The 101,389-nt window shown below is 36.6% G+C and overlaps 1 protein-coding gene across 6 annotated transcripts; it reads right to left on the bottom strand.

Annotated features, from left to right (window-relative positions):
• Window positions 1-13,023: 13,023 nt before the first annotated feature.
• KIF27 (kinesin family member 27) lies at window positions 13,024-97,798 on the bottom strand. 6 transcript variants are annotated; one of them, XM_046664337.1, is made up of 18 exons: window positions 97,671-97,769; window positions 92,700-93,084; window positions 84,014-84,214; window positions 79,336-80,294; window positions 73,911-74,054; window positions 66,966-67,172; window positions 57,840-58,009; window positions 57,236-57,351; window positions 55,786-55,941; window positions 52,495-52,700; window positions 48,959-49,156; window positions 40,948-41,061; window positions 38,581-38,757; window positions 32,493-32,708; window positions 28,214-28,420; window positions 26,830-27,028; window positions 24,825-24,989; window positions 13,024-16,301 (listed from the first exon to the last, which is right to left on the bottom strand). In XM_046664337.1, exons 2-18 carry the CDS (start codon window positions 92,995-92,997, stop codon window positions 15,817-15,819), a joined length of 4,218 nt encoding a protein of 1,405 aa, XP_046520293.1. In that variant the 5' UTR covers window positions 92,998-93,084; window positions 97,671-97,769; the 3' UTR covers window positions 13,024-15,816. The 6 variants fall into 6 exon arrangements, with proteins under 6 accessions (XP_046520293.1, XP_046520294.1, XP_046520297.1 ...); XM_046664338.1 differs by lacking the exon at window positions 97,671-97,769 and adding an exon at window positions 93,233-93,534; XM_046664341.1 differs by lacking the exon at window positions 92,700-93,084 and having other exon boundaries at window positions 97,671-97,798.
• Between the last annotated feature and the right edge of the window lie 3,591 nt (window positions 97,799-101,389).

The raw sequence follows: 101,389 nt of genomic DNA, 5'->3' as shown, positions 1-101,389 counted from the left end.
CTGCCGTACCTCTGAAAGCAGAGGTAGAGTGGGACTGAAAACCGGAACTCATTACGAAAGTTTTATGAAGGACAGTGGGATCCTTCCTTCCTTCTAATCCCAACCCCATCCCATGTTGCCTTAACTCAGCAGAAGATAGGAGGTTTACTTTCTGGAGAGGTTGACTCAGAGCTCCTTTGGACACCAGGCAGAGCTGAGGACCGGGATGACCCACTCCACAAAAAAGCAGAATTAAATGAAGTTGTACATATTGAATTATGAGACCTATCCCCTCAGCTTTGTTCCCAAATTCAGATTCTAGAATTTTGGGATCCCGTCTGGAAATTGGAAGCTTCCTCTTGAGGGGAAAGCAGCTGGTCCAAGAGAAAATGCCTACAAATATTTATGTTTGGGGGTCCTATAATGGAGAACGTAGCTTGTCACCTATCTTTACAGTGAAGCCCAGCAAGCTCTGCCCATACCAACAGAGGCTGTAATCAACTTTTTCTCTCCAAAGCTCCCCGGTACACAGTTGTGTATTTTTAGCTGTGGGTCCTTCCAGTTGTGGCATGTGGGATGCCACCTCAGCGTGGCCTGATGAGCTGTGCCATGTTGGCGCCCAGGATCCGAACCAGCGAAACCCTGGGCCGTGGAAGTGGAGCATGGGAACCCAACCACTCGGCCACAGGCGTGGCACCTGCCATCTCATTCTTAAATGTGGGTGAATAGTCAAGGGTCTGAAGAAACTCTCTTATATGAAAGAACATCAAATGAACAAACAAAAGAAAGAGAGAAAGTGAAAGAGAGAGAGAAGGAAGGAAAGAAGGAGAGAAAAAGAGAAAAGAGACAGGAAATAGAGCCAATGTGAGGAGTAGGAAAAGATGTCAAAGTGAAAACAACTCTCAAAAATTTTAACTTGCATATACTCAGGAAGCTACTGGGGAAGGTACCTTGTAGGAATAAGGGTGTAGGGGCCAGTGCCGTGGCCGGGTGGTTAAGTTTGTGCTCTCTGCTTCAGCGGCCCAGGGTTTCGCCAGTTCAGATCCTGGGCGCAGACATGGCACCACTCATCAGGCCACGTTGAGGCAGTGTCCCACATGCCACAACTAGAATGACCCACAACTAAAATATACAACTATGTACTGGGGGGATTTGGGGGAGAAAAAGCAGAAGAAAATAAAAATTAAAAATAAGGGTATACTCCAAAAATAACAGTCCAGGACCGGACGGCTTCTCTGGAGAATTCTACCAAACATTCAAAGAAGATTTAATACTTATCCTTCTCAAACTATTCCAGAAAATTGAGGAAGATGGAGTACTCCCTAACACATTCTATGAAGCCAACATCACCCTGACCCCAAACCTGACAAGGACAACACAAAGAAGGAAAACTACAGGCCAATATCACTGATGAACATAGATGCAAAAATCCTCAACAAAATTCTGGCAAACCAAATACAGCAATACATCAAAAAGATTATACACCATGATCAAGTGGGATTTATACCAGGGACACAGGGATGGTTCAACATCCGCAAGTCAATCAATGTGATACACTACATTAACAAAATGAGAAACAAAAACCACATGATCATCTCAATAGATGCAGAGAAAGCATTCAACAAGATCCAACATCCATTTATGATTAAAAAACCCTCAATAAAATAGGTATAGAAGGAAAGTACCTCAACATAATAAAGGCCATATATGACAAACCCACAGCCAACATCATACTCAATGGACAAAAACTGAAAGCCATCCCTCTCAGAACAGGAACAAGACAAGAGTGCCCACTTTCACCACTCTTATTCAACATAGTACTGGAGGTGCTGGCCAGAGCAATTCAGCAGGAAAAAGAAATAAAAGGAATCCAAATAGGCAACAAAGAAGTAAAACTCTCGCTGTTTGCAGACGACGTGATCTTATATATAGAAAACCCCAAAGAATCCATAGGAAAACTATTAGAAACAATCAACAACTACAGCAAAGTTGCAGGGTATAAAATCACCATACATAAATCAGTAGCATTTCTATACGCTAACAATGAACTAACAGAAAAAGAACTCAAGAACTCAATCCCATTCACAATCACAACAAAAAGAATAAAATACCTTGGGATAAATTTAACCAAAGAAGTGAAAGATCTATACAATGAAAACTACAAGACTTTCCTGAAAGAAATTGATGACGACATAAAGAGATGGAAAGACATTCCATGCACATGGATTGGAAGAATAAACATAGTTAAAATGTACATACTACCTAAAGCAATCTACAGATTCAATGCTATCCCAATCAGAATCCCAATGACATTCTTTACAGAAATTGAACAAAGAATCCTAAAATTCATATGGGGCAACAAAAGATCCCGAATTGCTAAAGCAATCCTGAGAAAGAAGAACACAGCTGGAGGCATCACAATCCCTGACTTCAAAACATACTACAAAGCTACAGTAATCAAAACAGCATGGTACTGATACAAAAACAGGTGCACAGATCAATGGAACAGAATTGAAAGCCCAGAAATAAAACCACACATCTATGGACAGCTAATCTTTGACAAAGGAGCTGAGGGCCTGCAATGGAGGAAAGAAAGTCTCTTCAACAAATGGTGCTGGGAAAACTGGACAGCCACATGTAAAAGAATGAAAATCAGCCATTCTTTTTCACCATTTACTAAAATAAACTCAAAATGGATCAAAGACCTAAAGATTAGGCCTGAAACAATAAGTCTTCTAGAAGAGAATATCGGCAGTACACTCTTTGACATCAGCTTCAAAAGAATCTTTTTGGACACCATAACCCCTCACATGAGGGAAACAATAGAAAGAATAAACAAATGGGACTTCATCAGACTAAAGAGCTTCTTCAAGGCAAGGGAAAACAGGATTGAAACAAAAAAACAGCCCACTAATTGGGAAAAAACAAGTTTTTTATCCGACAAAGAGTTAATCTCCATAATATACAAAGAACTCACACAACTCAACAATAAAAAATCAAACAACCCAATTACAAAATGGGCAGGGGATGTGAACAGACATTTCTCCAAAGAAGATATATGGATGGCCAATAGACACATGAAAAGATGCTCATCATCACTAATCATCAGGGAAATGCAAATCAAAACTACACTAAGATATCACCTTACACCTGTTAGAATGGCAAAAATATCCAAAACCAAGAGTGACAAATGTTGGAGAGGCTGTAGAGAAAAGGGAACCCTCATACACTGCTGGTGGGAATGCAAACTGGTGCAGCCACTATGGAAAACAGGATGGAGATTTCTCAAAAAGTTAAAAACAGAAATACCATATGACCCAGCCATCCCACTACTGGGTATCTATCCTAAGAACCTGAAATCAGCAATTCCAAAAGTTCCATGCACCCCTATGTTCATCGCAGCATTATTTACAATAGCCAAGATGTGGAACCAACCTAAGTGCCCATCACCTGATGATTGGATAAAGAAGATATGGTGCATATATATACAATGGAATATTAGCCATAAAAAAGGCCAAAATCATCCCATTCACAACAACATGGATGGACCTTGAGGGTCTTATGTTAAGTGAAATAAACCTGACAGAGAAAGACGAACTCTGTACGATTCCACTCACAGATGGAAGTTAACATATAGACAAACAGAACTGATTGGTGGTTATCAGGGGAAAGGGGGGTGGGGGTGGGCACAAAGGGTAAAGTGGTGTACCTACAACATGACTAACAATAATGTACAACTGAAATTTCACAAAGTTGTAAACTATCATAATCTTAATAAAAATTAATTAGTTAATTAATTTTTTTAAAAAGGGTGTAAACCAAGAAACAGAAATACATGGGACCTGGTAATCAGGAGCTCCAAAAAGGAGAAAACAGAAAATTCCCCAGACGAAGGTGAAGGGAAGTTCCAGGATGACAGCGGGGTAGCAGGCGTGGAGCGCAACTAGTCCATTCTGAAACAGGAGGGTGGAGGGCTCCAGAGGAATGTCTCCAAGAAAAAAAAAAAAATGGAACTGATCGATTGCCTAATGTGTTTGAACCTTATGAACAAAATTTCACAGCTCTGGTGGAACATACAGAGAGGAAATGATGATGAGTATAGAGAAAACTAAGCAACCTAAGAAAGTGGGTATCATACACCCCAAGGAAAACAGAATCTTTGTGGTGGACTGTATGATTGTTTAAGAATATTTGGTGTTACCTCACTGGAGGAGATTATACTTCCCTGCCCCGTTGATGTTGGACCTGGCAGTGTGAATTACAGAGGCAAATTAAATAGGGGCACAAGTGAATATATTAATTCCAGGCTGAAGTTTTAAGAGCCACATCTCTGCTCCTGCCACAGATTGGCGCTGTTCGGATAGATGCTACCTCTGGCCATCTGCGTCCTGAGTGAAGACAACCATAGAGCAGAAGTGCAGCCGACCTGCCACTGGGCATGCAGTGTAAGTGAGAAGCAACCCTTAACTGTTGTAGGCCATTGAGGTTTTTGTGGTCACTTGTTAATGCAGCATAATTAACCTCTCCTGGCCAATGTAAATGGGATGCTGTGGACAATACTTATATAATAGGCATTAAAATAAATGCTAAACAATGTGAAATAAAAATACTGGGAAATTAGAAGATGGCATAAAATGGCGAAAACTGACAAACTCAAGACATGGAAGTAGGAATGTGCTATTTAGAAATGTGAAATTAAATAGCAGAAAACAAGTTTCCTTTGGGAAGCAGGTATCAGAATGATGCCAGGTGGACCAGGGCCTTCTGTTTATTGTTATGAGCCTTGTAATTATTTGACTTTTAAACCACATACACTGTCACTTCGAAAAAAATTAAAATTGTGTTTCTTTAAAAAAGAAATGGTAAGTAAGAGGTGGGGAAGATTGTAGTATCGTTCTTTTAATTCAGCCAATTTAATAGGCTGAGCATTAATCACCCCACAGTAATACTAAGATTGTAAGTAGGACTAATTCTTTATTAGTACTTTAAAAATATGTTTTTCAAGAAAATTGACTAAATTGAAGCACTAAAAGCTAAACTTTTTCATTCTACCTTCACACTGTCCACTGCAAAATAGAAATGTTAATGTTGCTTTTCTAGTATTTTGACTCAGCGCCCTCCTTCCCTTGCCCTTACTGTGGTGTTATTTATAGTGTACTATTTATATGAAGTCGAATGTCAGTAACTTGAATTTGAAAAATGATCTACATGAATATGGAATTATTTTATGAAAGGCTATTTTATACTTTCAAAAATAATTGTTTTTAAAAATACCCTTTCACACTAGACCAAAAGGAGTATTTTTCTCAGGAGACTTGCAGTGATTAAAACCGTTACGTATGGCTATAGATATCACCCATAAATTATTTGCAAATAATTAGTTCTACTTAGTGGGTTTTTAACTCTTTTCTGGTATTTTGTATATTGTTTGTGCTATGTCTAGAGAAAAAGGATTTGGGGCAGTAAAAGTAAACCAGTCCAACAGCTGTATAAATTGTGTGGAATAAATGCAGCAGGTACTCCATAGCCTTTGGATTCTTTATGTGGCCCCTTTGTGATCCAGTGCACCTTCCTATCATCTCCAGGCATCCTTTATACCCAGCATTAATTCAGTCATTCAGCAGATACTTATTTACAACCCCCAGTGTACTAGGCCTGTTACTAAACTGCTTGCAGTTCCCTAAGTATATGATGTTTTCTCCCACTTCTTAGCCTTTGCAATGGGGTTTCCTGATCTAAAATTCTATTCTTCTTATTCCTTTATCTTTTTTTTTTTTGAGGAAGATTAGCCCTGAGCTAACTGCTGCCAATCCTCCTCTTTTTGCTGAGGAAGACTAGCCCTGAGCTAACATCCATGCACATCTTCCTCTACTTTATAGTGGGACGCCTACCACAGCATGGCTTGCCAAGCAGTGCCATGTCCGTACCCGGGATCCAAACCAGGGAACCCTGGGCCGCCAAAGCGGAACGTGCAAACTTAACTGCTGCGCCACCAGGCCAGCCCATATTCCTATCTTCTGAAAGCCAACCTGTCCAGTAAGACACAAGGAGCACCTTCTTGGAGAAGCCTTCCCTTACCCCCACAAGTTAAAAGCCTTTCTCCATCCTCCTGTGGTACCTTCTATATTTTTATCAGAGCCATTATATCTCCTTTACGTTGTGAGCCCCATTAAAGCAGAATCTTGGCCTGTTTCACTCACCGGTATGGTCACTACAGTGCCCAGCTTATTGTGTGCATTGAAATGGTCAAAATGTTATTTTCATTCCTCAACAGACTATATGCTCCTTGGTGGATGGGTTTGCGATTTATTAAACTTTGTTTCTTTTAGCATTTAGCACTTAGCATAAGACGTAGCACATAGAAATGTGTTTAAAAAATTAGCTTTCTCTGCATTACCATTAATCTTTAAAACATAGAGCATTGAGGGACATACAGAAAGTGTCCTCGTGATACAGAGAGACGGGGTGCTGAGAATTGTTCCCTTTGTGTTTTACTTAAATAGGAAAAATACACGTGAAAGACCTGAGACTACAGACTACAAATGCCAAATTATTAAGCTGTGCTCTATGCTCTTACCACCCTTAACCTAGAAATAAGAAAAATAAAAATCTTGAAGGAATAATCTTAAAATAAGGAGCTAAAAATTTATCAACAAAAACAACAAAAAAGCTGGGGTTTCCGCTCATTTAAGTCTGTATGTATGGTAAACATTACTTAAGTTCCTTGATTCATGGTATGGTATGTTTCTAACCCAAATTTACTACCCACCAAAACCAAATTGTGATCAATATACAAAAATTGGTTGTGTTTCTTTACACTAGCAATGAGTAATCTGAAAGTGAAATTAAGTCCACTCACAGCAGCTCAAAAGGAATAAAATATTTAGGAATAAATTTAACCAAAGAAGCCTAAGACTTGTACACTGAAAACTACAAAACATGGTTAAAAGAAGTTAAAGAAGATTGAAATAAGTGGAAAGACAGCCCATGTTTATGCATTGGAAGAATTAATATTGTTAAGTTGGCAATACTCCCCAAATGGAACTACAGATTCAATATAATTCCTATAAAACTTCCAGCAGGTTTTTTGCAGAAATGGATGAGCTGCTCCTAAAATTCATATAGAAACTTAAGGGACCCCAAATAGCCAAAACAATATTGAAAAAGAAGAGCAAAGCTGGTAGACTGACACTTTCCAATTTCAAAATTTGCTACAAAGCTACAGTAATCAAGATATGTGGTACTGGCATAAAGACAGACATAAGCCAATGGAATAGAATCAAGAATCCAGAAACAAACCCCAACTTGTATCATCAATTAGTTTTCAAAAGTGGTGCCAAGAGAACTCAATAAGGAAAAGATAGTTTTTTCAACAAATGGTGCTGGAACAACTGGATATCCACATGCAAAAGAATGAAGTTGGACCCCTACCTCAGACCATATACAAAAATTAATTCAAAATGGACCCAAGACATAAATATAAGAGCTGAAATTATAAAACTCATAGAAGAAAACATAGGTGTATTCTGCATGATCTTTGATTAGGCAATGGTTTCTTAGATATGACAAGTAAAGCACAAACAACCAAAGGAAAAAAATAAATTGGATTTAATCGAAAGTAAAAACTTTTGCAATGCAAAGGACACCATCAAAAAAGTGAAAAGACAACCCACAGATTGGGAGAAAATATTTGCAAATCACATATCTGATAAGGGACTTGTATCTAGAATATGTAAAGAATTCTTACAGATCAACATTGAAAAGCAAATAACTCCATTTAAAATGGGCAAAGGATTTGAAGAGATGTTTCTCCAAAGAAGATACACAAGTGGCCAATAAACATATGAAAAAATACTCAATATCATTAGTCATTAGGGAACTGTAACTCAAAACCACTTCACATCTATAGGATGGCTATAATGAAAAGGCAGACAATAACAAGTGCTGACACAGGTGTGGAGCTATTGGAACCCTCATACTGCTGGTGGGAATGTAAAATGGTGCAGCTGCTGTGGAAAACAGTTTGGCAATCTCTCCAAAAGTTAAACGTAGAATTACCTTATGACCTGAAAATTCCACTCTTAGGTATATACTCAAGAGAATTGAAAACATATTCACACAAAAACTTGTACACAGATGTTCATAGCATTCCATAACACAGTTATTCATAATAGCCCAAAAGTGGAAATAATCCAAATGTCCATCAACTCATGAATAGATAAACAAAATGTGGTATATCCATACAATGGATTATTATTCAACCATAAAAGGGAATGAAATACTGTTACATGCTACATAAATGAACCTTGAAAACATTATCCTATGAGAAAAAAGCCAGACACTGAAGGATACACACTGTATGATATCATTGATATGAAACATCAAGAATAGGCAATTCCATAGACAGTAGATTAGTGGTTGCCAGGAGATGAGGGAAAGGGGAAATTGGGACTGATTGCTAATAGAGACAGAACTTCTTTTTGGGGTGATGAAAATGTTCTGGAATTAGTATGATTGCACAACATAGTAAATATAGTAAAAACTACTGAATTGTGCACTTTAAGATGGTAAAATTTTTTTATGTGCACTGTGTGATTTTAAAAATTTTAAAAATGAAATGTGATCCTAAGCTTGGAATGATCCTAAGCAATGGTATAGATGAAAGCAGTAGATGTAGAGCAGCTTCTTGTTTGTGGAAGTACACAGTGGCTCAGCAGGTTAGTGAGTACTCTTCCCTTCCCATAGAAACTGATGGGATGTGATTTCTGTGTTTAGATACAGTGTATGATACTTGCCCCTTTGAGTGTGCTTCCATTAGGTCAGTTGAAAAGCAGTTTTTAAGTCAGTAAGTTTACGTCTTGTTTTTACAGCTTTGTGTGTGTCTAGCTCAGAAAAGTATTTCCATCTAAAAAAGCATCCTTGATTCTGTGTTCCCTACCCTGTTTAATCTTCTCTTTAGTACTTACCACTGGAATGTAAGTTCCTTGAGGGATAGGCCTTTTAGGTCTCAGTTCTATCCCCAATAAAAGGTTAATAGAAAACATTAAACAGGAAAAAAATGCCTATAAATTAAATATTTACAGAAATTTCCCACTGTTGTCTATAGATGGCATTTTTGTGATGTTTTCAGAATACAAGTAACTTTAGTTATCAGCTCACCCTTTTCAAGAGGCATGGATTCTTCCCCATATGAGAACTAAACCCCAGGGGACTGGCCCTAGTTCTGAAGGGTGTTTTGGTTTGCTGTGGCCTGGCCAGTTAAACTCACATAATCATGTCCTTACATCTAGTTTCCCTTCTTATAGGAGATAGTGAACTTTGTAATAAACCTATTGAGAGGACCTCAGTATCACTGGAGGTATCTCTTCCAGGAAAGCATATGTTAGTATTCTTCCTCTCTGATTTATTTGTTCACAATCCACTAGAATACTTATGATTGTAGATTCCATTGCTCTTAAAGTCTTGGCCTTCTCTTTGATTACTTGGCTGTGCAGGTCATGGGTGCTTTGATCTAAATAGAGGCAAAATATTCTTTAACATTGGCAGAAACTTGAAAACTGAGAGGAATGAGCTTCCCTCAGAATGTTTCTAAAGGAGAGACCACCGTGGTAATGTCATATTTAATTCTAATATGCTTCTCGTATATAGTAGCTAAGAGCAACAGATGCCAAACGAAGACTGACCTCAGTCACTTGCTGTGAATTTAATTGCATACCTATACATGTACCAAAAAATTAACTTACTGTTTTAGTTTCCTTGAGGGAAGAAAAGCTTGTAAAACATCTTTGTGATTAGTAAATAGAAACCATTCTGTTTTAAGAAAAGTTTATTTTCCAGCCAGAGTTCATCAATAACTCAGAAATGTAATTGTTACTAAAGAAATAAGTGACAAATAGCCAAAAACTGGTAGTTAAAAACCCAGTAAAAATATTTTCTCTCATTCACAAATTGATGAAATAGTCATGAAGCACTTCTTTGCCTATAAAAATAGACTCAGCCAAATCTTTAAAATATTTTCTATGAGAATAGAATTCACATGAAACTTCTCAGGAATACTGTTATTTCTGCTGTTGCTAACATATATAACTAAAACTCTGAGAATTTTTTTAAAATGTTTTATGATATATATAAAATAAGCAACCACATTTGTGCTAAAGTTCTCCAATTTTTGACAGCCAACTATGGGAAAACTACTTATAGTTCCATCATAAACATATATGATGCTTTAGTCTTCAAAGTGCTTTCATGTTATTTGATAAAGTAACAGAATATTTACCATATGGTAAAAATAGCAGTTTCCCCCCCCCATTAATTTATTAAATAATTACTTTGAGTTGCACTTGAAAAATAAGATTTTGACTTTAAGTGCAAGGGAGTGATTCATAAATTGGTTTTTTTTTGGGGGGGGGAAGGCTGTTTGGTGTTTTAGAAAATATCGTTATTTACTCCATTAATATGATTATAACCTGGGTCATTCCGGTCATGTCTTAGAACCCGTGGCACCTGGTGCTAGCTGGGAAAATGTCCAGTGAAACAGATAGGCTTAGTTCCAGGCTTTAAATGGAACAATTCAGATGCTGCCCAACCACAGATGATGGGAATTTCAAGAGGAGATTGGCTCCTCAGTATATAAACACCTTGCCTGTTTTTGAAATAATCATACTAGAAAGTAACAACAAAGCTTTGACAATTTTAATACTTATAAATTATCAAAATGATCAGTCAGTCAAATTCAGATTAACTGCCCAGTCCTTTTCATGGTGGATAGTGAAATATCACTACAGGCCACAAACATAAATGAATAACAATTCAGCCTCTCAACGTAGGCCAATAGCTGCTGGTTTGTAATCATGAATGGAAGTCTTTTATCCAGAGGTTTTTCAGTAGAAAAATTCAGAGATGTTTTAGCAGAGAGGAAAATTAAGCAAAATGGTAAAGCATTGTTTTATAAAGATAAATCCTGTCAATTTTGCTGACAATGTTTGTTTTGTCATACTGTTCATGGTTCTTCAATGGTAAAATCACTTAAATACTATTTTCTTCTTATGTTATGGCTGTTGGAACTGATCCAAAACTACTGTTTCTGGTAATTCTTTATTGAATGGCTCCACAATTGCCATTCAAATTCTGTCTGGGATGGCTTCTTTTCATATAATCCTGAATTAATAGTAATCATAGGAAGAAGAACCAATATAAAAATTTGGATGTAAATTTTCAAATGGTAAATTCAGTACTAATAGTTTGAAGTTTCAGTGTTGTTGCCAGAAAAATAAAACATATTCTTTCAAAATATTTTTGAAAATTCTTTGCTGGTCTATGGAATGCTTTAAAACAAACCTCTTTATCTCTTGTCTTATCAGAGTTGAGTCCTGGAACATTGCGGAGAGCAAGGGGTAAGTGAGCTATAATTTGTTGTTGGTAATGGGGAGGGGGCAGGGTCCAAGAAGTAGTTCTTTTAAAAATAAGACCCCTCAGATCAAATAAATTCTAACAATATTCAGCATTTTGAACTTGAAAAATTACACCTTGCTTTGTATATACTGTAATAAGCTTGAAAACACAATATATGAATATTGCTTCAAAATACATTTTTTGTTCTACTTTAATAAGTATTAACTTGTAGAATTTTAAAATTAAAAATTTAATATGTGGAGTTTTAAATTTCCAACAATCATAAGTACAGTCATGCACTGCATAATGATGTTTTGGTCAACGACAGAGTGCATATACAACAGTGGTCCCATGAGATTAGTACCACAGAGCCTAAGTGTGTAGTAAGCTATACCATCTGGATTCGTGTAAGTACACTCTACGATGTTCACACAACAATGAAATCCCCTAACGATGCATCCTAATGTATCCCCATCGTTAAGTGATGCATGACTGTACACATTTTTAAAATGTTTAAATGATTTTCTGCTCTTCCATTGTGAATGATTTTGTTCTTTGGGTATAAAGGGATCTTGCTCATTATAACAAAGTCTGTGAGATTGTTGTATTTTTCTTTTAAAGTACTGAAGAGATAGTTAGCAGAGCTGTGTGTAATAACCTACCAGTAGAACCTAATACCTAAGCATAAGTCAATATAGTTGGGTTCAATTAAATTACACTGCTAGCATTTCAAATAGTGGCAATTCTGCTGATTCATTGCAAAAATTCCTAGAAAAAACATATAAAAGGGACAAATAAGAACTATGCAAAATATCAAAAGCCCATATTATAAAATCAAGTTTTTCTGAGCTTTCTTTTTATAATTTCTCTTGTTCTAATCACCTCCATGTTGGTATATTGTTGGGGTCAACATGAAGGTCATTATAAAAATCAATCATTCTACTATTTGGTGCCATATATGCACTGAAATCAAACATCATTCTACTATTTGGTGCCATATATGCACTGCATTCCATGAGCAAGGAATGGAAGCAGTCGCCCCTGGTGCAGGAATAAGGGGTACACTGCAGAGAATTTAAAAACAATAAAACTCATGAAAAGTCAGTCTGCTTTTTGTTGTCAGCATCAAGGTAAACAATGACAGTGATAAAGTACTCCTCCCCATTGAGCAGATGCTCCCACTACCCCAAACTTTGAACACTACTGTCCATGAGCTCAAAAATACTACATACCCAATGCATCTGAGATATTTATTGCACAAGGATCTCATTCCCACCTTTATTTTCAATTTTTGGAAATATAAATGTAGAAGAAAGTGTTATCAGTACCAATGAAGGCAACCTGCAGCCTGTTATAACTTTAAATGTAAAATATACATAATGAATATTTTTTTAAATTCCAGCGAAGTTGAGATAGGAATTGTGGACATTGAGCTTTCAGATATTGATACTCCAGTGTTTTAAAAAGCCACAAGTAGGTACCTCAAGAAATAACTGAAAGAACAAAACTTGTCATACCTACATGTAACGCATGAGAATTTGTGTTGACTCTAGAATCAAACTCCCACTAAGGATTTGACTCCTTAGCAATTCATTCTAAGACGTAGTATAAGACCTTTATTATTTTTTTTAATATAAGACACCCATTCTTAAGTAAGCATTTAGCACTTTATTGACCTGGACTAATACAAACAACCAATGGTTAGTGGCAATAAAGTCCATATTCTTGAAGATCATGTGTATTTTTGCTGATTCCTTGGATCCTGAGTTCATGAAGACATGAAGAATTGAAAGACAAAAAAAATCCAAAACCATAAGCAAAAGAAAACCAACATTGAAGCACAAAAGCACCTTCACTGATGCTCTCGCCACCCATGGCTCCCAAACTTACGGAATTCTCCAACTCTGCTATCTGCAGCACACCGGAGACAGAGAAGGAACTAGTAATGTATGGAGGCAAATATGGTTCCTTTCAAATGCTGTTAGAGGTGGGCAAAAAACCCATAATGAACAAAAAAAGAAAACCACAAACATATTTTAAATGCATGCAAAAAGGCAAGCACAATGACAAAATGTTTAGACTAAGTAAAGCATGTGAAACAGAAGAGTAAAATTAATTATTAGTATGTGTAAAAAATTAATTTTATTTGCCTTGGGGGAGTTACCTTAATTTTTCTTTCCTTTGTGAGGGCACTGACTAAACTAGATTAACAAGAGGTTCACTTCCAGAACATATTACTCAGGACATTATCATTATTTATGTATATGTGTTTGTGTATGTATATGAAATCCATCATAGCATACAAAGGATATATGTTTAACCAAAAACAAAAAAATTGTACCTTTGTTATTTAGAAGTCAGTTCACACTTGCATTATCAAATCTAATCATTGTTAGTTTGATACAAATTTTCTTGCTTTGTTACTAAGCTGCCTTTTAGAAAATGTGTTTATATTTCCACAGGTAAAACAAATATGTGTCAATTGAGTAGGCAAGCAAGGTTCCAGTGTCAGAATACACTCTTATGAATTATTTCTAAATTATTACTTAATCTTATAGGGAATTTACAAGTAAGACCTTCATTAATAAATATGTATTTATTAATAAATATATAATTGCTGTGCCTTGTTAAGGCACTGGCCTTTTGCCATTTTATATATCTATACATTATATATGATATATATGATATATATCATACAAACCAAAGGCAAAAGAGGAAACTAGCTTAAAAAAAAGAATCTGACTTCAAATAGTCCGTTAAAAATAAAATTTCTAAGTTAGTTTGTAAATTTGTTGTTTGAAGCAATTTCTCATTGTTATAAATTGTGGTTCAGTTCCCAAGTAAGTCCACAAAGTGTATTTAAGCCATAATTTAACTGAATTTTAGTACCATGTTTAAGAGAGACAGAAACTATTCACCAATTTAGAAGTTTGTTTTGTTTTGGTTCTCTTCTATAGGAACTGGTTTTGAGCAATGGGACCGAGGAACCCTACTCCCATGGGGCTAGAAACTAGAAAAACAAAACCTTAAGTCTTTGAGCATAGGTGATAGTTTGAGTCTTAGGTAAGATGGTCAAGGTCAATAGCAACAGAGAAAAGGACCAAAGAAAAAAATTAGTAGCAGCATCAGATAAGAAAAAAAGGAGTCAGCAAGGAAGTGGGTGACTCTAATTGAGTAGGCATCCATAAGTCAGGGTGGTCTGGCTACTGCCCCCCACAAACATTAATTAGTTTAAGAAACAATTTTATTTTACAAGTGCAAGTTTAGAAAAGTAACAAAAATAACATAAGTAACAAAATAATACCTCTGGTCATTATAATGGGATGTTTTCTATGATTGAAAAATATGATGAAAAAGTCCAAACTGTACTTGTTGGCCAAATCAACGTTTAGTTCTTAATTCCAAACTGAAGTTTATATTATATAATAAGGTTTGGACGAAAAAAATCTTGAAGAAAAATGTTTATTTACATATTTACAACCCCAGTGTCTGGCCGGTCTGTGTGCAAGTCCTGACTAAGCAGATTGTAGAGAAAAATCTCAGATTAAGCCCATCAGATCCTCTGGCTAGACTTTAAGCTTTACAGGTGTACTCCATGTGACCAGACACCTTTTCCTTGAAATGTCAGAATGCTTTAGTGTTATTCTATCGTTTCCCTCTTCCATGGGACTGCATCCATTTCTCCCAATTTTAGTAGCATATTGAGAGACATGTTGAATAGACAGGGCAGGAAAGAGATGAAAACATATATCCCAAATAGTAACAAACCAATACTATTCTAAAAATAATTCCAGACAAAGAGCAGAGACCATGTTTAAAAAGTCAAAACTGATCACTCAACTCTGTGCGTTCTGAGGACCATAAATTAACTTTAATCCATAAACCTAGCCAGTTGCCTTAGCCCACAGACTGCATTTTGGCATAAATTTTCAGCTGTGCCAAAACATATGCAGCAAGTGACTCTTTCTGACACAAGCAATATTTAACTGGATCTTTTTAAAATAACAAAAATATACTTGTATTTGAGAATAACAATAATACAAACTTATATTATTGTATTATAACATACTTTTACAATATAATATACTTTTATATTATATAATAATGTACATTTTATGGATTTTTTAGTTTATTATTCTACTCTTAGTTTTGTTCTTCAAATATACCTGGAAAAAAATTTAAGTAAATTTATAAGTGGAAATATTTAAATGTTCCATTACTTGATAGTACTGGAAAACGTGTTTGTTTGGTTATTAGGGAAATGCAAATTAAAACTCCCCAAATATACTATAGAAGATATACACATCTATGGTATACAAACAATTAGCGATTCCTTCCTCTCCTTCTTCCTTTATCCTGAAGGAAGAGCGAGTGAGCCTAAGCTTTAACAGGTTAGAGAAAGGAATCTTACACATCTACTAAATTTAAAGTTCTATTATTAAACGCCTAAGTTTTTAAGTCACTCGGTTTCCTAGCTACTTCAATGGAATCAGCAGTCATAGATCCAACCCCAACTCCAAGACTGGAACGTCGTAATGATAGTTCCAAGGCAGAAATCTGACGTAACTCTTTGCGACACAACTTTACAGGCGTGACACCATGAAGCTGTCCCACATTTCCCACTGGCTGAATTTGGGGTGATGGTCGACTATGAGATTTTGTAAACTGATTTTCATCTATTTCTGTTTTATCCTCAGTGCTAAACAAATACCCACTAGTGGGTGCTAAAGAGCTATAAATTGGAGGTAATTCTGGTCCATCTTCCCAGGGCTTCTGAAGATTTGGTTTTGTTCTTAAGCTGCTTACTGAACTGTCTAATTCTCTGTCTCTTCCACTTAATTTCATATGTTCAGTTCTGGATGCCCATTTTAATTCTTCTGAAACCATGCTTGCTTCTTCTGGGTTCAGAACTCCATCTCCAGCATCATGATCTAAAAATATTCCACAAAACAAAAAAAATTAGAGATTTTCTCAAAAACAGGTATGTTAATCATGATACCTAACATAACTACATTATCACTTAATATAAATTATGCCTTATGGCTTTTTTTGTTAAATGACTTCTTTTAGACAAATAGAAGTGTGAATATGAATTAGTCTTATTTTACTTACAGGCATCTTACATGTGAATAACTGCGAATTTTTAATTCATGGAACAAAGTTGAGAAATAGTCTTCTAGTGATTCTGGTACTCCCTGGAAACACAGGAGTGCTTTGGGCCTCTCTGATACCCTTCCATGCCTGCCCTCCATTGGGCTTGCCACTGGGGAATCACACTCCAAATCCTAGGTAAGTGAAGCCAGCACTGGAGAATACTGGCTTTGCCTCATATCTCCAGGGAATCTTCTGAGACTTGGCATTATGTGTGTGAAAAGCTAGTCTTGGTTGGCACTCCAAGCATGGTAGCAGGGTTCTGCTCTATGAATGTACTCTGGGGTAAGCATCCTAACTTCCACCATCAAAAGGAAGATGAGAGAAGACCCCCTCAGTGAGGTACACCCCACTGGAATGAGTAATAGAGTGAAGAGAGCAAAGCTTGAGGTCCTCAAACCACAGAACCATCTAATTTTGAACACAAAAACTTGTTAAGGGAAGTCCATATAGGTACTAGACCTAATATGATGAAAAATGCCAACTTTAACAGATGTTGATACACAGTTAGTACCCTTCTAGTCCTGCAAATGTCAAGTTTAAAAACAGAAGTTGCAGTGTCAGTTCTCAAGCCAAATCTGGCCCACAGATAAGTTTTACTTAGCCTATAAAATAATAAACAACCCAACTTTTAAGAAGTGGAAAGTTTCAAATAAAAATATAGATTTCCAGCTTTTATAGAAAAATGAGAAGAACTGGCAATGGCAGCTGGAGCAGAGTTGCTCCTGCCAAGTTAGACAACTACTGCTGTTCCCACTGCTCATTCTGGCTTCCCTGGCTCCTGCAGGCATTTTAGTTTGGGACCCCTGGTTTAAAACATAATTGATTTTCTAGTTTTTAAAATTTTTCTCACAAACAAAAATCCTGAATTAGCAAATGACAGAAAACCTCACATGGAATTAGCAGATACTCACAAAGTTGACTATAGTGGTCACAGGGGTCCCAAACTTGGCTGCACATTAGAGTTACCCAGAAGCTTTTTAAAATCCTGATGCCCAGGTCACAGTGTCAGGGGAGAGGAGCCAGGCGTCTTATTTTTTAAAGATCGTATTTGAAAGAGCAGAGATGGGCTCACTGGAGAGGCTCACTCCCAAGCCCACTTGGATTCTTCACAAAGAAAGTTTCTGTCTCTCAGAATTTTACCATTGAGGGAACAAACTAGAGAAAGACTCATTCACCCAAGGTCACATAGCTGGTAAAAGACGTGAGGATTCAAACCAGATCTTCTGACTCTCATATCCTCACATAGAGTTTTACAGTGATTTAAATTGATACAAGGATAAAGTTTTAAATACTTAAGTATATAGACTGCATGTCCATAAAAACTAATTTTATCCTAAAAAAATATGTTAGAAAACAGATAGACTATAACAGAGGCTTGACCAAGAAGTGAACAAGATATTTTAGTCAAAAGATTAATTTTTCTGCTACTTAAAAATGCTAAAAATATTCAAAGGAGAGAGCCAGCCCTGACTGCCTAGTGGTTAAAAAGTTTGCCACGCTCCACTTTGGCAGCCCGGGTTAGTTTCCTTGTCTGTCAGTAGCCATGCTAGGGTGACGGCTCACATGGAACAACTAGAAGGACCTACAACTAGAACATACAAGTATGTACTGTGGCTTTTGAGGAGGAAAAAAAAAATTCAAAGAAGATAAATACAAGTCTGGTAGGCAGACAATGAAAAGAGAACTATCAAAACCCAATCAACTGAATATGAAGACAGTCATGTATTAACTCGGATACTGATTATTAAGCATCAATACATTTTAAGGAACTCAGAATTTGATATATTTAAATGGCTACATTTTACAATTCAAACAAATTTTGTTTGTTATTATATTAGAGCAGCATTTTGAGATAGGATATAGTACAAACTATATCCCCAACTGATTTCAACTGTAGTTTTTTTTAAGCATGGGGAAAATATTGAAAAGAATCATGCTAAAATGTTAATAGTTATGGGTAGGATTATGGGTGCTTTTTTCCTGTATTTTCAAAATTTTCTATGACGACTATATATTACTTTTTATAGCCAAAAAAATAAAAGTATTTAAGATGTTTCTGGGTAGAAGAGCAAGTTAGCTGAAATAAAACCTTCAACATTATTATCAAGATTAGACTTCCTCGGTAAGTTGGTCAGATGGGTGTTACCCTCACTTTACACATCTCCAAGATTATTTAACTTTCTATGTGTTTCATTAAAGAGCAAGATGAGGATCCAGGTTTATTAAATCTGTATGCCACCATACCACACTGTCATTTTAAGAGATGTCTAATAGACTCAGTAGTATAAAAATGGGCCATTTAAACACTAGATCTATAATTTCAGATATCTCAAATTGGAAAGTGGATTTTTTTTAAAGCTAACATGGTCTTATGATGATTGTTGTTTCCTATGTAATACCTGTTTACATTTTAATTTTTTGTAGGTAGTGTTTCACACAAATGTTTTAATTACATAGGTAAATACCTCTGCATTACTACACTGAAAATCAGAAAGTCTAGTCTCTTTGTCAGGATTTGTATGTTTGTATTACACCTCTATCCTAAGACAACTTTTATTCTAGAACACAGGACCAGGAGTCAGAAGATGAGGGACCTTAGACCATGTTCTAATGATTGTTCTGTTCAGGAATCACTTGAACTCTCTGAGCTTCAATTCCATGATCTAAAAATGGGGTTAGCAGACACTGGCCTACTCTAAGTTAGAAGGTTAAATGGAACTATTTGTGAAAATGTCTGTACATGATAAATACCATAAATATAGGGTAGCATTCAGACTACTTTTCTAAAATATTACTGAGTTTTAAAATTTAAAACTATGTTAATTCTACTTTGATTATATTTTCAGCATATATCTTTTCATTGTGCATGCATAAATTTTTCACTGGTATCTATATCTTTTTTTATGGTTTCACTTTTTATAATTATCTCTTTATTTATTGAGTTAATGATAGGTTACAACCTTGTGAAATTTCAGTTGTACATTATTGTCTGTCAGTCGTGTTGTAGGTGCACCCCTTCACCCTTTGTGCCCACACCCCACCCCACCTTTCCCCTGGTAGCCACTAATCTGTTCTCTTTGTCCACAGGTTTAAATTCCTCATATGAGTGGAGTCATACAGAGATTGTCCTTGTCTATCTGGCTTATTTCACTTATAATTCCCTCAAGGTCCATTCATGTTGTTGCAAATGGGACAATTTTGTTCTTTTTTATGGCTGAGTAGTATTCCGTTGTATTTATATACCACATCTTCTTTATCCAATCATCTGTTGATGGGCACTTAGGTTGCTTCCACGTCTTGGCTATTGTAAATAATGGTGCAATGAACAAAGAGGTGCATGGGATTTTTGGAATTGCTGATTTCAGGTTCTTTGGATAGATACCCAGTAGTGGGATAGCTGGATCATATGGTAGTTCTATTTTTAATTTTTTGAGGAATCTCCATACTGTTTTCCATAGTGGCTGCACCAGTTTGCATTCCCACCAGCAGTGTATGAGGGTTCCTTTTTCTCCACAACCTCTCCAACATTTGTTACTATTTGTTTTAGTTATTTTTGTCATTCTAATGGGTGTAAGGTGATAATCTTAGTGTAGTTTTGATTTGCATTTCCCTGATGCACAGCGATGATGAACATCTTTTCATGTGCCTATTAGTCATCTGTATATCTTCTTTGGAGAAATGTCTGTTCATGTTTCCTGCCCATTTTTTGATTGGGTTGTTTGATTTTTTATTGTTGAGTTGTGTGAGATCTTTATATATTATGGATATTAAGCCTTTGTCAGATGTATTACTTGCAAATATTTTTTCCCAGTTACTGGGTTGTTTTTTTGTTTCAATCCTGTCTTCCTTTGCCTTGAAGAAGCTCTTTAGTCTGATGAAGTCCCATTTGTTTATGCTCCTTTTTCGTGCTGTCCTTGTCAGGCTTTGGTATCAGCATGATGTTGGCCTCGCAGAATGTGTTAGGAAGTGTCCCATCCACCCTAATTTTTTGGAATAGCTTGAAAAGGATAGGTATTAAATCTTCTCTGAAAGTTTGGTAGAATTCCCCAGGAAAGCCATCTGGTCCTGGGGTTTTATTCTTTGGGATGCTTTTGATTGCTGTTTCAATATATTTCCTTGTGATTGGTCTGTTCAAATTGTCTACTTCTTCTTGACTAAGCTTTGGGAGATTGCAGGAGTCCAAGAATTTATCCATTTCCTCTAGGTTATCCATTTTGCTGGCATATAGTTTTTCGTAGTATCCTCTTATAATCTGTTGTATATCTGTGGAGTCTGTTGTTATTTCTCCTCTTTCATTTCTGGTTTTGTTTATTTGAGCTTTATCTCTTTTTTTCTTTGTAATTCTGGCTAGGAGTTTGTCAATTTTATTTATCTTCTCAAAGAACCAGCTCTTTGTTTCACTGATCCTTTCTACTGCCTTTTTTGTTTCAATAGCATTTATTTCTGCTCTGATTTTTATTATTTCTCTCCTTCTGTGACTTTCAGTTTTGTTTGTTCTTCTTTCTCTAATTCAGTTAGGTGTAGTTTAAGATTGCTTATTTGGGATTTTTCTTGTTTGTTAAGATATGCCTGTATTGCGATGAATTTCCTCTTAATACAGCTTTTGCTGTATCCCATATGAGTTGGTATGGCATGTTATCATTTTCATTTGTCTCCGGGTATTTTTTTATTTCTTCTTTAATTTCTTCAATGATCCATTGCTTGTTCAACAGCATATTGTTTAGTCTCCACATCCTTGTGCCTTTCTCAGCTTTTTTCTTGTAATTAGTTTCTAGCTTTATAGCATTATGATCAGAGAAGATGCTTGTTATTATTTCAATTTTTTTTAATTTATAGAGGCTTGCCTTGTTTCCCAACATATGGTCTATCCTTGAGAATGTTCCATGCGCGCTTGAGAAGAACGTGTATTCTGCTGTTTTTGGATGGAGTGTTCTATATATGTCTATGAAGTCCAACTGTTTTAGCTTTTCGTTTAGCTCCATTGGTTTTTTTGTTGATTTTCTGTCTGGATGATCTGTCCATTGACATGAGTAGGGTGTTGAAGTCCCCTACTATTATTGTGTTATTTTTGATATCTTCTTTCAGGTTTGTTAATAGTTGCTTTATGAACTTTGGTGCTCCTGTGTTGGGTGCGTAGATATTTATAAGCATTATTTCTTCTTGATGAAGTGTCCCTTTGATCATTATGTATTGGCCCTCTGTGTCTCTCTTTACCTGCCTTATCTTAAGTCTGTTTTGTCTGATATAAGTATTGTAACACCTGCTTTCTTTTGTTTGCTATTAGCTTGGAGTATTGTCTTCCACCCCTTCACTCTAAGCCCGTGTTTGTCCTTGGAGCTGAGGTGTGTTTCCTGGAGGCAACAAATTGTTGGATCTTGTTCTTTAATCCATTTTGCCACTCTGTGTCTTTTTATTGGAGGGTTCAATCCATTTACATTGAGGGTGAGTACTGATGCATGAGGGCTTAATGCTGTCATTCTGTTGCTTGTTTTTTGGTTTTCCTATGTTTCCTTTGTTTCTCATCCTGTGTTTTTTAGCCTACCCATTGACTTCTGCAATTTCCTATGCTGGCTTTCTTAGATTTCTCCTTATTTATGCTTTGTGTCTCTGTTCTGTTTTTTAGTTTAGTGGCTACCCTGAAGTTTGTATTCAGAATCTCATGTATATCATAGTCCATTTTCTAGTGGTCTCTTACTTACTTAGCCTAGACTGTTTCAGACCCTTTCCTCCTCCCCTCCTAAATTATTATTTTCATCTCTGATTCCAACTTGTGTTGTGAGTTTGTAGTTAGAGTGATAAGATTGTCTTTGCTTTGGTGATTTACTTCCCTTTATCCTAATGCTATTGTTGAATATTTGCTATCCTATTCCCATTCTATCTATTTGTCTCCATACTCTGTGTTTTGTGACCCCTTTCTCCTTCTTTTTCTTATTTCAGGTATGAGAGCCTTCTTGAGGATTTCTTGTAGTGGAGGTCTTGTGACTATGAAGTCCCTTAGCTTTTGTTTGTCTGGAAAAGATTTAATTTCTCCCTCATATCTGAAGGATATTTTTGCTGGATAGAGTATTCTTGGCTGAAGAATTTTATCCTTTAAGGTTTTGAATATGTCACTCCAATGGCTCCCAGCTGGTAAGGTTTCTGTAGAGAAATCCGCTGAAAGTCTAATAGGGGTTCCTTTGTAAGTTATTTTCTTCTGCCTTGCTGCCCTGAGTATTCTTTCTTTGTCATTCATTTTTGCCATTTTTACTACTATATGCCTTGCAGTAGGTCTTTTCACATTGACAAATCTAGGAGATCTGAAACCTTTGTCCACACACATTTCTCTCTCAATCCCTAGATTTGGGAAGTTCTCTTCTATTATTTCGTTGAGCACACTTTCTGCTCCATTTTCCTTTTCCACGCCCTCAGGAATTTTGATTATTCTTAAGTTGCATTTTCTCATTGAGTCAGCTATTTCTCAGAGATTTTCTTCAGTTTTCTTAATTCTTAGTTCTCTTTCTTCCTCTGTCTGGAGCCATTCAGCCTGTCTATCTTCGATTATGCTAATTTTCTCCTCTATGGTGTCTACATGGGCATTCAGGGAATCCGTATTCTGTTTTATCTGATCCATTGTATTTTTCATCTCTAGTATCTCTAATTGATTCTTCTTTATAGTTTCAATCTCTTTTGTGACGTAACTCCAGAACTCGTTGAGTTGTTTCTCCATATTTCCCTTTACCTCACTGAGTATTTTGATGATAGCTATTTTGAACTCATCTTCACTTAGTTTACCTATTTCCTAGTCCTTAGGACATACTTCTGTATTTTTATTGTTTTCCTTTTGGACTGGAGCTTTTATAAATTGCTGGATGGTAGAGGAGTGGTTTTTGTGCATGATGCTATTATTCGGTTGCAATTACAGCCTGTAGCCACTAGATGGGGATTAAGAGCCACACGTTCTGAGCCCTCCACCTTCAGCCGTGATGGTGGTGCACAGCCCGGGTTGGGGGAGGAGGGGCACTTTCTCTCCTGCACAGACCTGGATTCCGTTCAGCTCTTGCTCTCTGGTTTCCCAAGCCCCTGGCTTGCTGGGGTTCCCCCACATGAAAGCTTTCCCCTGTTAGAGGGTTACCACTGCACAGGCAGTGGGAGTCCTGGACTATTCCATGGACCTGCGGGCCCCTCCCCCGCTGCTTCCCTCACCCGCAGCAGCGATCCCAGTCTCTAGGGGCAGGAGCGAAGTTCTCTCCTGCTCGGTTCCAGCTCCTCCAAGGGTGGCTCCAGCCTCTCCGCCCTCCACTGTTTGGCTGCTTTGGGTCTCCGAAGATTTCTGTTATTAGGATTTTTTGTTGTTGTTGGAAAGCAGTTGCTCTTTTTGGTTGTAATTTGGAGGGGAGAGAGTCCCAGGTGAGCTCATGCTGCCATGTTGCTGACGTCACCTAATTATCTCTTTTTTTATTGAGATATAATTGACATATAACATTATATTAGTTTCAGGTGTGTTCTTTACATATTGTTGTACCCATCTTTAAGCAGTTTTCTTTACAGGTACAAAATAGGTGTGTTCCTAAAAGGTTGTAAAGTCAACTTTTCAAAAGCCATAATGAAATTATTAGGAGAATACCTCCTCTGAAGGAAGGCTAATTCTTTTATAAAATGTCAAATATATTATTTTAGAAATAGTGATTCCTCTCTATTTGGTGGGCTTAAAGAGGATGTATTTTAATCACAGCAATTTATTACCTTCATGGCAGTTTTTACTTTTGCAAAGTGCTTTGTCATGTTTTATCATTTCACTGAGGAAGGTGCTACTTCTACATATCTACATATAATTATGCAAGAAAATATCTTTGTCTCAACAATGGGTTTTATTATACTTTTGAATTTCCAGAGGTCAAGATTTGAAAAGACCTGACTGATCTTAGAAATACAAGCAATATATGTTACCTTTACTTTTATTATTCTCTATTCATTTTATATATTTTTGTGATAGTCAGAAGGTGTAATTTACTATAAAATAGGAAAACAACAGCTATCTTAGATTATAGGGTTATTTTAAGGATTTAATGAGTTAAGGAATACAAGAGCCCCTCGTACATGGCAGGCAACCCGAAAAATGACCGTTTCCCTTCACATACATACATGTTTGTTCTTCATCCCTCCTGTGGTTCTTTCTGTCTTACACATGGAATGGACAACTATTTTTGTTTACAAAGACAAAGAGAAGTTAAATATCTAATCCTAAATAACCTAATCAATTGGGAAAGGCTACACTATGAACCAGGCAGTGTGAGCATGACAAATCACACTAAATGTCTTACGTTCTGATGGTACCAGTTGCCGTCGAGCTGCTTCTCCTACCAGTTCCTTAAGTTTCTTCTTAAGATCTCTGCTGGTTTTCTTATAGAAATAAAGATCTTTTTCCAGCTGCTGTATTTTATCTTCATATGTTTTTAAAGTTTCTGTAATGCCTTCCCCATCTTGCTCTATAAAACAGAAATTTACCTTTAAAATCAGCTTAAAATAAATGATTGAAAATGATGTTCTAACATAGCCCCCAGACTATATTTAAAGGCTCAAAAGTACATTACACATATCTATTACCTGAATACAGTTGTTTCCAGTTACACTTTGGATTCTTCTGCCTGTAAAATTTTTCAAAGTAGGATTGAGCCATTACTCTGCTTCAGTACCCTACCCCCATCAAACACATTTTCATGATTCATAAGCACTTTTTAAGTAGCTACTAACTAGAACAGCAGAAGTAAGATGTTTTCTATAAAAAGTTAACAGAGTTTGGAACTCAGTTCCTCAGCTGTATTAATCTTATTTAAAGTTTATATCAGGAACTGTGGATATATGAAAAGTCATAAGCCTAAGGTTTATAGGCCCAAGAAATACACAGCTAAAAACCCCCACAAAAACCGAAAACCTCTCAAAAGAGGCTAGAAAGATTAAATTACAAAGGAACACACCACAAGAAAAGGAGAAGAGGAGAAACAGCATAAAGTTCTAGTTTATGCTACAATATAACTTAAAGTTCTAATTAATATTTATAAATGTCTAGCTTATGCTCTAGAACCAGTAAGACCTAGTTTACTGGCCTTCAGAAAATACATACTTTCAGATCTACTCTTTCCTATTGGTAAATTTATAAAACGGTCCTAATGGTTTGTAATTTTGTTATAATTAGCTATTTTGTAAACTTTGATCTTAGTATATTTGTATATTTTAAATTAACCTATCATCTTGTTTAAAAAAATACTTTAAATTAATGACAACATAAATTAGAATCTCCATAAAGTATATTTTATAAATCAACTTAATTTTATGTCCCACATTCAGTTAAAATTAGAAAATTCATAAATTGCTAACTACAGTTATAACTTTGTTATGAAAAACTTGTATAGTTGTAGAAATGAATGATTTTTTAAACGTTCTCATTTGGCTATAACTTTTGTGGTACAATGCCAATTACTTGAAAAATACATTAAAAACTCTGTTAGGATATTACTTTTACAGACTTAAGACAGAACTAAAATAAGGTAAGGAGAGCAAGTTTGAACGAAATGACTTCTGGGATCATGTCAAGGAAATCCTGTCATCAGGAAATTGGTTGATATTTAATTGGTTATAGGATTAACTTAGTTGCAAATTGCCTCAACACCCAAATTGGTAATTCTCCAATTTTCTGCTTGCTCAGGTTGTTTCTTCCAGATTCTGTTTAACCCATTTCCAGCTAGAGAATCACAAGAATCAAGACTAAGTAGCTAAGCAGCCTGGACTGAAGCAGTACCAGTATTGTCTGGCAGTGATTTTGTTGCCATAGCAACTATTTATATATGGCCATATGCCCGGTAATATGAGGACCGACTGATATGACAGCTCTTTCCACATTAGAGTTGACAGCTGAACTACTGAGCTGTGCCCATCAATGGTAGACTAATTTTGACCTAAGATATAACCTAACTGCACAAAATTTACAATCAACTGAAAATTATAACAAGAAATATAACTAGAAATCTGACAGCCTCATTCCACATTTCTACACAAAAACTAGACCAACAATAAACTAATGGAATTACTGCAGTTCTTATGTGTGTGCTGGGGACAGGCAGAAGGGAGGGCATTTCAAGCATGAACAGCCCTACATCCAAGTGAACTGTGCCAACATGTGGCAACCAAAACACATAGAGCACAAAAACACGTAAGTAGTAACTGTTTATCCAGGTTGGGCTTATAAGTAATCAAATTCTGTCCAATCTTCCTTCTCCAATCAACCTCCTACACATCACCTTTACACAATTAATGAGAAGGGACAGGTACCTCTGAAATGATGTAAAAGCAACTGCATTTTTTGTTCGTGTTCCTTTTGCTGGAGGGTCAGTCTCCGGTCACATTGCAATTTCAGATGTTCCAGTGCAGATTCCAACTCACGAACCATATCATCCCGTTCAAGAACCTTCATTTTAATTTCTTCATTCTGTAACTGTAGTTTCCGTTCAGCTTCTCTCAAATTAACCACCTAGCAAAGACATTTTTTGACCCTTTTTAAGTGTGTCTTAAAAAGCTTAATATAATAGATTAACCTACTTCTCTTAGACTATATAAGATGAACTTCCTTAATCACCATGGTATAACTAGGCAGTGCTTTGTAACATACCTACAAAATAACCTAACAGCCTTTTGAATTTGTTGTTGACCTTCTCTCCAGAAAAATACTCATTTCTACAAAGGGTTCTCACGATCAGAAAATCCACTGATGTCGGCCTGGGTGCTCTGAGTTAAGAGCCCTTGCTCTAAGAGCACCATAAGAGTCATCTATATCAAAGCTGCAGACAGTACTCCACCATTTTTCTCCCCTCCATATACCTAGTAATAGAATGCACTCTCATCAATAATAGTAGCTTACTACTGACAGTAATTATCCAAGAGGAGGGCTGTGCATACTATTTCCATTAATTTTTTCATCTTTATTTCACTTGTCTAACAGAATTAGAACTTTATTTTAAAACTTCAGTGTTTTATTTTTCAGTAATTGTCTGATACTCCCTTAAATTTAATATACTTTTCAGAGAAAAAAGTTATCTACTTGTTTAACACTTCATAATATGTATCTTGAGAAGATATTAGAGAGAAGATATAGTTCTCAGTGCTAAGAAACATCTCCGCATCAGTAAACTGTCAATTTTAATTGACATTAAGCATTCAGGTTAATGCTAAAATCTACTACAAAGTAGTCTTTGCCACTGATGCACCACTTCATCTCCATTTCAATCCACAGGTTACGATGAGCAAGGACAAGGACTCCTACTCTACAGCAATGAAGGAGAGAAAGGCAACCCAAACTTGGAGGGCCCCTGATTTTTCATGAATGCTGAGTAGCAATACCAAAATCTAGAAAATATCCAAGAAATAGTGACTGACGAATATAACTTAAATCCTTGATTTTTAAAACTATTTCAAAAAACCCTTCTTTCAAATGATCCTTCAATTTTAAGAAACCCAGCATTAGGCCTACATATTTAGATGATCACAAAGGTTTCAGATGTCAACATTCAGTACTATAAAGAGAAATGATGTTTAAATTTGTAGTAAAACTATCAAACCTTAAGGCCTTTCAATTTCTTTAAAAATTCTAAATAAATGTGGGATATATAAGCATCTTGACCCCTTTTTATAAGAAAACTCTGTCCCTCAAAAAACAAACCTTATTGAAATATCTGAAAAGAATAGCTCTAATTTCAATAGGGTTCAGGCAAATTAGTTTTTCCAAGACATCTGCTTCACTATGAGAAAGGTTTTGTAATGAAGCTCTGAGTGAGTTCTGGCGACTCTGGATACTTTCATTCTTGTATTCAATTGCAGCTTCCAAAGCTTCAATTCCTTCTTCAAGTTGGAAAAGAACATGTTCTTCCTAGATATAATACAATAGAAGTGACTCATTTTAAATGAAATGGTATAACTTGGACTTTGTCATATATTAAGATTTTACTGTGCCATTTGAGTCTAATGGACATTACCACTCTTCTACTAAATTTTAAGAAAGTAATGTTTATTCAGTACTTGCTATGCTACACAATGCACTGTGTGTATACACATATATACAACCTATAATCGTTGAATCCTCGCAATAAACCATGAGTAGTAAAATGGAAGAGGCAGAAGCTTAGGTGAGTTATGAAATGTCCCAAGGTCATACAGCAAATGCTGGTCACTAACGAATACACTTGAGCAAACTTCAGCCCACAGGATTGGTCATATATCTCCCTCCACTGCTCCTAAAGTGCATATTATGTGTCAGTGAAATCTGGAGACCTGATGTCCCTTCAAGGATCTATCAAAACAGTACATTGCTGGGAGGGAAACAAGAAATAGACTTAGAATAAGTTATTAAGAACTAGTAATCAAGGAGAGTCTCTAGGGAAAAAACACAGTATGGCATTTAAAGAGTAGTGAGGATTTAAGGACATGAAACATTTCATAAGATTCTTATGAGATGTCATTAGAGGGAAAATATAGGCATTAAAAATGGTGGTGGCCTAACATTTTCTTGATATGCCAGAGATGATTTCCTTTGTAGGAAAAAAAGTCTGATGAGTCCCTGTCAAAAAACCTAGCAGTTCTTTGAACTATCCGCATATGTTATTTGAGGGCATCCAAATCTCTGGTAAGAATTTATTTTGGACTTGGTGAGACTTGGATATGTTTCTGTATACCTGTATGTGTGGCAGAGGTCTCCTCAACTGTAAGTTCCTGAGGGCAGACTGTCTGGTGCATACTAATGTCCTTATTGCCTAGCACAGTACATATCACCTAGTTTAAACTCAGTAAGGGTCTGCTAAATGAGTTAATGAAGGAAGAGGAGAAATGCCTTGGTTATATGACCCAAATATTTCTCTCCACTCCGCCTCCCAGCATTTCAAAGGAAAATAATGTTAATATTTCTGACCTACCTAAAGAATAGTTAGAGTAACTTCCCGAACTTCTTTTCTGGAATTCAGGGAAAAGGTATGTAACAACCTATTACAGTGAGGGGTTGAATACTACTTATTTTTAAAAGCCATTTTATAAAATCTCCCAAAAGAGGCATTTTGAAGAAAATGTTCAACACCCATTTTATTTCTCTGTGCAATCATTAACCATCAAGAATTTGATGATTTGATAATTGCTCCATAAGGAAGAAAATAATATTCACTTTTCAAGAAAAAAAGGGAAAACAAACTTAAATCCTGAAAGGTACTTAGGTGAATAAATAAGAGGAACCAGAAAACAAAAGTAAATTATCCAAAGAACATATTTGACTTTTGAATGCATTCTGTAATTATATTTTACCAAAAACAAATGTAGAAAGAGTTTGCCCTTACATATGGCTGAGAACAATTTGGTACAAATTTAGTTTGTATAGTTTTGGATCTAAGTTAAGGAAGCACTGAGATAATATAAGGTAGTGTGACTATAGAACCCTGAGGACAGCTCACTCCAGGGAGGCTGCAGCATATAAATATCTATGGTTCCCTCTAACCCAGCAATGGGTGTAGACTGACAAGATGAGAGGCAATGGCAAACTGTCCCAGCATGAAAAATTTGCCACACTCAAACCACAGATTATCAAGAGTTGACTATGCTTTACCACAGAGCACTGCTTTTCAAACGTGCACTAGGGATCTTGTTAAAATACAGATTTGGGGGCTGGCCCCAGTGGCGTAGTGGTTAAGTTCGCATGCTCAGCTTCAGGCAGCCTGGGGTTCACAGGTTTGGATCCTGGGCCAGACCCAGCACCACTTGTCAAACCAGGCTGTGGCGGCATCCCACATAAAATAGAGGAAGATTGGCACAGATGTTAGCTAAGGGCCAATCTTCCTCACCAAAAAAATAAATAAATAAATTTTTTAAATGCAGGCTTCTAATTCAGCAGGTCTGATGGGGCCTGAGGCTCTGCATTTCTAACAGGCTCCCAGGTGATGCTGTTGCTGCTGGTCCAGAAACCACACTGAGAGTAACAAGGATCTAAAGCAGTGGTCTCCAAACATTTTAGACTACACATCCCTATCAGTAAAAAAAAAAACTTGAGCAAGCAACTACATATATGTATATTTCTCTATAAATTAGATGCATGTTCTCATGATAAAACATGAAATTGAAAGTTTAAAACATGAAATAAACATAGCTATAATAGTTCCTGTATACCCCACTTACTAGGCAACTGCTCTCCATTATTAGAAGAAGAGTTCAAGTATTTTTTTTTTAATTTTAGTTTCTGGATTTTACCAAAGAAAGGAGGTGATTTCTCTAAATTAAATAGTTGGGTAAACCCGTACTAGTATAGTGATCTAAGATCTTTCTATCACTTCCCGTAAAGTAATACAATTAGGAAAGATATTTTAGTTTTTGTGGAAAGAGAAAATAATTCTAAGCTAGTTTAAAGACATCAAAACACTAAACTATTCCACTTATATTTTATTGATGGCTTGTGTCACATCAGAATCCCATGATCCCAATCAATCTTGGCTTTACAACAGAGGTGAGAGCAGAGCCCACTTCAGAGCTACACTAAGAAAAACCAACCATGTCATGTGGAAGAAGGCTGCATAGAAGATCATATGACTAAATGGAACCCTATCAACTGCAGGAGGTCCATCATTCCCTCAAACCAATCCAGAGTGGCTGCTAAATAGGTATCCTGCATGGTGCTATATTTTCACCACAAAACCCTAAACGATGTTTTTATTTCCAGTATTCCACCTGAAAGAGAAATTTAAATGTTTCTTGATGATAATAATGGACCCTCTACCTTTCTGCAAACATCATTTACTCATTCCCATCTTTATTCCTTATTTAAGGGTGTTCTATCTAAAATGGCCTTCTTTCTTATATCTACCCATACCTATCATGTTTTTCACAATCCAGGTCAAGATTCCACCTGCCTTAATGAATCTTCCCCTAAATGATCACTGTACTGCTTTGTATAAATAATGTAATAAGTATAGATTTATTACATTGTAACTTGCTTTTTCATGTTCTTCAGGGTTTAGAGTTTTCTTATATTTACGTCTCTTTTACCCTGGAGTATGAATTTCTCAAGAGGAGCATAATAATGCTTTTCACTTCTTTTGTTTCTTCCATGGGCCCAGTAACCATCCTAGGCAGGCAAGAATTCCTTAAATCTTATATGTTTTGCATGATTCTCAGCTATTCACTTTCTCTTAGCAATTTTCTCTTGCTTTGGCAACAACAGAACATCAACGATAAATATTTGCAGAGAAAAGTCAGGCTCAAAAATTCATCTTTGATAAAGTTAAGGTACAGGTTCCATTGCCAACTGAAGTAAAATGCTGAAAAAAGACAAAGTCTGGGGCAATTTTATAGGCAGTAAATGAAACATCTTTTACATAGTTTAAAAAAATAAAGGTGAGAGGAGCCATGTGCCCCCTAAATGAAAAGTCCAACTCAAAGGTATTTTTATGGGGATTTGAATTTTGTGCATCTACCTGGCTGGGACTTAGTGTGGAACACTGGGCCTTTCTCAACCAAGGTAATATGAAAGAATTGACTCTTATTGTTCTAGGCATCCATTGTATGTAATGAATTACCTAGGATCATTCAAGAAAGATGCATAGAAGAAGGTAGGTGCCCTCTTTGGAAGAACTGAGAAAAAGTCTTTCAAATAATTTTCTGTGTTCTGTGATTTCAGATGAGAAACCTTAGCTGAGAAGGGCCATACTCAAGGAAAGTGTTAGTCTTGCAACCCCTGGCAATGTCAGGAAGGGGCCACGTTCATGGTCCTCTACGCAAGGACATCACAGTCTCTAATCAAGCATGGCTTATGGCACCAAACAGGTGCCAGGTAAACTCATTACATCTGATGAAGTCTCAAGGAAACAAAGTTTACCAGATTTATCATTTTTATGTTTAAGTGACAAAGATGGAGGACATCATCCAAGTGATCCATCGTACAGCACTTCCAGTTCCAGAGAACACAGACTTACTTCAGGTGATAACACGCTACCATTTTTAAGTTTCTCATCCACACTGTTTCTTCGTCTCTGCAGCAGATCCTTTTCTTTCTGGAGGACTTGAACTTGTTCTGAAATCTTTATTTTCTCCTCAGCAGTGCTGCTCTGGAGCTGCACATTCTTTTCAGACAACTCTTGGTCCAACAAGTTCAGGCGAGTTGATATTTTCAAACTATCTATGTTTAAGGCCTAAAAAGACACAATCAACCAGACACCCCAAAAACAGTTACTAGAAATCCAAACTGCATATAAATTAGAAAAAAACATAGAAAAATTACTAAATGAATATACTTTTAGCCTCTACATTGTTTTCACCCATGGATTTTTTTTTTGGTGGGAGGGGGCTTCATTTTCTAAAATCTTAAATTGAATGCCTTGGGCCGGCCCAGTGGCACAGCGGTTAAGTGCGCACGTTCCACTTCCCAGCAGCCCGGGGTTCTCTGGTTCGGATCCTGGGTGCGGACATGGCACCGCTTGACACGCCATGCTGTGGTAGGCGTCCCACATATAAAGGAGAGGAAGATGGGCATGGATGTTAGCTCAGGGCCAGCATTCCTCAGCAAAAAGAGGAGGATTGGCAGCAGTTAGCTCAGGGCTAATCTTCCTCAAAAAAAAAAAAAAAAGTAAATTGAATGCCTTTTTTTAAAAAAACAGAGATTCAATGAATTTACTACCAAGTATGGTTTAGCCACACCAGAATATATAACATAGGTTTTGAGAGGTAGTATTTTTCTTTTTTATTATTTTCTAAATTGAACTTTTCTTCTTTGGCTGGTTACATAGTAGAATTAATTCTGTTAAAATTTCCTAGAGGCTGAGATTTGGTTTGTTGTTTAAACACATAATTTGTTTCTACTCTTATTTCATTCTGGTCAGAAAATATGGCCAGTTAGATTTACGGAGATGTTCCTTATGGCCTAATTTAAGATAATTTTTAAAATATTTTTTTCATCAAAGTAATTATATGCATATATATTATACATATATAAGGTTTATAATTTTAAAAGAAGCAGTTCTCTATCCCACCCTGTCACCTGAGTCCTGCTCCCCAGAAACAACCATCTTCAACTTTTTAGCTATTGCTTCTGGTGTTTATGTCCATGTTTCTAAATAACATTATCAACTTTAGATATTGTCTACTGACTATCTATTGTGGAAGACGAGTTAGCATTCTGGGCCTCCTCTTTCCTACTTCTCCTTCCATTCTCCCAATATTTACTACAGTTTTTCATTAAATCAATATTCAGCTTATATGACCTTGTGAATATTATTCAAAGCTGAACTATCTTGTATAAAATGATTATACTTCCATCTGCCACAATTTTGGGGGGTCCTTTATAACTAATTCTTCTCCCAAAGAACTATGAAATTCCTCTGAACACTATTTTTTCATCTGATCAAACTTAAATCAGGAAATCTTTTCATTCCAGTCTTTTCTGGAAACATTCTGCCTGGAGCCTCCCTCTTCCTGCCCCAAACTAGACAAGCTGCTCTGGGACTGCCCTTTGGTACTACCCTGGGAATTTCCATGTTGGATCACATTTTCAGGTTCCTGAGTCTCCTTTTTTCATAGTGTATGCCTTCATTCTTGTGGAGCATATCCTCTAGTAGTTTCCTGAGACAGGCTAGGTGAGAGAGAAATTTTTTTTACCTGAAAAGGTCTTTGTTCTAACTTCACATTTTATTGAGAGTTTGGCTAAAACAAGAATTCTTGATTGGAAATCATTTTCCTTATGGGTTTTAAGATTGCATTCAGGTCTTTTAACTTCTAATGAAGAAGGTTAAGAAGTCTAATGCCATTCTGACTAGTCTTTTCTACCTGGAAGCTTTCAGGATATTTTTTTCCTAAGCATACTCAAAATTTCACAATGATATGCTTTCGGCACTCATTTTGCTGGGCCCTCAATGAGCTATTTAAATCTAAAGTCTCACATCCTCAGTGTTGGGAAAATTTTTTGTATTATGTTCTTGATAAACTCTTCTCTCCTGTTTTCTCTGTTGTATTTTCTGGAATTCCTATTACTTGGATGTTGGGCTCCTTGGATTTGTCTGCCAATTAATATTTTTTCTCCTATTTTCTATTAATTTATCTTTTTATTTACTTCCTGGGATATTTCCTCAACATTATCTTCCAATCATTTTAATTTCCAAGAGTTCTTTCATGTAGTTCTTGTTTTATAGAGAATCACCTTTTACCACCTTGAGGATATTAAGGTTTTTTTGAAGTTTTTCAGCTCCTTGCTCTATCTCTAATTTCTCTGAGCTTCCTTTTCCTTTTGTTTTGGTCTCTGTCTTTAATGTTAAGAGCATTCTTGAAACATCCAGCACACTTAAGAGTCAGGTATTAAAAAGCTGGTAAGTTGTGTGGTGGGTAAGATTTGTCACCACAGGATATATCTGGGCTCTACCTCAAATTTAAGTGTTTTTTCATCTTTTTTCAGAGACTGTTCCAGAAAATCCACCAATCTCCTGCTGGGAAAGTATAAATCTGGCTCCCAGCATTTCTGGTATCCAAGTAGGGGTTAGGAAATGGATGTCTCAGGATTTGTATGTAGACTTTCATTCATTCCCTGATTTATTTTGACTCACCCTGACCCTCTTCTGTGCTTCGTTCAATCTTCAGAATATAAACCATCTAGTTCCAGAGTAAGAAAAGGATAGTTTCTTGACTATACACGGTCTTCATTCTTATGCCTCACTCCTGCCTTCTGAAAATCTTGGTCCTTTCATTTCTGAGTCTTTTTCATGTTCTATGTGAATCATATCTCATAAAGCTTTTATAAAAAAAGAAAAACTAACGCTAAAGCCTTGGCTGTCATTGGTGTCCCTCTCTAGGCACTTGGATTTCAGCTTCCTCTGTTCTGCTAAGTCATCTATTTGCTTTCCATCTTACAAACATTTTTTGTAATATTTTTTCCTCAGTTGTCTCCTCCACTGTTTCTTCCCCTTTACGGGTTTACAGTTTTTGAGTAATAGCTTTATTGAGCTGTAATTCATACGTCATACAATTCACCTATTTAAAGTGTATAATTCAATGGTTTTTAGTATATTCACAGAGTTGTGCAACCATCAGCACAATTTTAGAACGTTTTCGTCACCCCCCCCCAAAAAAGAAACCCCATACTCACTAATAGTCATTCCATTTCCTCCCTAAGCCCCCACCCAGCCCTAAGTAACCACTATTTTACTTTCTGTCTCTACGGAATTGCCTCTTCTGAACATTGATATAAATGGAATCATTCGTGTTCTTTTGTGACTGGCTTCTTTCACTTAACATAATATTTCAGGGTTCATCCATGTTGTAGTATGTATCAGTACTTTATTCCTTTCTATTGCTGAATAATACTCCATTGTATGGATGTAGTATATTTTGTTCCTTCATCAGTTGCTGGACATGTGAGTTGTTTTCATTTTTTGGCTATTATGAATAGTGCTGTTATGAACATTCATGTACAAATCTCTGGGTGGACATGTGTTTTGACTTCTCTTGGATATATACCTAGGAGTGGAATTGCTGGGTCATGTGGTAATTCTATGTTTAACCTTTTGAAGAACTGCAAGATAGTTTTCTAAAGTAACTGCACCATTCTACAATCCTACCAGCAGTGTATGAAAGTTCCAATTACTTCATATCCTCACCAACACTTATTATCTATTTTTCTTACTATAGCCATGCTAGTGGGTATGAAATGGTATCTCATTTAAGTTTTAATTTGCATTTCCCTGATGGCTAAGGATGTTGAGCATCTTTTCATGTGCTTATTGGCCATCTGTATATCTTCTCTGGAGAAATGTCTATTAGATCCTTTGCACATTTTTCTTTTTTTTCTTTTTGCTGAAGAAGATTCACCCTGAGCTAACATCCATACCAATCTTCCTCTATTTTTTGTATGTGGGCTGCCAGCACAGCATGGCCACTAACAGAGCAGTATACATCCACGCCCAGGAACCAAACCCAGGCTGCTGAAGCAGAGCGCACTGAACTTAACCACTAGGCCACCAGGGCTGGCCTGTCTATTTTTTAATTGGGTTGTCTTTTTATGATTAAGTTGTAAGAGTTCTTTATATATGCTAGATACAAGTCCCTGATCAGATATATGATTTGCAAATATTTCCCCCCACTCTGTGGGTTGTCTTTTCACTTTCTTGATGGTATCCTTTGCATCACAAATGTTTTTAAATTTATGAAGTCTAATTTATCTAATGCTTCTTTCATTGCTTATGCTTTAGGTGTAATATCCAAGAAACCATTGCTTAACCCAAGATAATGAAGATTTACACCTATGTTTTCTTCTAAGAGTTTTATAGTTTTAGCTTTTACATTTAGGTCTTTGACTCATTTTGAGTTAAATTGGTATATGGTATGAATATAGGTTTTTTAATATCATGTTCCTTGTCTGAAATGTATATGATTGAGTCTTATAAGTATTTCTTAAGCACTGAAAAAAGATGTAATCTTTTTATGCCTTTTGTTCAGAAAAGAACCTAGCAGTATAACAGTCTCAAGTTTCTCTTTTGTTTCATTAAAACAACCTTCAAAGAATCAATTTTGCTTTGATCTACTGTGGGTTTCATTTATTTGCATTCTACTTATCTCAGTATGTTCTTGTTCTTGCTTGCATCTTGTTGAAACTAGAAAACAGCTATTTTCTTCTCTTTTTTTTTCTGTATAATGAAGGAAACTTATTTCAGGAAAAAGATTTTCCTCCTCATTCCTTTTTATTTTTTCCTCTTTTTTCTTTTGTGATACAGAACATATAAAGCACTCAGGTTATTTTCTTCTATTTACTCACTTGATGTTTTCATTTGTTAATCTCCTCTGCTGTCATGTTTTGAGGGGCAGCTTTTAAAATTTGACCCTGACAACCAGTGTGAGCAAGCTACCTGGATATAGCACCAGCAACTGGGCTGGTTGGAAGGGCTGCCCCTACCCCTGTGTCCAACAGCATGGTGCTAATAGCTATTTCAACATGATTGGGGAACAGAGGACAGAGCAGAGGTAAGTACATGCCTATCTACTTGTCATATTGAGGTGGAGAGGTTAAGACAACACCACCATCAACTCAGATCCTACTGGTCTAGATGCTGGCTGAAAGGCAGGTCTAATGAAGAGGCAGGTCACTGATCCTCTCTGTTCCACGACGCAATGTACGGACCGATCTCGGACTCGAGGCCTGCTGGAGGCAAAGGTTTGGGCAGAAAGTCCTCTCTGAGTCTGGGACAAGCCAGCTTCATGTTTAGATGCTATTGCTGAAAATATTTATAGATATATCCAGAAAAGTATCTCCTGGTCCTTCTACTCCCTCCACCATCATTCCCTTTTCAAAACTTGAAATTGAGGCAAAATCCTTCATAAAACCACCTCTTTCACTGGCTCATAAAATCCAAGTTCTCCAGCAAAAATTTTTGTAAAGGTCTCCAAGTCTTTCTAATTTGAAAAACAAATCTTCAGTACACAAAATCTTCTTTCTTTTATAGGAACCCTGCAAACCCCTAACTTTGGGTGGTAGTAATAGCTAAATCATTTTCAAGTCTATTTTCCCAAATTAACAATGTTCAATATACAGCATCAAATATTACAATTTATTCTAAAAACATCCACTAAAGTTAATAATAGAGGTTGCCAGGGGAAATGGAGAGTTATTGCTTAATGGTTACAGAGTTTCTGTTTGGGGTAATTAAAAAGTTTTGGAAATAGCGGTAATGGTTGTACAACATTATGAATGTCATTAATACCAGTGAATTGTACACTTATAAACAGTCAAAATGGTAAATTTTATGTTACGTATATGTTACCACAATTTTTAAAACATCAAACAAAAATCAGTAAGTAAATCATACTTGGCAAAACACTGAACATTTTACTTAAAAGTTGCAATAGATTTAGTGATGGTTAGTGATGGTTATTAGATAAGCAATAATAAGCAAAATACATTGAAAACCAGAAGAATAGTTTTCTTTTGATTTTTAACTTCACAATGGTATGATTTACATCTTAAAGAAAAAAATCCTAGTTTATATGGCTTACAACCAGAATCAAACAGCATATTAAATAGAATACCTGACTAGATCTCAACTTCTTATTTTCCAGGTGGCTCTTCTCCTGTAACAGGGCCTCCTTCTTAGAAACTATGGCCTCCCGTTTCTTTAAGTCTTCTCTCAGCTCTTCTAATTCTTGGCGTTGGTTTAGAACTTTCTCTACTTCTTCATCTAACCATTTCTTTTGCTCATCCAATTTCTACATTGAAATTCCAGAGAAATATTATCATTTGCTTTTCTTCCGCCATAAAATTTATATGGTAATAATATAATTTCATATTGGCTGAAAACACTTTAAATGAACATTTAAAAACTACCAGCGAGAATAACAAAATAGTGCTCCTATCTAAAACCATCAAGAAGTAAGCGGGTGTAGTTAACAACTTGTTGTGTTGTTTTTATAAGGAATTAAAATTCACTCCCCAAATATGTTTGAGTCTGGGATTTTTTTAGGCTGACAAAGGGCTGACAATTTTATTTACATATAATAAGAGTTAGTTCTGAGAACATGCTGGGAATCTTTTCCTCTGTTGTAGAGGAGCATACCTCCGTCACAGCACTTACACTGCTGGTTCACCTCTCTATCTCCAATGCCTGGTATGCCTGAATGAGCACCTGATTCAATCAATCAATCAATGAAGTGAGTAAATGAATACACACAGTGAAGACACAGATGATGGAGCATGGAAATCCAATCTGCACTGTAGACTGTTGACATCAAATAATTATAAAGTAAAATGAATTGAGCTGGAAAGATCTCCAAAACAATCATCTTATACTATTTTAAATTAAGGATACCCAGAAACAAGTACAAACAAAAATATGAATGGACTATGACTGTCCAAGATGAATTCTACCAACCGCCCATCTGCATTGTGGACATAATAATGAAGCAATGCCCCCTAAACGACAAGTAATAGGAAAACAAATCAATATAGTACTATTTCCCAGTTCTTCTCAAACTTGATAAAACTGGTTCCTAGAAATCTACACTAAAACAATGAGATGGTGAATATGCATGAGAAAGAGAGCAAAGTGGCCAAAGCAAAGTAGATCCACAGCTATGAAGTCTTCCATCCAGACCTAGATAGTATGGTCTTACAAGCACTATCACATCCAAATAATATTGAAGCTTAAAACAGTAGCTCTACAATTATTAAGAACGGGAAGGATATCCCAGAGCAACTATAGAAATACTTTAATTTTGTTATATCCAGCTATACCTTAGGAACTCATATAGGAGACCCTATGAAGCCTAGCAATTAACCTAAACATATTCTACACACATTCCTTCACTGTGAGTGAGGTTTGAAAGATGAATGAGAGATCTTTTGTAGGCTCCATTCCAACAAGAGAGAAATTGAAAGAAATGATTGTTGATAATAAATGCTATATACAGCTAATTCCTAGCTACCATGTAAGCAAAAATGGAGAGAGGGATGGTTCTGTCTGGGAAATGGAAGAAATGTCACAGAGTAGGTAATATTCTATCTGTACTTTGAAGAATGGGTAGGAGTTTACTAACATAATACAGGTTTCCCAGGGAAACCAATAATAAATGAATGGATTTATCTTCATTTGATATAATAAAGATTATGATTTGTGTAGGATTCACTGTATCTAAGTAGGTTTTCTGAAAATTTCTTGACTTTTTCCTTTTCTTTTTTTGAGGAAGATTCACCCTGAACTAACATCTGTTGCCAATCTTTGTTTTTGCTTGAGGAAGATTAGCCCTGAGCTAACATCTGTGCCAATCTTCCTCTACTTTATATGTGGGATGCCTCCACAGCATGGCTGACAGGTGGAGCATGTCCATGTCCAGGATCCGAACCCACAAACCTGGGCTGCCAAGTTGGAGCAGGGGGAACTTTAACCACTTGGCCACAGGGTTGGCCCCCTCTTTTCTCTTTTCATAACAAAAGTTCCTACCCCACAGTTCTAATTTTAAGTACTTTCCTCTTATAAAAAAGCTTCATATCAAATCAATGTCCTATTACAAGCTCTTTGGATACTCATATTTATTAACTTATAATCTCGTCCTTATTTAGAGTTAAATTCTGAAAAATCGGTTTTTGTTTTGCAACATCAAAAAACATGAAGTTTTTGGGAGGAATAAATACAATCTAGTGAATATGGATTTGATGCTTACATTCCACAACAAACATTCAGATAAACCCATTTCTACTGAAATAAGAATATAGCATATTTCTGGACAATAAAGTAATTTTTTAATAACAGAAAGGTTTCAGAAGAAGCACTGGAAATTTTGCACTTAAGTGGCAAAATCTAGTGTTTGAAGATTTTACTTAGAGTCAAGCACTGTTTACCTCTATTTAGACAATCATCAAATCAAAGAGAAATCAGGAAACACTAAGTAGAATCGACAAACCTGGAGTTGGTCTATACTTCCAAACGAACCTTTTCTCCTTTTCATCTTCAATGCATCAAGATCCTCAGCTTTCAGTTTCAGACCTTCTTCCTGTTCTGTTTTTAACTTTAGTTCCTGCAGCAAACAGAAATTGAAAACATCTTATTGCTTTTACTACCTAGCCATCATTAAATATTTATTTAACAGTCACTTTCTTAGTTGCAAAAAGAAAGAAAATGAGTAGATGAAGGTTGGACCTATTTGAGGAGAAAATAATGTTAGCCCACACTAAAGCAATAGACTCTCACAGCAAAAATCAGGGTTTACCAACAAATCTAAGTATTTTTTTCATTCTTTGCCACTATTACAAATTAGTATACCAGTGATAAGAATTTGAAAATTAGAAATTTGTTTTCTGCCTTTCTGAGCTCATTACTTTCAGTTAGTCCACCCAAGGCATCCATCTGCCACAGGGATATTAAAATTTATGACAGTAGAAATGTAAAAAGAAAAGTAATATTCCATTTCTGGCATTCAAAATTCAGATTTTGTAGCATGAAAACAGGCTTGCAAGACAGATCGTGATCCCATGAAGGGTATTTCCAAATTCCTTTAGTTTCTATCCACATCTTAAGAGTCAAGTCAAGAGGCCCAATCCTCATTGTGCTCTCCTTGGGTTTAGAGAAAACGCCACTGTCACCACTAAAGCTTAGCAGGATTCAGGAAGGAGGCCATGAATCAAAATGGGCCAGTCTGCCTACTCTCTCTTACTAGTGCCATGATGGATACATACAGAAATTGAAAGAAAATGTTTAGAAATTTTTATAGCAATTTGACAGAATAATTTTATGTCTGTCGAAGCTAATAATTAAAAGATGGATTTTTATAGTATATGTCTATTTTATAGTATATTTATATAGTATATTTATATATATACTATATATATAAAATAGTATATATACTATTTTATAGTATATGTCTAATATATAGTATTTTATAGTATATTTTTATAGTATATGAAATTTTTTATTTCATTTTTATACTAGTTCATGTTTTACAAAAGTAACGAGCTGTGCCAAATTAGTAATAAAATAAAAATTGTACCTTCTCCACAGTTAATTTCAGAATTACTGCTATGAAGGAAGTAAAAGGAAAATCTACCATTTTACAGCACCAGGAATGGCAGAAAGAAGAAAAGAGACAGTAAGATGTGTGTCTCAATTTTCCTCTCGAGTTCTGGCCCAGAAAGAGGGTGATAAAGGTATCAAGGAGAGCAGAGGGAGAGAACACAGACTGCAGTGCAGAGGCCCCACACCAACAGGGGGCTGCTTAGCCCTATGAAAGAGCAGAGAAGTACGGTCAGGCAAGAGAATGACTGGACTCCTTGGCCTCAGTGACATGGATCCTGAGGTGAAGTCAACAGGGGTTAGTTATCGTGGGGAATTGACCCCCAAAACTGAAGATGAGGACAGGCCACTGGGCTAGCAAGCTACATAGAAGATCAATAGCCTAAAGAGGGGTTTATAATGCCGTTAGGAGATGAGATGAAGCTAAGACACCTCCATGCCCTCAGCTGAAGGCGAGATCATACTATGAGTTATACCAGCCATGGGCTTCATCATCAGGGGGCCAGCAGGGAAAGGTGAACAAGAGAGAGCAGTTTCCAGCCAATCACATCCAGGGACCAACTGAAACTCAGGAGGTCCCATCCTCCTCGACTCCATGGATGCAACATAAGCTACACACCCAAATCACCACATATACCAGATCCCATCTTAGGGAGAGACGCACAGTGGGGAAGAGGCTAAGAGACTGAATATTTTTATTCGAGAGAGCTGAGAATTATTTAAAGAAAATGTTTAAAGTATCAGAATAAGGTTTGAACAGACTGGACATTTGCTGAGTTCCCACCATATTTCCAGCAATTATCATGACATGGATTGGACAGAGGATATGGTAGCTCATAAAGCAGACAGCTCTGCTATAGGCTAAATAAAGAAATTTCCCATGCCCATCTGAGTTGTATTTATGAGTGAATCTGGACTCTGTTATATTTACTAGCCACTAATTTTTCATGCTTCCCTGGCTCTAGTGCACAGTTTTAACTTAGCCCCTGTCATCGTTACAGCAACTTTATCATGCTGAAATAAAGTCACCTTATGCTTGAAGCTGACTCTTTACTATTTTTATTCTTCTGAAAATCCTTTAAAAGTGTACTGCAGTAGGTCTAATCCCTTCTTCTACATGTTGCTCTAGACATTACTGCCTTTATCTCATATTGTAATCCTGCATAATATTAAAATAACCATCTACCAGGCACTGTGCTAGGTTTTTAAAATCTATTTAATTATCCCATTTAATCCTCAGACAAGGACTATTATAAACTCCACTTTATAGATGAGGAAATTGGTGCTTAGAGAAGTAAAGAGCCCCATCACACTACAGCCCACAACTTCAGGGGTTCCCATACCTTTTCTTTATGTATCATACAGGGACTTTAGTTAAAGAACCGCTGCTCTAAGGAGAACCTATGCAGAAGTTGTAGTATTCTCTGGAAATGGTTGACTCAAGTGGAAAATGGACAAACAGAAGTATCAGAAAGTTAGCTTCAAACAAAAGGCAAGATATCCTTTAGAACTGTGAGCAGGTTTTCTATTTTTGCCTGAAGTAGTGGAAACTTCAATATATCTTTGGGGCAGACTGTTCCTTTTCCTGGAATATTTGTTCTCCTCCTTACATGGGTCACTTCTTTAGAAGGAGAGATATGGCTAGAAGAAACAAAATTGCCCTAGATAAGAACATGAAAAGTTTAAGTTACAGGCAGAGTTGTATTCCGTAGATTATGCACTCTGACAAAAAAAGTTTTTCCTTTTCCCTAGGCATAGATTTAGAGAGTGCTATGTCTTGTTGGGTTAAGCCAAGGTCTATGAGAGATGAGAAGCTGAGACTCAAAAACCACAAGACTGACAGGCCGGCTTGATCCTCACATTGGAAGAAGGACTGTAACAAACAGACTAGGTTGTTGGCAGTAGAAATAAGGATTGAACAGACTCAAGATATTTAGAAGATATTATCTAAAGAACTTAGTGGTTCATTAGATTTGGGTGATGAGGAAGACAGCAGAGTTAAGGATGACTCCTAAATTTCTAGCTTACCCAAGTGAATAGATTGAAATGTCATGTAAGACACATTGGAAAACTATATTTTCTTCTCCATGAAGGGAGCAGGGAGGGGGAATAGTGGAGAGATAAATAAGGAAGATCATGAACACATCCATAAGACAACTTAATGAATATTTCAATGGTTAGATATATGAATCCAGAGCTCATAGGACAAATCTAGGATTAAGTATTAAATTTGCAAGTTGTTAGAATTTAACTGCAGCTATGGAAAAAGATGAAGTCGCCCAGAAAGAGTACAGAAGATAAGAGGGCAGAGGATACTAATTGTTAGGGAACTGCAAATCAAAACCACAATGAGATATCACCCCATGCCCATCAGAATGGCTATTATCAAAAATACAAGAAATAACAAGTGTTAGAGAGGATGTGGAGAAAAGAGAACCCTCCTACATTGCTGGTGAGAACATAAACTGGTGCAGCCATGATGGAAAACAGTAGGGAGATTCCTCAAAAATTAAGAATAGAACTACCATATGATTCAGCTAGTCCACTTCTCAGTATCTATCCAAAGAATACAAAAACACTAATCTGAAAAGACACGTGCACCTCTACGTTCACTGAAGCATTATTTACAATAGCCAAGACATAGAAACAACCTAAGTGCCCAATGACAGATGAATGAGTAAAGAAGATGTGGGATACACACATACAATGGAATACTACTCAGCCATAAAAAAGATGAAATCTTGCCATTTGCAACAACACTGGATAAACCTTGAGAGTATCATGCTAATAGAAATAAGTCAGAAAGAGAAAGACAAATATCACATGATTTCACTCACATGTGGAAGATAAACAAACAAACACATAAATACAGAGAACAGATTGGTGGTTATTAGAGGGGAAGAGGGGTAGAGGAAGAGCAAAAGAGGTAAAAGGAGGACATTTGTATGGTGATGGATGGAAACCAGACTTTTGGGGGTGAACACGATGTAATGTATACAGAAGTTGAAATCCAATAATGAAGACCTGAAATCTATACAGTGTTATAAACCAAACCTCCAAAAAAAAAGAAAAACAGAGGGCAGAGGCTAGAGCCTTGAGGAATTCCCGTATGTAAAGGACTGATAGTGTAGGATGAGCTAGCAAAGACAGAAAGTAAGCAATCAGAAAGAGAAAAAAACAAGGAGAGAATAATTTCACAAAGGCAAATACTTCACAAAGGAGAAAATATTTCAAGATGGAGCAAGTGGTGAACTATGCTGGATGCAACTGAGGGGTTAAGATAAGGACGTTAGTGACAGAGAGTACTAGTGAACTTCTCAAGGGCTTTGAAGTGGACAGTGAGCCAGGAGTCACAAGCCAGACTGGAGAGGATAAGAGAATGAATGGAAACAGAGGAAAGAGAAAGAAATGCAGTAACCTTTTCCAAGAATTTTGGTTATAAAGAGAAGAGAGAGAGTGTAGTATAAAGTTGAAGGAAGATAATTTTAGGATGAGAAAAATCTAAGATGTTTAAAGAATCTAGGAGAAAAGTAAAAGTTGAAAATATAGGAGAAAAAAGAATTAAATGAGATAAAGCACATAAGTGCTTAGCATAGTACTGATTGAAGACAAATACTCAATAAATGTTAACTACTGCTACGAAAATAATTATCATTATTATTAAAATTGAGTAACTCAAAGAAATTAAGAAAGCAATTCCATTTACAATAACATCTAAAAGAATAAAATATCTGGGAATAAATTTAGCCAAGGAGGTAAAAGACTAGTAAAACTGAAAATTGTAAACCATTGCTGAAAGAAATTAAAGAAGACCTAAGTAAATGGAAAGACACTCCATGCTCATGGATATGAAAACTTAACATTGTCATGATGTCAATACTATCCTAAGAGATCTACAGAGTCAATGCAATCCACATCAAAATTCCAATGGCCTTTTCTGCAGAAATGGAAAAATTGATCCTTAAATTCATATGGAATTGCAAGGGGCCTCAAACAGCCAAAACAATCCTGAAAAAGAAGAACAAGGGGCTGGCCCCGTGGCCAAGTGGTTAAGTTCACACACTCTGCTTTGGTGGCCGAAGGTTTTGCCAGTTCGAATCCTGGGCACAGACATGGCACTGCTCGTCAGGCTATGTGGGGTGGCATCCTGCATATCACAGCTAGAAGAACCCACAACTAAAAATATACAACTATGTACCAGGGGTCTTTGGGAGAAAAAGGAAAAATAAAATCCTTAAAAAAAAAAAAAAAACAACAAAATTGGAAGACTTACCTCCCAATTTCAAAACTTACAACAAAGCTAAGTAATCAAAACAGTGTGGTACTGGCTTAAGGACAGATATATAGACAAATGGAATAGAATTGCGAGTTTAGAAATAAATCCATAAATCTATAGTCAATTGATTTTTGACAAGGGTACCAAGTCCATTCAATGGGAAAAGAACAGTCTCTTCAACAGATGGTGCCAAGACAACTGGATTTTCACATGCAAAAGAATGAAGTTGGACCCTTACCTCACACCATATACAAAAATTAACTCAAAATGGATCAATGCCCTAAATATAAGAGCTAAAACTATAAAATTCTTAGGAGAAAACATAGGGGTAAATCTTCATGACCTTAGATTTGGCAATGGATTCTTTGATATGACACCAAAAGCATAAGCAACAAAAGAAAAAATAGATTAATTGGACTTTATAAAAATTAAAAACTTTGGTGCATCAAAAGATATTATCAAGAAAGTTTAAAGACAACCTACAGAATCAGAAAAAACATTTGGAAGTCACATATCTGATAGTTTAATGTCCTGAATACATAAAGGACTCCTATAACTCAACAACAAAGACAAACAATCTAATTAAAAAGTAGACAAGGAACTTGAATAGACATTTCTCCAAAGAAGATATATACAAATGACTAATAAGCAAACGAAAAGATGCTTGACATCATTAGTCATTAGAGAAATGCAAATCAAACCCACAATGAGATACAACTGCACATGTACTTGGATGACATAGAAGAAGGAAACAAAATCAGTGTTCGTGAAGATGTGGAGAAACTGGAACCCGTGTACACTGAAGGTGGGAATGTAAAATGGTGCTGTTGCTATCGAAAACAGTTAGTAGTTCCTCAAAAAGCTAAACACAGAATTACCATATGACCCAGCAATTCCACTACTAGGTATTTCAATTCTAAAGGAATTGAAAGCAAGGACTTGAACAGTTACTTGTATCTGCCAATGTTTATCGCAATATTATTCACAATAGCCAAAAGGTGGAAACAACCCAAATGTCTATCAACAGATGAATGGATAAACAAAATGTGGTACATGCATACAATGGAATATTACCCAGCCATAAAAAGGAATGGAATTCTGATACATGCTACAACACGGATGAACCTTGAAAACATTATGCTAAGTGAAATAAGCCAGACACAACAAATATTGTATGATTCCACTTTTATGAAGTATCTAGAATAGGTAAATTCACAGAGACAGAAGGAGATTAGAAGTTACCAAGGGCTAGGGGGAAGGTGGGAATAGGGAGTTATTGCTTAATGGTTAGAGTGTCTGTTTAGGGTGATGAAAAAGTTTTAGAAATAGGTAGTGGTGATCGTTGCACAACATTGCGAATGTAATTAATGTCACTGAACTGTACACTTAAACATGATTAAAATGGTAAATTTCATGTTATATATATTTTATCACAACTTATAAAAATTAATAATGTAATATACCAAAATCCACTGAATTGTACACTTTACATGAGTGAATTGTATGGTATGTGAAGTGTATCTCATAAAGCTGTTACAAAAAAAAAGAATCAGGGGCCAGCCCCATGGCTAAGTGGTTACGTTCACACACTCCACTTCAGCAGCCCAGGGTGTCACCAGTTCCGATCCTGAGCATGGACCTAGCACCGTTCATCAAGCCATGCTGAGGCAGCATCCCACATAGTAGAAATAGAAGGATCTACAACTAGAATATACAACTATGTACTGGGGTGCTTTGGGGAGAAGAAGAAAAAAAAAGCTTGGCAACAGATGTTAGCTCAGGGCCAATCTTCAAAAACAAAAGAATCAGTAACTTGGCTTAACTGCTCTTTAAAGACCCTTTCATCACTAAATTCTGTGATTTCTTTTTTAAGTTCTGAGAATAGATTATATTCCAAAATTTAAAATCCAGGAAATCTCCAATTATGTTCCAAGCCTTGGATTTGGCTTAACATTTCAAGAGAACGGAGCCTAGGAGCCTAGTACATAGTGCTAGATAAGTGTTTGTTATTGTCGTTATTGTGATCATTATCATCTTCTTCTTCAAAAGAGCCCTGTGAGGCAAGTATGATTAAGGCCATTTTAGATAAGAATAAACAGATTCAGAGAGGGTAAGTGATTTTCTCAAAAAATGATCCAGCCAAGAACTGAGAGCTGGGATTTGAACCCATGCTAGCCTGGCTCCATGGCCCAGGCTGACACCACCAGTTCTTCCCCAGCCTAATCCAGTCTATAGAACTGCTGTGCATACAGGTCTCATCACTCTTCTGCTCACTATGAATGAGATGGTACCATTTTACCTTGCACTATGTATGACAGAGCACTCTGAAAATGGGAAATCTTATTCACGTTAGATATCTTTTAGAAAGTCAGCTTTATATATTTATAGTTTTGACAGCCTCAACTAAAGTTAAGGTGCTAGCAGAGAAATTATCACTGCGCTTTGGTCTTTTGTGAAGTCAAAGCCTTCAAGACAGTACTCAGAATTCAATAAATGGGTTTTACTACATAGATGAACAAAGCTTTAAAGTGAATGAAGACAGCAGCCCAGGACAGGCCAAGGTTAGATACCTCACACGCCAACCGAATCAAGCATTATTATGCTTAGCAGGAAAGTAGGACAATATTACTTTGATTTTTTGTTGATCCTGCTTAATTTCTGCATCCAGTTGCTTCCTTTTTTCATTTTCTTCTCGAAGTCTTTTTTGCAGCTGTATCTTTTGATATTTCATGTGATCTACATTCTGCTCTAGTTCATTAGCACGTTTCTCATTTTGGATCGACAATGATGCCAATTTCTTACTATTTTGTTGCTTCTTCTGTAAGACCTGGGATCATATGGGATATTTCAAAATGAAAAACTACATCTCTCATAAACTTTTCATTCAATGGCAAGGGTAGGCATTTTGCCTCGATTTTAACTTATTTTTGATACATTCACACTTGTTTTCTACATTTTTACTTTTACAACTAGGCAACCATCATACTTTTCACTAGATATAAAGAATGATCATTCTTCCTGATGCAGACAACCAAACAGAACAAAATCAGTCTCTGCTTTTTTTATTAATGAGCAATTTAAAAATATTATGTGTACATGATAAAAATTAAAACATAAAACTGACCACATATTTTTAAAAACTCTCTCTTATCTCAGACCCCTAATCTTCCTGTCCTGCTATTTCTTAAATATTATTCCAGAAATAATTTACATGCATTCAAATAACTTCATATATATTCCAGATAGGCTACTCTTTCACATAGATGTGTTCCTTCTATGTGACTGCATAGTATTCCACTGTGCACCTCTTTTATATCCAGCTATAGCCTAAATCATTAATCCTGAGTTAAGATGATCAGAATCAATACCATTTTCCCTGAGAGTGACCAAACATTATAATTACTATTTTAACTACCTTAAATAAAGCTTCTCCTCATCTAGCTAAGCTTATCTATAGAGAGCATTAAAAATTTGTGAACATTTTTAAAGGGTTTACACTACTAATATAAAATATCAGAGTGTTCCAATTGAATCCTGATCAAACAAACAAACATATATCAGACTTGTATTATGTGCTTTAATATTGCACTAAGTAACTCTTAGGTGGCATAAAAATTTAAGGAAAGGTTATTTGTAAATTATGCAGATTATAATTAATTATTTCCTTCATCTTGCAATAAATTGTTGACATAAACACATCTTATTTTAATTAGACTAAGTATTCACAGAGCTATCATAGCTCAGAGCAGGGCTCCTCAAAGTGTGCTCTGTGGACCAGTACTAGTCACAGACTCGTTGTCAGCCTGTACCACTAAGCTCACTATTAGATTCGGCTGACATTGGTTTCATGCAGGACTGTTCTGAAGGAAGCTGTACTCTCATTTACCTTTATCTTGTCACAGACCAACAATGAACAATGTGCAAATGGACTACTTTGTGGACCACTGGCTTGGAGGCCACAGGCCTCTGCACTTTTCCATGCCTGGATTTGGACATTGGCTTTGCCACTTACTTTTGAAAGTAATTGCAACACTGGAGCATTTTAGTGTCTTTTTCCACATAATGTTGAAAACATCAGTATGAGTACTGATAATCTTATTTAAAAGTGAGATAGGTTGTCATTGTCTTTTGCACTTATTCTAGATGCTCAAAAGTGCACCTCTGTTAGCATTAGCATACTAATGGAGCATATTACTCTCTCTATATATCTAAAGACATATAGAATAGAGAGTTCAGATTTTTAAAAATTAAAAAAATTTTAAGTTTTAAAAACTAAAATAACTTTATACCAATAAAAACACTAGTATTTCAATATTTAAAAATGGTAAGAAATGTTAAGAGTGCTGACAAGCATTACTGTCATCATAACTATGTGACTCTGAATGAATTATTTTACCTTTCTAAACCTTAGCTTCCTCATTTGTAGAATAAGGTAAAATACTCACTTCAAAGGATTAAATAACGATTAAATAATATATATAAAACATCTGGTACGCATATAGCACTTTGTAGACTTAACAACTGGTAACTATTGTCTATCTCCTCATCCCCACCACCATCCTCATCGTCTTAGTCATTCCCATCCCCATCAAGGCACAGAAATTTCTAAAACTACATGGGAACCTTGTTTCAGTTCTCTGTTGTATGAGATGTTTTTTGAGCTTAATTAAACTCTGTGTCTTCTTTCCCTTCCTCATTAGTACCCTTACCAGAAAAGGATATGCAGCAAGAAACATGGAAAACAAAAAGAACATCGTAATTCCCAAACCCTATTACAAGTGTTCATTTAATCTTTCAATCTCAACCATTTTAGTTGTGCGAGATATAGAACATACAAAAATAATCTTTGCTAAATCCACAAACAAGGCTTAAGCTATAGATGTATATGATAAATATAATAACCTCCTTAGAAAAACAATAATCCCAGTTATTACTTATTAATATGTATAAAAATTACAATCAGAACTGAAGCTAGGATATAAAACTATGAAATTATAAATAAAATTTCATAATAAACACAAAGGAAAAATCTTAATTGTTCTTTTCTACTAATGTTTTATTAAAATGACTACTTTGTTAGACACCGCAGCCTCAATTTAAAGGGTCAAGAAGTGAAAAAGAATCAATCCCAAGACTTTGCTGTGAATTGCTAAGTGAAAATATGTATTCTGAAAATAAGTATTCTGAAGGAAAGTAGAAAGTGTGACATACACTACCACATGTCCTCCTTTAAGCAGTTCAAACACTAAAGTCATATTATTTTAACTTGTTGACTTGAGAGGCTACTTAGGTAAAACATTGTAGTGGAGATGTCCAGATGTTTGAGGAGGCATTAAAAACCCTAGGAGTAGGGACTTTTTGGTCTGTTCACCTCTGCATTCCCACCTGGAAAAGGACCTGGTGCACAGGAGGTGTGCAGTGAACAGCTACCTTGTTGAAAGAAAATAACTGTGGCAGTTTCAAAAAGAAATAAATAATGCTCTGAACAGGTTAACTACAATTCCATTCTACCTACAGTGGAAACAATATGAAAGCAATAGATTATGGATGAAAAGAAAAGGAGAAGGCATTCTGGCAAATTCATTATCATCAGACTAACAAAGCAGTCTGACCATCCCAAAAGCATCTGAAAATGGCTTCATTACACAAAATCTCTCTGTAATGGAATATTTCTCATAGAATAGAACTTTTAATTGTAGCTATTTCCGAGGTTATAGCTAAATCCAGCATTAGGAGATTAAGAATGATACGTAGTTAAGTTATTAACCTTTATTAAAGCAAGCAGTTATGGTTTCAGAAAAGTGAAATAGTTACCATTTGTTGAGTGTCTACAAGGTGCCATGTACGTACCAGATGTTTTATATGTATTATTTAATCACTAGTTAATCTTCCGTCCTCCAGAAAAGGAAAATATTTCTGTGGTTATCTTTATTTCTTAGTAGATGCTTTTTGATAAAGATATTAAATTAATAAACTTCTTGAATGAAGAAATATACTACCCAGATTGAAGGTATATAAACCTACCAGCACACTGGAAAAGAAAAGTTGCCATCCAGTTTCTCTTGCTAGTAAAAACAGAATCCTACTTCTTTCCTAACCAGGTACAAAAATCCTCAAAAGCAGGAAGCCTTAAATAAGTTTTCTCAAATACATTTTTTAAATTACCTGGACTCTTAGCTTTGCAGCATCCATCTTTTTACGGAACTCCTTCTGTAATTTTACTTTCAAAGCAGCATCAGAAAGATCTTTGTTTTCCAGTTCCTGTAGCTGCTTTTGTGTTTCAGTTAATTCCAGTTTCGCCTGTTCTGCTTCGTGCTCAAGTTTTGTTACTTTCAGAGAATACTGTTTGCTTACAGACTTGGCATCATTACCTTAACCATAATAATAACAGTAATAATAATTATAAATTATGTAAAAAAGAAAAACTAAGTAAAACATCAAAAACATAACAATGCTGTACTCTTAAAAATCCACCTGGGCAGTATAACTATTTAAGGCATAGCACTAAAAACCCAACTGTCCCCACCCATCCCCATCAAACACAATTTGCCACCTGGCCTCTTAATAATGAGTTCCTTAATGACTGTCCCCATATGGTGCCATTCAATCATCTCATTGGTTCATCTTTTGTGTTTCAGTGTGACATTTCTACTGAATTTGCAGTTTAGCTTTGCTGGCATCAAACTCCAGTTAAGTAGGATGTTTGAGATGATTCTTTGGCCTCTTGCTTACTACACTTTGGCTTCCTGGTCCCCATAATCTGTCTCTTTGAATTCTTTTTTTTTTTTTTAACTATTATGAAAAATTTTCACTATATAAAAAGTAGGGAAATAATATAATGAATGCTCATCATTCAGATTCAAGAGTTATCAAGATTTTGCCATAGTTGCTTCATCTATGCCTTTTTCCTTTTGTTTTAATTTCCTTAAAAATTGTAGAGCCAGCCCCAATGGCCTAGTGGCTAAATTTCAGCGTGCTCTGCTTCAGTGGCCTGGGCTCAGTTCCTGGGCACAGAACCACACCACTTGTCTAGCAGTAGCCATGCTGTGGCAGCAGCTCACTTAGAAGAACTAGAAGGACTTAGAACTAGAATACGCAACTAAGTACTGCAGCTTTGGGCAAAAAAATAAAAATAAAAGAAGAAGATTGGCAACAGACATTAGCTAGGGAGAATCTTTCCCAGCAAAAAAAACTGTCAACTAATCCCAGATGTCATACCATTTCATCTATACATACTTCAATAGGCATCTATACAGAATATGGACCTAACCAAAAAGTCATTGCCACACCTAACTAACAATGTTAATACCCATCAGTCCCTATTCAGACTTCCCAAATTGTCTCAAAATGTCTTTTATAATTGGTTTATTTTAATCACGATCCAAACAAGGTCCACCAGACATCTGATTGTTGAGTCTCTTAAGAATCTTTTAATCTAGAGCTGGCCCCCTCCTTTTTCATTCCACTGAACTTGTTAAAGACGAATTCTTTTTAAATGCTTTTCTTATGAATATTTAGAACATAGAGAAAAATAGGATTAGGTATTTCCATATCTTTTCATTCTAAGCCCAGCTATGAGCCTGAAAACTTGGTTTTGATTTGTTCTGAATAGTCAACTGTTCTTGAACTAAACTAGCAAACTCATGGCAGTGGGAAATCAGATTCTAGAGCTCATGGGATGAATAATCGCCGGGGACAATTTGTCACACTGCTATACTGAAAATCTCTTAATTTTTTAATAAAAAGGAGTTATCAAACTAAATGCACTGTGAGTTGTCTTCTGCCTCTACAACTCTATGATTTTGACTGACTTTAAAATACATACAACTATTATATTTTAATGAATCTAAGATCCATAAATTGTTCAACACACCAATATTTTATGAACCACTAAGAAAAAAAATACAATGCCAATTACACCATGATTAAATGCTAAGATACTATTGATTGTAAGATGCATCTTGATTTCAGAGATTAAAATGTGAAAAAAATGTGTAATAGAATTGATGAAATGCAGTATACTTGTCACTGTTACTGCTGATTAAAGCAGCTGCTATTGGGGAGAAGTCGTCAGTGGAAGGGCTTTGAAAAGCACACACTGACCCTTTTGCTAGTCACCATCTCTAAGATCTTTAAGAAAGCTCCAAACTGCCCTTGGTTCTAATGAGCAAGAAGAGGACCTTCTCTGCATAAGTTGAGGTATTCTCCATTTTAAGGCAATCAGGATAGGTAGACCAGCCTCAAAGTTGTGCTTGTTTAGTGAGATATCCCATGGTGGGATAATCTACCAGAAAGAAAATCATCTATTCCAGAGCGGTAAATATCCTCAACTTCCACAGGCAGTACCCTGAAATCTTGAGGATGGAGAAGTTATTTAAACCCATAAATCAGTTCCTAGATACTCATAAGAGAGGTTTACTGGCATTGATCCTGCCTATAAGGATAGTCAAACTTAAACACCTGGGATAATTGGAGCTGGGATGATGCACAGCATATACCTCACTAGGAATGAGGAAGGAAAACACTTTGGGACTGCAGTTAGGGAGAGGAGGTTGAGAAAGGAGGACCGAAGCCCAGAAAGCAAGCTTGCAGGGAAGAGGAAGGAAGTGGGAAGGCAGGTTTCCCCTTGCTGGCAGAGGAGTTGGGACTCATCATAATTCATGTAGTTTGTGTGTGATTGTGATTATTGCCTTGGGCTTGAAAAAGAGGAAGACAATATTTTCTTCAGTTCCCCTAAATGTGACCAGTGAGTTGTTTTTCATTGGAGTTGAAAAAAAGAAATGCTGGTGTCTCTTATTCCTTCAATCCTTTACTGAACTTCAAAGTAGTCAAGATTCACACTTTAGTATATTAGGGGAGAAAAAAATCCAAAAACCCTGAGATGTGCTTTTTAAGGCAAGTCTAAAGTAGCTGAAGGTGAGGAGATGAGGTACATACGCCCAACCTGGCCGAATTTGTGACTAAGGGGAAGAGCTAAAAGCTTGGCTACGAGAACAGCTCTCAAAGACAACTCCTTACATCTTCAGAAAAATAAAAATTATCTATATTTAAAATACAAAGTTTACAATTAATGTTAAAAATGAACTAATTCAGAAAATGAATTCTAACAATTTAAAATAAATTACTGTTGAAATGAGTTAGAAAAACATCTCAGACATATTCCCAGATGCCTAGTATAATGTTTCTTAAAAAGTGGCAAAAAACATTAAGTGCCAGAATTTCAGCACAACACAGAGTTCACACTGGCTAGAACAATTCATAGATGAAATTCCAAAATAAGAAAATTCTTTTGATAACTAACCTCACATATTAGCTCTAAAACACAGCTTGTTACACCAAATTACAAGCTACACTGGATAGTCCTGAGCATCAAAAACTAAAGTAAATGTTACAACATTAGATGCAACATTAGAAGCTTTTCTCTCTCATATAAGCTGGTTGATAGCATACTATTACCTGTTTTTAGTAATTCTTTAATCAGATCTTCCTTCATCTTGATATTAATTGTAAGTTCTCTCATTTTTTGTTTAGCTTCAGTAAGTATGAGTTCTGAATTCCTTAATTTTTGCAAATTCAACTCCTGACTCTCCTGGAGATAGTCAATCTGTAAATCTTTAAAATAAAAGAAACAAAACTGAGAAATAAAACAATCTGCTCATAAAATATTCAGCAGAAGTAGAGTTAAAAAGAAAAGCAGACACAGAAGCAGTCTAGAGACAGCAGAGGAAGGGACAAACAGAAGGGGAGAGAGAGAAAAAAAATACACAGCAGTTGAAACTGGTTCTCTAGCTTACAGCAAGTCTTCCTTTCCTTAAAATATATAAATGTTTTAGTCATATCTTGTAGGTTCTGAGATACAGTTTTTCATCGCCCTTAGATATTCTGCAATTTCAGCTTTTCTTTAACCTGAGTTATTTAAGAAAAGTGTAAAATCTCCAGGTGGGTAGAAGGTTGAATTTTTTCCTACTAACTTGTAGTTTAATCGTAATCAGAGAACAGACTACTCAGAGTATGGTCCAGCACTGTTTGTTACTATCCTAGACCAGAACATAAATCAACTATGTCAATGTTTTAGTTCAGCTGCTATCTTTTTTCATAGCAAGACATCCTCAATGAAGAAACTAGTGCACTGATCTACCTTCTGGACTAAGTTTCTTACCTGGTTGTAGACCAGTAACAAACAGTTCAAGGATGGCTGCTTGAGGAGCACCAATCTACACTATTTATACACGTTTTATTTGTTTTATTTGTGACATATAGTCAATTTTTTGTTAATATTACATGCATAGGATCTTAAAAAGATGCTATTATCAACGTGTAGGACTTATTTATCATGTTATTTATCTTCTCTATACTCTTATTTTTTGTTTTGACCACTCATAGGCCAAGAGAAATGAGTTAAAATCTCCTACTACAGTTTTTGCAACATAAACATTTTTGATGCTGTTATTTAATGTACAAAAATTCTCATCAATTGTGTACTAGAACATTATGAGCACCCAGTATACTAATTTGGCTCCAATGCCAAATACATCACTGATGGTAGGCATGTGTGCCAGTGAAGCATAAAATAGACACTTAGTAAATTACTTAAGATGTATTTTAAAGTAGTGAAGAGTACAATGTATATCAACTCAGGTTTGAATATAAAATCCTCATTCTGAAAGATTTAGCTACAACTCTAGCCAGAACTGATTGGTGGAAAAATTTTTTTATCAAGGAATAAAAAATAGTGAAAAATTAGAGGTACAACAGAGAACATAAAGGACATTCTATCAACCAGGAAAACACTCCCACCAAGCTCCCATCTTTGAGAATTCCTAAATGCTTCTTAAATTATTGACCGAAGAAAAAGAGAAGTGTCTTACAAATATTAGATCTAAATTACTTGAGAAAGTGTGTGTACCTTCATTCCCCAAACTTGACTTTTGTGTTTGATCCTGAATATCATTCAACTCAACAAGAGAACAGACAGACCCTGGCTTTTTGAATGGCTTTTGAATCCATGGGTGACTTCTACATCTAAAAAAAAGAAAAATTAAGATCAAAGGTAAGTTGTCTACGAATGTTTTCTAATCTGCCCTCAAATAAGTTTCCCCAAAAAGTGACAGTAATGTTAAAAAAGCATTATATAAAACAAATAGAATTTTACTAATATTCCTCAAAATAAAAGGATGCCTTGCCCCCATGTTGGATCTAGTGGAAAATTCATCCTGTTTGTTGCCACTGTGGTAGCAGAATCAGAAAATCCAAAAATGTTCTCTCTGAAAATTAAAATCTAACAACTACAAAAGCTCTAAAAGCAAAATTATTTTTCAATTGTAAGACTGATGACTTGTGGTCAAATACTGGTTTCGTAACACATTAGTTGACAGTACATTTAGCAAAAACTACCTGCTCTTATATTAAATGGAAAAGATACACTTTAACGAAAAAAACAAAACCTACTTCTGTATACATTTATTGTATCATATAACTATGTTTATTAAATCAGTCTATATTTAACATACCTAATTTCAGACTTCTCTTGGCCTTCTGATTCTTCATCATCACTGTTATCAGAAAATTGGCAGTGGAGGACTTCATCTTGTTCTTCTATGTGACCCAGCAGCATCTGACTTCGTGTTCGAAATCCAGCAACTACTCGATCCAGAGAGTACACAGAAGGACTCGTGTAGACCTTACAAGTGATTCCCCCACCCAAAAACAAAAAAAGTGATTTTTAAATGTCTATTTTTATCCTATTACTCAAAATGTTTTTTAAGAGGCTATTAAATAGGTACTCATATGGCTTCTCTGGAGAATTCTACCAACCATTCAAAGAAGATTTAATACCTATCCTTCTTAAACTATTCCAAAAAAACTGAAGAAGATGGAATGCTTCCTAACTTATTCTGTGAGGCCAATGTTACCCCGATACCAAAACCAGAGAGAAAAATACAAAGAAAGAAAATTACAAGGCAATATCCCTGATGAACATAGATGCAAAAATCCTCAACAAAATATTGGCAAATTGAATACAGCAATACATTAAAAGGATCATACACCACGATCAAGTGGGATTTATGCCAGGGATGCAGGAATGATTCAACATCCACAAATCAATCAATGTATATACCACATTAACAAAATGCAGAATAAAAATCATATGATCATCTCAATAGATGCAGAGAAAGTATTTGAGAACATCCAACATACATTTATGATAAAAACTCTCAATAAAATGGGCATAGAGGAAAGTACCTCAACATAATAAAGGCCATATATGACAAACCCACAGCCAATATCACACTTAATGGTGAAAAACTGAAAGCCATCCCTCCAAGAACAGGAACAAGACAAGGGTGCCCACTCTCGCCACCCTATTCAACACTGTACTGGAGTTTTAGCCAGAGAAATTGAGCAAGAAAAAGAAAGAAAAGATATCCAAATTGGAAAGGAAGACATAAAACTCTTGTTGTTTGCAGATGACATGATTCTATATATAGAAAATCCTAAAGAATCCACCAAAAAAACTAGCATAAATAATCAACAACTACAGCAAAGTTGCAGGGTAAAAAATCAACTTACAAAAATTAGTTGCATTTCTATACACTAATAAACTAGCAGAAAGAGAAGTTAAGAATACAATTCCATTTACAATTGCAACAAAAAGAATATCTAGGAATAAATTTAATCAAGGAGGTGAAAGACCTATATACTGAAAACTATAAGACATTATTGAAGGAAATCAAAGAAGATATAAAGAAATGGAAAGATATTCCATGCTCATGGTTTAGAAGAATACACATAGTTAAAATGTCCATATTATCTAAAGTAATCTAAAGATTCAGTGCAATCCCAATCAGAATCCCAATGACACTCTTCACAGAAATAGAACAAAGAATCCTAAAATTTATATGGAACAACAAAAGACCCCAAATAGCCAAAGCAGTCCGAGAAAAAGGAATAAAGCTGAAGGCATCACATTACCTAACTTCAAAATATACTACAAAGCTATAGTAATCCAAACAGCATGGTATTGGCACAAAAACAGACACAAAGATCAATGGGACAGAACCGAAAGCCCAGAAATAAAACCACACATCTATGGACAGCTAATCTTTGACAAAGAAGCCAAGAACATACAATGGAGAAAGGAAAGTCTCTTCAATAAATGGTGTAGCAAAATTGGATAGGCACATGCAAAAGATTCAGAGTAGACCATTATCTTACACCACACTCAAAAATTAACTCAAAATAGGGGCTGGCTTGGTGGTGTAGTGGTTAAGTTCGTGCGTTCTGCTACAGCAGCCTGGGGTTCGTTGGTTTGGGTCCCAGGCACAGACCTACACAGTGCTCATCAAGCCATACTGTGGTGGTGTCCCACATACAAAACAGAGGAAGATTGGCACAGATGTTAGCTAGCGACAATCTTCCTCAAGCAAAATGAGGAAGATTGGCAACAGATGTTAGCTCAGGGCCAATCATCCTCACCAAAGGAAAAAAAAATTACTCAAAATAGATTAAAGACTTGAATGTAAGACCTGAAACCATAAAACTCCGAGAAGAAAACAGAGGCAGTACACTCTTTGACATCAGTCTTAGCAGCATCTTTTCGAATACCATGTCAACTCAGGCAAGGGAAACAAAAGAAAAAATAAACAAATGGGACTACATCAGACTAAAAAGCTTCTTCAAGGCAAAGGAAACCAGGAACAAAAAAAAAGACAACCCACCAACTGGGAGAAAATATTTGCAAATCATATATTTGATAAAGGGTTAATCTCCAAAATATATAAAGAACTCATACAACTCAACAACAAAAAAATTAAACCACCTTACCAAAAAATGGGCAGAGGATATGAACAGACATTTTTCCAAAGAAGATACATAGATGGCTGACAGGTACATGAAAAAGATGTTCAACATCACTAATCATTAGGGAAATGCAAATCTAAACTACAATGATATATCACCTTACACCTATTAGAATGGCTTCAATTACCAAGACAAAAAACAACAAATGTTGGAGACAATGTGGAGAAAAGGGAACCCTCATACACTGCTGGTGGGAATGCAAACTCGTGCAGCCATTATGGAAAATAGTATGGAGATTTCTCAAAAAAATTAAAAATAGAAATACCATAGGACCCAGTTATCCCACTACTGGGTATTTATCCAAAGAACTTGAAATCAAAAACTCAAAGAGATTTATGCACCCTTACATTCATTGCAGCATTATTCACAATAGCCAAGATCTGGAAGCAACCCAAGTGCCCAACAACCAATGAATGGATAAAGATGATGTGGTGTGTATGTATATATATATATATATATATATATATATATATATATAGAATGGAATACTACTCAGCCATAAAAAAGATAAATCGTCTCATTTGCAACAACATGTATGGACCTTGAGAGTACTACGTTAAGCAAAATAAGCCAGACAGAGAAAGACAAACACTGTATGATTTCATTTATATGTGGAAGATAGACACATAGATAAAGAGTACAGATTAGTGGTTACCAGAGAGGAAGGGGGTGGAAGGGTAGGCGAATGGGGTAAAGGAGCACATATGATGGATAAAAATTAGACTATTGGTGGTCAGCATGATGCAGTCTACACAGAAACTGATACATAATAATGTATACCTGAAATTTACACAATGTTAAAAGCCAATATAACCTCAATAAAATAATTTTTTTAAAAAAGAGGCTATTAGGTACTTTTTTTTAAAGATTGGCACCTGAGCTAACACCTGTTGCCAATCTTCTCTTTTTCTTCTTCTCCCCAAAGCACCCCAGTACATAGCTGTATATTCTAGCTGTAGGTCTTTCTGGTTGCACTACGTGGGATGCTGCCTCAGCATGGCTTGATGAGCAGTGCCATGCCCACACCCAGGATCCAAACCAGCAAAACCCTGGGCCACCGAAGCAGAGTGCAGGAACTCAACCACTCAGGCATAGGGCTGGCCCCTAGATAGGTGCTCTTAAACTAGCCAACCGCTAAAAGTATGCATTCCCCCCAAAAAAAAGTCAAAATTCATGTCACAATACTATTGTGCCTCATGGACACACACTTCCTTCAGAATCTACAAAGCTCTTCTATCTTCAATTATAGCTTCACGGAAAATAGTATGCAAAAATGAAACCAAAGAGACCCATGAGTGAAAACATCACAGTGCTTAAACGAGCACACGCACTCCCCAACAAATGTGAAGCCAATATACAATGTAACAGGAGGCAAGTGTTCCCCAGCACTCCAATCTTTCCAGTTCCGAACACTTGGAGAACTGTGGTGTTGCTGCTAACGGTCTGCATCCCCCTCCAATCCACATCTCACCACATGAAGAAATTCAGAGTCATCGCCACTCCCTCTGCGAAGGCAAAATACTCCCAATTTGGAAATCCGAATGTATCTACTCACACTTTACATGTAGTGGTTAGGGATGGCTGAATTAATGCTCTAAGTGACATACTTAATATGTATTGTAGGATAAATAGATTTTCATGGGCTAGCCTGGGAATTTTCTATATTATAACATGCTTCTATGGGCAATGCACCTTAAGTTCTCAAAAAATGACCTTGGAAAACAATAAAAATGAATTAGAAATTGGCTTTAAACTTTTATTCTAGTTTTGTTACCAAATATTTCCTTTTTCACCACCTCTCTGTAACCAAACCTCAGGGTAATTTATCAAAAAAGGTAAATAATAAAATCTTAGAGGGACATTCAATTTATTAACATAAATCATTATACGCTATTAAAATTATAACATACAGTAGAATGTATATATCACATGGTGTTCAAAATTCAATTGATGTAGGTCCCTCACGTACCCCACCCCCCACCCCCGAAAAGCCTACCTGGTACTAAAGATTTCTTGATACCTAATTGTTGTGCCTCCACTGTTGGTCACTTAATAAGACCATCTGTCATGTCAACACCATGATGAATGAGGGGCAAAGTTCTCTAGGTGGGCTCCCAATTCTAAGGTAGGAGCTATGGGGGAGGGGAATTATTTACAGAATAACCAACTCAAGAAGTATTTATTTAACAAGTACAATGTACCCAGTATGGACATTTTGCCCCATAACTGACAGGCATCAAGGTTTCTCTTTGTCAGGGGGGTGGAAATTATTTCAGGAGCAAATAAAACTTTTGTTCAGAGTCAAACTTCGTTCTTTGGGACTGTAATTTGCTTTTAAAATTTCTTTTTTACAGAGAAAACCAAATGTCCCAGCTAAATAATGAACACTAAATAAATTCTGCCACAGTAACACTTAGCGAATTAATTCTTTAACAGTCATTCCACCCAACACAATGGTTCTTTGCCCCTTCCAGGCTCGTAAAGCCTGTAGGCTGGCCCCTTCCTACCTAGGTGTTGGGTCCTGCTTCCCTTCAGTTGCTTCTGCATTCCACAGCTCCCAATAGGGATATTTTAGCATTTTCAACCACACCCCAGATAGTATTGATCACAATATAAGTACTCAAATAAGCTGATTAATAATTCAAATAACTGAGGTGTATACAACTAGAAGCTAATTTTTTAATCTAACCCTTTTTTCCTAGAATTACATAGCCATAAGTCTAGACAGAACTTTAAAAGTTACTGAGTTCAACTATTCCTCCCAGTTGGACCCTCTTCTGTAATATTGCAGATTATCATGTAATCTCTGTTGAAACAAATTCACTGTGGGGGCCCTCACAAGGCCTGGGGCCTCTCATATCATCTTTGGCAGTTCTTACTAATATGCCCTTCTTTATATTCCCTTAGCACTTCTCATTGGTCCTAATTCTAGAGACAAAGGCTAACGATAATGATAAGCCTTCAAATATCTGACAACAGTCATCATACCCCCCCCCCGAATCGGACTAAATTTAGAATTACTTCAGATTTTCCCCAAGATCCTTCAGCAATTTGGTTGTTCTCTGAAAATAATCTAATTTGACTTAAAGTGTTGTACTCAGACCTGAACATAATATTCTAAATCGCCATACAGTAAGACAACCTCCTCTCTCTAGTGATGCATTTGATTTTGTTTCATCAGATGTGCTGCAATTTTGCTTAACTCATTCACCATAGATTGTGGCTTTCACATATTTAACTTTGTAGTTTCAACTGAGAGTTCTGCAAAAGGTCATGAGATGTAACATGCCACCTTGCTACTGTGAAGCTGGTGCATTCTGCTGGAATGAGTTGCCTAGCTAGCAAAGGAACCCGGTCAAAGCTCAGCAGACACAACTCTTGTGTTCTGTTGTGTTCGCTCTTCACCACAAGCAACTATGCATGCAAAGAGGTACTTAAATAATAAAAATAAAAAATAATTCTTTTGTGAGAAAAAAATGGCCTTTGTGTGAAAGATAAAAACTTAGTGAAAACGGAAAAAGCTGTTAACCTACAGTGTGGGATTATGCAAAGAAATTTTGTGACTCAACAAAAATGTAATTCATTCAGGAAAAAGCAAAAATATTTTACAAATATTTCCACTTTTGTGAATTCAGAGACTTAAGGGATATTTTTAAAAATCTTCTGAAGAATATTTTGGTTGGTTTTCTTAGTACACATTATGTCAAGTACTGAAAGTAACATTATTTACCTATTGCTTTTATTTCCTTTTCATAATACCGTATTACATCAAATCTAAAATGCCATCAACTGTAAGACACACCATCATTTTTACACCAAGAAAGAAAAAAAGCTGTCAAATTATGACATGTTGTCAATTGTAAAACGTATCCTTCCATTAAAGATGATAAAACATAAAAAAAAAGTGAGTCTTATAATCAATGAAATATGGTAGATTTTCATCAGCATTTACAGTATTATAGTAAACTTAAGTGATGACTGGGACCACCTTGAATTTTTTTCTTTCCAAAGTGCCTTTTTAGTATGTATAACATGACTCTTGGCTTTAATTATATTGATATTTACCATGTTAAGAAAGCAGAAAAAAAAAGCTAGATTTTTTTCTTTAACTTTAAATCAAGATTCGATTCTGCATTTTATCAGATGAGTTTTTGATATCTATTGAGACAAATGAATTTCTTCTTTTGTCCTATTAATTTGGTAAGTAATACTAATACTTTTCCTTTCATTTACCTGTACACTATCTAGCTGTGAGGGGTGATTTCTTTAGCATTTCTGCAGAAGTGGATATGTCCCGTAATTCCATTTTGGTGTTTAACTTTTCAGATTAAAAGATAGTTGAAAACAAATGTGCAACAACAGAAAAAAGTACACAATGGTATGCTCTTACTATAAATATTATTCAGCCATTAAAAATGACATATTATAGAAGAATATTTGATGACTATCAAATGTTCATGATATATTAAGTGAGAAAAGCTAGTAATGAAAGTGTATGTATAAATATAACATAAATAATACTTTTAAAATAAATAAGATCTTTTCACTCTTTCCCTCAGTATGTAAGAAATAAAATCGCTTTCTGTAATTAACTTAAAAACTGATTAAGCCATTTTCCCCCCTTTTCCTTTGAAAGTATTCTAAGTTGAGGAAATATTCTCTTCTCAGACTATTTTTACCTCAAGAAAATATTAGAGCTAAACTCTAAAAGAAAATATTAGAGCTGGAAAACCTTAGCTAGACTTCTGCCCAGGAGACAGAAATCCAAGAGAAAATGAAATGGTATTTCAGATGTCCTCTTTGGCTTAATTTAGCTAGTTTTGGTATTCAGTATGAAACCTTCCCCTCACTCTTAGCACAATGGAACAGCAAATAGGACTGAAACACAGCTTGTCAGGCTGAGTCCTCCCATGCAAGCCTGCCTTTTCATGTCTGCTGCAGTACCCAGGCCAAGCAAGGGAGGTGGCCAGGATTCCTGGACACACAGTAGCAGCAAGAGAACCCTCCAAACTGCTGAGCATATGACTTTTGCATCTTCTTCCTTTTTCCCTTCTTTTAGTGGCTAGCAGGGTTCTTTTGGGGTAGAAGGAAAATTTTAAGAATGAAACAAAACTAAGAATCTGCTAAGTTGGAACAATAAGCGTGGAAGTCTTTATTCCAGTCACGTGTGTTTCAAGTCTAATCAAACAACTAGAGATAAGAACAGAAGGGCCCAACCCTTCTCAAGAGCCCACGTAGCTCTATCTCCTCAAAGAATGTATGTATATATGTGTGTGTGTGTGAGTGCCTAGTAAAAACGAGAAACAGAGACTGAGAGAGAGAATAAATATGTATAACTTTCGTAATCAGGAAAAAAGCCAAATGTTATTTTTTAAACTAAAAGAATGGACAGAAACAGGAAATTCTTTCACATTACTAGCCAATAGTAAAAAAACCTTATATATAGAAGACTTGATATATAACATAATTATTAAGTTGAATTAATAGATACCAAATTTGAATCCTGTGAAGAATTCATCTCTCTTCCCAAATGTTCTACGAAAATTTACTAAGTACTCAACCACCTAAAGAAAATGCCAATAATTCTACAAAGTAAAACTGAAATTAATGATAACAATGGTTTAAATTTTAGAATCCAGCCACTCAAAATTGAAAACCACAGAGGGAGGGAGCATCCATCTCACTCTGAGGCACTGAGCCTGGGACGTGGCATCCATAGACGTGTGTTCAGGACGCAGTGTGCCCAGCAATTTCAGAGTCACCGGCTCATGCAAATCCTCTACACACCACAATGTTTCTCCCATTCTGACAGATAAGGAACCTGAAGCTCACACAGGTTTAGTCATACATCCAGGCCTAAACAAGAGAGCTGGTGTTCACACTCCAGCCTGTCTGATTGCAAAGTCTATGATGTCTCTCATATTTCTTATCCCTTGGACTGTAACCACCACAAAGATCTCAAACAAATCGTTTCTCTTCACAAAATTAATAAACAGAAACCAAAATTCATAAATCTGCTAATTAGTCTTTTCCATAGCAGAGATTCCTTGATGATTTTTCAAGAGAAATTTCTGTGCATATATTTACCCATACACACACACATATTTATAAATAAATAAATATTAAAACAAAACCTCATACTAATCTTTATACAGTCTTGATTATGTCAGCTTGGCAAGACTGAATAATACATAAATATAATTTTGAAAATAACAAGACAGACCAAATGAGTTGAATTAAATACTCTCCACCTCATCTCAACTTGGTATGGTTAAAGAAAGAAAAAAATTCATAGAGATATCAATCTTAGTCATGTTGGAAAATATGATGCCAGAGAATACCTTTTTCTTCTTGATGAATGTAGACATTATCTTCAACTATTCCTTCCAAATATAACTATACATTTTCCTGTTTATGAATTTTTTATTAAAAAGAAACATAGGGCCAGCCCCGGTGGCCTAGTGGTTAAGTTCAGCACTCTCCACTTCGGCGGCCCAGCTTCGGTTCCCTGGTGTGGACCTACACCACTCTCTTAGCAGCCATGCTGTTCTGGAGGCCCAAATATTCAAAAATAGAGGAAGACTGGCATGGGTGTTAGCTCATAGTGAATCTTTCTCAGCCAAAAAAAAGAAACATAATTAAAACAAAGACTAATCACAAAAGTCTATGAAACCAAACAGAAAAAATCCTGCTGAGACTGTACAAACACACTATGATATTATATATCATATTTTTAAAATCTCAAAATAAGAAAGAGGTTAATGTTTAGACTTTACCTTCCTGGAATCTGATCTTGCTGGGATATAAATACAATGCCCCAAACGAGTATCAAATGGTGCAGTATATGGTCTCTCTTCACATATCCTGGCATCTGGCCCATCTCCACAAGTTTCCTTAGCCGAAGAAGTCATTGACAGGTTAAGTTTTGTTAGTTCTTCACTCAGTTGATCCACAAGAAGTTGTTGTTCTATTATTTTTTCATTCTTTGTAGAAGAGAGATGAGAATTTTAAAAATAGAGAACCTCAGTACATGTGTAGATAATGATTAACAATAAATAGTACATTGACCAAAATCACAACTACCTTAACAGTACAGTAAAACCTCATTTATCCAAAGACTAGTCTTCTGGTGTTCACAAGTATCTAGGATTGTTCTGACTGGTAAAAACTTTTGAATAGTAAGCAGCAATAAACACAGCCTAAAGAGTTAAATACCCAAAGAAAATGCCCCACCCACTGTGAGTGGTTGGTTTGCTAACCTGAAACACTCTGATTAGCTGATCTTTACAAAAGTTTGGACTTTCTGAGTGAAATCCAAGAAGCAACAAGAGACAGGAAAGTTGAAAAGAGGAGAAAGAACTGCAAACAGCAGAGGCAGCAACAAAGGAGACAGAAAGTGGTAACAGGTGCAGTGAAATGAAAGCCTTTACTCAGTGAAAAAGAAAGCCAAAAACACAAAGAGAGAGAAGATAGGCAACTGATAGTCCTGGGAGAAAGGAGAAACTGGAAATCAAAGGCAGAACAAATAGTACATCAGGAGAGTGAGAGAGAGAGAGAGTGTGTGTGTGTGCACATGGGGTTTAGGTTTTTACGTATCCTCTAAAGATAATTTTTGAAGTATGTCTAATTCAGAAAGCTCTAACATCAATCTTTGTTTTACAACAACAAAATTATGTACACAAGAAATTGTCATTCGTCTTAACACTCACATGTACTACAATGTTCAAATAGGAAAAAAATCAAACCCTGAAGTTTCACTGTGTTAATGCTGAGCTATAAAAACCTTATTAAAAAGTCAAGTGTTCAGATAATTAAAATATACAAAACCAACGGTATATAAGTTGGGGGTGGGTTGTTAAATGAAGTCCTTATATTGTCTGGGAAAAGGGTAAAAATACCAATTAATATTAGACTGTATTAAGTCACAGGGGCATCGTATACTCTCTGAAATAACCACTAAAAAGGAGAACAAAAGTACAACTTCTAAGCTAATGACGTAAAAAAAGAAAAAGAAAATATACAAAATTATCCAAAAGAAGGTAAGAAAAGAGAGAAAAAGGAACATAAGAGCACATAGGATAAGTAAAAAAGCACAATGGTGGGATTATAACTGAAGTATAATAGCAATTATGTTAAATTCATAATCATAATTCATAACAATAAACGAAGCAATTCAGATAAAAAGATAAGACTGTCAGAGAGGACTGTAAAATTATCTAACCTGCTGCTTACAAGAAATACAACTAAAATAGACACAGAAAGATTAAAAATAAGATGGAAAGAGAGACACCATGTAATTATTAATCAAAAGAAAGCTGACACGGCTATATGAATATCAAAGTAAACTTTAAAGCAAAAAACATTAGAAGAGATAAAAAAAGTAAAAATGATAAAAAGGTCAATTCACCAGGATGATGTAACAATTCTACATTTCTATGTACTTAATAATTGGTTTCAATATATATAATGCAAAAATTGTCCGTACTTCATGGAGAAGTAAGACAAATCCAAAATTTTAACATCACTCTAAATTACTGATATAACAAAAAAAACTCAGAGGGCTGGCCCCGTGGCCTAGTGGTTAAGTTTGTGCACTCTGCTTTGGCAGCCCAGAGTTTCTCCAGTTCAGATCCTGGGCGCGGACATGGCACCACTTGTCAGGCCATGCTGAGGCAGCAACCCACATGCCACAAGTAGAAGGACCCACAGCGAGGATATACAACTATGTACTCGGGGGATTTGGGGAGAAAAAGCAGGAAAAAAAAAAAAAAAGAGATTGGCCACAGTTGTTAGCTCAGGTGCCAAACTTTAAAAAAAAAAAAGACTCATAAAGGTGAGTAAAAATAAAGATATGAGTAACAGAATTAACAGCACCCAATGAATGCAGAATACATATTCTTTTCAAGCCCATCTGTAATATCTACAAAACTGGTCTTATGCTGACCCATAAAGCAAGTTTCAACACATTCAAAGGACTGAAATCCTATGGACCACAATGCAATTAAGCTAAAAATTGATAAAAAGAAATCCTCCATGTGTTAGAAATAAAACAACTATATAACCCATAGGTCAAAGAAAGAAAGTCATAATAAAAAAAGAAAATATTTTGAGCTGAATGTAGAATTCAGGTAAAGATAAGCTTAGGAGGAAATACATAATTTTAAAGGCATATATTCTAAAAGAAGAAAGGCTAAAAATCAATGAACTAAGCATCCACCTAAAGAACTTAGAAAGACAGCATAAGATTGCCCTCCCCAAAAAAGCAGAAAAAAATTAAATAGGGCAGAAATTAATGAAATAGTATACAAATATATTCTAGAGAAGATCAACAAAGTCAAGAAATGCCTCTTTGAAGAGACTAATAAAATTGATAACCCCCTAGAGAAGTTGATCAAAGAAAGAAAGAGAAGGTACAAATGACCAGGAATGAAAAAGGAGATAGCACTATATATCCAAAGACATTAAAGAGATAAGAGACTATCATAAACTTAGGCCAATATATATGAAAACTTAGCTATACAGTGGTCAGATTCTTGGAAAAATAAACCTTATGAAAACGAGGGCAAAAAGAAAATATGATTGAATTCATAATCAAAATGTGCTCACAAAGAAACATTACAGTCTCAAATACTTTATAGGTGAATTCAACCAAACATATAAGAAATAACACTAATTTTTCACACATTCTTCCAAAGTACAGAAAAAGAGGAAACACTACCTAACCTGTATTATGAGGCTAACATAACTTGTTACATTATCTGAGAAAGGAAAATATAGGCCAATCTCACATGTGAATATAGATGCTAAAATCCTAAACAAAATAATAGCAAACCAAATCAAGGACCTTTGTAGAAAAGAGTTAACATAGCAGACCTGACTCCTATTCTTTGAAAGAACTGCTTATAAGGTGTCCATTGGCTGGTATCTGGGAACTTGGATTCTGAAAGGGTTCCAACACCCTAACTGATAAGAGTGGTTCACTGTGCTCAAACTGTGCAGACATTGTGGTTTATGCTGAACACCTGCTTTCCTTCTGGTAGTGTGGAATTTTGGTATATGCTGAACAGAGAGCGCCTTATGACTAGCCCTCAATAAAAACTCTAAGCACTGAGTCTTTACTGAGTTTCCTTGGTAGACAACATTTCACCTGTGTTGTTACAAGCATTGCTAGAGGAATTAAGCACATCTGTGTAACTCCAGTGGGCAATAACTCTTGGAAGCTTGCACCCGAGTTCTCCAGATTTCGCTCTATGTGCCTCTTCCCTTTGCTGACCATTGCTCTTTCACTGTAATAAATCTTAGCCATGAGCACAACTATATGCTGAATCTTCTTAGTGCATCATCCAACTTGAGGGTGGTCTTGGGGACCCCTGACACACAATAAATACATCATGACAAAAAAAAAGGTTTACTCCAGGAATACAAGATTGGTTTAAAATTAGAAAAATCAATATAATTTATAACATCAACAGAATAAAAGAGAAAAATGATGTAAAGAAAGGTCATTTGATAAAATTCAATAACCATTCATAATAAAAATTCTCAACAAAGAAATCTTCCTTGGTTTGATAAAGGGTAAATAAAAAAATACCTACAGCAAACATGACACTTAGTGAAATGTTGAAAGCTTTTCCTCTATGATTGGACACAAGAGAAGGACACTTGCTATCACCACTGTATTCAACATTGTATTGAAGATCCCAGCCAATGAAGAAAGATAAGAAAAAGAAATAGAAGATATAAGGATTATAAAGGAAGCAATAAAACTGTCATCATTTGCAGATGACAAAATTGTAAATGAAAATCCAAAAGAATTTACACAAAATATTAGAATTAAAAAGTGAATTTAGTCAAGCGGCTGGGTATAAGATATCAATATACAAAAATCAGTAGACAGCAACTAGAAGGACCCACAACTAAAAAATATACAACTATGTACTGGGGGAATTTGGGGAGAAAAAGCAGAAAAAAAAAAGATTGGCAACAGTTGTTAGCTCAGGTGCCAATCTTTAGAAAGAAAAATCAGTACAGTTACATATACCAGCAAACAATTAAGAAAACAAAATTTTTAAAAAGATTCCATTTACAGTCACACAAAAAAATCAAGTACCTAGGAATGAACCTAACAAAAGATGTGCAATACTTCTACACACTCACAAAACCATTGAGAAAAACCAAAGGAAACCTAAGTAAATGGAGGAATATGCCACATTTACGATTAGAAGACTTATAATCAAAAGACGTTGATTCTTTCCAAATGGATTATAGATTTAACAGAATCCCAACCAAAATCACAAAAAGTATTTTTTTTGTGGCCCTTGACAGGCTGATTCTAAAATTTATATGAAACAACAAAGATATTCTTGGGGAAGAGGAGAACAGAAGGCCTTGCTCTACCAAATGTCTAGACTTATTATAAACCTACCATAAATAAGAAATGTGATATGGGCTCAAGGACAGACAAAACAATAGGACACAACAGAAGTCCCGGAAATAGACAATAGATTCATGCACAAATGAACCCTGACTTACGACAAAGACAGCACTCAGAACAGTAGTAAAAGGATGGTCTTTTCAATAAATTATGCTGGGACAAATGCTATCTATATGGAAAAAAAATGAAATTTGACCTTTACTTTACTCTATACACAAAAATCAATTCCAGGAGAACTGGAGAGCCAAAGTCAAAAGGCAAAACAAAGCTCCTAGAAAATAATATAGAAAGTATCCTCAAAGAAAACGATTGGGAAAAGGAAAGACTTGTTAAACAGATCACAAATATCATTAACCATAATGAAAAAGATAGTTGAATTTGATTTACAATACATCTTTTCATCAAAAGACATCATTGAGAGTAAAAAGCAAGCCAAAGAAAGGGAAAAAATATTTGGAACCATGTCACTGACAAAGAGATCATACCTGGAATACATAACAAACGTCTGCAAATAATTCAAAAGACACAGTCCAATAGAAAAATAAGTGAGAGACTTGAATGAGTCTTTCACAAAAGATATCCAAATAGCCAAAAATCATGAAAAAGTGTTCAACTTTACTAGTCATCAGGGAAATGCAAAGTAAAACCACAATAAAATAACACTCATACCTACCAGATTGTCTAAGTTTTAAAAATTAACACTAACAAGCATTGGCAAGCACGTGAAGCAGTGGGAATGCTTATATAGTGCTGGTGTAACAGTAAATTGGAAAAGAGTTTGGTGCTATTTACTAAAGTTAAAGATTTACGTGCCCTATGACCTAGCAATTCAACTACTAAGCACAAATCCAAAAGAAATGTCTGAGTGTGTGTGTGCACGCATATGTGTGCACAAAGAGACATGTATCAGAAAATTCATAGAAAAGAAAATGTCCATCAACAGTAGAACAGAAAAATAAATTGTGGTATATTCATACAATGAAATCCTATATACCTATAAAACTAAACAAGCTAGTTACACACAACAACATGGATGAATCAGAACAAACAAAATGTTCAATAAAAGCAAACAAAAAGCAACTAAAGAATATATACTGAATGGTGAAACTTATAAAGATTCCAAAAACTAAACTGTAGTGTTCAGGGATACACATTAGTAAAACCACAAAGCAAAGCAAGGAAATGATTATGTGACAGTAAGGAGAGCAGCTCTCTCTGAGGAGGGACTCAGGACTTCCAAGGGGCTGGCAGTTTGCTATTTCCTGACCTCGTGGTGGTTACCCGGCTGTTCTCTTTGTGATAAATCACTGAATGATACATTTTGTTTTGCATATGTTTTATATGTTAAAATTACTATAGAATTAGAAGAGTTAAAGAAAACAAAAATAAATAATGTGAAAATCAAAATGTAATTTGTACTGGATCAAATTTTTTCTCAGGGCATTAGTTCCTCACTGATAGGAAGCTAAAGGCTTTCAATGAAATTAACTGTTTTGGGAGGTGAGGGGCTTTCATAGTCAGGAAGTACACTATTCAGGGACATACCCTATTACACCATAGGCATATCCATGTTAATAACAGGAACGCTAAGATAGAGAATTTGAAACATTTAATCAAAGTTAAAGAGCAAATCACTGAAGGAGTAAAGAAGGATAAGCTAATAAATTAAAATGTTTAAATTATGTGTTTACCTTCCAACTCAACAATATCACAGTGCCTACTACCCTGGCAAACAAGAGGAAGGAAAAGTATGGAGAAAAGATAACCGTAGGGGCCAACCCAACGGCATAGTGGTTAAGATCACGTGCTCCACTTTGGTGACCCAGGGCTCATGGGTTGAGATCCCGGGCACAGACATACACACCACTCATCAAGCCAGGCTCTGGTTGTGTCCCACGTACAAAAATGGAGGAAGATTGGCATGGATGTTAGCTCAGAGACAATCTTCCTCAAGCAAAAAGAGAAAGACTGCCAAGAGAGATTAGCTCAGGGCCAATCTTTCTCACCAAAAAAAAAAGATAACCATAACATGATCTGCAAATTAAGTTCCTGGGTATTACCTTTATACTTGTGAAATATAAGTCAGGCCAACAATACCAACATTTTCCCTTTATACTGATTTAGGGGAAAAACTATAATAACTCAAAATTTTAGATGCCTGTCTTCAGAATTCTTCAACTAATCTTATTTCTGTAAACATTCCCATTTATCATTTAAAAAGCTACTCTGTTTAGTTAGGTACTACTTCAACTAAATCTACAGAGCTAGATATATTAAGAAACTCTACCTGCAATCTATTCACTTTTTGCGCTTCTTTCAAAGATACAACATGTCCTTTGTTTTCCTGTACCATCATTTGCACCTGATTCTTTAGTTCCTTCACCTCCAGCTCCTTCTGATTAAATACTACTTCATCAGCAGCGAGAGCACACTGGGAGGAGGGAAAGAAAGCACAGGAGAGATTCACCACGGAAAACACTCTGGAGAACCCACATAATACCACAAAAACAGTTATTTAATGACAGCTTGACGATGTCTCTTAAAATTCTTCTTATCCTGTTCCTTTTCACCATTTTTTCTGGTTTCTTTATAAGAAAGGCAGAAACACTTGAGAGGACCTATCATTGCTATAACATAAGAATTAACTATCATAAAGATAGGAAGATTTTCCTGATTTTTATTTCTTACATTTTAAATGAAGTCCACTTATTTAGGTTCTATGGCACATTCAGTAGGATTTTTACAAGTTTGCTAGAATTGCCATAAGATTTTAATGTGGGTTTTTAAAAATCAAAGAGGTTACATTTTCCAAACTGACCTTAGAGTATAAGAATGCATTTGGATGTTTAAATAAAGAGTATTTGTGAGGCTGGCCCAGTGGCGCAGCAGTTAAGTGAGCACATTCCGCTTCGGCGGCCCAGGGTTCACCGGTTTGGATCCGGGTGTGGACGTGGCACCGCTTGGCACACCATGCTGTAGTAGGCGTCCCACATATAAAGTAGAAGAAGGTGGGCACCGATGTTAGCTCAGGGCCAGGCTTCCTCAGCAAAAAGAGGAGGATTAGGCAGCAGTTAGCTCAGGACTAATCTTCCTCAAAAAAAAAAAGAACATTTGCTACTTTTGTACACTTTTACTATTAAGAGAGATATTTTGAAGATGTCTAAAAATGTGGTTAAACAAATAGTTTCCTTAGTTTCTAGTAAATTATTCGTGTTTTCAAATAAACTTGGGATATGCAAATAATACTTTTAAGATAATTTTTAAATTAAATAAACAAAAAGAAAATTAGTATTTGTCAAGGGTCTACGTTATGCTAGATGGTGACTTGGAATTTTAAAAATATCTCACTGAATAGATATGATTCCTTTTTCATGAAGAAACTAAAGCTCAGTGAGATTAAAACCTCTTCCCAAGATGATATGGGGCATTAAGTAAACTCTGACATTCAACCCCAGGGCCTACCTCGATCCAAAGTCTATACTCTTTCCACTAAGCCACAGGAAAAGGCAAGACAGAGTAGGTAATTTACACAGTGTTCACTTTACAAATAAGATTTAATTTGCAAAAACAGAGTATGTGTGCGACAACTCAGGCAGTGGCATGGAGATGGATGGGCCCCTGCAATGGTAACCCATGGACTGAGGCCAACCCTGATTTTGCCACACCCTTTAAAGATTTTTACATACGCTTTATAAACTACATTTTTATTGTTTACTATTTATTTAAAAGTGTTTAACTGTTGAATATATTCATGTTCATGTACTGTTCTTGTGTTCAAAATTTGGAATAAAAAAGCAACAAACTTCCTTAAGAAATACTGATGAGGGGATGGAGTGCTCCAATAATTGACCAATGGCAAAAATCAAGGTTACAACACTATGTGACAGCGTCTAAAAAAGAGAAGATGGTAACTTTAAAATGACACTTACTTCCCTAACAACAATCCAGCTACTATTCTACCTGTGAGATGCCCACGATCTCATCTTAGCTAGGAATTTTTTTAAAAGTACTTATCTGCTTCCCTAACAGGCTCAAGGAAGCAGGACTGAGCAAAGAGAAGGTGCCTCTCCCCAAACAGACCGCTGTCCCCCCAGGCAGACGAGTTTATCAAGCTGCCTTCACAGTAAGCCCTGACATGTGGCACTACATACGATGACTGAGTCCACAGGCAAAGGCCAGTGAAAAATAAATGAGAGGAGATAACAACAAGTTGACATTTATTGAGCCTTACTACACACCAGGCATCCTTCTCATCACTTTATGGGAACTAATGCTGTAATAATCTTCACAACCCTACAAAGTGATTATTATTATTGTCTCCATTTTACAAATGGGGAAATTGAAGCACTGAGTGGTTAAGCCTTCACCCCAGGTCATAGAACTAGTAAGCAGAGGAGCTGGGATTCAAACCTCAGCAGTTTGGTATCCATGTTCTTAACTACTATGTTACTCTGTCTCTCACAGAAAAAAAAGAACAGAAAAGGAAGTTTAAGACAATTTTTCAAAGAGATATACAGGGTGAGGAATGACATCAATCATTTCTCCATTTGCTGTTTAGTGGTATCCAAAGACTAGTCCTGCAAGACTGCAGATCAAAAACAGAGAACCCATTTTTAAAATTGGGAAACACTGAATATTATGTCTCTCGCTTTGAGATTCGTGATAGACAATAGCACTTTCAAAGTTCTGAGAAGGTTTGGGATTAGGAAATCTGTCTGCTTTTCCCAATCTAGCATTCCCCAAAATAATCTGATCACAGTGCCTCTTCTCATCAAGACTGCTAATATCTTTGGGAAATCATAATCTGGACAAGTTTAAATTTAGAGTTTCCAACAAACAGAGAGAAAAAGTTACCAACCACCCCACCCTCAAGCGGTGGGTTTTGTGGGCTTCCAATTTCAGCCACCTTAGAAGCATGAAGGAAAAACATTTCCTGTCACCAACTCCTACATGTGTCCCAAAGTTCAACCCTTCAGTAACCCGTACACCAGTTTCTTATACCAATGAGGAAGGGCCAGGCCTGCGCTGACTAGGAAGAAAGCAGGGCAGAGTTACAGCCTTTAAAAAAAAAATCCGTGATTTAGAAAGTATTACTTTAAATGCCTATAGTTAAATATCAAAAACTTTGTAGTAGAGCAGGAATTCTCATCCTGCTCAGCATAGTGTGCTCAACAGAGACCCTTTTGGCATGTCTCTCAGATCCTTTCAGAGTGTTCTTGAGGTCAAAACTATTTTCCTAATAATACTAAGATGCTATTTACCTTTTTCACCATGTTGACATTTGCACTGATGGTGCAAAAGCAATAGTGGGTAAAACTGCCGGCTCCCAGCACAAATACAGGAAGAGTCACCAAACTCTACTAGTAATCACTGTACTCTTCACTGCTGTGCACTCACATTAAAAGCAAACAAATGCCAACTTTACTTAAGACTATCTTGATAGGGCCAGCCCTGGTGGCCTAGTGGTTAAGTTCGGTGCACTCCACTTTAGCAGCCTAGGTTTGGGTTCTGGGCACGGACATACAGCACTCGTGTGCCAGTGGCCATGCTGTTGCGGCAGCTCACATACAACAAGAGGAAGACTGGCAACAGATGTTAGATCAGGGTGAATCTTCTCAGCAAAAAAAAAAGAATATCTTGATAAAGCAATAAAAATTATTTTATTAAATCTCAACACTTTACTTTTTTTAGTATTCTATGTGACAAAGTGGGAGGTATGCATAAAGTAGTTCTGCTGCATACTGAAGGGGAATAGTTGTCTGTGGGGGAAAAGTCTTGTGTAATTGTTTGGGTTGCAAGCTGAACTAGCCACTTTTTTCATAGGGCACTATTTCTACTCTAAAGAATGACTGACAGATATGGTTATTCACACTTGGGTATGTGGCAGACATTTTCTCGAAAACAAGAATTGTCATTTCAAGGAAAACAATTAATGGTAATTGTTGCAAATTATAAAATTTGAGTTTTGTACAAAAATTTTGGAATTTTGGAAAACATTTCTGCTACTAAGGGCATGACAGCTTCCAATACTTAAAGACTTTGCTGGAGAGATCAGTGGTGATATTAATGAAAATGATTTTTTTATATTGTATAATGAAATGTGTCAAAATTTGGAAGATCTGCATAACTTAGTAAACAAATGTTTCCCAAATGCCCAGCGCATGATTCAAAATCATGTGTGGATAAGAGATCCATTCAAAGTACAAGACAAAGACCAGTGTATTTTAATGTATAGATCTTAATCTAACAAAATCGTTTCAAATCTCACATTGCAAATAACCTTTAGGAAATTTCTGCTTGTTGAGTTTTTTTTAAAGATTTTTATTTTTTTTTCCTTTTTCTCCCCAAAGCCGCCCGGTACATAGTTGTATATTCTTCGTTGTGGGTCCTTCTAGTTGTGGCATGTGGGACGCTGCCTCAGGGTGGTTTGACGAGCAGCGCCATGTCCGAGCCCAGGATTCAAACCAACGAAACACTGGGCCGCCTGCAGCGGAGCGCCCGAACTTAACCACTCGGCCACAGGGCCAGTCCCTGCTTGTTGAGTTTTTATGTAATATCAAGGAAGAATATCTACACTTATCTGAAAGTCATTAAAATATTCCTCCCTTCCAACTACAAATCTATATGAGGCTGGATTTTCTTTATATACTTCAACTAAAACAACATATTGCAACAAATTGAATGCTGAAGTAGATATGAAAATCTGCCTACGTTCTATCAAGCCAGACATTGAAAGAGATTTGCAAAAATGTAAACAATTCCACTCTTGTGTAATTTTTTTTGTTGTGGAAAATGTTTTTTCTTTCACGAAAAAATGTTCTTTATGTTAACATATAATTGAGTTATTATGTTAGTTTTGAATGAATTAATAGTTTAGACTTCTTGTTTTAATTCTAATATGGTAAATATCAATAGAAACAATGGGGGACCTTGATTTTAAGAGTGTAAAGGAACTTTGTGAACAAAAAGTTCGAGAAATGCTGTAATAGAGAATAATACAACTGGATTCTTTCTAAGACATATTAAAAGGTATTGAGGAAAGATTTCTAACTAGGCAGCTCTTTTTTAACTATGTTTCCCTATTTTAAAAAACTTGGAGAACATCCATTTGCCCACCAGATTGCAAACTCCACATAAGCAGAACTAGGTATGTCTTATGCTCCACTATTTCCCCCATGACACGTAATCTTCACTCAATAAATATTTTTTGAATGAAAAGTGGGGAAATGTAATTCTGAACTCAATATACAGATATGCAATATGTATACATGTACATATCTACATCACTTAAATATTATCACATATGATGATTTGTTTGTTTAAAAAATCAATACTCCAAACTCAAAGGATGAAGTATTTTTTTCTTTCAAGAACCACTGACCCATAGAAGGATAAAAACTCATTAAAGTATAACTTAGTTTTGTTTCTGAAATTGCATTTCTTTTCATCCTCTAATGACAAGGTCCACAAAATTCTATTTAATGAATATAACAAATTAAAATATATTTTACCTAAAGGAGAAAGGAGGAGGAGCCAAGAAGGTTATAAATTATGAGAAAGCAATAGAAAGGGAAAGGAGAAAGAAGCAGAGCAAAGGCAAATGAGATTTTACATATAATCCTTTTAAAAAAACTTCTGAAATTCCAAAATGACACTCACCCAAATAAATTTAGTCCTTAAGCAAGTTACTTATAAAAGTAGTGAGTAAGTACCTGGCATTTCTTAAGCTCTCGCTTCAGCTGGAGAATTGTAATATGCTGTGGTTCCTCTTCCAGGTTTCCATTGCCTTGGTTTCCTCTGAAGGAGGTGAGAATTGCCTTCCTGACGTCCTGGGTCATGTTAAACCACTCCTGTAGTTTGTGTTGCTGCTTTTGGTTTAGTCTCACAGCATCTTTTAAGTCCACTAGGAATGTAAAGGCTTCCTCTATATAATTTTGGTACCCCAGACATTCTCCTTGTAGCTGAGCTACTTGCTCCTCAAGAGAATGGATCCTATTTTTATCAGGAGTCCCCTCTCGAGGGATCTGGCTGCTTTGGCTGATACTAGCCTGCTGGCTTTGCAAAGCTTCTCGAAGCAACTTAATCTCAAATTCCATTTCGTCCATTCGGTCTGACTCTGGGCTGAAGTTTAAGGTGGGTTTGTTTCTAATGTTGCGTGCTCTGTTGGCATATTTGAGAGAATTTAAGGACTCGTCAAAATCCGAGGAGGATGGGCTGACACAAGTGATCATGACAGTCTTGGCACTGCCCCCCAGAGAATCTTTCAGAAGCCGGGTAATTTTAGCATCCCTATATGGAATATGTGAATTCTTCCTGCGCGGGTCCCCAAGAGCACTTATTACATTTCCTAAAGCCAGCAACCCACTATTGATCTGAATGGATTCTTTGAACCGTTCACCAGTATTCCCTGTTTTGGTTACTCTTTCTGATCCAGCCAAATCCACAAAGTGGAACTTTGAGACAATATGCCGACGGGAATAGCACGATCCATCTTCAGTTGCCTCTACATTTTTCTCCACTTGACAAATGCTGATTGTAAAAATTGCATGTGATCTACTGGAGTGCTCGTTCATTTGAGTGGTACCGGTATGCCTGGCCGCATTCCCCATTTCCAGGAGACTGATCACTTCATCAGCACTCTCCACCTGGCACTCCTTGGCCCCAACAATCACTTAAAATAGCAATAGCAAGTTTTTAAAACAAGTTTTAATCAAAATCTAGTATAGTTAAATTAACCACAGAACAGTTTACCATTTGCTAAACTGCCCAGGTAAAACAGTCCCTTTTAAAAAAAAATCAATAGCACTTCAAATAACAGTAACATCAGCATCATTAAATAATTTTAGATAATCTCCCAAAGGAACTATTTTAATGGACAACACTCATTTTGATGTTTAAATTCTAAAAGATATAAAATATATATATATTTTAAACAATCCAAGGGCCAGTCTCATGGTCGAGTGGTTAAGTTTGGGTGCTCCGCTTCAGTGGCTCAGGGTTTCACCGGTTTGGATCCTGGGTGTGGACCTAGCACTGCTCATCAGACCATACTGAGGCAGCATCCCACACAGCACAACCTGAGGCACTCACAACGAGAATATACAACTATGTACTGGGGGGCTTTGAGGAGAAGAAGAAAAAAAAAATCTGGTTTATTTGGAGTCACATATCATGCTCAATTCTTTAAGATGGCTGACAAAAGAAAAACTCTTTATACCAGTATTTTGATTTGCAGAGTCTAACAGATTAATTAAAAGGTAATAGGGTAATTAAACATATAACTCAGAAGAATTAATCAGTACTAGATTAGCTAAAAGAAATTAGTTTCTTATGAGTTTCGTTAATATTCAAGCTATCCTTAGGTTTAAAATTTTCGGTATTGTGGGGTCATAACCAATGATAAATGAAAAATTCAGTAGTATAAGTTGGTTATTCATTTTAAAAACAGAAATGTAGATACAATATCAGAGTAAAACAAATGAGATGGCAATTCAAAAAAAGCAAAAATGTTTCTATTTCAATGGGAGAATAAGAAGCAAAAATAACCTAAGCTTAACACCCACAGTATTTGTTTACATCCAAAAATATTTCAAAAAAGGAATAGGTGGATTTCGGATTTGAATGAGAGCAGTAAAGCTCCTATTCTCTTCTTGAATTACAGTACTCTGCTTCCTCTTTAATCAGATCCTGTCATGTCACTGTTTCTTTGAAAAAACAACCATTTCGCTTGTATTATTTCCATCATGACACCTTTCTTAACAATCTAGTTAAAGTTCTAAAGTACCTGTGCTACAGACAGTGCTAGAATATCAGCAATTCCAAAATGACACTGTAACTGTAAATCACAGAACCAACTTCTACAAAGTTTCTCTAATGTTAGGCTATAGCTGACCACTATCTGTGGTCCTCAACATCACCGGTAAATCACATGGTAGGTTTACACAAAAAAAGTACCAATGCCAAGGCCTCATCCCAGACTAATTCACCAGAATCTCTAAAAAGTAGGGCCCATGGGGCCAGCCCAGTGGTGCAGCGGTTAACTTCACATGTTTCACTTCTCGGCGTCCCGGGGTTTACCAGTTCAGATCCCGGGTGCGGACATGGAACCGCTTGGCACGCCATGCTGTGGTAGGCGTCCCATGTATAAAGTAGAGGAAGATGGGCATGGATGTTAGCTCAGGGCCAGGCTTCCTCAGCAAAAAGAGGAGGCCTGGCAGTAGTTAGCTCAGGGCTAATCTTCCTCAAAAAAAAAAAAAAAAAAGTAGGGCCCCAAAATCAGTATTTCTTAAAAAGCTTCCAAGGTGAGAATAATTGTGCAGCATCCAGGCTGGATACCAACCACCACTTCACACAGAGGAACTAAATAAATATGTCAAACAAATGCATTTTGGTTGTGAGTGGGACACTATATGAGATATATGGCAACCTGTCTTAAGACAATTTGTCATGTCCTTCCAAAATTTTTGCAAAATTGATTATCAGCTATGGAATATTTTGATCATTAAGTTTATCAAGAGTGATAGTGTATACTTTTGTATTGTTTCACTATTTTACAATAAACATGTATTATTCTTGTAACTTTTAGTAAAAGATAAAAGCATTCAATAATTACATTTCATAAGATACAGAAGATCAAAACATCAGTCTGAATTTGTCCAGAAAAGATAAAACTATACTGAGTTATCTAATAAGACCATAAACTACCATGCTTTCTTTCTAAAAAATAAAACAGAAACCACTTTCTTCAAACCCAGGAATGCCAGGGCTGCCAGGACGGAGCCTATAAGAAGGCAAGCTTTACTGCCCCCTGCAGGCTGCTGTTTGAATGACGACTGCCATCTTTGCTAACTGCTAGGAAGTTCCCCCAGAGTCACTCTGGCAAGATCCTTTATTTCCAGTATGGTTCTACTAAATGAGTTTTCTAGGAGAGGAAGACATTCAAGAACAGTCATTGTTATTAATAATATGGAAAATCTGGAAACAGCCTAAATGTCCAACAATGCAATATTAGTTAAATAAATTATAATACTTCAGGAAAAAAACTACATGACTAAGAAGAATCATAAGTTTGAAAAAATGACCTGGGAAAATGCTCACAATATAAATATTAAGTGAAAAAATAAGGGGGCCAGCCCCATGGCTGAGTGGTCGAGTTTGCCTGCTTCAACAGCCCAGGGTTTTGCCAGTTCAGATCCTGGGCGCGGACACGGCACCGTTAGTCAAGCCATGCTGAGGCAGCATCCCATATGCGACAACTAGAAAGACCCACAACTAAAAATATACAACTATGTATCAGGGGCACTTTGGGGAGAAAAAGAAAAAATTTTTTAAATCTTAAAAAGAAAAAGTGAAAAAATAAGATGCAATACTATATGTGGGGTTGCAAGTATATTTAAAAAAAAAAATTACATGAGGGCCGGTCCGGTGGCGTAGTGGTTAAGCTCACACATTTCACTTTGGTGGCCCAGGGTTCACAGGTCTGGATCCCAGTCATGGACCTGTACACCACTCATCAAGCCATGCTGTGGAGGTGTCCCACATACAAAATAGAGGAAGCTCAGCAGAGATGTTACTCAGGGTCAATCTTCCTCACCAAAAAAATAAGTTAATTAAGAATATATATATATGCATAGAAAAAGAAATCTGGATGGAAACACACCAAAAAGAAAAGTTGCTATTTCTGGGTTCTCAGATTAAAGATGATCTTTAACTTTCTTCCTTATACTTTTCTGTTTTCAAAATGTTCTATGTTGAACATATTACCATTTAAATCAGAACAGCAGAAAAGTATTATTTCTTAAAATATTTGCATTTTGACCCTCCCATTCTAACCTTTTCCCATTTCCAAACAAATGGATATTTATCAAGATTAACAGGTTGGTAGCACAGAAAGTCAGAGCTTGAGAAGCAAAACAAAGGCCAGGTAAAGGTCAATATGGAGAACTCTCTAAAAAAAAAGAAGAAGAAAAAGAAGCTACAGGTGTTCTAAGACAAAAATCAAAACGAAAGGAGAGTTCTGGATCAACCTGAATGAACAGCAAAGGGAGAAGCCATCCCCAATCTCGGGGTAACTCTGGGAGAAAAAAAATTACAAAAACTAATTTAACCTATTTCACAGTCTCACTTAAGGTCAGCCCAGTGGGGGTGACAATTACAGGAATAAGCATCTTGAATTACATCTTAATAACTTCGCCTTACCAACAATCAGTCTGAAATTCTACTTTTCACCTGGTACTGATGCTGTTAATTAATAAGCTATTCAATTTTAAAGTAAAAACAAATTCATTTTGCTTCTGTCTCTTTTTAAAGATTCTTTGGATTATACCCAGAAATTGAATTAAATCATATCTATTTGCTAATGAAAGCTATCAATTAAGTAAGCTACTTTACCTGTGTTTCCTTTTTCATCTTCTCGGATGTGAAGATCCTTCACAGATGTCTCCAATTCTAGAAGATCTCTTAGGTCTTCCTTGTATACTTCTATATAGGATACTTTTATATTAAAGTCAATGCTAGGGTTTTCAGAGATGTTTTGAAATATCTCTTGGATAGCTCGAGGAATGATACCCTTTTGACCCTCCACAACTGAAGCTGAAAATTTAGAAAAAGAAACCACATCTGAAACTTAAAATATAAGAAAAGCTACAACCCAAAATTTATAATCAATAAATTTATTTTCTTACATTTCTCTATAAATTTTTTAAAACCGTAACCATAAAATTCATAGGTAAAAGTTTTCACATGCATGTCCTTACTCAAAATTCATTCATGCATTCATTCAACAAATATTTATTTAGTACCTACTATGTGCCAGGCAACATTCTAGGACCCTGGGAACCATTTGTGAATGAAACGGAGGAAAAAAATCCCTGTCCTTGTGGGACTGTACTGAGGACAGACGGACAATAGCAAGGTAGAATAACTGATAAGTGAATTATATGGTATGTTAAAAGTGATAAGTATGCGTGGAGGAAAAAATAGGGCAGAGTCAGGGGACAGGAAGTGTGAGTGTATTTAGGTGGGAGGTACTTGCAACTTTAAAGTAGGAAAGTCATGATAGGCATCATTGAGAAGCTGACATCAGAGCAAAGACTTGAAAGAGGTGGCAGAGGAGCCAGGTGGGTATTTGAAGGAAGAGTGTCCCAGGCAGAGAGAACAGCCAGTGTGAAGGCAGTAAATTGGTGTGATCCATAAACAAGGAGGCCAGTGCGACTGGAACAGAGGAAGCAAGGGGAGAAGGACAGGGGATGAGGTCACAGGGATGACAGAGGCCAGACCATGTAGGTCCTTGTAGAAAAGGACAGGCTTTGGGTTTTATTCTGAGATGAGAGCCACTGAAGCAGAGCAGTAACTTGGGATTTAAAAGAGACAACTCTGGCTGCTGTGCTTTACATCTGTCATAGAAGGCCAAGGGCAGAAGCGGAAAGACCACTCAGGAGAACAGTGCAGTAATCCAGGAGTCAAGGGGGTTGGAGGTAGGTAATAGTGGCTCATACTAGGATGGTAGAAGAGAAAGGTGAGAACTGACCAGATTCTGGATTTATGTTGAAGGGAAAGCCATTAAGATTCCCTGACAGATACGATGTAGAATGTGAAAGAAAGCAATGAGTCAAGGATGACTCCACAGTTTTGTCATGAGCCACTGGAGTTGCCATCAACTGATATGGAGAAGAGTGGTTGTTGAGCTGGTTTAAGGGAAAAATGGCAGAGGTTCATTTTTTGACCTATTAAGTTTGAGATGTCTATTAGGCATCCAATTAGGAAAGTTGAATAGGCAGTTGGATATATAAGTCCAGAGTTCAAGTCTGGACTGGAGATAAAAAATTGGAAGTCAGCTACATATAGACGGTATCTAATGTCATCAGGCTGGACAAGATCAAGGGGAAAAGTAGAGCATCAGAAGAGAAGAGCACCAAAGACTGAGCCCCGGGAACTTAATTATTTATTGGTCCACTTATAAAGTATCAGCAAGAGAGTGTGAGGAACAGCCAGTTAAGTAGGAGGAAAACCAAGAATGTGGTGGCCTGTAAACTAAGTGGAGAATGTGTATCAAATTTGCTGAAAGGCTAGCATGATGAGAAATGAGAACTGAGCATTGAATTTAGAAAAGGGACGGTCATTTATGACATCTGAACAAATGGAGTTTCAATAGTTGTGAAGATGAAAGTCTGAATGGAATGGGTTTAAGAAAGACTGGGAGAAGAACTGACAGTGAGTCACAGATGACACTTTCAGGGTTCTATTGCAAAGAGAAGCAGAGAAGTGCGATAGCAGATCGGGGAAGTGGGTAAAGAAAAGGTTATAAATTATTTTAAGATACAGTAAAACCGATTTATCCAGCATTCTCTCAATTAACACTAAAATACTATTAAAAATCACATCACTTTGATGAAAAACTATGTTCACAAAGATCTGATCACTATTTATGATTATTCATTGTTTAAAATAACATCTGAGTAAAGATTTTTAAATTTGATAATTCCCCATTTCCTAATTGACTGTTTCCTCAAGGTGAGCAAATTGGTCCTCTAATCCACTATGAGAATGTAAACGGGTACAGCCTTTTTGGAGAACCATTAGTATCAAAAACATCAAAAGTTTAAATGTGATCACCCTTTGACTCAGATATAGTCCTAAAGAAATACATATGTACATACTCAAAGATGTTGTATAAAGATTGCTTGTAATTGTGAAAAGATTCCAAACAATCTAATAAATCTATTGGTAGGAGAATGACTAGTCAACAACGGTCTACAACATACCTACTGTTAAACAAATGTTAAAATCTATGAAGTAAAAAAAGCAATTGCAGAGTAAATCTCATTTGAGTAAAAGAAAACATACATATCTATGCAAAAAATACTTCTGAAAGAGTACACAAAAAGCAGTGGTTACCTGAGCAGAGTCAGAATAGGGAGAAAAAAAGAAAGAAAAACTTTTTTTTTTTTTTTTTTTTTTTTTTTTTTAAAGATTTTATTTTTTCCTTTTTCTCCCCAAAGCCCCCCGGTACATAGTTGTGTATTCTTCGTTGTGGGTTCCTCTAGTTGTGGCATGTGGGACGCTGCCTCAGCGTGGTCTGACGAGCAGTGCCATGTCCGCACCCAGGATTCGAACCGACGAAACACTGGGCCGCATGCAGCGGAGCGCACGAACTTAACCACTCGGCCACGGGGCCAGCCCCCGAAAGAAAAACTTTTACCTTTTAGTTGTAATATTTAAACTTTTACCATTAGAAATAATTTAAATATGTAGTCTAAAACTAAATTAAAAATTTTAAATACAGATAGCTTAAAAATAAGCTAAATAGGGCCAGCCTCGTGGCCAAGTGGTTGAGTTCGAGCGCTCCACTTCAGTGGCCCAGGGTTTCACCGGTTCAGATCCTGGGTGCAGACATGGCACCGCTCATCAAGCCATGCTGAGGCAGTGTCCCACATGCCACAACTAGAAGGAACCACAATTAAAAATATACAACTATGTACCGGGGGCTTTGGGGAGAAAAAGGAAAAATAAAATCTTTAAAAAAATAAATAAGCTAAATATACTGTATAGCATTGGAAGAAGCATAAAACAAAGAAGCTCACAATCAAATGACAGGACAACTAAAAAAACTAAATGATATTTATATAACAGTTTAAGGGAAAAAATAAAAGATTTAATAAGGATATATATTACTGAAAGCTCCAGGGATACAACGGGCATAAGGGGCATGAGTGAAGTTCAAAGCAGGCAGGGGTAGTTGAAACTGACTCAGATTAGACCAACCTATTTCACCGTCCTCTGCATTAAAATTCTCTCTTTAGATCATGTATTACGGTGAGGGTAGAATCCCAGTCACTGGAATACAACTGATTTATGTCAGCAAGAATCTTTTTTTAAAAATCCTTGTGTCAGGGGCCGGCCCCGTGGCCGAGTGGTTAAGTTCGAGCGCTCCGCTGCAGGCGGCCCACTGTTTCGTCAGTTCGAATCCTGGGTGCGGACATGGCACTGCTCATCAAGTCACGCTGAGGCGGCGTCCCACATGCCACAACTAGAAGGACCCACAACGAAGAATATACAACTATGTACCGGGGGGCTTTGGGGAGAAAAAGGAAAAAAATAAAATCTTAAAAAAAAAAAGAAACAAACAGGGGAGGAAGCCAGAGTCCAAAGGCAACAGAAGACACGTGTGCAGAAAGCCCAGTTCTGCTCCCTGCCTAGACTTCAGTCCAGGAATGAGGAAGAGAACATCTCTGTATCTCTTTTCCTCCATCACTGCTGCTTCTCCTCTATCACTTCCACAGCCCAGAACACAGATCAGCACAATAACATTACAAATGAACAGAAATGCACACAAGGGAGTCCGATGCTTGAACACCAAAGTTCATAGCATCATTATACACAATAGCCAAAAGGGGGAAACAACTCAAGTGTCCACCAATAGACAAATGAATAAACAAAATGTGGCATATATGTATAATGGAATATTATTTAGTCATAAAAAGGAAGGAAGTTCTGATACAGGCTACAACATGGAGGATACCCTTGGAAGCATTATCCTAAGTGAAAGAAGCAAGACACAGGAGGACAAATAAGGTATGATTCACTTCTATGAAATACCTAGCAGAGGCAAATTCACAGTACAAGAAAGTAAATTAAAGGTTACCAGGGGATGGAGGGAGGGGAGTTATTGTTTAATGGGTACAAAGCTTCTATTTGGGGTGATGTAAAATTTTGGAAATAGCGGTGATGGTTGCAAAACTCTGTGAATGTACCTAATGTCACAGAACTATACTCTTAAAGATGGCTAAAATGGGGGCTGGCCGGGTGGTGCAGCAGTTAAGTGCACACGTTCCACTTCAGTGGCCTGGGGTTCACCGGTTTGGATCCCGGGTGCGGACATGGCACCACTTCGTAAGCCATGCTGTGGCAGGCATCCACATATAAAGCAGAGGAAGATGGGCATGGATGTTAGTTCAGGGCCAGTCTTCCTCAGCAAAAAGAGGAGGATTGGTAGCCGTTAGCTCAGGGCTAATCTTCTTCTTCAAAAAAAAAAAAAGGCTTAACTGGCCAATTTTATTTATTTAACCAAAATTTTTAAAATAGTAAAAAAAAAAAAAAGTGCAAGATAAAATTTAAAATAAGTGAAAGAAATTGGGACTTAAGGGGGGCTGGCCTGGTGGCACAGTGGTTAAGTTCACATGCTCTGCTTTGATGGCCTGGGGTTCACAGGTTCAGGTCCCGGGCACAGACCTATATACTGCTCATCAAGCCATACTGGGGCAGCACCCCACATACAAAGTAGAGGAAGACTGGCAGAGATATTAGCTCAGGGACAATCTTCCTCAAGCCAAAAGAGGAAGACTGGCAACAGATATTAGCTCAGTGCCAATCTTCTTCACAAAAAAAATAAATAAAATGAAAAAAAAAATTGGAACTTAAAGTTAAATAAATTTCTGCAGGCCAATTTAGAAATCTGCTTACATTTTCAGTCTTGTTTCATGGAAAATATATTCCAATCTACAAAAAGGCTTACAAATGAACCTTAAAAACAACTTGCTTCCAAGTTAAAGATTACCAATGTTTAGATTTTTGGCAACAAACATCCTGAAAATCTCAACCTCTATTAATGTGAGCTGCCTTTCACCTAATTTAAGACGTAAGACTGCCATCGTGTGGCAGGTAAAAAGAAGCTGTAGGTTTTTCCAACACCAGGGAGAACGTGAATACTCCTTTCTGGGAGCTTCAAGGTACTAGCCAATAGTACTATCTATAAATATACAGTATACATATACGCATTCTAGAATAGCCAAAATATAAGGCTGTTCAGAAACAACTCATTCATTTCCCACTTCAATAGATAACAAAACAGAATAATTCAAAAGACTTATCAAAAAGCCGAATTTCAAATAATATTTATAATAAAGTTTCAATATGTATCCTGGTAACCTAAACATCACATTTTCAACGTTACACTTATATTCCTGAAATAGACTACTTCAGAGAAAGAATGACATCATTTAGCTATTATAAACTATTTACTCTTTAAATAGTACACAAATAAAAGTTTTTAGAGACTATTAAGCCTGGTAAAGTCAGTAAATCCACGGTTCTGAAAAGCAGGAAAATGAATTTTAGTTCAAATAAGCATAATATTGAAAAATAACAGATTTTCCTTCTGCCACAGTGCCTAGCATGGTACCCTAGACACTGTAAATGCTCAATAAATAATTTACTGGGGGAAAAAACAACACTGTTTGCATAGTCAATAATCAAACAGCAGATGACTGACCCAGAATTGGTGTCCTACAGAGACAGCTTGGGAAATTGAAAATGCTCACTAATTTCACTAATACACCAAGAAATGTAACTTCAAACAACAAAGTACAATTTTTCACCTATCAGATGGCAAAAATATATATACTTCAGATTTATAATATCCAGTAAGTGGTAAGGATATGAGCAAATGGCTTTCATATATTGGGGTGGAAATATAAACTGGTACAGCCTTTTTGGAAGGCAATTTGTCAGTAGCTATCCACATTTTAACTGTACATACCCTTTGATTCAACAAACACACTTCTAGTAATCTATTCTATAGAAATACTAACACATGGATTCAAAGTTAAATGTACAAGGATATACACTGCAACTTTTTTATAATAGTAAAAACCAGAAGCAATCTAAATGTTCATTAATACTGGAATGGATAAACTATGATCCATTCAAACTATGGAATATTATACAGCCAAAATATGAGGTGAAATTCTATGACCCAAATGGGAAGAAATCAAATGACATTTTATATTGTTAAATGCAAAAAGAAAGTTAAAAAACCACAGATATATCATTAAACAAATGAAACAACAAAAAACAAAGGAAAACTACATACGTATTTGTAATATGCCTAGAAAAGTGTCTTGAGGACTCCAGAATGGTATACATCAAACTGTTATTTTTGGGAGATGAGAGGAGCTTTCATTTGTTTAATTTAATTTCTTAAGGATCACTTGCAATTCTTTTTACAATGAACATTAATTTTTTTTAAAACTAGGGGCAAAAAAAACACCAGAAACTGTTCCTAATGGTGGTGTATTTCTTCTGGTACGAAGTATTTTAGAGCAGTTAAAAGATTTTAGGACAGCGGCCGGCCTGGTGGCACAGTGGTTAAGTGTGCACGTTCCACTTTGGTGGCCCAGGGTGCGCCGGTTCAGATCCCGGATGCAGACATGGCACTGCTTGGCAAGCCATGCTGTGGTAGGTGTCCCACATATAAAGTAGAGGAAGATGGGCACGGATGTTAGCTCAGGGCCAGTCTTCCTCAGCAAAAAGAGGAGGATTGACAGCAGATGTTAGCTCAGGGCTAACCTTCCTCAAAAAAGAAAAAAAATATTTTAGGACAATAAATAACTTTAATAACTTTTTCCTTTAAGGAAGTGAAATTGTATTCATGGACTCTTAATAAAAAAACCCATAGCTATAATTAAGTTACGAAGCTCTGAACATTTATAACTCCTATTAGTATAAAGCACATACTGAGTCTTAAAGATCATAAATCATTTGCCAAGCAAAAAAAAAGCCACAGTCCTCAAGAAAAACTACAACTTATAGTCAAAAATAGTGAATTTTTTTGAATTGTGAGACCCTAAAATAATCCAATATCTTTAATCTCCTAATCCTGAACCACAGCGATTCTAAAAAATGAGGAAGGAGGGATACTGGGCACTTAAGGCCTCTCTATTTAATCTTTGGAATGAGGGCTTCTTCAAACCCCAGTGCCACCCTCCAACCCTCCCCCTCGAATCTCTGCATGTAATGAGAGATGTTTCTGAAAGTCATATATTCTATATTTGCAAAGCATGAAAGTAGAAAACATATTGAGTCATTATAAATATAGACAACACTAATGATAATTTTAGACAATGATACATATGCACAACATTCAAAAGTTTGCTTTTAGTAGAAAAATACCAATACGGTAAACAATCTCAGCAGAGGACTTGGCTTTCAATCCCAGCTCTGTCACTAGTCACCTAACTGAACAAGCCCTTCATAGCTCCATGGCTAGAGCTCCTCACTTACAGATGAAGAGAAATGATTTTCAAGGTTCCTTTCAGCTCTAAAGGAAATCCTATGATTCTAACTTTTCAAACTAGAATCAAAAGCAGAAGAAATTATGTCCCAAAATATTCAATATTTAAAATAGAAATCTGTATATATATATGTGAGGTGATGGATGTGTTAACTAGATGGGAGGAACCCTTTCACACTGGAAACTTCTATCAAATCATCACAAGGTATACTTTAAATATCTTACAATTTTGTCAATTATACCTCAATAAAGCTAAAAAAAATATAGAAATCTGGTTAGAAAATTCTTTAAAAGACACTTTAAACTACATAACAAATTTCTCCTCCTGCCTCTAAGTCTTGGTTGCAGGACTCTTTAAGATTTATAAGTGGACTATTAAAAGATGCAAAATCTGATCGTGTTAACTCATTTCCCTCTATTTTAAATTCTGTTCAAAGTGCTGCCAGAGGCGGGGGTGGGGGATGGGGAAGATGGGTGATGGTGGTCAACAGGTAAAAACGTCCAGTTATAAGATAAGTTCTGGGGATGTAACGTACAGCATGGTGACTATAGTTAGTATTGCACTATATACTTGAAAGTTGCTGAGAGAGTAAATCTGAAAAGTTCTCATCACAAGAAAAACACTTTGTAACTATGTAAGGTGACTGAGGTTAACTAAACTTACTGTGGTGATTATTTTGCAATATATACATCAAATATTAGGTAGTACATCTTGGACTAATACAATGTTATCTGTCAATTACATCTCAATAAAACTGGGGAAAAAAGGCAAAGGGCTGAACACTAAACACTCAAACTTCTCTCCTCAAGCAAATATAATCATAAATTAAATTGATAAAACTTCAACATTTAAAAGCAAATGTTTCAAAGACGATTTTATGAATACATCTGATTATCCTATTCATTATTTCATTCAATGAGAATGCTGAGCACCTGTGTGTCAGGTACGGTCATATTTTAGCTTCTTTCTAATGTATCAAATAAAGCCAAAGAGTATGAGAATCTTACCAACATGGCCTCCTCCAATGGTGTATGTCTTCCCAGATCCAGTTTGTCCATAGGCAAAAACAGTTGCATTATAGCCCTCAATGAGTGACAACACAAGTGGCTTTATACAGGTATTATAAACTTCATCTTGAGTGGAATTTTTGCCAAAAACAAAATCAAAAGTAAAGACTCTATCTCTCCCAATGATAATTTGTTGAGTGTTTGGAATAACTCTCACACAAACTTGATGATTATGAAGAACTTCTTTGCACAGCAGAGGCCTAATTCTTACAGCAACTTTTACTGGTATTTCTTCCATGGCAGCTTAGATTTTACTAAATAGATTTTCTATTTAATATTCAGTATTTAGTGTGAGAAACATCCATTTTACGTAAGATCTGGACTCCTGTGTATCAAATAAAAACAAAATTTAATTATTGACTCCTCTATCCTAATAAACTAACCATCTTTGAAAGCAAAGTCAATTAGAGCAGGTTTTGTTCCAATATAAGATAATTACAAACAGTAAATCTGTCTTGTAACAGTACACTTACAATTTATAGATGAAATGATATGATGTCTGGATTTGCTGCAAAATAATCTAGGGGGTGGGGGCCATGAGTTGGCAAATGATAAAGATAAGTGATAAGTGCATGGGATTCCAGTGTGCCATTCTTTCTATAGTGGTAATATGTTTCCCAGCTCTTTAATCTAAATACTGAACAATTGGGGAGTTAGAAAATTAAGACAGGGAGGGGCTGGCCCAGTGGCATAGTGGTCAAGTTCACACGCTCCGCTTCGGTGACCCATGGCTCACTGGTTCAGATGCTGAGTGCAGACTTACACACACTGCTCATCGAGCCATGCTGTGGTGGCATCCCACACAGAACTAGAAGGACTTACAACTAGGATTACAACTATGTACTGGGGCTTTGGGGAGAAAAAAAAGAGGAAGATTGCCAACAGATGTTAGCTCAGGGCCAAAAATGGAAGGAAAAAAAAAAAAGAGAAAATTAAGACAGGGAAATAACTGGGCAATTGTACACATGTGTTAAAAGGAAAACTTTGTACTAGATTTTATAGCAATGTATTGAAAAATAACATCTCCTCTTTGGCAGAAATATTAGAAATAAACCTATGAAAATAGTTTAAGAATTTCTCCAAGTCAATATAAATTTAAAACTAAATTTTTTATTAGAAAATCATCAAAACTAATAGAAAAACTGGTTTGCCACTCCTAAATTATGTTGTACTTATTTCTGAAGGTCTCTGGTGGAATTAATACACTAAAAATTAAATTGGTGGCTATACTTACAATGAACAACCTGAAAAATAAATTAAGAAAATAATTTCATTTACAATAGCATCAACAAGAATAAAATACTTAGGAATAAATTTAACAAAAGATGTGTGGGGCCAGCCCTGTGGCCAAGTGGTTAAGTCTCGCACTCTGCTTCAGTGGCCCAGGGTTCGGATCCTGGGCGAAGACGTGGCACCGCTCATTAGGCCATGTTGAGGCAGCGTCCCACATGCCACAACTAGAAGGACCCACAACTAAAAAAATATACAACTATGTACTGGGGGGATTTGGGGAGAAAAAAAAAGCAGGGGAAAAAAAAAGAAGATTGGCAACAATTGTTAGCTCAGGTGCCAATCTTTAAAAAAAAAAAAAAAAAGATGTGTAAAACTTATACTCTGAAAACCACAAAATGTTGTTGAAAGAAAGTAAAGATCATTTAAATAAATGGAGAAACATCTCATGTTCATAGATTGGAAGACAACATTGTTAAGATGCCAATATTCCCCAAATTGATCCACAGATTCAATGCAACACCTATCAAAAGCCTAGCTTATTTCTTTGCAGAAACTGACAAGCTAATCCTAAAATTCAAATGGAAATTCAAGGGACACAAAATAGCCAAAACAATATTGGAAGAAAAACAAAGTTGGAAGACACATTTCCCCAATTTTAAAACCAAGCCACAGTAACCAAGACAGTGTGGTACTGGCATAAGACAGACACAAAGATCAATGGAAATGCACTGAGAATCCAAAAATAAACCTTCACATTTATGGGCAATTGATTTCAACAAGAGGGCCAAGACAATTCAATGGGGGAAAGAACAGTCTTTTCAACAAACGGTCATGGGACAACTGGATATCTGCACACATAAGAATGAACCTTAGGGGCCGGCCCCATGGCAGAGTGGTTAACTTCGAGTGCTCCACTTCAGTGGCCCAGGGTTTCACAGGTTCGAATCCTGGGTGCGGACATGGCACCACTCATTAGGCCATGCTTAGGCGGCATCCCACATGCCACAACTGGAAGGACCCACAACTAAAAATACACAACTATGTACTGGGGGCTTTGGGGAGAAAAAGGAAAAATAAAATCTTTAAAAAAAGAAAAAGAACAAACCTTAACTCCTACCTCACATCATATACCAAAGTCTATTCAAGATCGTTCATAGACCTAAATGTATGAGCTGAAACTATAAAACCTTTAAAAGAAAAACACTGGGGTAAAACTCTTTGTAACCTTGAATTTGGCAATGATTTCTCTCAGATATGACACCCAAAGCAAAAGCAATAAGCAATAAAAGGAACAATAGAGGGGTCAGCCCTGTGGTGCAGCAGTTAAGTTCACATATTCCGCAGCCTGGGGTTCACTGGTTTGGATCCTAGGTGCCGACATGGCACCACGTGTCAAGCCATGCTGTGGCAGGCGTCCCACATATAAAGTAAAGAAAGGTGGGCACGGATGTTAGCTCAGGGCCAGTCTTCCTCAGCAAAAAGAGGAGGACTGGTGGCAGACGTTAGCTCAGGGCTAATCTTCCTTTAAAAAAGAAAAAAAAACCCACAATAAGATACCACCTCACTCCCACTAACACAGCTATAATCAAAAAGACAGATCATAATAAGTGTAAGCAAGATTGTAGAGAATACAGAACCTTCATATACTCTTGATGGGCATGTAAAATGATGTAGCCGCTTTGGAAAACAGTCTGGTAGTTTCTCAAGAAATTAAACACAGTTATCATTTGACTTAGCAACTCCACTCTTAGGTATATACCCAAGAGAAATGAAAATGTATGTTGATATAAAAATTTGTACATGCATGTTCACAGTCTTGGTAGGATAAAGCTTACATCATATAAAAGCTAAAAACAAATGTAACAAGTAACTTATGATAATGTTTAAGTGCAGATGATGAAAAATAACCAGTTTGGGGTGGGGCTGGGCTCTTTGGAGAAGACTAGTCTTGAACACCATCATTAAGTAACCTATAGACCAATGGACTAAAATAATATTTTCAGCACTACTTGCTATGGAAATGTTAATGAAGACATTTAATATTCACTAGCCTTTAAAAATCCCTACAGCAGCACTATGCATTTATAATTTTGTGAGTGGAGTCTGAAAAGGATCACAGTAACAAAAAACATTTACATCACTCTACAGAGAGCTCACTGAGAGTAAAAATATATCAGCTCCCTTGGGCTGTAAAATCCCAAAACAGAGTCAACAAACTATCTTTAGGGGCCAAAACAAAGAGATGCACCTAACCTTGGCAGTTCAATCACTGTAGTAAATTCTGCACTGAAAAAAATAAATACTAAGTATGATATATCTTTTCTTGGATCCTAAAGGACTCTACAATCATTTGGTACTGGAAACTTTTCCAAAGAAACTACAGAGATGCTGTTAAGAGTTGGTTCTTCCAAATGTCTCTGAACACCTACATATGAAGTTTTTATCATAAAAACTGGTTTATTTTCTTTTCTTATGCCACCACATTAAAACAAAAGTCATGTTTTATGTTAAATCTAACTACTTTCAATGAAACAGCTAATAAAAAGTGCCAAGTGTAATTGGGATATTTTCACTTTCTTGGTTTCTAGACTAGGAATATCTATAAACAATCTGACTATAAAGGCAATCGAAATCACCTATGCTAATCATTGAAGAATGATAAGGGACCATAAACATATGGCTTGCAAAACATTAATACAAGAACTTAAGTTTTAAGAAAAATCCATAACACTTAAACTTCTTCAGATTTCGGATCAATTACAGTCAACAGAAGCCTATGAATCATGTCACCAATAAATGTAAAGAAAAGTGAAATCTGATTGGCTGGTAATATTGAGGTATACTCAATGGAGTTTTGAAACCTGAGCAAAGACAAAAGAAATACTTGATCACTTGATGCCATGTCATTGATCAGAAACAAGCGTCTCCAAATACCGTTGCCATCCTGTGTCCCTCGTTTTTCAGAAGTACTGCTTGTCTAAAAATTGTGGTTTGTTAATATTTTCCTAAGAAATTTCCCAGCAAATGGATAGTGGATCGTGTAGGGAGCTCAGAAAAGGCCCTAAATGCATAAAGTAGACAGGGAAGATACGAAGTAGAGAGTAAAGATAGGACGTAAACAAATATTTAAAAAGTTGGAGGGGACGAAGTGTTATTTAAAAGGTGTTTCAAAAATAATCTGGGCACCCTTTCTTTCTCAATTATCACCTGCCTCTGAGGGAGCGGCTTTCGGACTCCCACAGCGCTTAGAAAGTACCAAAGTTTCAACATCCGCCAAGGAAAAGGAGGCTGGCCACAAAACGAAACGCCCGCCGCGGGTCGGCCCTCCCAGCCCCCTTCAAACCCGAAGCCGGAAGCGGGAACCCGAGGAGGACACAGGACCCGAGCCAGCGGGGTGCAGCCCAGCGGTCCCCCGCCTCCTGTTCCTCCGGCCCTTCCACCTCAAGGGAGACCCGAGCTCCGCCGGCCACTCGGCAGGGGTCCCAGCACCCACCCCAGACCCCTCAGACACCCTCCTCGGCCTGGCCGGCGCCCCAAGCGCCCCCAAACCCACACCGCGGCGACCCCGACTCCCCGGCCGACGGCCCCCCTCCCAACGGCTGGCCGGGGGCACGGTCGCAGCCGGCGAGAGGACAAGTGGGTGTCGCCCCGCTCCCGACGCGCCCGCCATTCACTGACTGGCTCGAGAAAGCCCCGGCCTCCGGCGGCGAACGCAGCGCAGGACTCCTCGGCTTCCCTTAGCCGCGCCGCCGCCGCCGCCGCCGCCCGCGCCTTTTGTTGTCTCGGGATCTCCCGGCAACGCGCGAAGCCCGCCACCGACGCGCCCCCTCCCGGCCGGACGTGCTGGCCCGGCCCCGGCCCCGCCCCCGGGCACGCCCCGCCCCGCCCCGTCGCCGAGGAGCCGGGCGCCGGCCGCCCGGGGCTCCTCCCCTAAGCGTGGTTACAAAACCAACGCCCAGGGAACTCTATGAGAGTGCCGAGCCAAAGTAACTGTCTGCGGGTTTGTAAAATGAGTGCGAGAAAGGGTCACACTGGGTTTCGATATTTTAGCTACCAATTCAGCTTATTTTTTTCAAGTAAAGGTCGCATACCATAAAATGAACTGTTTTAAAGTGTACAATAAAGTGGCGTTTTAGATATTCAGTGTTGTGCAACCATCACCTCCGTCTGGTTCCAAAACATTTTCATCACCCAGAAGCGAAATACCTGTACCAGTTAGCACTCAATGTCATTCCCCTCTCCCCCAGCCCCTGCCAACCACTAATCTGCTTTGTATCTCTATGGATTTACTGTTCTGGGCATTTGGTATTCGAGAAATCATAAACTCTGTGGCCTTTTGTGTCTGGCTTTTTTTTTGCGCAACAGTGTTTTCTGGGTTCACTCATATTGTAGCATGTATCAGTACCTTTTATTCCTTTTTATGACTGAATAATATTACGTTGTATGGACATACCACATTTTATTTATCCATTCATCCATTCATGATGGACATGTGGGTAGCACAATCTAAGCATCTTCAAGAAGTGTTTCTTCTCTTATGAAACTTAGGAGTGAAGATGAATTTAATAACTGCTTAGTTATTAAATTGAATATTTTTAATTTTAAAAATCCCCAAAGATATGAATTTGTTAATTATGTTGCATTTTTAGAACTCAAAAAAAATTTGCCTGGCGTGATGGTAAATTGGTAGGTCAGGCTGGCCTGCTGAGAAACCTCAATGAATAACAGTAACAATTTAGGTGTGAGAATTCCGGGGAAGTCTCTGCAGCAGGTCTCAGGAGGCCACACGTTTGCAAAGGAGGTCAGCAAATGCATAACAGGATTGGAATGGGACATTTCCTGTTTCACCGAAATTGCTGTCCTGAATCCAAAGGTGAAGAGAAGGGGTCACTTAAGTTCCCCACTTGTGAGGAGCACACAAGTCATTGTTGCCCCCTCCCACTGGCCCCCAGGATTTACAGCAGAACAGAGCTAATGCCATTCCAACTCCAACCCTGTATCCTTTTAACGTGTTTATAAAAGGAACTTAGGGGTGCTAAGGGAGAGATGAGGTCTTGGGCCTTGCGGACTTGGGGATAGAGGGTTCACAAGTAAGAGGCTTCCCTCCTCAGTCAAAGGAGGCTCTAAGAGTGACCTGGAGAGCCTGGGAGAGCAGCACCAAGAGGAAACCAGCCTTGTGATTGGGCAAGAGGCTGAATGATCTGCTTCTGTGTTTCTGTAGACTGAAGCAAAGCAATTGAATGACAGCACAGAGAGGGTGCTGGAGAGGAGCAGCCTGCACTCCCACCATTTGGCAGGGCAAGAACCTGTGATTTTTCCTTTGTCTCCAATCTTGCTCTGACAAATCCATCCTCCACACCTACTGTGATGATCTATCTAGGACACAAGTCTGACCACAAATCTGTCCTTTGCCTATAACGTTTCTGTAACATCATGGAGAATATTACTTCTTAGCAGCTGGAATGAGAAATCCACATAGGGGAGACAGTTTTGCTGAGAGGATGCATTGCTTGCCAACACCCAGGTGGAAGCTAAGCCTCCTAGGTTTGATTTCGTTGGTACCTAGGCTTCAGAGAAGAGGCTATTGTTGCTCATACGAGACCAAGAGAAGAATTATTTAACTGCTCTTGAAAAGGAATGAGGAAGATGGAGGAAGGGGAAGTTGTCGGGAAGACGCTGTATCAGAGAGGAGGGAGTGGGTAGATGATGAGAATTCCAGGTAAAAGGGAATTGGGTAATGGAGATCTTTAGGATGTATGTGGGGAGGTGTGCAGTGTGTACGCCTTCCTCTCTCTCCCCTGCAAAATCTTCAGTAAAGTCTACATTGCTAACCGAAGCATCTGTGACAGAGGCTTGTTTGTAGAAACTTAAAGATATGCCCATCCCCAAGTCCAATCTGGTGCTGGACAAAACCAGAGATCGACCATATGGACCTAGAAGGCAGAAGATTAGAAGAAAGCTGACGTCTGGCTTGCACATCAGTGATGTTTTATTTCACTAATAAACCAAGCAATGCAAATTAAAATAAACCATTTTCACCTACCAAGTTGGCAACAACTTTTCATGAAGTAATACCAGCAAGCATTCAGTGAGACAGAAAATTTTGTGCATAATCCCAACTCTTGTCATCTCTCCTAAGAAGATACAGATATGGATAAAGAATCATGTTCAAGGAAGTTCATTATGGTATTATTTGTAATAGCAAAAACCTGGAAGTTACATATATGTTCAATGAAAGGGATTGATAAATTAACCTGTTACGTTTATAAAAGAGAATATTATGTACTCATTGAAATTCATGTTTACAAAAATTTGTATAGGAAAATGCTTACAAATTAAGGATATAAAATAGTATCTAGTTTTCTCACCTGAAGAATTGGCATAGAAATCGTTGTGAGGTTTGAAGGAGGAAATAATTGTAAAGCACAAAGAACAGTAAGTATTCAAAAATTATTAGGTAGCTAGAATGATGATAATTTTCTCAATTCTCTCACATAGAAAAACACAAGATAGTAAAAACATTCAACAAAATTCACCAAAATGATAACCACCATCAACACTAGATTAAAGGTCCTTTTCTTTTCTCTTTTTTTTGAGGAAGATTAGCCCTGAGCTAACATCTGTTGCCAATCCTCCTCTTTTTGCTGAGGGAGACTGGCCCTGAGCTCACATCCGTACCCATCTTCCTCTACTTTATATGTGGGACGCCTACCACAGCATGGCTTGCGGAGCAGTGCCATGACTGCACCCGGGATCTGGACTGGCGAACCCAGGGCTGCCGAAGCAGAACGTGCGCACTTAACCACTGTGCCACCAGGTGGGCCCCAAAGGTCATTTTCATAGTTGAATCAATTAGGATCTTGGTCCCAAGGAACAGAAACCAACTCTAGATTACTTAAGAAAAAAAGGAAAGAAGACTATGTTGAAAAGTTTATCATAAGAGCACTTCATATTACAAGTAATGGAAACTCAGATTATCTTGAATAAGAAAATATATTTCAGTTCATATAACTTGAAGTGAAATGTGAGAAAAATATGTCTTAGAATCAATGAAATAGGACATACTCCTATATACTCATGAGTTTAGTTGAGGGGGCCTCTACTCTTTTGCATCGATCAATTTATTTATTCCTGTACCAATACCATACTGCTTTAATTACCGTAGTTTTCTGGGATATTTTGCTGATAGGGCAAGCCAGTCCTCATTGTTCTAACTTTTTTTGACTATTCTCAGCATTTCTCTTCTAGAACTTTTGAATTAGTTTGACAATTTCTGGAAGAAAGTTCCATTGATATTTGTTTATTGGGATTGTATTTAAATTTTTTTAATTTATAAATACATTAATTTTATAAACATGAAAGACAAATTTTTAAAAGAACTTCATAGCTCTTTATGA

This window comes from Equus quagga, chromosome 6 (genome assembly GCF_021613505.1).
Source record: "Equus quagga isolate Etosha38 chromosome 6, UCLA_HA_Equagga_1.0, whole genome shotgun sequence".
NCBI classification, from domain to species: Eukaryota; Metazoa; Chordata; class Mammalia; order Perissodactyla; family Equidae; genus Equus; species Equus quagga.
Note: the sequence above shows the minus strand (reverse complement) of the source record. Positions and strands in the feature narration are given on the sequence as shown.

What these genes read in the sequence shown, in the direction of transcription:
- KIF27 (XM_046664337.1), bottom strand. Translation starts at nt 92,997, where the DNA reads ATGGAAGAAATACCAGTAAAAGTTGCTGTAAGAATTAGGCCTCTGCTG. An exon ending in AGATGAAAAAGGAAACACAG is followed by an intron (nt 80,295 to 84,013) that starts GTAAAGTAGCTT and finishes TGCTATTTTAAG; the next exon opens with TGATTGTTGGGGCCAAGGAG. An exon ending in GTAGCGTGTTATCACCTGAA is followed by an intron (nt 28,421 to 32,492) that starts GTAAGTCTGTGT and finishes TATTATATCTAG; the next exon opens with GAAGAACATGTTCTTTTCCA.